The sequence below is a fragment of the Perognathus longimembris genome, chromosome 2 (genome assembly GCF_023159225.1).
Source record: "Perognathus longimembris pacificus isolate PPM17 chromosome 2, ASM2315922v1, whole genome shotgun sequence".
Taxonomy (NCBI): Eukaryota; Metazoa; Chordata; class Mammalia; order Rodentia; family Heteromyidae; genus Perognathus; species Perognathus longimembris.
The window spans coordinates 93,602,754-93,710,789 of NC_063162.1; the positions used below are offsets into that span (position 1 = coordinate 93,602,754).

Genomic DNA, 108,036 nt, shown 5'->3' on the forward strand with positions numbered 1-108,036 from the left:
CATGATGGTTGTATTAGAAAGGAAGACTATGTATTGTATTTTGGAAACATCACATTTAGAATGTCTATAAAACACTGGTTTATTTGTCCAGGAGAAGGAAGTGGGCAGAAATGCTGATTACAAGGCTGGGCTCATCAGTGTCTACGTGGTGCTTTCATTTATGGCTTAGTAAAGTTGCTACAAAATAGTCATAAAAAGAAAAGGAATGCAAGTTAAAAATTAGACCTTAAAGAAAAAAATGAGTGATTAAAAAGCAAGTGAAGTAAAATGAGGGAGTATGATTTGGGAAAGGAAAGGGGAATCACAGAAAAAGGGGACAAAGGGTGAACCAATTCATCAGTGATACTCACTAGACACTATGTTGGAAATGAACTTTACAACTTGGGAAGGAAGGAGGCAAGAGAGGAAAACATGGGAGAAAATGAGAGAGGGGTGACACTGTTCAAAAGGAAATGCTCTCATTACCTTATTTATGTAACTCTAACCTCTCTGTACAATATAATTTAAATTTAAAATAAAATGAAGAAGTAATAGAAAATGAAAAGTAACATAAAAACTAGAAGACAGATATAAGAGTGAGTCATGAGAGAAAGTGTCAACTATTTCCAGAAACGTTAACTCAGCGGATCACTTGTTACAGACTGATTAAGTGTAATGTTCAACACAGATATCAAGCTTGATCAAGTCACAGACCACAGGTAACTTTAGGTAAAGCAGATTTATCCCAGGAGAAAGTCAGAAAAACTATTGTGCAATTATAAAAAGCAAAGTTCCACAAAATTTAAGAAACAACATTAAGAAAACATCTAATTCTATTCAGTAGTTCTTAGTCGCCCTTATACTTCTTATAAAGACTGGCCAACACTGAGACTGCAAAGTGAGATACTGGGTGTAGGACAATTCTAAAATTTTTTTAATAGCCTAATAGATTTTTTTAAAAAACAAATATAACTTGAGAGATTAATGGTCTTGGTTTTGTGATTTTTCTTGCACAATCAGAAAGGCAAAAGTTACATGTGTGGGACACATACCATCTTCTTCACACAGCAGATTCTAGGCACATTCAGTGGTATGGGTAGCTAGGAAAATACTCCTTCTTCAGTTCTGGTACTTTCCATTGGACTTTCACCTTCTCCGTCTGAACTTGCCTATTGGGAAGCAAAGAATGTGTAGAAACATGTGCCAGCAAGTATAAGTGTATTTCCAAACAGTACAAAAGCGCAAAGGATGTAGACTGAATGACAGGTAAACATAAATTCAAATAAATTGTTTTTTTTTTATTTTTGTTAGTAGCTATAATGAGGTATAATAGATACTAAAGAACTTGAACACATGCAAAGACCGGGAAACATCAAAGCAATTGAGATAATACACATGTTCAAAATCCCTCAGTTTCCTTTATGTCTCATTCTTGTGTGAGTTTTTATTTGTTTGTTCTATGATAAGAACACTTAATGTGTGGTCTACCCTCCTAGCTTTTTGCTGGTTATTTTGGGGGTAAAGAGAGAATATTTGGGACTTTTCTTCTTTTTTTTCCTCATGTTAATTCTTTTATATTTTTTTTATTATCAAACTGAATTACAGAGAGGTTACAGTTTCATACATTAGGCATTGGATACATTTCTTATACTGTTTGTTACCTCGTCCCTCATTCCCCCAGGACTTTTCTTCTTGGTCTGACCTTAAACTACATCCAATGAATCTCAGCCTTCACAGTATCTAGGATTCTAGGTATCTTTGAAAAGATTCATTGTTTAATTTTCTAGAATACTAATCAACTCCAAAGTAGAAATATATTATATGATATGAGGTATATTTTTAAAATCTGACCACTGGGTTGATGTTATTATAAGTAGCACACCTTTGCTGCCTTAGATTTTATTTCATTCCCTTTAATCAATTGTAACATACTAAATATTACTTTTCTATATCAGTTTGGCCCAACCTTCAAAACAGTAATGATGTATATTAAAAAGCTACAATTTCTTGTGGCTTACTGGTATCACAGAAAAAATGAAGCATCATCCCACTGTTTAGACCAGGCACTGAGATGTGAAGAGCTAATGCTCTTGTCAAGCTCACCCTGTACTGCAAAATGGAAACCCAGGTGTTAACTGGAAGCCTAAATTCTTATCCTCACATGATAATCCAGTCTTACACCAACAGCTAAACGAAAGGAATTGGAGATAAAATTACAACATATAACCAAATGAGAGAAAAACAACAACACAATAATATGTAGAAAGGAGAAAAGAAAAACCTTGTTAAAATATGTGAAGCCAAAACTTATGTGGTTTAGACATTTGTTGTTGCAGCTGAAAATGATTAAATTAGAAATCCCAATCAAGTGTCCACAGAATGACTTTTATTCTGGAATCAGTTTCCACATTATAACCATTTTTTATTACTTTCTTTTGCCTTGACCACCCAAACCATTTTCCTTAGTTCCCTAACTATTCTCTCTGGTTTTCCCTAAATATTGCTCTGCCTTCGTCTGCGGCTTCAATTGTTGATTCTCCTTCAATCTAGGACATTTTGAGACTCCCAGCCTCCCCTCTCAACAGTCTCAGCTAGACTGTGTGTGAGCCTAAACCACTGAAATAGGAGTAAATAGTTAACCCTATATAATTAATACCAATTTTATTATACAATCACATACCTGTTCATTAGGTAGCAACTACTAGATAGCAAGAAAGAAAAAGAAAACCTCTTTGCACAGGCTTTAGAGCGATCTCAAATTTGCTGTGCTTTTTCTTGCTATAACAAGTTCTGTGCAAATTGCTATGATACTGGTTTGAAAAAACTCTAAGGTAACATTGATAGGAAAATGACATCTGCAAATATCATCTGTAGCCACATCAAAAACAAAATGCTTGAGGGTACACAGAAAGTAAAGACTACTGTCAATCCATCCACACAGAGAGATACCCATCACCACCAAAAATGTTATCTCTCAGGGCAGAAGACTGAGTGCTTCACTAACCAGGAAAAATATCACAGACCCTAAGAATTACTAATGAAAGCAAACTAGAGGTCCCTGAAGGAATCAGGATAGTTAATACACGTTTTCAAAACAAGGAGGCTCTCTCTCTCTCTCTCTCTCTATATATATATATATATATACATATAGATGTATGTATATATTTATATTTATGTGTGTGTGCGTGTGTGTGTGTGTGTGTGTGTGTGTGTGTGTATCCACCCATCCCATGGCAACCTAGCCCAGAACATACCCTTGGAGAACTAAGCTAGACCATCTCTCTGCTTTATGGTTTTAAGGTTAGAAATCTTGAAATTCCTTACATTTCTTCCACATCAAGATATTCAGATCCCAAGCCCTTTAATCTAAATGAAAAGAGATATTTGGAATGTCTGTGCACTCTGTCCAGATTGAAGAGTTATTTTTCAATTAATACCACACTCTGAGGAATTTTCTGGCATCTGCCACAAAAGGGAGTAAACTGAAAGAAGATAAAATAAACTTTATAAACATGAGAGGGAAAAAACCAGCAGTACATTTTAATTAACTTCCGGTGTGATTTAAAAGACAGCCTTAACCACAAAATGTCAGTTTTCAAATGTTGCTCTTTTTTTTTTTAACTTTTGCCAGACAGTGTGACTCCACTGCCACTTATTAGAACTGATTTTTAGATGACTATTTTCTTACAAAAGTAATTAATTCATAATAGGAAGGATATTCTGAAAAAAGAATTCCCAGAAGAACCAAAGACTATTGGCATCAGTAACTTGTTTCAAATTAATCTAAACTAAAATGTGAATATATCTTGACTCTCTTAAAAGTATAGGTCAAGGACATATTTAAGTTGCTCTATTTTCCAAAAGGTTTCATCACAATTTCCTGGACTCTTCAACAAAAGATAATCTCTAGCTTTTTAGGTGTATGTGATTAGGCTACTGCCTCTTATATTCCTTATTTTATGCAATATCCTAACTATAGCAATAAAACAGACTTATAAGCCATACTTATTTATTGGCATTTGGAGAAAATTCCCCATGATATCATCATTGGAGGTAAACTTTAGTTTAACATCAGTGTGTTCTATGTACTGTGTTGAACACTCAATTGTTTGGATTTTTTAACTGTATAAAAGATGAGATTGCCTTGTATAACTACTTCATAACAAGATGAAATTGTATGTTGGAAATACTTCTACTCCTATCAAAATTTTGCTCAGAGTAGAAGTCTTATTCATGTGAAAAAATCTATTTTTAAGACAGAAAAGTTGCCCAAGGAAATTAGAGCTGGTTACTAAATGTTAATTTAGTATTTGTATTTAGCAAAGTTGGTGATAAAATAATGAGATTTGCACAAGTTTAACCCCATGAAAATTGACTTACCAAGTTGGCAATTTATTCAAGGTTTCCCAAATCCATTTTCAACTGTGACCATAGTCAAATATATGTTCCACTGTTCTGATGATGATATAGAATTGCTTACTAATAAGCTATCTGAAGAGTAAGCAATGCATTTTACATTTTGTTTGTTAAACTGGATAGGGTTTACTTGACTTAGTTGTTATATTAATCCACTCTTCATTACCTGAGAGAGGTTACCATCATAAAGAGGCTTGTTTAGCTCACAGTTCTGGAGACTCATGAGCATTGAGTCAGTAGGATTCACTTGGTTCTCATGGGAAACTCATGACAAATTCAAGAAATACATCAAGAGGGAGGGACCCATTCACCAAACCGGCAGTACTAGGACAATTCTGGATCCAGGTTCACACCTAACAAATGCTTTCACAAGAACTCAGGAGACGACTTCCAGGAAGACAGCGGAGGAGCTGCAGTGCACTAGCTCCGTGCTCCCTCCGACATCGCAGTTTTCTCACCCCAGAGAAACTTTTACTACTAGAAAGACAACCAGAGTAAGTTGTAACAGTACAGGGATTCTGGCCAGGAAGGAAAAATCGACTTTGCTTGTCTGAAAACACAGATTTGAGCTCCGGGCAGCGTCCCGCCGCCGCGCTAGTACAGGGCCCGGCACAGGGCCCGGCACAGCAACCCGCACTCCATGCAGGTTAAGCACACAGCGGAGACCAGGGAGAAATACTCCAGACGGCGGCTGAGCACAGACGACCTGAAATCGCAGAGAAAGCGTGAGTACTCCACGAAAGATATTCACACTCGCGCCCACAGAGCAGCTTCTGGAAGGCAGCCCTTCCCCCACCGCCTAGCAAAGCGCCATCGTTGCCACTGGCATAGGGTCAGACCAGATTGGAACTAAAGCAGGCCTGGGGAAAGCGAGGTCAAAGGAGCCATCTTTGAAAAGGGCAAGAGGGACCGACCAGTGAGAGCCAGCTCCACCCAGGAGAACGCCCCCTGTCCTGGGACACGGCTTAGCCAGAGGTGCCCCGCCCTGCCTGCCGGAACTTCTAAATTTAAAGCGAAAGCAGCCAGCAGCTACCAGCAGCACTGAAACACCAGATGGAGGATCGAATAGTTCCTGAGACAGTTAAACGGTCCCATCACAGAGGAAGCCCAATTCCCAGCCCAAAACGGAGCTGCTTTCCATAGCCACCTCCGCCAAGGAGGCGGCACCACCCAGGAGGCAGAAGCCTCACCCAGGCAAGCAAATCCCAGCCGAGTAAAACAAGCCAGAGGCTCCCCGCCCTGCTGAGTCCACAGCCTATTCAAAGCCAGGCGTTAAAGGCAGCGGCCCCTCAGCAGACAGAGGAGCAAACTTAAATCAAGCCAAACCCAGCCAATCAGGAATATAGACTGCAGACCATCACAAGGAAATCAGAGACTGCGGAAAGACCACCCAAACAAGGAGGACTCCATTTTTTTTTCTTTTCAACATTTTTTAAACTTTAAAAAAAATTTTTTTTTCACTTCGGAAACGTCATCAGTTTTTTTTTTTTTTTTCACGTTTTCTATTTTTACCTGTTTGTTTTATCAAGTTTTTTTCTTTTCTGTTTGTTTGGGTTGTTCCTTTTCTGATTTTTTTTCCTTTTTATATTTTTTCTTTTTAAAATAATTTTTCTCTTTTTTGTGCATCTGTCTTCCAGTTTTTACTTTATTTCTCTCTTTGCGTTCGCTTTCTTTAAAAATTATTTTCCAATGAAGAACACCTCCACTCTTTTCTGCTAACTCTCCATTATCTATCATTTCAACCTTGTTCTTTCTATTGATTCTACTCTTCTCCACATTTCCATGTCACTAAAACTAAACCAAAATCACCACCTCCCCTCCCCAATACATTTTATTCTATTCTCTTTATTACCTCCAACTTACCCTCCTGACTTACTGCCTGGACCTCCAGTCTCCATTGACTCCTGGTTATTGGATAGAGGGTATCCCAGCTTAATCCGAGTGAATCAAAGGGGTTCATAGAGAAAGCCAGTCCTAAAAGAACTTAATATAAAAACAAGAATTGTGTATAGGGTTGTAACAGTAAATAAGTAACTACTGAATACAAGGCCCAGGATCGGTTGTTATATTGAAATTGTATTCTTTAGGAACACCAAATCTAATTTTATAGACAGGTATACAGGGTATCTGTATATAATTGTGAACTTGTAAGATTTACACAACAGTGCTTGGTAACAGTGCTTGGGTCTTAAACGGAGCTCACAGGTGCTGGTAGACTGGCATCCCCAACTCAAATGGGCAGAAGGAACACAAGAAAGATGGCAAACAATGAAGTCTCATCCCCCACTCAAAACAAGCAGGAAGCAGAGCAGTCAATCAAAAAAATAGAAGAGAACCCCCAAAATGCTCTACTAAGTCTACTGATAAACATGATAAATGAAAAGTTTGAATCTCTTCAGTCAATTATTCTAGAGCGTGAGGAGGCAAAGCAAAAATTATGGAGAATTTCATGGCATCCACAAATAGAAAGATAAATGAACTTCAAGAGTAAAATGAAAAGATAGCTAACCAGCTTAAAGATTTGAGAGACAACACTCAAAACCAAAGTAATGAAGTTAATGAAGTAAAGAAGTCCATACAAGACCTAAGAAATGACATGGAAATCATCAGGAAGGACCAGTCAGAAGGAAAAGAGATTCGAAATCAAGTAGCTAGCCTACAGTCCCGACTAACTGAAGCAGAGGATCGAATTTCAGGAGCTGAAGAATCCTTAGATTCTATGGAGAAAGATCAAAAATCAATACAAATCCAGTCCAATCAACAAAACAGATCTCTACAGGAGATTCAAGACAGGATCAGGAAGCCCAATTCAAGGATAATAGGTATTGAGGAAAACTTGGAGAAAGAGGTTAATGGGATAGGCAACCTATTTAACAGAATATTAGCTGAGAACTTCCCAAATATCCAGAAGGAAAGGCCTATACAGATATAAGAATCATTTAGAACCCCAAACCGACCAGACCAGAACAGGACATCCCACCGAAACAATGTGATCAAAACAGGTTCAGTAGAGTGCAAGGAAAAAATACTCAAAGCTGTTAGGGCAAAGAAAACAATCACATATAAAGGAAAAGCAATCAGAATTACCCCAGACTTCTCAGCAGAGACCATGAAAGCAAGGAGAGCCTGGAATGAAGTATACCAAACACTAAATAAAAATAAATACCAACGAAGAATTCTGTACCCAGCCAAACTCTCATTCATAGCCGAAGGTCAAATAAAAGTCTTCCACAGTAAGGAAAAACTAAAACAATATAACTCCACAAAATCAGCTTTACAGAAAATCTTCAAAAATGTACTATACAGGGATAATAATCAAGATCCCAATATAGACAGAGAAATGAACCCTAATTAGTAAACATCAGATCAAGAAATGGGAAGACATAGCTTTAAACAAGATAGTGATAATGAAAGGAACAAACGATCATCTCTCAATCCTAACTCTCAACATTAATGGACTTAATTCTCCAATCAAATGACATAGGCTCATAAGTTGGATCAAAAATCAAGATCCATCTTTCTGCTGCCTCCAAGAGACACATCTATCCAGCAAAAGTAAACATCTTCCAAAAGTGAAGGGCTGGAAACAAATCTATCAAGCAAATGGCCCCCATAAGCAGGCTGGAGTTGCAATTCTAGTATCAGACAAAATTGACTTCAAATTAAAAAAGGTAAGAAGAGACAAAGAAGGTTACTACATACTAGTAAAGGGATCTCTCCTACAGGAAGATATAACCATTCTAAATATCTACACACCAAATGCAGGAGCTCCCAACTTCATCAAACAAACACTACTGACTCTAAAAACACTCATAGACCCAAACACATTGATAGTTGGGGACTTTAACACTCCACTATCACCTCTGGACAGATCAACACGCCAAAAACTGAACAAAGAAACCACAGAACTAAACAATTGCATAGACCAACTAGACTTAACCGATATCTACAAAATATTCCACCCAACAACGACAGAATACACATTCTTTTTGGCAGCACATGGAACATTCTCCAAAATAGATCACATCTTAGGGCACAAAGAAAATCTGTACAAATTCAGAAGTATCAAAACTATTCCCTGCATTCTCTCAGAACACAGTGGAATAAAATTAGAGCTCAACTCAAACAGCCACCACAGAAAATGCTACAATTCATGGAGACTAAACAACACACTGCTGAACCATCAGAGGGTCATTGGAGAAATTAAAATGGAAATTCAAATGTTTATGGAATTCAACCAAGTTGAGGACACAAAGTACAAGCTCCTTTGGGACACAGCAAAGGCAGTACTCAGAGGAAAATTTATATCTCTGAGTGCATATATTAGAAAACTGGAGAAACAGCAACCCAATAATTTAAGGAAGCACCTTAATTTCCTTGAGAGAGAACAACAAGCCACACCCCAAGTCAATAGACGGAAGCAAATGATTAAAATCAAATCAGAATTAAATCAATTAGAGACAAAAAAATCATCGAAAAAATCAACAAAACAAAGAGTTGGTTCTTTGAAAAAATCAACAAGATAGACAGACCCCTAGCAAATCTGACCAAAAAACGAAGGCAGCACACTCAAATAAACAAGATAAGAGATGAAACAGGTAACATCACCACAGAAATAACCGAAATTCAGAAAATAATAAGGGACTATTTTGCAAACCTTTATGACAACTAATTTGAGAACTTGGAAGAAATGGATGATTTCTTAGAAAAAATTTATATCCCCAGACTGAACCATGAAGATTTAAACCTTCTAAACAAACCCATATCCAGTATTGAAATAGAAATGGCAATAAATGATCTCCCATCCAAGAAAAGCCCAGGTCCAGACGGATTCACTGCAGAATTCTACAAGGCCTTCAAAACAGAACTCACACCAATTATTCTCAAACTCTTCAATGAAATTGAAAGAGAATGTTCACTTCCAGACTCATTCTATGAAGCCTGTATAACCCTCATCCCAAAACTAGGCAGGGCCTCATCATGGAGAAAGGACTATAGACCGATCTCCCTGATGAACATAGACGCAAAAATTCTCAACAAAATTCTGGCCAATCGACTTCAACAGGTCATCAAAAAAATCATACACCATGATCAAACTGGATTCATCCCAGGGATGCAAAGTTGGTTTAATATACGCAAGTCAATTATTGTAATCCACCACATTAACCAGAGCAAGCTAAAGAACCACATGGTTTTATCTCTGGATGCGAAAAAAGCGTTTGATAAAATCCAGCACCCATTTATGCTAAAAGCCCTGGAAAAACTGGGATTCCAGGAAACATTCCTGAATATAATCAAGGCAGTTCATGACAAACCAACAGCAAGCATAACTCTAAATGGTGAAAAACTAAAGCCATTCCCTTTAAAATCAGGAACAAGGCAGGGATGTCCACTGTCTCCCCTGCTCTTCAACATAGTACTAGAATTCCTAGCCAGAGCAATCAGGCAAGAAGAAAATATAAAGGGGATCCAAGTAGGAAAAGATGAAGTTAAACTTTCTCTCTTCGCAGATGACATGATCCTATACCTAAAGAACCCCTTACAGTCTATACCCAAGCTACTAGAGCTGATCCAAAACTTTGGCAAAGTTGCAGGATATAAAATAAACCTTCAAAAATCAACAGCCTTTCTCTATGCTAACGACCCAAAGACCGAGGCTGAAATCAGGAAAGCAACTCCCTTTGCAATTGCCCCCAAAAACATAAAATACCTAGGAATAACCGTAACCAAAGAAGTGAAAGACCTCTTTGAGGAGAACTTTAAAAACGAAAACTGAGAACTGAAAAAACGAAATTAACTCGGAACTAAGGAAATGGAAAAACCTCCCATGCTCCTAGATTGGGAGGATTAATATAATCAAAATGGCAATATTGCCAAAGGGTATCTACAAATTCAATGAAATACCCATTAATATCTCAACACCATTTTTTGATGAAATTGAGGAAGCAATCCAGAAATTCATATGGAATAATAAAAGACCTAGAATAGCAAAAACAACCCCAAGCAGAAAGACCAGTGCTGGAGGAATTACAATACCCAACTTCAAGTTGTATTATAAAGCTATAGTAATAAAAACAGCTTGGTACTGGCACCGGAACAGGCCTGAAGACCAATGGAATGGAATTGAAGACCCGGAAATGAATCCACAGAACTACGCCTACTTAATATTTGATAAAGAAGCTAAAACAATAGTTTGCAAGAAAGATAGCCTCTTTAACAAATTGTGCTGGAAAAACTGGCTCAACACATGCAACAAACTAAAACTTGATCCTTATATATCACTGTGCACCAAAATTAATTCCAAATGGATTAAAGACCTGAAATCAAAACAGATACCCTGAAAACACTAAAGGAAGGAGTAGGAGAAACACTTAGGCTCCTTGGCGCAGGATGGAACTTCCTTAACAAAGACCCAGAAAGGCTACAAATCAAAGAAAGGTTGGACAAATGGGACTGCATCAAACTTCAGAGCTTCTGCACGGCAAAGGACATAGCTCGCAAGATAAACAGAAAGCCCATAGACTGGGAGAAGATCTTTACCGGCCATTCAACAGACAATGGCCTCATCTCTAAAATATATGCAGAACTAAAAAAATTACCTTCTTCCAGAACAAAACCGCAAAGGACCATTAGCCCCCTCATCAAGTGGGCTAAAGACTTACAAAGAGACTTCTCTGATGAGGAAATGAGAATGGCCAAGAGACATATGAAAAAATGCTCTACATCACTGGCCATAAAAGAAATGCAAATCAAAACAACATTGAGATTCCATCTCACCCCAGTAAGAATGTCATATATCAAGAAAACTAACAATAACAATTGTTGGAGGGGATGTGGCCAAAAGGGAACCCTACTTCACTATTGGTGGGAATGTAAACTGGTTTAGCCACTTTGGCAAGCAGTATGGAGATTCCTCAGAAGGCTAAATATAGAACTCCCCTATGACCCAGCAGCCCCACTTTTGGGTATCTATCCAAAAGACCACAAACAAAATCACAGTAATGCCACCAGCACAACAATGTTCATTGCAGCACAATTTGCCATAGTGAGAATCTGGAACCAACCCAGATGCCCCTCAGTAGACAAATGGATAAGTAAAATGTGGTACATATACACAATGGAATTTTATGCCTCTATCAGAAAGAATGACATTGTCCCATTTGTAAGGAAATGGAAGGACTTGGAAAAAATTATACTAAGTGAAGTGAGCCAGACCCAAAGAAACATGGACTCTATGGTCTCCCTTATTGGGAATAATTAGTACAGGTTTAGGCAAGTCATAGCAGAGCACCACAAGGCCCAATAGCTCTACCCTTATGAACACATAAGATGATGCTAAGTGAAATGAACTCCATGTTATTCAGACAATTGTCATATCACAGTTGTAACTACTTTCAACGTCCCATGTGTATCTGTAGCTTCTATTATTGATGATGTTCTTGTATCACCTTCCTGTGCTTGTACCTACACTATCTCTGTAATCTTATCTGAGTATATTGGATACCGTGTATACTGGTATTGGAACTAGGAAATTGAAAGGGAATACCAAAATTGAGAGACACGGGGTAAAAAAAGAGAAACAACTACAAAAGCAATACTTGCAAAACTGTTTGGTGTAAGTGAACTGAACACCTCATGGGGGAAAGTTTAAGGGGGAGGGGGAGGGGGGTATGAGGGACAAGGTAACAAACAGTACAAGAAATGTATCCAATGCCTAATGTATGAAAATGTAACCTCTCTGTACATCAGTTTGATAATAAAAATTTGAAGAAAAAAAAAAACTCAGGAGACATTTGAGAGCTACCTTAATTTCTCCTAAAGGCAGGGCTCTCAATGGTCTCAGCACCCCTCACTAAGTTAGTTGGCTTAGTTTCAATACTGCCCATGCACTGCCACACTAAGGATCATATTCAAGGCTATTGCAATTATTATATGTTTGTGAAAATGTAGCAACCTTTTAAGAACTGTGTTGGAAAACATGGTAATGTGAAACTTTCATTTCTTCCATAGAAGGGTAGCTATAAATCAAGTATGAAAGGAGTGATTTTTAATAATGAAGTTCTTCATGCTCTGGCATTGTCAATGATTCAGTCCTCACATAGCACCTGAGAACTCATTCTAGGAGTCAGGTGTCAAAGTATAGACAATCACTATCCTTCTTATGAAAACTTCAGTGGAGAAGGAAGACAATACTAATTCCCTTGGGGCCTTACCCAAATTTCAGACTTAGGAGGAAGGCTCAGGAACGCTATATTTGTATGTATTTTTTAAAAATAACGTAAGATTGGTTTTGAGTACAAAAGTATTTTCTTTCATGGCTGTGAACATTGATACTTGCTGCTCACGTGTTGGGAAAATATGGCCATAATATTCAAAGCACACATGTGAAAATGGAACTAGGAAAATTGAGAGGAAGGGTGAGGATGAGAGTGATGTGGGGAATGATTAAAGGGGTAAGAATGATCAAGGCGCATTGTAGTCATAAACTAATAGGCTAAACTAAAGCTCCTTGGTACAGCTACTCAAAGATAGTTTCCTAAAAATTTTGCCTCTCTTTCACACTGTCTCCCTCTCCTTTGGTCATCAAGCCTGAATGGGAATAAGGCAGCAGATTATAATGTCCTTTTTCTAGACTGGCCAGACTCAAAACTGATTCTGTTCCTGTAAGGTTGTTCAACCCAATGGCATTGGTTTGAACTATATGGACCAAACTTCCATAGGATCCAGACCTTTCTTTATGAGGTTGCTGGCAAAGCAAGAACCACCTGCCTCAAAGTATATCTACTTTACTTCTACTTGCCTGTCAGACATACAGAAAGGTGGGCCACTGCTTGTTATAGAAAGGGAGAAGAAAGGATCAAAAGTTGCAAGCGAGTCCTCCTAATTTTGCCCATATTACTGAAAAACTAGAAAACTATAAAAGCAAAGTATAACAAAAAAGAAAGATCTTGCACCAAGCAGGATCAAAATCGAATGCTGTGTGCTACTCTTGGTAATACTTCTCAGGGCCTACTTCAGAAGAGCTGTGGGTTCCACCTCTTCTTGCCTCTTTCTCCCTCCTCTAAGTTCCAATGTCAGCCATGGAGTTAAGCTTGTAGGAGATCATTTTGATGATTAATATTGGTTGTCAAATTAATTGGATTGAGAGTTTCCAGACTGGCAAATATGTGTGTAAGAGAGAGATGGCAAGTACAGTGAGGATTAAGTAAGAAGGGTAGCCTGTCTTAAATGTGGGCCACATCATCAGACAGTCTGGATGCCCCAATGGAATCAGAGAAAATATCTGAGTAACACAGGCTGACTTCTTTCTGCTTCCTGGCTACCATGATGTGATCTCTGCTCACTATGTTCTATACCTAAAAAGTTGGGAGGCAACATAAATCTTTAAGTTACTGCCTCAGATTTTTGTCATAGGGATGGTAAGTTTGATAATATTTTATAAATGGAACCAGAGAAAGGAGTTGTTGTTATGGCTTTACCTGACATGCAGTTCAGAAACCTCTGGAACTGGTTTTTAGGAAGACTTTGTAAATGCTGGAAAACATGGCCAAGAGTGTCTATAATGCTGCAAGCAGAGCTTACAGATCAGGTGCTGATAGATATGTAGACAGTGACGTCTCAGTGCCTACAATTTCATATGGAAATGAGGACTTTAATACAAATGAGACTAGGGGGCACACACATTAATCTGTTATTGAGCTTTACAACATTTTGTGTTAAAGGGAGAAAAGTAATTTGGTAGAGGGAATTTAGGGTAATACAGTATTTGAGTTGTGCCACAGTTATTGCTGGCTTGTTTTAGTCAAGTTTACATTGAGATTTGGGAGCAAGAAGCACACTGAAAATATTTTTTAACAGTTTATTTTTTGCAGTTTGGTCAGAAAATGTGCCTGTAAAGTTGCTATCAAGAAAAATGTGACTGGAGATTACAATCATCAAAGAGAAGCTGTCTTTGAATATCAAGAGGTACTTTGAACTTGGACTTTTGGACAACATGGGAACTGTTAAGACATGGCCAGATGCTGGTGGACCACACCTGTAATCCTAGCTACTCAGGAGGCTGAGATCTGAAGATCACAGTTCAAAGCCAGTCCAGGTAGGAAAGTCCATGAGACTCTTATCATCAATAAACTAAGCAGAAAAAGCTGGAAGTGGCACTGTGGCTCATATGATGGATTGGTAGCCTTGAACAAAAGAAGCTTAAGGACAGTGCCCTGGCTCAGAGGTCAAGGCCAAGGACCAGGAAAAAAAAAGAAGAAGACTGCGAGAACTGCTGAAAACAAACAGTGCATATTCCATTGTAAGATGGATGTGAACTTTTTGAAGGCCAGAAGTAGAATGTTATAGCAGAAGGAAATATGTCCAAATATCAAAGTAACAAGGAGTGGACTTGTGATCATTACTCTTGACTGCCATCTTGACTAGACTGATAGAGGAAAAATAAAGCATTCTACTTGTTATATCTGTGGGTGAGGTTACCCATGAAGGATGAACTAAGAGAGAAAAACGCACTCTGAATTTGTGTGATATCAATAGGTTAGGGGACCAGACAGCATGAAAGAAGAAAAGTAAAGGAAACCTGCTAGCACAAGTCTACATCTGCCTGCTTCCTGGCAACCAAGATGTGTGTTCCTCTGTTCCCCCTGCCTTCTAGGCCATAATAAACTGAATTGCCTGAGTCAAAGCAAATCCTTCCCCCCCTTAAGTTGATTTCAGAATTATTCTGCCACAGAGATAGAAATCTAACAACAATTCACCCACTTTACCTTTGATAATTTGCTGCCCTTTCACCAACACTGCGAACACTGTAAAAGAAAATACCATTTTCCAATCTAGTATCAGAAAGACACAACAAAAAGCCCACAATTGTTGGGGATTCATCTTGGCCTTAAGGGGGGAAGGGCAAGGAGAGCACTCCCGAGACGCCACCCTTTCCCCAGCCCTGGGGCAGTGTGGAAGTGAGCCACACCTATCTCCTTCTGGGTCCGGAACCAGAAGGGATAGCTTTGAGACCATCCCCCACCTTGCACCAGCGAGCACGTGTGCTCTCCTTTCCAGGGCTTTGCCCAGAGGGCGGTACTATGGGAAGTGATGTTAGCCCATGAGGGAGGTCCTTAGGAGCTGCGCTTGGATGTACAAGCTCGCCAGCCTATCGCCAGTTCATGCTCAGTCCTCGTCATCATCACTATATTATTGTAAGCCCCTCCCGATTAAATCAGATTGCTCGCCGAAGTGTCTCCGAGATCTTTCTGCGCCTGGCTTCCTTGGTGGGTAAGGAGGGAGGAAAAGGGGATCTCGTTCGGCCACATGCACCTTAGGCTAGCCCGTGTCCCTTTGCTCCACCTTGGCTGCCCGCTGGTCGGGTGCCCAGGGGAGAGGGTGAAAAGGAGAGCACTGATAAGGGAGTAAGCTTAGCATCCTGGCACCAGGGGAGGTAAATCTAGCCCCGCACACAATGACTCCTTTGATAAATCTGATCACTTCACAGCTTCTCCTTTTTCCTGTATATGGCATACAGCCTAAGGACAGAGTTAAATATTTCTTTCTAGAAGGAAAAGGAGCGAAGAAAAGTCTTCTGCTACAGTGGCTCCTAGTCGTCTGCTGAATATCCACTAAGGAGTGGTTCCAGGACCTCTATAGATAATAAACTTCATTGGGGCCTAAGCCCCTACCATTAAAAACAAAACAAAACACTTCTGCTATGCTTTTGAAATTCCTCACTTTACTTCAGTCCACCCTAAGGTAGTCAACAAGGGCCTTTGAGCCCAGTAGCGTTTAAAGAACAGACAAAAAGAAGTAAAATCAAGTGAGTTCACAAATTTCCTATTCTGTTTCTTAGCTTGTAATATTTACACTTCCATAGATATCAGGTGAATAATCCAATGATTAGGGAATAGGCCAGAATTATTAGCCATGAGTATTTTGGATTTTTAGTTCCCATGCTCAGGACTTTATGTTTGCTCTGAATGCCTGATTCTGGAGTGAGATTATTTCCTCAAGGGCAAAAGTATGTAAGGTATTCAGACAATCTTGAGATGGAATGTTTTTATAGCTTTTCTACATAAGTGAATTATTATTCAATAATTTCAAGAGTATTCCTTCCTTTGTTCTAGAAAATTACTACAATGAGCTTTTTAGTAGAACACAACCTCTGTTCATTAACAGTACCAGTGCTGATTTCAGCTCCAAGAGGCCCAATTTGGTTGAGAATGAAATTACTAATGGTGATATGGGAAAGGCACAGATGTACCTCTGCAAACCAGTTTGAGTTTGAAGAAAATACACTTAACCAAGAGAAGGAAAAGAACAATGAAAAGATGTGGTCGGGCCTGAAATGCAAAAAATAAAATAAAATGGAATTTTTTATATCTGTTTTGTATCTGGCAATGTCAACAGATTCTTCTTAATTCTAATAAGTCTTGTTGAATGATTTTGCACATAATTATTAAATTCTCAGCATATAATATTATCTTTGCTCAATGATAATCTTTTAAATCATACCTCTTTTTATTTCCTACCTTACTACTTTACAACAAAATAATTTTTTAATTCTTTTTAACTTAGATGAATGTGAAAAGAATGTTGAGTTTATTGAGTCATTCTGAAAAATACAGATTTGAGAGCAAAATGCTAAAGACAGAGAAATGGAAAAATCATTGCACTAAGTTTAATGCAATCTCACATGAAATAGGATGATTACTAAAAATATATTCAGAAAAAGAACTAACTAAAGATTATTTAAGAAGTTAAAAATAACCAGTTGGGAGCTGGGGATATGGCCTAGTGGCAAGAGTGCTTGCCTCATATACATGAGGCCCTGGGTTTGATTCCCCAGCACCACATATACAGAAAATGGCCAGAAGTGGTGCTGTGGCTCAAGTGGCAGAGTGCTAGCCTTGAGCAAAAAGAATCCAGGGACAGTGCTCAGGCCCTGAGTCCAAGCCCCAGGACTGGCCAAAAAAAATAAAATAAAATAAAATAAAAAATAACCAGTTGGACAAGATAGGCAGGGAATTTTTTTTAAATACTGCATTATTTTATCATCCACTTTGACAAGATGGCACTTTGATCCTTTCCTTGAAGCAGAGAACTAATGGGAAGAGAAGAAATTAAGAATGAAGACAAAGTTCTAGACAGGGGAAACAGCCATTTTGACCTTCCTGGCCAATGAATAAGGCTACCAGAAGACCTGGCAGTGCACAGCAGCTGTCTTCCATAACTCTGCATACCCAGCACAGTTGAACAGTGTCTGCACTCAGTGCTTAGGAAGCAGTAGTTCTCATGGCATGCATGCATCTGCTCTGTTTTCACCCACCAAAAATAAAGTATTTCTTGTGCTCTTCCTCCTTCTCCCTCCAAGTCACTACCTTCCTTAACCAAATTCATTTCCTTTATTTAAAGGAAGAAAAACAGTGGCTTTTATTGCTTGCAAAAGCAAACCACAGTGAAAGTTGTAGTTCATTTTTCTTTTGTCTGAAGTTCACTGATTACTCTCCTGGACAAGTGAGAAAGTTTTATTTTGCTTTGTTTGTGGTGCAAGGAGTTAAACCCAGAGTCTTACACAAATGAGGCATGTGCTCTATCACTGAGTTAGAGCTAACACCTGACAGCCCACAAATGGAAATTTTAAACACACACACACAAACAGTATCAGATTAACTTAACATTGAATGTGATAAATCACCAATCAGTATGCTTATCCAACCATACCACAAAGGTTTTCCATATCACATCTACTGTAAAAATGTTAATGACCCCAAAACTATAGTTATTCAAAAGTTACAGACTAACTTAGTAAAGTTAAAGTTATAGACTAACTTTAGTAAAGTAAAAGTGCTTTGGAGATGCAATTTAAGTTACCTATGCTTATGTTATAAGTATTTTTTCCTACTTGCACCCACCCAACTTCCAGTCTTATAATCCATTGTCTTTTCCTAACTATTCTTCTGTTTTCCAATGGTCCAGACATCATTACCACAGCAGTGGAGTAGAGAAGACAAACAGGCTCTGGATTTGCTCAATTGGGAGAAGCCAGTTTTATGTGCCTTTCTAAGTTCTCAAACACTTATGTCTGTTGCTAATGATGTTATTCCAGACTCTGATCATGTTTTGACAATACTAGAGAAAAACAAAACAGTACATGAAACCTCTATTTCTATTTGCTTGCTCTGTTCACTCAGACATCTGCAGAAAATGTATTATGAAATATTTTTCCTTGGCACAGTTTTTGAGAAGTATTTTTTCCCTTTTTTAGTTTCAAGACATTGGTCTTAGATAACTCTTTGAGACCAGGCTCCCAGATGTAGCTGTTGCTCTGACACACTAGAGGCCTCATCAAAATTGATGCATTAGCTTCTGACTTGCCTTAGTAGGCAAACATAGTGAAAGAATAGACAAAGAATAAGTAGTTACAAAAATATATATAATAAACTTTCATTTAGAATATATAGTCTTCAAAATGTAATAACTACAACAAAGAACTCAATTAAAACATAAGCATAAGATCTGAACAGACACTTCACCAATAATCTATACAGCCAGCAAATAAACACATGAAATGACAACCCAACATCTATTAGTTACTAGGAAAATGTAGATTGAAGTCAAGCACTGAGCAGCTACAGATCTTATTTATGGCTTGAGCAGCTGAAAAATCATGAACCTTTTTAGCAAACGGTTTGTGAATTTCTTTGACAATTAGACATACATTGGCTATATTACAATACCAAGTCATGTCTCTATACATGCCCTAGAGAAACAAAAACTTTGTCCCCACATAAAGCCTGCATACAAAAGTTTATAGTAGCCTTATTATAATGATGAGAAACTGGAAGCAACTCAAATACTATTTAATGAGTATCTAGATGGCCTAGTGGCAAAAGTGCTTGCCTAGTATACATGAAGCCCTGGGTTCGATTTCTCAGCATCACATATATAGAAAAGACCAGAAGTGGCACTATGGCTCAAGTGGCAGAGTGCTAACCTTGAGCAAAAAGAAGCCAGGACAGTGCTCAGGCCCTGATTCCAAGCCCCAGGACTGGCAAAACAAAACAAAACAAAAAGAAAAATGCAATCCATGCATGTGTGTATGCATATATGGTCAAATAATTAGATATGAAAGTTTTAAAAGAAGTGAAATCTTGATGCATGCAAATCGATTAAAATGTGCAGGTTCATAAGAAGGCTAAACATAGAGCTCCCCTACATCCCAGCAGCCCCACTTTTGGGCATCTACCCAAAAGAATACAAGCAAGGCCACACTAAAGCCAACAGCACAACAATGTTCATGGCAGAACAATTTTTCATTGCTAAAATGTGGAAACAACCCAGATGCCCCTCAGTAGACAAGCGGATCAGGAAAATGTGGTACATATACACAATGGAATTCTATGCCTCTATCAAGAAATGATACTGCCTCATTCATAAGGAAATGGTAGGACTTGGAAAAAACCATACCAAGTGAAGTGACCCAGACCCAAAGAAACATAAACCCTATGGTGTCCCTCATAGAGAATAACTAGTACATGATTAGGCTAGTCACAGCAGAAGATCACAATAGCCCAATAGCTATACCCTTATGAACACAGGTCGATGCTAAGTGAAATGAACTCCACATTATAGAAAGAAGTGTTATATCATTGATGTAATTATTTTCAACATGTCATGTGAAACCGTACCTTTTTGTTGTTGTTGGTTGCTTGTTTTGTTTTGTTTCTCTTATATTCCCTTCATGTGGTTGTACCCCCGCTATCACTGTGTCTCATCTGAATACCCTGGATACTGTACATATGGGCATTAGGACTATGGAAGGGAAAGAGACTATCAAAATCGAGAAGCAAAGGACAAAAAGACAAACCATTCTAAAGCAATACCTACAAAACTACTTGGTGTAAACCAACTGTACAACTCATTGGGGGAGAGGGAAAGAAGGAGGGGGGAGGTAGGGGGAAAGTAAGGGAGGAGGTAACAAGTTAAACAAGAAATGTACTCACGGGGCTGGGGATATGGCCTAGTGGCAAGAGTGCCTGCCTCGTATACATGAAGCCCTGGGTTCGATTCCCCAGCACCACATATATAGAAAACGGCCAGAAGTGGCGCTGTGGCTCAAGTGGCAGAGTGCTAGCCTTGAGCAAAAGGAAGCCAGGGACAGTGCTCAGTCCCTGAGTCCAAGGCCCAGGACTGGCAAAAAAAAAGAAAAGAAATGTACTCACTGCCTTACATATGAAACTGTAACCCCTCTGTACTTCACTTTGACAATAAAGAAAAAAATTTTTTAAAGAAATCATCTTTTCCACCTGTACAATTAGTGATAGATTCAAAACCAAGATATACAGGGAGATTGAAGACTAAAATCTTAACAACTCAACCAATAAATGCATGAATAAACTGAACATACAATTCTCAAAAGTAGAAGTACAAATGGCCAACATATACATGAATAAATGCATGACATAGCTGTCTATAAAAACTGCAAAGCAAGATGACATTGAATTTTTATCTCACTCATCAGAATGGACATCTTCAAAAACACAAACAACAACAAATGCTAGTGAGGTTGTGAAGAAAGGAACCCTTATATACTACTGATGGGAATATAAACTAGGGCAACCACTATGACCACTGTGGGCAGCACCATGGAGATTCCTCAAAAAACAATCTCAGAATAGCCAGATACTGGTGGCTCACATTTGTAAGCCTAGCTACTCAGGAGGTTGAGATCTGAGGCTCATGGTTTAAAATCAACCCAATAACAAAGACTGTGAGACTCTTTATCTCCAGTAAACCACCAAAAAGCTGCAAGTGCAGCTGTGACACAAGTGGTAGAGCACTACCTTAGTGCACAAAAACTCAAGGTCAGCAACCAGACCCTGAGTTAAAGCCCCAGGACTGGCTCCTATGAATGCCTGCATGTGCGCACACGCACATGGGGCACCTAAAAATAGAGCTCGCAAATGATCCAGTGATAGCATTCTCTGACATGTGTTTGGGAGCATACAAATCAGCATACAGTAAAAGCACTTGCATGCCAATGATTAGAGCAGTACTATTCACAATAACACTTCATAAACAACCCAAATGTTCTACAACTGATTAACAAATCAAGAAAATGTCATATATATAAATATATGTCATATATATGTGTATATGTGTGTCTGTGTACACACATAATAGAGTCTTAGTCCCCCATATGTTATTTGAAAATAAACTGATGAAACTGGAGATCATTATGTTAAGGGGAATAAGGCAACTTCAGGATGACAAAGATTATACATGTAAAAGGCAGACATCAAAGATAAACATTTATATAAATACATACGTGATCATGTACACACATACAGAGAGATCATACCTGACGTTGTGGAAGCATTTGAGGAGACCAGACAGAGGGAGGAAAGGAAAAGAAACTATGAGAGTAAGGACTATCAAAATATGTTGTATCTATCAAGATAGTACAAGGAAACTCACTGAAAACTTGAATAACAAGAAGAAAAGAGGAAGGAAAGTAATCAATGCAGGAAACCTAACATAATAAATACATTTGCAAAATACTATGAAGAAATATTTTTGGACAAATATATATCTTAAAAGATGAGAATGTAATATAGGTCTTATACAAAATGGTATTACTATTGGGATGAAGAAGGATGGAGAGAGTAAAAGAAAGTGAATATTGCCAAAATACTGATCTGTATGTATAAACGTAGAACAATGGGGCTGGTAATGTGGCTTAGTGGTAGAGTGCTTACCTAGCAAGCAAAAAGCCCTCAGTTTGATTCCTCAGTACCACATAAACAGAAAAAGCCGGAATTGGCACTGTGGCTCAAGAGGTAGAATGATAGCCTTGAGCAAAAAGAAGCCAGTGACAGTGCTCAGGCCCTGAGTTCAATCCCCAGGACTGGCCAGAAAAACAGAACAATGAAATCTGAAATTATTATCTAAAGTGAGGAAGAGAAGGAGGAGAAAGAGGAGGGAGAGAAAGGGAAGGAGTGAATCTGTTAAGAGTACAATTTAAGGGGTTGGGGATATGGCCTAGTGGCAAGAGTGCTTGCCTCATATACATGAGGCCCTAGGTTCGATTCCCCAGCACCACATATACAGAAAACAGCCAGAAGTGGCACTGTGGCTCAAGTGGCAGAGTGTTAGCCTTGAGCAAGAAGAAGCCAGGGACAGTGCTCAGGCCCTGAGTCCAAGCCCCAGGACTGGCCAAAAAAAGAGTACAATTTAAGCAAGAATAGATTGTCAAAATGAAACCCCCTTGCTAATGAAAGAAGATTTTTAAAGGAGGCATTTCTTTCTTAATTATCATGAAGTGTTTGGGAAACTGTAACCCCTCTGTACTTCACTTTGACAATAAAGAAAAAAATTTAAAAAGAAAAGGAGTCCCTATATGCTACTGATGGGAATATAAACTAGGGCAAAGAGGCTGCCATTTAACAAACCTTTTTGTGCAAAATGCATCACGATCAGTGTCACCCCTTCACCATTCTCACCAGCCCCCTCACCCCACCTCTTACCTTACTTTTAAATTTTTTGTAGCATATGCTTTGAACTTTTTACTGCATTCTCCCCAAATTCTCCTCTTCATTCATCTATAATTCTGCTCTTGGCCCCCAAAAGGGGGATTTTAAGGAAATGATTGAGGTGATAAAACTGTTGGTATCCTGATGATGGTGACACATGTTGAGACTCACAGAAAAGTTAATTTAGCTCAAGATAAATTGAAAATTTAATTTTAATGAGAAATATTTCTAGAGCAAAAGAATCTAAAATTATAAAACAATTTCAATGCATGAATCTAGAGAGGATATTTTATTGTTGTTTCTGTTAAGAATAATAAAGCATTTGGAAGGGAAAGGGGGAGGAGGGAGGGGGGTATGAGGGACAAGGTAACAAACTATAAGAAATGTATCCAGTGCCTAATGTATGAAACTGTAACCTTTCTGTACATCAGTTTGATAATAAAAATTTGAAAGAAAAAAAAAAGAAAGGACAATAAAGCAGAATTGCTGTAACTCAAAAAAAAAAAAAAAAAAAGCATTTGGGAGCCAAGTGCTGGTAGCTCACACCTGTAATCCTAGCTACTCAGGGAAGCTAAGATCTGGAAGACTGAGGTTTAAAACTGGCCCAGGCAGAAAAATAATGTGAGAAATACCATCTCTCTGTAGAGATTGAACTAGGAAAATTCTTATTGACTCTGAATTATTGATTGCAATAGACTGGCAAAGAAAAAATAAGTTAGTGATTGGATTCAGACACAACAAAAGTGTATAATAGGAAAAGTAATCATAGCTTACTATCTGGATCAAGACTCAATAGTTTTTATAATGTCTCAATAATCTAGATACTGAATAAACATAATTATAAAACATTCTAGAAAAGGTAAGCACAAGGTACATGGCCTGGTGAGGGGTCTGAAAGAAAAGTGAATTTGTAATTTCCCCAGAAAGCTTAGGCATGGACTAAATTTAAAGGCAAAAACTAGCAGCGCAGAAAAAAAAAAAAAGCCTTCAGTGTTATGGAGGTAAAAATAAAATAAAACAGCTAAAAGAACTAGATTTGTTCAAGAATCGCATAAGTCTTACTGAACTATTTGACTCAACTCAAACAAAAACTGAATTTATAGATGGCTGGAAAGTTAGTTTCCCTTGCCAAACAAACAGAAACCTGCCTGTAGAGGTCATAAATCTGATTCTAATTCATGAATCCCCTGCGTCTCAGGATTTCGCCCACTAGAGTTTAGAATCTATTCCATTTCACAAACTTTTGAATGTAGGTGTGCCATATGATTTACTTTGACCAATAGACTGCTAGTGCAATCCGGGGAAGTGTTCCCATGATCTCAGTCTCTCACACACTGCCCCCATAAACTAAGCATATATTTAAGCTAACTGACTGAAGGATAGGAGATACACAGACCACAACTATGGTCTCCAGTCCAGCGAAAGGTTTTCATAACTTCAGAAATGTGAACAATCCCAGCCAACTTCAGTATAAACAGATTCACTAAAATCTGGGACTATACCAGTGCCCATTCTTCCAAGGCACTGATATTGAGGGTCCATTCCTATTCAACACTATTCTAGCAATGGAACCAATGCAAAGGGGATACTCACAAGGCAATATGTTGGAAATGAACTCTACAACTTGGGGTAGCGGGGGATTGGAGGGAAGGGAAAGTGGGAGAAAAATGAGGGAGGAAGTAACAAGTTTGACAAGAAATGTACTCACTAGCTTACATATGTAACTTAACCCCTCAGTACATCACCTTGACAATAAAATTAAATTTAAAAAATACTTTATGAGCAACAATGCCCTTCAACTGAAATGATATGTGATATAAGCCTGGTCCCCAGGGCTGCTTCATCTCTAATAAGGTGTGAAGAAGAAAAAAAAGTTTGATGTGTTCACCTTGTCTCCTTTGATCACATTCATTTCTCTCATGCTGAGCTGACTTTTGTGGTTGAGGAATTAAATGAAAGCCCAAATGAGACAAACAGTTTGAGAAGGAAGGAAATGGCCCCTGTAACTGAGTCATTACACTTTCAATCAACGCCATATTCCTAGCCCTGAAATCTCCATTTATAGATTTAAAAAATAGAGGCAGATAGCTTAACTGACCAGCGTCAAGCGACTCACTGTCAGGGGCCTAGTTGGGGCTCAGGCTCTTAATCCTTGAGTGGAATTAGAATACTGTTGCCTCTCATGTAGATGTGGTCTCAAGTCTTCAGTTCCTAGGAGCTAAGGGAGTGTGTAATGATCATTTTCCCATCTGATTCGCCTGTCTCTACAGAATGTCCAAAGAATCCTCTCAAATAGCCTCATAAGTCCAGATGCAAGATGTTTTCTGGGGCTACCTATGATGGGAACCAGGATGACAGCTGCAGAAATACTAGTCCTACCAATGTGATCATTTGTATTTAGCACAGCATGGGGCTGGGTTAGGGACAGTGATAGGAAAGCCTCAAAGAAAATGAAGAACCTCTACAGCGTAGGGATTAAGAGTGTAGCTGTGGGGTCACACTGTGTAGATCAGACCCCCAACCTGACATTAAATAGTCATGACAAACACTAGCCATTGCCTTGACACTGTCATCTGAACAGTGAAGGTACAGGCAGCTGCTGTACATGTGATAGATAATTATGGTAACCATGGTGCTGAGATGATGATATTGTTTCATCCTAAAACAATGCTATGGTTTTCCTCATTGAAACTGTTTTTTAAGTTCTTGCTCTACTAATATCTGTACCACTGACTTGGCTATCTTCCAAGACACAGGTTTATAAAAAATTCTCTTAAGTGAATCCTTTTCAAAATTACATAATTTAATATTGCTTACTTTAGTTTCTAATAACAGAAAACACTGTGGTCTGAACAATCGCTTATATATATGTACATATATGTATGTATGCATATATGCATATATATGCCTGTAATTATAAGGATTAGTTAGGGCAAAAAGAGCAAGAGATAAAGGAGACTGGAAGCACAAGAACTCAGTCTCGGCTGGGGATCTGGCTCAGCGGAAGAGCACCTGCCTGGCGAGCCCAAGGCCCCAAGTTGGGTCCTCAGCTCCGGGGGGAGGGCGGGGAGGGGGTGGAGAACTCATTCTTCCCTGGCATAGAGGAATAAGAACTGTCTGTTCCTCAATGGCAAGGACCCAACAACAGGAGTTCACAGATCTTTGCTGCTGTATGGCTCTCTTAGGTTCTCCTCTTCTCCTGTGTGTTACCTCTTCTACTGTATTTGATAGTATCCTCTTCTCTTATCCTAATTTCTTCATTCTTTCTAAGCTTCTCTTCATTCCTTTTCTGCCATTCTTGGCTACCACATGACCTTATAGTCTGACTCTGACGACTTCTGCTGACATAGCTACTGATACATGTCGTTTCTCCAGTTCAGATTGCTAATAGAGATACTAATTGATTCAAATCCTCTTTGTATACCAGAATATGGCCATCCTGGGTCACTAGGCAGCCCGTATTGTTTAGTTCTCACCTTAGTCCAAGTACTGCTGTTTCAATAGAAGACATCATATGGCCAAATAATTCAGCCTACATCTGTCTCACCAGAAAGATACTTAATGCATAATTTTCTTACTTTATAGATATCTGTGCATATGGTACACAGGATTATAACAATGCTCAAGCTTATAGCAGCATAGTTTATATGAAAATAAGAGCAAGGTTATTTTTTAATGAATGAAATAAATTTTACTTTATCTACACTAGAAAAACTAATATGACTTCTCTTTTGGACAAATTTCTTGATACATAATGTTAACAATGTACTCAAATTTGTATAGACTTTTACAATTACCAAAACTTGTTTGAACTACACATGAAACAAATTAATGGCTGAACCCAAAATGTGTTATTCCATCATACAAAAGAAGTCTAGATTCTAGCAGTCCACGATTGAATCGGTAGTTCTACAAATTCATCAGTAATGTACCTTTTATGATCTTTATTAAAATATCTCTACAGTGAAGAGCCTCATCTTGACCATCCAAAATAGAGAGTGCCAACAATTACAGCCACATTCCAAGCAAAATTGAAGGAAAAAGAAATTAAATCCTTTCTTCTTTTTTTGCTTCACTTCCTTCCTTCTTTCCTTCCTTCCTTCCTGTCTGCCTGCCTTCCTCCCTCCCTCACTTCTTTCTTTTCCCTCCACCCTCCCTCTTTCTCTCTCTTCCTTCCTTCCTTCTTTCCTTCCTACCTTCTTTCCTCCCTCCCTTCTTCCCTTTCCCTCCCCCTCCCTCTTTCTCTCTCTCTCTACCTTCCTTCTTCCTTTCCTTCTTTTTTCCCTTCCTTCCTTCCTTCCTCCCTTCCTCCCTCCCTCCCTCTTTTCTTTTTCTTTTGCTGGTACTAGGGCTTGAACTCACACCTGAGCTTCTTTTACCCGAGGTTGGCACTCTATCATTTGAGCCACAGCTCCAATTCTGGCTTTTCAGTTATTTATTGTATATAAGAGTCTCATAGACTTTCCTGCTCAGACTGGCTTTGAACCACAATCCTCAAATCTCAGACTCATGAATAGCTAGGATTACATGCATAAGCCACCAGTGCCCCATCTAGATCTTTCCTTTAAAAAATAGTATACTACAATACTACTTATAGTTTTCTTGAACCTTGTCACATGTCTAATTCAAGATGACAAGAAAGACTGAGACATAGAATACTTTAGCTGAGCGACTACACTGTCAAAATAGACCCTTCTAAATTAACTAAATTGAGGAAAGGAAAAATAGATTCTTGTAAGAAGTCAGTGCTCTTTACTATGGCCTAATCATTGGGACCTTTGAAAACTCCTGCAAAACAGAGCCCACTCTGGGTCATATATATATATATATATATACACAAATATATAAAGTATTATATATATAAGATAAGATTCCAAGGACGTAACTCTTTCAAAACTCTTAACTTATAGTTGAAGTTAGAAATTAGTTAAAGATGAATACCAGGACACTGAAACATATGGTGTCCAAGGAGTAGAGTGAAGAGGAGGGAGGGGAGATGCATGGAGAGAGGAAGGGTAAATGAATATGATCTAATATTCAATGTACATGTGTGAAAATGGAACCATGTAAACTGAGGGGATGCGTGGGGTTGGAAGGGATGGAGGACAATGATACAAGGGTTAACATTGATCAAGATACATTGTATTCATAAACTTATATGTTAGATTTAAGCTCTTTTGTATAACTAAAGATTAATAATAATAATAACCATACTCTACAGTAAAGACAGCCTTGTGTCTTTCACAGCCATTTCCCCTAGTGGTAGAATATGGTTCTCCCATCAAATTCACATACTGTTCAGTTTGGAGACCTATAAACTCTGCACCCCCCACACTTACACACTTAGGCAGAAAAAGAGTGTACCCCACACACTTACACACTCAGGAAGAAAAGGAGAGACAGCTGTAGTGAAAAAGAAAAGGAAAAAGTAAAGGAACTGGAAGCATGGCAAACATGCCACATTCACTGGCCTTGGAACAGATAAAACCCAGCTGGGCAGAGCTGAAAAGATGCCCAGGCTGGCAGTGAAATAATTTCTTCTCTTGGCCCCTCTGGTAGACTCTGGTTCTAATTTCTGCAAAAAAAAAAACAAAAAACAAAAAACCATTCTCATTCATTCTCCTGACCTTTGGCTTTTTCTCCTGGAACATTTCCCCTGTGGCCACAGTAAATGGGGTCTGGGAAGGTTTGACTTTGGGAATCTGCATGGCTTTGAGAGCCCACCTCCAAATGGGATCCAAGATTCACTTAAGGGATTCAACTTCAAAAAGGGTACTATGGGTCAAATTTGTGGTCTTTTTGCCAATATCCTTCCATGTCTTTGGAGGCTTCTGAAATATTTGTTTCCAATTACTTTCAAACACAAATAACCAGTCTTGTCTATATTTATTTTTTTTTGGCCAGTCCTGGGCCTTGGACTCAGGGCCTGAGCACTGTCCCTGGCTTCTTCCCGCTCAAGGCTAGCACTCTGCCACTTGAGCCACAGCGCCGCTTCTGGCCGTTTTCTGTATATGTGGTGCTGGGGAATCGAACCTAGGGCCTCGTGTATCCGAGGCAGGCACTCTTGCCACTAGGCTATATCCCCAGCCCTATATTTAATTTTTTTTTTTTTTTTTTTTTTTTTTTTTTGCCAGTCCTGGGCCTTGGACCTCAGGGCCTGAGCACTGTCCCTGGCTTCTTCCCGCTCAAGGCTAGCACTCTGCCACTTGAGCCACAGCGCCGCTTCTGGCCGTTTTCTGTATATGTGGTGCTGGGGAATCGAACCTAGGGCCTCGTGTATCCGAGGCAGGCACTCTTACCACTAGGCTATATCCCCAGCCCCCTATATTTAATTTTAAGCCTCCCAAGTCTCTTCTCCTTTTTTTCTCTTTTCTTTATTTTCTATATATTTTCTTCTATTCTTTAGTGCTCTTTTCCAAATAAATGGAGACTATGTGGACAACATTTCATAAAATACGTTTTCTTTATTATCTTTAGTTGTATTAAGGGTGTTCAATTTTACATCTTAATTTGTGAGTACAATGCATCTTGACCAATGTCATCCTTTCCATCATTATTACTTTCATCTATCCAAGCCCCACACTTCCTCTCAAGGTTCCATTTTCACATAATGAGTGATGATAGATAGATAGATAGATAGATAGATAGATAGATAGATAGATAGATGATAGATAGACAGATAGGAAGACAGACAATAGTTATGTATGTGAGTAATTATATAGTATTTTGGATACTATATAATTCATGTATTCATAAAATAGTTAACATTCATATAAGTCATATAATATATGAACATATAGTACTATATGAATATACAATATATGAATGTTACAGCCATATTTGTCTACTCTTCTTTGTTCCATCTGTCTGACTCTCCTCGCCTTTAGCCTTAGCCCCCTCTGAAAAAACATGTTTCAGCCTGGTATTCATTTTGCTAAACTAAATTAGTTGCTCAAAGGAATTACGTCATCAAAATCTTCCCTTGTATATATAATACTTCAGTCAGTATGTTTGTGTGTGTATACGTTTACACAAGATCTCTATATATTTTCACATATATTTATAATTTAGATCTACTTCACAAAGCAATCAAAAATATATGTTCAGGAAAAAAGGCACACTCTTGGCCAAATGGTTTTGAGAAACTTGGATATCAATATGCAGAAAACTGAAAATGGATTCCTGTCTATCGCCCCATATTATACCAATTCAAAATGGATCAAAGACCTCAACACATGACTTGAAACTTTGGAACCAATACAGAAATGTGCAAGAGAAGCATTAGACCTCATTGGCACAAGCAGGGATTTTCCTGAGTAGAATTCTAGGGGCTCAGAAAGGAAGAGACACAACTGACAAATGGGACTGCTAAAAAGTTTATACACAGGAAGGACGTAGTTACTAAGCTAAAACGCAGCATACAGAATGTGAGATCCTTGCCAGCTGTACATCTGCCAAGGACCTAATATTCAAAATACACAGGAGCTCAATGACAACCTCCCCCCAAAGAATTCATAACCCAATTAATAATTGGACAACGAGGCTAAATAGGGTTTTCTCAGTCCTAGTGAAAATGGCCAATAAATACATAAAGAAATGCTCAACATCTGTGTCCTTAAAGGAAATGACATTTGGGCCTTCTTCAGAATAAGAAACCTAAGCCCATATTTTCAATGTACTTCTCACTATCTCCAGAGAGCTTTCATTAGTAGGTTTGCATGCACAGTGTAATCAATCAGAAAAGGAATATTATCATTCATAATTGCTGTCAGAAGAAAGCTCTCTCAGACCTTCAACACATTACATTACAGGAGTTAATGACAACTTACACAGACAGCCTCTCAAGAAAAGAGGCGTTTCTTGTCTGAGCTCATCTCTCACTCCCATACAACTTTGTTGAAAATATCAAGAAAGAGCAATGCATAGCAACATTGGGAAATTTCCCAACATTTCTCCTAGTACATTAGTTCAAAATCCTCTGTGGTATTCTTCCAAACAACAATGGATGACAAAGTTTCCAGATATTTTCCTAATTCATAATAAGTATTCATTATCCAGACTGCAGTATGTAAGTCCTCCCCATGTAAATACATGCTCACCATGAATATAGACCCTATTCTCTTCTGTTACTGCCTCTATCTCCAGGTGCCAAACTACATTCAGAATAATTCCATTTGCCACTATATAAGCAAAACATACAATGGAACAGGGTTTTAAACAAGAAAGGGATTTTTTTCTTCTATCATAGAAAAAAAGAACTAAGCAGACAAATATTCCAAGGATTCTTCTGAAGCAAAGCAGGCATTCCTATTTGCTCATTATAAAAAAAAAAGTTTCATTTTTTAACACTGAGGTTTATCTCTAATAATGCAACGTCTTCACCATATTATCTAACCCACCCTCTCATGCCCTAATTTGCTCAAGAAACCAATAAAAACACTAGCACCTTGGCCAGTAGCGATGCTGTGAATAAAAAAAGCTTCTTATTTCAGACCCAGAAGGATTTTGGCTTCTTTCTGCATCTATGAAGTTGTGATAGGATAATATCTCAGTTTAGAAAGGATTATTAGCAAATAATTTTATTATATATAATATACAGATTACAAATGAATATGTAATGTATTATTATCTAAGGGTTGCATATTTAGTCCATGTATACATATTTGTATAATTATTTTATATTTAATACATTTGTAATATTATATAATATTGAAATCTAATGTTTAATATATAATATCTGCTTTATAAAAAAGACAGCAAATATTAGTTTTATTTCCTGGATGAAAGTGATGCTGGGGAAGTAATCAAGGTCACCTAAAATCGCACAGTAGGTAGAATCACTTTTTTAACCTTTCCTATCATATATCATCCCATCTGTAGCTGTTCCTGTGGAACCAGAAATGCATAAACCTTGTGCGAAGTGCTTATTTGTCTTAACAACAGGACCAGGCACCAGAATGAGGCAAGTATGGTTCCCAAGACACAAATTTTTTTTTTTTTTTTTTTTTTTTTTTTTTTGGCCAGTCCTGGGCCTTGGACTCAGGGCCTGAGCACTGTCCCTGGCTTCTTCCCGCTCAAGGCTAGCACTCTGCCACTTGAGCCACAGCGCCGCTTCTGGCCGTTTTCTGTATATGTGGTGCTGGGGAATCGAACCTAGGGCCTCGTATATCCGAGGCAGGCACTCTTGCCACTAGGCTATATCCCCAGCCCCCCAAGACACAAAATTTAAGGAAACTCTCAATCAAAAGTGCTGAGCCTGGGGCTGGGAGTATGCCCTAGTGGCAAGAGTGCTTGCCTCCTACACATGAAGCTCTCAGTTCGATTCCCCAGCACCACATATATGGAAAACGGCCAGAGCGGGTGCTGTGGCTCAAGTGGCAGAGTGCTAGCCTTAGCGGGAAGAAGCCAGGGACAGTGCTCAGGCCCTGGTCCAAGGCCCAGGACTGGCCAAAAAAAAAAGAAAGTGCTGAGCCTACTACACTTGGTTAGGCCTGAGACACTATGATGTTAGACCTTGTACTAAGGAGAATAAGCCTGTCATGTGGTTTTATTTTTCTAAAATAGTCAAACTCCTAGCAGTAAAAAATAGAATGTAGGTTATCACTGGGGCTTGGAACCAGGGAAAAGTGGACTTGCTGTTCAATGGTACAAAGTTTCAGTGTGTAGTTGGATTCATTCAGAATATCTGCTGTATGACACTACACTTATATTTACCAATGTTGGTATAGTAACATAATATTGGAATTGAGTTGTGAAGAGGTTAGATCTCAAGTGTTCTTCCCACAATGAAATATACACAGTAAACACTCAGGCAGCCTCACTGAAGACTGAAGGCGCTACATCTTCAGGTCTGTTACCTTATCTGCCTTCTGACTGATTTCCTTCTCATCCACCAGGGACCTTCCTTTCCTTACCATGTACTTGTCCTTGAAGTCGGTGCCCAATAACCCCCATCCAACACTAGTAGCAAAATAATTGCTAACAACTACAGTATCCTCCTGGGGCTGTTTGAATTCTTCAAGTATGTTTCTGCTAAGGGAAGGAAAATTGGGTGTAGACTCTCAAGTATTTTATCTAGGGTTTTTTGCACTATGTGCCATATTTGGAAGAGTATTTCTATTTGAAAAATATACTGTTAAAGTACCTTTGGACATAAGAATGAGACTCTCTGATAGTTAGCTACCATGTTTCTCCCTAAATTTTATGGTCTAATTCAGAGTTATTAATGGTAAATTGAATTTGAAAAGTTGGCTCTGAGGATCAAAATTGAAGCCAGCCGGGGCAGAAAAGTCCATGAGAGTCTTATCTTCAGTTAACCAGCAAAAAGCTAGAAGTGGAGCTGTGGCTCAAGTGGTAGAGAACCAACTATGAACATAAAAGCTAAGGGACCGTGCCCTGGTCCTGAATAATTCAAGACCCAGTACCAACACATGTATACACACACACACACACACACACACACACACACAGAGAGAGAGAGAGAGAGAGAGAGAGAGAGAGAGAGAGAGAGAGAGAGAGAGGGAGGGAGGGAGGGAGGGAGGGAGAGGGAGAGGGATAGAGAGAAAATTTGAGGAATCCTGACATTTCATTAGTTCCAGATGCAGAATGGAGGCAAGTTAGAATGCTGAGAAGTCCTTCTCTTCAGTCATTCTCCCTTTGGCCAAGCCAGGGAATGAACAAGAAAAGCTTTTCCATCAGCTAGATGGAGCAGGCAAGAAGTCGAGTGAAGACAAACCTTGACTCTCTGTGTGCCTGGAAGCCACTGGCATCTCCATCCAAGTTCTGAACAAACGAGTCTTTGTTCGCCCTTGTGACAAATCCCTTTGAAGTTCTGGCATCCCGACTGGCAACTTTTCATATCTGGCCATCTTAGAGAAGGGGAGGTTGGGAAACAGAGATGGGAAGGACCAAGAAATGTAGGCGGCCTTTGACTGGCTTCAAGCCCACTGGGTAAACAGACCAGTTCCCTTCTCACACAGATTATTTTTCAAAAATGAAAAGGGAGTATCCAGCTTCGTTTGAAATAAAGACAAGGAAATGACTCTCAGCTGTCCACACACAACAAAACAAGCAACCACTGCAGAGTTGTAGAGCGTTCCATTCAAGGTAGGCCAGAGAGGATTTCTCTCCCAGATGCTGAGTATATGTCCCCTTCTAAGAATGTTTACAGTGCCTCTGTCCCCAGCCAACTGGGACTGGATACCCTTAAGTAAGACCCATGCCGCTACTTTCTTTAAAGAAGACACAGCCACAGAGTTTCCTTCAGGACAAAAGAACCTTTGCTTTTATGAATGCTTTCTTAATTTTATTATACAGACTGAAGCTGTGTGGCCTTTTGTTTTGCGTTTATGATTGAGTTTGAAACTGGTAGAGCTGATTTCTGCTTCCTACCAAACTTCTTGTGTGGCCCTTCACAAGGAATTATTTCCTCTCTTTTCTAAACTGGTAACTGGATTGTGATAGTGGTATTCAGAGGGAAGAAATGGGGTTGTATTCAGCTTCAAATATTTAGAGCTAAGTTCAAGTGTTTATCAAGCACCTATTCTCAAATTAGCAGTAAGCTAAGAAGAAAATATATATTCAAAACAGAAAACCAGAAACATCAAATCTCTGCAATTAAAAAATTTATAAATGACTTAAAATATTTGACAAATACAAGAAGTAATCAAGTAGTATTTAATCAAATCCATAGCTGTATGAAATTCACTGAAAACACTAGTAATTTCAGTAAATCCTTGCTAATGGGGTTATTTGGCATAGATATCATGAAACAGAATAAAATTGTAAACTGAAGTAGAAAGAAGAAATAGGAGAAGGAGAAGAACTGTAACTTTCAGATAGAAAATGAGCACTAACTATATTTATCACGGTTAACATCAACATTAACCAAAATATTATCCAATTTTCCTTAGTAACTTGAAGACTTATTTAAAAACAATTATAATGAAGAGATGAAGAGGGAACATTCTAAATTATTCAGATTATAGAAGAATTGCCACACGATGACTTTTTAAGATGGTGAATCATTATGTCTGGTCCCTAGACTCCTAACTTCTTCCAAAAGTATGCTTACCTACTATTTTTCATATATGTATTTTCTTTTTCCCAAATTTCAGCCTTAGTTGTCATTTGAAAAGCTTAATGTTAGAGAGCTTAAGTTTATAAAATAAAATAATAAATTTTTAAGAGGGCACTGTAAAAATAATGACAAACTTTTCTCCTGTTTTCTGGTACCTTTGCTAGGGATCGACTTCTTTTATGAAGTTTTGTTCCTTGCTTTTCAATAGTCTTTCTCTTCTAAATTTCTTAGGAGTTCACCGAATTTGCAGTGTTGTCATTCACATTATCTATGCCATCCATTTTTCATCTCCATCATATTAAATACCCACACAGAGAATTGATGTGCCACAAATAGCCTTACTACATCTTAGTAAAGCTTTCATTGGAAATCAGAAAAGTTCAAGGAAACAAAGTTACTTTCCAAAACAAATAAGGTTCAACTTTATCATATTAGAATTTATTTTTATTGATTCTATTCTATTTTCTTATAGTCTGTGGCATATAAACAGACCTCTCTTTAATACTGGATAAGATGAAACAATTCTACAATATAAAGTCCTGCATTTACCATCCCATATGCATGTCCTTATGGCCATCCTTCCATGTGGCCCAGAAATGCAACTATATAAGAGAAGAGAAAGCACAATTCTAAAATAAGTATCAAAATTGAGAGACAAAGGATAAAACAACAAACAATTCCAAAAGCAATACTTACAAAACCATTTGGTGTAAACCAACTGAACAATTCATGGAGGGTGAGGGAAAGGGGGAAGGGGGGAAATGAGGGAGGAGGTAACAAATTGTACAAGAAATGTACCCACTGCCTTACGTATGAAACTGTAACCCCTCTGTACATCACTTTGACAATAAATAAGTAATTATTCAGAAAATAAAAGAAAAGAAAATTAGTATTTTCCATCTACAAATTATGTTTTTATATGAGATATTTCTATCCACTATAGTGATTAACATTTAGCTAATTGATTCTGTAGAGTCTTTGACAATTTCCTATGATGTCTTTCTTGGTAATATCTTCCCCTAATGCTGGAGATAGAATATCAGCTCACCACAGTAGGAGATAATGTGTTGGGAGTTACAAACAACTTTTAATGCACATAGCAATAAGGATTAAAAGTAAACAAAAAAAAAGAGACAAAATGTATGAAACAATGATCCAGACATTGGCCATCAAGCAGCATAAGTCAGTGACACACAAGTGAAAAATAAAGGAAGCAATCCTTGTAACTGGTCCTGTTTATTGTGTGGAAAAGTCCCAGCCCAAAGCTCAGCAAGGAAGTACCCAGCAGTATTCTAGGAGAATCATGTCTTAAACAAACAGATCCCACAGTCCAGGGAAGATAGCTAGTCTTTAACAGCAGATTCCCAAAGGAAAAGAGTTGCACAGAAAAATAAAGGGTCTCATGGAGTTTTCATTTGCATTCAAACCAGCATGTAAGTGAAAAGAATTACTCATAAATCTGGACAAAGAACTGTCCTTGAAGGACCAATTCAGACCATACAGGCACTGGAACAGAATGTGTTCCCAGAAGTAAAAAAAAATTCCATAATTCATAGAACACCAAACTGAGCATTCAGAAGGGTGCTTGCTTAAGCTTAGAGAAAACTCAGGCCTAGACTAAAGACTAGTCTAATCCCACTAACAAAATTGGAACTCTGCCAGGTTGGTATCACTTATTCCTCATCCTTGGGAGAGTTGTGGTTGAGGACTCCCCAGTTATTCCAGGGCCAAGAAGGATGCAGGCGAGAAGTGGTATAAGGATATCATGCATATCCTACTTTCTCTCTATCTTGCTGTTAGCAAGGAAGGAATACAACTCTCAGAATAAAATTCTAAAGGCTGGTGTGCCCATAAATACAGTGTTTAGGGAACTGATGATGACAACACTGAAAATGGTTTACTTCCTTATCATGGACAATGTACCCATTGTTCGTGGGATTACTGCATCTTTGTTATGCAATTATCCACATAATATGTTAAGGCACTGTACCTCCCAGTGACCATGTTGTTGATCTCTGATCGTCTCACCCCTGACATACAGCTCCATTCACTGTTAATGAGACACAAAATTTCATGAACTTTCCTATGTTGCTATCAGAATTAAAAGTTAGTCTCATAAGGCCTTTGCAGAAGAGTTTTTAACCTTTTTTCTTTGAGAAGATTTCATCTAATATATTTATAATACATTTCATATAATATATGTAGGAACTGAAACAGCAGTGCTGTGATATTACTCGTCATGTCCAGTTCTTGGAATATAAATCTTGTTTTCCTCAGAAAAACAGGGATGACAATGCTAAATTGTTATTGTTAATACCTACTGTCTCTGACAAGCTTGGAGAAACATATGATCCTATCAACGCACAATGCTTAGTGTTCTTTGATTTCTGAACCCAGTTACTATGACCAGAAAGAGACTGCTGACTTCTTCATTGGTTGGATTCAAATTTGGGGAGATTTTCCGGGCAGCTGGTGTTCTGCACGATTTCAGAGGCTGACTGGGTAATAATTGAGACAGATGCTTCCTGTTTCTGCCTTGCTGCTGCTACCATATTTTGCTCTTGTGTGGAGGTCTACGCTGATGAGACCCAAGACACGGGATCCAAACTCATTTTTCATTTTTTGTTTTCTTTTTTTTTTTTTTTTTGTGCCAGTCCTGGGCCTTGGACTCAGGACCTGAGCACTGTCCCTGGCTTCTTTTTGCTCAAGGCTAGCACTCTACCACTTGAGCCACAGCGCCACTTCTGGCCATTTTCTGTATATGTGGTGCTAGGGAATTGAACCCAGGGCCTCATGTATGCGACTTGCCACTAGGCCATATTCCCAGCCCTCATTTTTCTTTTTGGATATTTAATGTATGATTATTAGTAACTCAGCTAATGAAAAGTCAAAGAATCTCTACTATCATAGTCTAGTGAGGAAAACTACATCTTGATTCTTATCTGGATTTATCTATAGAAAAGATAACAGTCAAATGTAAGACAGAGGGCTGGGGATATGGCCTGGTGGCAAGAGTGCCTGCCTCATATACGTGAGGCCCTGGGTTCGATTCCCCAGCACCACATATACAGAAAACGGCCAGAAGTGGCGCTGTGGCTCAAGTGGCAGAGTGCTAGCCTTGAGCAAAAAGAAGCCAGGGACAGTGCTCAAGCCCTGAGTCCAAGCCGCAGGACTGGCCAAAAAAAAAAAAAAAAAATGTAAGACAGAGTGAAAACTCAGGTAACATGACTTTCTGGTTTTCTTTCATTTCACCCATTACTGTCTACTATTTTGAGAGACAAACTGAAAGAATAAATTAGATTCTCTTCAGTCTTACGAGGAATTTGAGCTGATGCTCACACCTGGTCACTAGTATGTACCACTGGGAGCACTTCTTCATGTTCTAGATGGTGTAATTAGTACTCCAGTGCATGGGACAGTCCTGTTACCTACTCATGAATTCATTCCCAAGTTAAGGGATCAAAGAACTTGAGATCAATTCCTCAAGCCCAGAGCATAGAGTAGGTTGCCAATCTTATTTAAATTTCCACACAGGGTTCTTAAAATGTATTCGGGGGGAAAAAAATCTAAGGAGCGTTGTGTCTTTTATGATCAGAAGTATACCACTTTCTTCTATCTCACTTCATTTTTAATCCTTCTATTACTTGGTTGAAGCAAAATTAAATGTAAACTCATTATTTCAAAACAGCATTATCCCATGATCACCCTTTCATTATGATATTTCCACTGACCTATGTAGATACAGCAGAGGGTTACATGATGATGGTGGTAAAGGTGATGATGATGATATGATGATGTCTGGAGGAACTATTTGTGCTAATGATGGTGAGGATCAAAATGATGGGATTATTGTTATTGTTTATTTACTTACATAATAAAGCTTTTCAGTTTTCCTACCATAGGTTTTGTGATTTTGTGAGTTAAGGTGATTTTCTGAAAGTTAACTGTTTTCAAGTTTATCTTCAAGGTCATGCTTCATTTCTGAAAGAAAAGGCAAAATCAAAGTGTAAAGCTTTAAAAAAAAAAACTCGTAAAGACACCAAAATATCTGGGTAGCCCTTGGGAATGATGTCCTCTAGTCACTAACTTGGGGCTGTGATATTAGATGTAGGTTTGGGACAGCTTCTCTCTCTTCAGATTCATTCATTATGCACTGCAAACTGCCATCCTCAACACAAAGGCTGGCAGGCAGCAATTTACAACTAACTTCCAGCAATGCTTTATATGCATGGGCTAGGCAATGCCCCTGGATTTGATTTGATTTTTCCTTTAAGTCTCCTCCATACATATGAACACAAAACTTTGTGTTCATAAGTGCTATCCTCTTATGAATATTTTAGCATCTTAACTAAGTGATGAATTCATCTCATAAAAGATTGGGTAGCTGTATCATGGCTAAGAGACTCACAAGACAAAAGCTTCTAAGATTGTCAGAGGTAATTAATACTGTGAGAAATAGAAATCACTTTAGCATTATGGTGAGACTTTGAGACCAGGAATATAAAAGACAGCATAGAAATCTGGGCAAGTATGGGAACAAGTGAACCCCTGAAAGATGTCTATAGAAAAACACATTCTTATGGAACAAAAGGGCTTTATTTCTGGAAGATGCTTTATTACCCCTCATAAGAAGAGAAAATTTTAGGGAATGTGCACATGCTTTAAGTGGTAAGATGTGGCAGGAGTTACATTATAATATTAGTATAAAATCAGGAGACAGTGAAATTTAGATGTGAATCTTATTAATTCTGAAGTTTTTAATTATAGGATTCAGAATACAAAGTGAATAACCATTAGGAAAACTTAGAGCAATAAAAGTGATAAGAAAAAATGTTTGCGCCTATTTTATTCATTTTTGTTATAAAACTTTTCCAACAGAAACCAACATATGCCTTGAATCTGAACAAACAGAACCACATTGTGAATTACAGTAACACAAACTTTCTTTTTAACTGAAGACCAAAGTATCTTTCTAGAGAACAGAAAGCATGAGGCAAAGTTTGGAAAGAAAGCAGAGCAATTACTGCCATCCATAGAGAAGTCAATTTTTAATAACCAAGTAATAAATACAAAAAAATGTTAATTTACCCCCAAAACCATCTCTTTAAGTTCTATCAAAAGAATACTCTGCCCATTCAATACACAAACATCCAATATATAACTACAACCTGTATGCAAGCATATGCAATAGACTAAATGTAGCTACAAAAATTTTACCCCTACCAAAAATAGTCTCATGTAATTTTGCAGTGGCTCACACTGGTAATTCTAGTTACTCAGGAGACTGAGATTTGTGAATTGTAGTTTGAAGCCAGCTCAGGAAGGCAAATTAGAGAGACTCTCAAGTCTAATTAAATAGCAAGAAGCCAAAAGTGGCAGGATAGCTCAAGTGATAGAACAGAGTACCAGCCTAGAGAGAAAAAGCAAGAGTGCAAGGCCCTGACTTCAAGTCCTGGTGCTGGCTGGAACACACACACACACACACACACACACACACTCACACAAACACACACAGTCTAAACTGTAGATAGGGATACGATTACGCTCTTAAAAGTATAATTTTCCACTTCATTTCTTTTTTTTTTTCTTTTTTTTTTTTTTTTTTTTGCCAGTCCTGGGCCTTGGACTCAGGGCCTGAGCACTGTCCCTGGCTTCCTTTTGCTCAAGGCTAGCACTCTGCCACTTGAGCCACAGCGCCACTTCTGGCCGTTTTCTGTATATGTGGTGCTGGGGAATCGAACCCAGGGCCTCATGTATATGAGGCAAGCTCTCTTGCCACTAGGCCATATGCCTAGCCCCTTTCCACGTCATTTCTAACCCAAGTATGAAAGAGTTCCTGGATTTTATCTGCTCTTCTCAACAAACAACTATCATTTGGTTATATTTAGGAAAAATGACTCCTTTGCCTCATATATAAGTATCTGTAATTCTAATTTAGGATCAAATCACTATGGAAAAGTTTGTCCTTTGTTAAAGAGGATTTTGTGTGTATGCCTCTGATAAAGAGTCTAATTGGATCCATTTTTTGGAACATTTTGTTTGTCCAGCTAATTATCCTGGGAAAATTAATATCTTTACCTAGTTAAAACTAATTACACTATAAAGCAGCCCAATAAAACTGGGACTTCAGAAAGAATTGCAGATCTACTGGCCCCTGGTCTGAGTAGACTTTGTCTCTTTTGTTTTGTTTTGTTTGGGGGCTGGAAGTCAGGGCTTATACGTTGTCCCTGAGGTTTGTTGTTTTGTTTTATCTTCTTTTGTTTGCTCAAAGCTAGAACTTTACCACTTTAGCCATAGCTCAACTTCTAGCTTTTTGGTCATTAATTGGAAATAAGAGTTTCACAGACCTTTGTACCCAGTCTAGCTTATGAACAGAGTCCTCAAATCTCTACCTCCTGAGTAGCTAGAATTACAGGCGTGAGCACCAGGACCCTATAAATTTGTATTATTTTAAAAGAATTTCATATTGGGGAACTCGGGAATTGGGAGAAACACTAAATTCTCACAAACAAAAGGATATCCTATTAAATACAACTATAAAGTGACGTTTTTATGATTCCTGTGATTGTGACAGGTTCATGTAAGCCACCATAATTAAAATTCAGTCAGGGGCTGGGAATATGGCCTAGTGGCAAGAGTGCTTACCTCATATACATAAAGCCCTAGGTTCAATTCCCCAGCACCACATATACAGAAAAGGCCAGAAGTGGTGCTGTGGCTCAAGTGGCTGAGTGCTAGCCTTGAGCAAAAAGAAGCCAGGGACAGTGCTCAGGCCCTGAGTTCAAGGCCCAGGACTAGAGAGAAAAAAAAAAAAACTTTAGTCAGCATTCTTATATGTAACAACATTATATATATATATTTATATATATATATATATATATATATAATCAAACTGAATTACAGAGAGGTTACAGTTTCATACATTAGGCATTGGATACATTTCTTGTACTGTTTGTTACCTCGTCCCTCATTCTCCCCTCCCCCCCCTTTCCCTTCCGTCCCCCCATGAGTTGTTCAGTTGTTCAGTTCATTTTCACCAGTTTGTAAGTATTGCTTTTGTAGTTGTTTGTCTTTTTTTACCCTGTGTCTCTCAATTTTGGTATTCCCTTCCAATTTCCTAGTTCTAATACCAGTATACCCGGTTTCCAATATACTCTCAGATACATAGATAGTGTAGGTACAACCACAGGAAGGTGATACAGGAATATCATCAATAATAGAGGCTATTTTGTTCTATCTTGTTTAAATTTCACCAATTCGTCCTTGAAATCCTTACTTGCTGCAGCATAGTGCCCTCTGCTGACCACGATGAAACACTGAATTATGAGGGAAAATGTAAGGAACGGAAAAAGAAAGCTCAAAATTGGTTTGGAAAAAAAAGAAAGAAGTCAAATTGAAATTGAAACACGTAGTCGCCAACAGCTAAGCTTTGCTATGTGTTAAAATATATAGCATGTAGCTGGGCACCGGTGGCTCACATCTGTAATCCTAGCTACTCAAGAGGCTGAGATCCGAGGTCACAGTTAAAAGCCAGCCCCAGCAGGCTTTGATTAATCACAGAAAAAGTTGGGAGTGGTACTGTGGCTCAAGTGGTAGAATGCTAGCCTTGAGCAAAAGGAGCTCAGAGACATCACTCAGGCCCAGAGTTCAAGTCCTAGAACTGGCCCAAAAAATAAAATAAAGCATATCTATCTCAAACCGAAAAGATAAAACATAGTTTTTTGTTTGAATTTGTTGTAAAATTATGGTCTGGCAATGTTAATCCATTTGACTTATGTTAAAAATCAGTCTCCCTTCCTTCCCCTTAATATCACCCCTGAGGTCAATTATCACTTTTTTTAAGTGATAAAAGGAACTTTTATTATTTTTTTTTTTAGATTCTCACATTTTAATGCACATCAAGAGTGTTCTAGAAAGGCTGGGAATATGGCTGAGTGGTAGAGTGCTTGAGTAGCATGCATGAAGCCCTGGGGTCGATTCCTCAGTATCACATAAACAGAAAAGTCTGAAAGTGGTGTTGTGGCACAAGGTGTTGAGTGTTTTAGCCTTCAGCAAAAGAAGATCAGGCGTAGTGTCCAGGCCCTGAGTTCAAGCCCCAGGACCAGAAAAAAAAAAAAAGAGTGTTCTAGAGAACACATTAAAAATACAAGTGTCCTGAGCTCCATGTTTTAGGATTATCAACTAGTACTGTAGACTTAAGAATCTGAATTGTAGCTTTAAGCAAAAAAGCTAAGGGACAGCTCCAGGCTCTAAGTTCAAACATAGTACCAGCACCAATACACACACAAATTTCAAAGAACTTGTATAAAGAAACATAAAAATACTTGAAAAGTTTACAGCACAGCTGTAGCAATTGTTACTTCTAGCATATATGAGCATACTTAAGTTTTAGCTAACATTTTTTAATAACATGAACCTAACCTGAACATGCTATGTATTCCCCTTTACATTCTGTGTTTCAAGATTCCTATTATTGTGGAATGTAATTGTATTTACTCGAGCATTTTAATAAAACATAAAAAAGAGATACACTTTATAGTCTAACCTACCATCAACTCCTCCTATAAGCAATGTCTTTATATGCACAAAGATGAATGGCCAAATGAGAAAATGTCATTTAAATTAAAATGTCTGAAACTATCAAAAAGAAGAATCTGAATTTTATTATTTACCCTTAGGGAACATTAATGAAGGCATTTTGTTTTTGGTCAGTTAGAAATTGAGGATTGTTTAGTTACCAAAGTCTGTTTTCACCAAGAAAGAAATGCACTTCGTCAAATGTTGCATTTTCCAGCCTCTCTTACATTTGTCTGTGGCAATTTGGTGAAGTTTTAACAAAAAGATAAGCAGATTCTTAAAGAAAGTTGATTCCACAGGGAGATTCTGGTCCTTTCCACATTCAGCTGCCTAGAAGATGGAAGCAGGAGAGGGTGCTGCCACAGCTTGTTCGACTCTTAGAGTAAAAACCAAGGATGATACAGAAAAAAGAAACTGGTTGTGTAGTTCCTTCTCTCTCTCAGCCTCTTTTACCTCTGTTTTGTGGAAGGCACTGTGATCTTGTGCTTTCTGTTATTCACAGCCAATTTTGATGAGCAAAATGATTTTCAGACTGAAGACTTTTGAACCAACTCTGATAAATCAATACAATGTGACAAGACATAACTGGGCCTAGGGGGAGGCAGCAGCCCTCCAGGGGCATCTGTGCCCACTTGATCAACTTCAGGTTCATGAAACTTGACAGTGGGGAAAGTCCAGTGTGTGCAAGTAAGTGTTCAAAAGTGTGATATGATGGCAATTTAGTTGATAAAAGTTACAGAAAGAGGAACAGAAATTGGATATGAGGAAATGGGCCAGGTCTACTTTTAGAAATGCTATCTTTGCATGGCAAGATTCCAATACAGATGATTTAAAGGTAATTTTTTTTAACAATGAGTTGGGAAAGAGTGGTAATTAGAATGCCTCATAGGTTTACTGAAAACATGTACCACAGAACTGTGTTTCATTCTTTGAAATAGAAATGCACTCCATGGACTTTTCCAGCAATAGTTTGGTGGCTATGTGATTCACAATATTCTTTTTATAAAGGTGGGAAAACCAGATTAAAGTTTAAACAGATGAATTGTAACTGTTTGCATGGCAAAAAGTGATCTGATGGAAAGATGGACATCAGACATGAAGGGAGATTTGTACTGATGGCTTATAGGGGTGTCTTTTATGTACTTTGGGTGCTCTTCATTATATCTTTGACAAAGCCATGGAAGGTCCATTATGAATGACAGAGGCAACAAGAAATCAAAAGGGACAATGAACAAATTAGATTATAAATCTCAAGTATACAAATGTAAAATGAAGGGCTATCTCTAGGAAGATGAAAATATAACATGAATACTCATGATACATTGAGAAAAAGTCCAAGAAATCTACTATGTAAGTATAAAATGGTACAGAAAGTGTGTTAGACATTCAGGCCACATTGAGTCCAAATTGAAAGGAGTCAGCAAACGAATGAATGCAATTAGGGATGGCCATCCCAAGTAAAGGGCAAATGACCAAGGGCTGGAAACTTCTAAAGTGTAATTGAAAAAGAGACAGAGTAAATGCAGATGGAGGGAAATAAGAGGCCGGTGACTCAAGAAACAGACTTGGCAATTCAACCTTAATCAAAGGAAAATTTAAATTGGCTATCTTTCTTTTGTTTGATATTCTGAGAAACTGATAAAGTCATTAAAATAACATTTCACATCATACACTCGATTTTTGTGACCTCTTGAAGAGATGAATGTCAACATATTCTCTTGTATTTTCTCCAGTATGTCCAGGAGAGAGAGAAAAATCAAGATAGAAATCTGTCAGTATATGGAGTAACTCTGCCTTTTCCATTTGAAAACACCACCAATAGCCCAAAAGGAGAAAAAAGAAACCACTTTAATTCTGCAAGTACAGAAAACTAAATGTACCCTCAACCCTACTACAATCAGACAGCTGACTTTCCTAGTAGAACGGAGAACTTCCAATGGCAAGGTTGCAAGGAGAAAAAGATGTCTTGTTCTTAGCCTTTACAGTTCAGATCAAAACCATTGGTGTACTCAGGCATCATGAGAACACACCCCAAGTTCCTAAAGCAGCCAGTAAGCTGAGTCATTGCAGATTAAATAAACATGCTGAGTTGAATCAAAAAGTAAATAAAATGCATTTGTGACATAAGTTTGTATTTACAGAAATCCTGCTGCTAACTTAAATCTGGACTATTTAATAAAAGAGAGAGAGAAGTCTCCCAAGTTAAGTTTACTTTAGTTGTAAAACATATCCAGAAACTTTGGGTCTGGAAAACCATGTGACAAAGTCTTAAAAAAAAAACTCATTGAATAATCAAAAAAAGGTGTTTTGAGCAAAATGAAAGTAATTTTTTAAACACCATCAAGCCTATTCTCAGACTAATTTTACCTATTGATTGAAAAAAATTGTTATCCTGTAAATAACACTAGTAATTAGGAGAAAGTCAAGGAACATGCTGCATCAGCTGGTTAATAGTTCTAAGATTAATCTATGATATCTGCTGATGTTTAAAGGACAATTTGATCTGATACTTACTTTTAACTTATCTGTAATGCTCAAAAAATAATAACAATCAATGGAAAACAAACCCAGAACAAAATCTGCCCTCTGAGTCACCAGGCACTGTCCGTCTATTTGCTCAATCAGAATGTCTCAGATCAGAAAAATTGCCCTTAGGTGGGTCAGTGCCTGGCAACTTACTGCACCCTGGCAAGTGCAAATATGATCACTATCCAAGATGTAGTCTTTCAAGAACCAGGCCATTAAAGTGCAGAGTATGGAGGGCTTCGATAGAGCTAAGCATAAATCATGTGGAAACATACAAAAAGAAATGCATGGAACCCAACCTGGGTATATAGCTGGAAATCAGATGCAGGCACCAATGGCTCATACCTCTCACACTAGCTTCTCAGTAGGGTGAGAGCTTAGGGCTCAAGTTCAAAGCCAGCCCAGGCAGAAAAGTCTAAGAGAGTCCATCTCTAATTAAAAAGCAAAATGCTGGCTCCAGGTATGGCTTCAAAGATATAGCACCAACAGTGATGGAAAAAAATTGAAATATAGCATGAGGTCTGGAGCCGTAGCATAGTATTTTGAGTGCACATACACACACAACGAGCTGGAGATCATAATGTTCAGAAAAGGTAATTTGAGAGTAGTAGTACTATGTAATTTCATTAATATTCAGAATACAGAATTTGATCCTACTGAAATTGGGAGCAGAATGGGCACATATTAGAGGCTGGACAAAGAAAGGTGGGGGAGGGAGGGATAAAAGTTGGCCCAGGGCTACTGAATTACAGTTTGATAGGAGTAAGAAGTTTTGTTGTTGCAGAACTATTCATGGTATTTGTGTATTGTTTATCCCAAAGAGCTAGAAGAAAGGACTTTAGAATGTTTTTCCCATGAAGCAGTGTTACACATTTGAGATGAGAAATTGTTCAAACTCCCAATGCTCACAGGTGAAACAGGGGGACTGATTGTTGCTGAGGCACAAGGGCAGGGACAGTGAAGGCATTAGGCAGGACCAGGCCATGTGGTGCTAAGAGTATTATGACAACTACCAGGAAACACTGAAGAGGAATAGTGGTGGTGGTGGTGGTATTTCTTTGATTATCACATTTTAAAAAGTATTTTTAAGTAGTTCTACAAAGGACTTGCCATTTAACAAAGCAGTTTATGAGTACTATATATGTCTTGATCAATGTCACCCCTTTCCACATTTTCACCCATCCTTCTCCTAACTTATCTCTTCTTTCGTCTTCTTAATGCTGTAGGATGGATGTACACTGTATTCTTGACTGCATTCTCCCCATCTTCTCCTCTTCATTTGTCTACTCTTTTGCCCTTGGCTCCACCTTTCTCTTTCAAGTACCCACTTAATGTGGTTTTATTTTGCTAGGCTTTGGCTTTGCCCTTCTACAGCAATTTTATTACATGTGTCCTTCACAGGGCCATTCTATCAGGCATATTGGTAAAACAGAATGGAATTTCAGAGCCTGGGAGTTTGAGATTGTTAATCATTCTCCAAGTGTGAAATTCTACTAGCCCAAAGCAGACAAAACAGGAGTTAAAGAAAGAAGGAGGGATGGAAAGTAAATTAACAAGCACAATCAAACCAAAATTGATAGAGTTTAGGAAGAGAACACAACACCCTATAGTAAGGTATTGAGAGACAGTATACACAGCCTCAAGATACAGATTCTAGAATTATAAACATCTCTCAGATGATTGTTTGAAAGTAACTTATTGAAGAATTATATTAGAGGAAATGATATTGTTAGGTGGACAGATAAAGGAACAATGGAAGTAATAAGGGCAATAGAGCTAGGCATAAAAGATATGGTATGCTGCAATAGTCCAAGTGAGGAAAAAATGTGTTTCAGATGTTGATGGTAAATGTGGAAAGAAAACTATAGACTCCGAAGAAATTCATGGAAGCCAAGCTGTTATTGCTCAGGTCTATACTCCTTACTACTCAAGAGGCTGAGATTTAAAGACAGTCCTGACAGAAGTCTTCCAGAGTCTTATATGGCATATGTGCACAATAGAATTCTATGCTTCCATCAGAAAGAATGGCATCACCCCACACAAAGGAAATGGAAAAACTTAGAAGTAAACCAGACCCAAAGAAGCATAGCATAGACTCCATGATTTCCTTCATTTATATAATAATTATTGTATGTCTAGGATAGTCCTATAAGAGGATCACAATACTTCAGTAGCTATGTACATATGACCATATAAGATGATGCTAAGTAAAATGAACTCCTAGATATGAAAACAAAAGGCTTTTCTTTGATGTTGTTGTTTTTAATTACTATGTGAAATTATTTCATTTTTTTCTTTGGTTTATCCCTTGTTGCCACTGTATTTGATTTTGGTACCCTGTGTCATATATATATATATATATGTGTGTGTGTGTGTGTGTGTGTGTGTGTTTACCTGAATTGTGGAAAGGAAAAGGAACCCAAAAAAGTGAGACAAACTACAAAGGGTGAACCAATGCAACAGTGATACTCACAAGGCAACATGTTAGAAATGAACCTTACCATTTGTGGGGAAGGGGCCTGTGGGGTGGGAAGAAAGTGGGAGAAAAATGAGAAATGGGGTAACAATGTTGGACAAGAAATGTACTCATTACCTTACAAATGCACTGTAACCCCTCTGAACATCACCTTGACAGTAAAACTATTTTTTTATAAAGCTGGGCTAGAGGTGTGACTCAAGTAGTAGATCACCAGCTGTGAGGGGGGGAAAAAAGCCAAATGTGTGCTTTGAGACCCTGATTCCCAGTCCTTAGTCCCAACACACACACACACACACACACACACAGAGGAATCTTAAGGAAACTCACAGATCTGTGACTGGTGAGAAGTTCAGAGCCCCCAGCCTAATTTCATGTTTCCATAACCAGGACAATTCAATAGAATTAAGCTATTTTCTAATCCCTTAGACATTAATCACAGACACTTACTAACTTGTCAACTTCCACAGCTGAGAACTGTGCTAGGAACATAAGACCTGGTAAATATTTACATATATATTTGCAAACCAACGCTGAGGAAAACAATAACAGTAATGCAAACTTAGTGTTCAGATGTAATCTCATATTTACCAGTCATACATGTGACTACCCATTTTGAAAAGACTCAGACCTACAAGCATGAAAGTTATTTCCAAGAGAACAACAATTCCAATCACTTTCAAATCAGTTCCAAATTGTTAATGCAAACTATTAACACAGAGCAGCCATCTTTTCTAGCTAAAACAAGCTGGACAATAATAGTAGCTGAACTTTTCTCTGTGACTCCTAAATGAATGTAAAGAGACTTTTAAATTCTTGGAATGATTAAATGCAACTTTGTAGTGAAGGCTGTGGGCAGTGTTCCAGAAGAGTTCTCAAGTTCCCTGGTCATTTGTTGGGCATAAACAAGATCAAGCATTTTAGGTGAGTAGATAATGACTAGGGAGAAAGGTTTTCAAGATTCCCTTTCTGGTAGTGCGTGCGTGTGTGTGTGTGTGTGTGTGTGTGTGTGTGTGTGTGTGTGTTATCACTTATGAATTAGGGCATGTACTTTTATGATCATGTAGAGGATAACTTTTGTTTTTTTAATTTAATTTTTATTGTAAAGGTAATTACAGAGGGTTTATAGTCATATGTCTGATGATGAGTGCAATTCTTTTTGAACAGTGTGACCTCTTTCCTCATTTTCTCCCCCATTTTTCCATCCCTATCACTCTCCGCTGCAAGTTGTATAGTTCATTTTCAACATAGTGTCTAATGAGTATCACTGCTGCATTAGTCACCCTATATGCCACTATTTCTGTGCTTCTTTTTCCTTTCCCCAAATCAGATAGACTTATATGCAAGAAAAAAAAAGGTACAGAAATCAAAAACAGCGGGGAAAAAAGTGGGGGGGGGGTAGTGAAACAAGAAAAAAAAGCACAAAAACCTCTTGTTTCCATTTCTTTGAGTTCATTTTGATAAGCATTATTTTATATTATCATAGGCACATAGCTATTGAGCCTTTGTGACCCTCTCCTAAATAGATACTCCTTTGGTCTCACTGTGTGAATGCTTACAAGAGAACAACTTTTTAATTTGCAGGTTGTCTGCAGAAGAAGGGATATCTTCTCTTGATCTTCTTTTTGAGAAATCATAATGCTATGGCTTGTCTCTCAAATGCCAATTTCTGCTTACCTAGAGAGGGGAGGAACAACTAATCTGATTCCATGACACCTGGCTGGCACTCATAGGCCATGTTCTATTATTGAAGAGAGGCTTGCAGCAGCTCGAATGCAAGAATGAGTGTGGCTACTTTCTCTTTCTCTTCTTATGCCTCAGTGAGGTCTGGCCTCCTTCCTCGCCTGTTTCCTATATCCTCTGATTGGCAATGGTGGATCCTGGTTTCTCCCAAAGCATGGGAAACACATGTCATTCCCCCTCCTTATTTGCTTTCAGAGGAGCTATGAGACTGGCTTTTGAACTCTGAGTAGCTGGTACATTGGACAATGGTTCTCATGTGTGTTCTGCTGCATGAAGTTAAAACACTCCTCTTACAGATATCCCGCAGCACTTACCTCATTTGGATTCATTGCAAGGGAAAGAAGATTTCACTTTAAAACTAAGGATAAGCCATATTCTCCTTAACCATAAAGCTCATTAACAGCTGGTTTTCAGTGCTAGCCGTTAGGACTTGTATGAGAGCCCATGGCTCATTTGACTAGTAATCCATGATTTCATCTGTAGCTGAAAACTCCCGGGAAAGAAACATGCTTGACAAACCAACTGCTAACCAATAGCTACTCAGAGCACAAATGTTCTCAAAAATTATAGGAGTCCTAGCTACTCAGAAAGCTGAGATTCAAGGATTGTGGTTTGAAGCCAGACCAGGCTGGAAAGTTTATGAGACTCTGACCTCCAGTTAACAAGAAGCTGCAAGTTGAGTTGTAGTTCTAGTGGAAGAGCACTAGCCTTGAGCCCAGAAGCTTAGCAACAGTCCCCAGGCCCTGAGTTCAAGCCCCAGGACTGTCACAAATAAAGTAATAAAATAGTAACCATCCATGAGAATTTGTTGAGAAAGTAACTTTTGAAGTAAAACTGATGAACACATTGATTCAGTATGTTTTGTATTATAATCTTCATTCTAGATTTCATGTTATTTAAAGCAGAAAATATGTCATGAGATTTTAATTTTGTGTGGGTATACACATGCATATATATTTATTTGTAGACAGATGCATAAACCAGGTATTACATATATTGGTGTGTAATTGTCCTCCCAGGATTTTATCTGCCTTCAGTGACTGCCATCTGCAATCAGGTAAACACAAGCTAACCTAAATGTGATGTGAAAGGACAAAATTTTTATCTCTTCATTATCAAAATATATAATGAGGATTGAGGATATTACATTGGTATTGTGATTTACACATTTTAGAATTACTTAGGGAATTCTCCTCAAAAGGAGAGGGACTGTGAGTCTGACAGTTGCCGCTTTTAGAAAGCTGGATAAGTAATCATTCTGTCCTGTTCTTTCCCATAACATGGAGTGGTAGATGATTTAAGCCTGAATTTTACTAGCAGAACTATATTCTGCATTCCCCAAGGCAGTACAGTTTCTAATTATACAAATTCATGATAATATGCTTGTCCTTAAGTTTTCCAGATTTTACAGTACCCATATCTTGTTGTGAATACATGTAGCATTGTGCTTCAAATTGTATTGTTGTCATTGTTGATGTTGTTGTTTATTATTGTTATTATTTTGCTGGTACCAGATTTTTTTTTCCCAGTCCTGGGCCTTGGACTCAGGGCCTGAGCACTGTCCCTGGCTTCCTTTTGCTGAAGGCTAGCACTCTGCCACTTCTGGCCGTTTTCCATATATGTGGTACTGGGGAATTGAACCCAGGGCTTCATGTATACAAGGCAGGCTCTCTTACCACTAGGCCATATTCCCAGCCCTGGTACCAGATTTTGAACCTTACATTTATTTGTTCAGCTTCTTTGTCCAGATGAACCTCTACCACCTGAGCCATGCCACTAGCGTGGATTTCTGTTTATTTTGGTGATGGAGTCTTGTGGGCTTTTCTGTCCAGGTTGCCTTTAAATTGTAATCCTCCTGATCTCCACCTCCTGAACACCAGGATTAAAGTGTGAGCCACTGGCACTAGCTTACACTTTCCTTTTTTGGTTTGTTTGCCAGTCCTGGGGCTTCAGATTCATGGCCTGAGCACTGTCGCTGGTTTCTTTTCACTCAAGGCTTGCACTGTACCTCTTGAGCCACAGCACCACTTATAGCTTTTTCCGTTTATGTAGTCCTGAGGAATCCACCCCAGGGCTTCATGCATACTAGGTAAGCACTCTACCACTAAGCCACATTCCCAGCCCCACTTTACGTTTTTTTGTTTTGTTTTCTTTTTGTGTTTTGGGGTTGTTTTTTTTTGCCAGTCCTGGGCCTTGAACTCAGGGCCTGAGCACTGTCCCTGGCTTCTTTTGGCTCAAGGCTAGCACTCTGCCAACTTGAGCCACAGCGTCACGTCTGGCCATTTTCTATATATGTGATGCTGAGGAATCGAACCCAGGGCTTCATGTATACGAGGCAAACACTCTTGCCACTAGAGCATATTCCCAGCCCCCTACTTTACCTTTTATAAAGGACTAATGTGTCTTGAAAGTCTTTCCAGGTCAGTAGCCAATTGGCTATTTCTTTTTCTTTGAAGATGCAAACAATTCCTTTGGATGGCTGAATCATAATTTATTTAACTATATATATGTTCTGAAATAAAACGGAAAACAGTTTTATCTTTAGGGGTAGAGAAAACAAGGGGAGATTGTTATGAACCAACAAAGAAACATTCCAGGAGCAAGCCTGCATGAAAGTCACTGAGGAAGGTGTCAATTTCTATTGCTAACCCCAGGGATCAGAAAGAAGACTGGCAATTGGCTGCTCATTCTGCATGGGGGCACAAGTGGATGAACACCTTGCTGTGAATTGTAAAAGCCTGCAAGGATCCTGCATAACTGAAGAAGAAAGTGATGGCTTGAAAGGGTACACCAAAGCACCAACTGAAAAGACTCATGGACCCTTGAATAACTTACTAGAAAGGCAAATATGTTTTAAAGTGACAATGTTAAGCTTCAAACTTGTAGATTATTTTCTTCACTATACATAAACATAGTATTACATGTCTACAGCTAAAATCAATAAATAATATGCATACATCTTTGGCTTCCACTTTCTTGTTACTTGTCTTCCTTCCTTCTTTCCTTCCTTCCTTCCTTCTTCCTCCCTTTCTCCCTCCCTCCCTTCCTTCCTTTCTTTCTTTCTGCCTTCCTGCCTTTCTTCCTTTTTTTGTCAGTCATGGAGATTGACCTCAGGGCCTGGGCACTGTCCCTGAGCTGTTCTGCTCAAGGCTTATACTCTACCACTTTGAGCCACAGCACCACATCTGTTTTCCTGGTGGTTAATTGGAGATAAGGGTCTCACTGACTGCCCAGCCCAGGCTTGCTTCCAACTTCGATCCTCAGATTTCAGCCTCCTGAGTAGGTAGGATTACAGGCTCCTGTAGGTGTGAGCCCACAGTGCCAAGCTACTATTATTTCATTAAGCCTGCCTTGCCTTACCCACTGTAACTCAGCAAACATTAATTAGTGCATAACTACCAACATGTTCTTTCTCTGGTCTGCTTTTGCTGTCATGCATACACATCTCCTGATAGGTGTCCCTGCTAAAACAGGACTGTATAAGGCTGACATTTCCATCCTACAGATGGAAGTTTTCTATCTGTAGATGCAGATTCTCCGTTGTGTCACCAGTCCTTCCTAACCAGAATCATTTGCCACTACTATAGCTCTTCCTTGCCTTTGCTTGTCCCTCTCCCCTGTTTTACGGCTTTCACATCTGAAATTATGACCATTTTTGTTGTTTGACCACAAAATAAAACTTTGTGGCCACAATAACATTAGATTTATTCAGTTTTAGTATAAGAAATCATAATGGTAACAAATAAATACAGTTCATAGTGAAGAAAACCCATGTTAATAGAATGTAACAAGCCTAAATGCATTTGCACCTATCCAATAAGAGAATTTTAACTCTATAAAGGAATAAAGAGAGAATTAGCAAAGGTGCTACATAAATCCATGATGACAGTGGGAAATATAAGATCATTCTCTCAGGAAATGAGAGAGCAACCAAGAAGAGCATTAAAGATGTCTTATAGCTGGGCACTGGTGGCTCATGACTGTAATTCTGTGAGGCTGAGATCTGAAAATTATGGTTCAATGTCAATCTGTCCAGGAAAATCCATGAGACTCTTTTCTCTAATTAACAAGGAAAAATAAACAGAGTTGTGCTTCAAGTGGTAGAGTGCCAGCCTTGAGGGCGAAAAAGCTAAGGGATATTGTCCAGGCCCTGAGTACATGCACCAGGACCAGTAACAGTAGAAGAAGAAGGAACAGGAAGAGAAGGAGAAGAAGGAGCAACAGCAGCAGCAGCAACAACAGCAGCATTGGAGACAGTCAGAACACTGAAGAACGAACTTGACTTCACTGACATTTACAGGATTCTGTCCTGAGAATTTCAGAATATAAAATCTTTTCCAGTGTAATGGAACGTTTAACAAAATAGAGCAAATGCCAAGCCATAAAGCAAGTCTCAACAGATTTCAAAGGGCTGAAGTAATAGCAACAATGTTTTCTGGCTTTAGTAGGATTATGATAAAATCAGTAACAGAAAGAAAATTAGAAACTTCCAAATTTGTTAAAATTAAGTAATACATGCTGAATGGCCTATAAGCTAAATTAGAAAAGTTACATCTTACAAACATAAAGTTGGGTAATAGAAGCCAAGCATAAAGAAGTACATTCTGTACAATTTTAATTACAGAAAGTCCCACAAAGTCTTTGATGATAATTAAAATATTTGCTTTTTTGTGGGTAGATTACTATTGCAGAGGTTCCTAAGATACTGATAATATTCTAGATTATAATGTTTTGTGTGTTACAGGGGTATATCTCAGCAAAAACTGAAAACTTGTGTATCTTAACCGAGCTCACTGGCTCACAAGTATAATTATAGATACTCGGGCTAAATCTGAGGATGGACAGGAAAGTACATGAGATTTTTGTCTCTAATTAACCACACAAAAGACAGAGCTAGAGCTGTGGTACAAGTGATAGAGTGCCAGCTCGAGGAACAAAGCTAAGGGATAAGACCCCGGCCCTAAACTGAAGCCTCAAAACAGCACAACATTTTTTAATTGTGTATCTTACTAATGTTACAATTCAACATGACTATTTACAAAAAAAAAAGGAACAATACAACCTTTCTTTTCTCTTTAAAAATTTTTTTCATTATCTTCAAGTAGTTGTACAAAGGAGTTGCCATTCATTGAAGCAGTGCATGAACACAGTGGGTCTTGATCAGTGTTACCCCTTTCAACATCACCCACCCCTCCCAAACCAACTCTTCCCTTACTTAATTTTAGGTTATATATTAATGTTTTTCCATTAAGCAAAGCATTTTATGTGTACAATGCATCCTGACTTTTGCCATCACATCAAAATCTTCATCCCACATTTGACCCACCCCTTCCCTTATATTTTTCAATTCTGTAATTCAACATACAATGAATTCTTGCCTGAATTCCTTCCCCTTCCTCCTTTCATTCTTCTACCCCTCTCCCCTTTGTCTCACCATCCTCTCTTGAGAGTATCTTTTTCCTGGTACTTATTTTGTTAGGCTTTGACTTCATCTTTTTAAGGAACTACACTATTTGTGCTCTCCTTGGGGTCGGTTATACTTCTATTAACTCATTTCTAACCCCTTACTTACGAGTCATTATGTTTATTTGAAAATTCATTTGTAACCCCTTGCTTACCACTCAGCGTGTTTACTTGTAGATTGATTTATAGGCACATTCTAGCTACCACAAATGAAGGAAACCAGGAAACCTATACTTCTTTAAGTTGGGCTTACTTCCCTTAATATAATTTTTTCCAAGTCTTTCCATGTTCTTACATTTTTTTCTGGTGGAAGCATAGAAACCCATTGTGTATATATACCAAATTTTCTTGATCTGTTCCTCCATTGAGGGGAACCCACACAGGATCAAGACATCAAGCCCCATTCCCTAGAGTCTGTTCTGTCTACTTAAGGACCCTGCTCCACATAGGAGAGCTAAAGACTACCAGCACCCACAAAGTCTAAGCCACATCCTCTCACCAGAGCCCTCCTTCTCCCTGCGCTCTCTTCTCTCTCAGCCCGGATACTGCACCATAATCACAGTGGAGATTATCTCAACATGAAAATAGTTTGTCAGGTAGCCACAGTTGGACTTTACGTAGCAGGAGGAGTTCTTTCAGTTAACTGGCATTCTGAGATCCCTTGGTTGTTGGACTTGTAGGGACAGAGAAGGACTACCAAGGGCTGCTTTCACTTGTCTTTGCCTTCAATGTGCTCATCGTTAAGTCAGTGTCTGCTTCTTGCTTTGCCTTCCTCAGAGGGAATGTGGAATCTAGGATGAAAAGGCATTTTAGGGTAAGGTCTGGGCAGGGGCTAATTCAAGGCGTGTCTCATACATTTAAAACTCTGGGTTTCTTCCTTATAAATGAAGTCAAAAGCTTCCAACTGCATGCATAGGGTATCTTGATGAACTACTATTTAGGGATTTGGGTTATATGAGTTGCTTCTATTATGCAGAAAAGGAAAAGAGGCCTCGTTCACACAAACATCCACAACTGTACATTTCCTAGAGCTCTTCCATCATACTTATAAGAAATACCTGTAAAGAAGTTGAACTTCACCATGAAAAACCCACTTTTTTCAGGGCAGATCTGTAACTAAAATAAATTCCTCAATCTTTGTACCTGAAAGTGTGGTCATTATTCATTCATTTCTGAGGGACCCAGATGCTCAACCACTACTAGACCCCAAATCTTGGGGTTTGGTAATTAATGTGTTCAAGACTGAATATACTGACCCATGTCTCTCTGGCTTCCCTTGTTTTTGATGAGAAAATTAATGATAATTTTCTAGGAAATCCTGAAAGGCATCTTTGAGTTAGATAGATAAATGTTCATAATGAATCTGAGTGTATGTTCTAAATGTCATATCAAACTTATGTTTAACATCCATCCAAACTGAATAAAAAACAATGTGCTCAGAGTAGCCCTCATGTGGTCATTCTACCTAAAGATAATCTCAATATTAAAGCAAAAACAACAAGTATATTGAAAACTATAACAGGTTTGGGTTTTGATGGACTATTTGACCTTAAGCTGACCTTAACAGTGAGTCATGCCCCCAGCCATACACTTGTGCTGGTAATCCTTTCTTTTTTCTTTTAGTTTGAATGTTATCTCGTAAAGGTGTTGTAGAACCGAGTTACAGTTATGTAAGTAGGTACTTCTTTTTGAACAGTGCTGTACTGATAATTTTTTTTCAAATTTTTATTATCAAACTGATGTACAGAAAGGTTAGTTTCATACGTTAGGCACTGGATACATTTCTTGTACAGTTTGTTACCTTGTCCCTCATACCCCCCTTTTGAGAAAGAGATTTGTTGCCAGCAGGAGCCTGAACCTTCATCTTACTTTTCACTTGCTACCTTGGCTGGGATGAAAGGCAGGCATCACGATGCCAGCTTCCTCCCTCGACCCGGACTCTCATAGACTATTTTGCCCATGCTGGCTTCAAACTGCAATCTTTCCAATTCCAACTCCACAAGTAATGAGGATTATAGATTTGCGCACTCTACGACTATAGATATTGCCACTCTGACTAGACTGCAATCTATAGAAATATTAATCTACATAATGACCTAAGAAAACTTAAGGGGTACTGAAGTGTCACGTAAGCATATGGCTACTGTAAGGCCTGTCATCCTAGCTAAGCAGGGGGCTGACATGTGGGGATGCCAATGCAAAGGTAACCTGGGCTAGAAAGTCCCTGAGACTATTTTCTCCCATGAATCACAAAGAAAATAGAATTGGGGCTGTGGTTCATCTGGTAGAGCACCAGTTTTGAGTATAAAAGTTAACAGACAGTGCCCAGGCTCTGAGTTCAAGCCCCAGTACAGACACACACATCAAATAAGTGTCCTGTAGGCCAAGAACTGAGATGAACACAGAGGTCAACGCCCAGTGGGGGTGGGCCTTGGAAGCTCTGACATCACCGAGGCCTTTGTGAGGTAACAATAACCATGGGTATATATAGAGTGGGCGGTGGCAGGTAGACTCTTGTAGGTAGTTGGGTGGTTGGAGTGCAGTTGGTTTTTGTTGAGTTGGTGGATTTGGTTTGTTTATTTGGCTTTGATTTTCGGATTTGTGGATTTGGTTTGTTTATTTGGCTTTGATTTTCGGATTTGTGGATTTGGTTTGTTGATTTGGCTTTGAACTTTCTACTTTTTTTTGCCTTTTTTGTTTTACTGTTATTTTACTTTATTTTTTCTTCATTTTTTTCCTCTAATTTTCTTTTTTTTTTTTACTTTTTTCTTTGTTTATTTTTTACTTAGTGTTTATTTACTTTTTTCTTTTTATTTCTTTCTATTTTCTTTTTTTACTTTTTTCTTTTTAAATATTATTCTTCTACTTTGCTTTTTACTAGATAGAATTCAGTGTTTATTCATTTATTGTTATTCATTTTATATTTACATTATATTTTGTTTTATTATATATTATTTTATTAGATATTAATTACATTTTATTATTATTTACTATATACTTTTTAGTGTTTGTTTATTATACTTATTATATATTTAGTTACATTTTATTCCTTTATTATATATTCATCTATTTTATATTTCATTATATTTTGTTCAGTTTTGTTCCATTTCACTCCATTTTGTTCTGCTTTGTTATATTTGAGTATCTTTGGCTTCCTTTTTGTTGTTCATTTATTTTCTCCCTAGACAGCATCGCTAGGGTGCTGTGTAGGATGTTTAGCAAGCGTAGTGAGGAGAGGTCCCTGCATAGCCTTGAGGCCAGTTCCTCATACAGGGAACTGCTGAAGGCTCATTACCAGGTGCTGAAGACCATCCGGAAGGGGGGCTTTGCCCCCGTCAGGTTGGCCAGGCACCTGCTCACGAACACCCTGGTGGCCGTGAAAGTCCTGGACAAGAGGGACAGTGAATTCTTTCCCACCGAAGTGGAAATCTTTAAGTCTGTGGACCACCCGAACATCACCAAGCTGTACGAGGTGATAGAGACAGAGGACTGGTTGTTCATAGTGATGGAGTACCTAGAGGGAGGAGACCTATCGAACTACCTGAAAAAGGTGGAGAGGATGAGGGAGGAGCAGGCCAGGCCGATGTTTCAGCAGATTTTGAGAGCGGTCAAATACTGCCATGACAACGGCATTGCTCACAGGGACCTCAAGGCAGAAAATATCCTGCTGGACGGCAGGGGCCAAGTCAAGCTCTGTGACTTCGGCCTGAGTACGTGGTTCCTGCCCCAGCAGAAGCTGGAAGAGACATGCGGGACTCTGGCCTACTGGGCCCCTGAGATGTTCAACCAGCAGAGATACCAGGGCCCCAAGGTGGACGTCTGGAGCCTGGGCGTGCTGCTCTACTATATGGTGATGGGCGATGTGCCCTATCCAGGCACGTCATGGATTGAGGTGAAAAAGCAGGTGTTGGGTGGCAAGTTCCTACTTCGAAAATGTTTTTCCCCAGAACTCCGGGGACTTTTGGCATTTTTGATGACATTTGAACCTAAAAAGAGACCAACAGTGAGGCAAGTTATGCACCACCCCTGGCTCAGAAAAATTGCGGCAGCCTCATCAAGCCCCAGCCAGACTCTACTGGACCAGCCAGACCCCGCCATACTGAACATCATGAGTGTTTATTTCGGATTTGAGCCAGGGGAGGTGCGGGCAGCCCTAGATGAGAAGAAGTTTAATGCTGCTATGGCAACCTATCTAATTCTCCAGGACCAACAAGATGGAAGCAAATACTTCAAGCGCCTGATGAGGTGCCCGCTTCCTGGGCCTCCACCTTGCCCCTCACCTGCACACCCATCCTACAAAAATGCGCCATTTAGGAGAGCTAGTGCTCCTGTGTGCCACCCTGCTGCTGGCCTGCCTGCTGAGCAGCAGGAGGAGGAGGGTGACAGGAAAGTCACCAGGTCTGTGTGCCTCCCTTGCCTCCTCCGCAACCCCTGCATGACCTGCACAGATTGGGAGACAGAGGGCATCCAGCCTCCCCCTGCACTAGCAGCAGCAGCAGTGTGTCTCACCATGGGTCAACCCAGTGAACAGACCTGCCCAGCACCTGAGGAAGAGAGGCATGAGGGCAGCAGGGCTAATTCTCGCCCCCTTGTCTTATATAACACCTGGACAGGGGACATGAAGCGAGAGAGAGCCATCAGCTCGGCTGCCCCAGGTCCTGAAGGATCTGATACCAGCTGGAAGGGCTCAGCAGAGGAGCAGGAGAGCAACAAGCTGCCCCCAGGTCCAGCAGCAAGAAAGATGCCCTCCAGGGACACAGCGCAGAAGATGGAGGGCAGCAAGCCTCCTCCCAATAGTCCAGCACCTACTAAACCCACTGAATCCCCAGCAAATGAGCAACTTGGCCGCTTCCAGAGTTTTCGGAAAAATATTATCAACTGCTTCAGAAGACTCTGCTGCTGTTGTGTCATACCTCATTAAGAAAACCTTAAGGAAAGTGGTTGTTCCAGCATCCACAGCCAGGGAAACAAGTAGGTGGCCACTGGACTGTGCTCTGTGTTTTATCTATGCTTCAAGAAAGTCCTTTTAGCTCATCAACCCTGATCTGTAGTTACCTGGATGGAGGGGAATGGAGAGATAAGAAGGGGGGGAGGTGTCTAGAGTTTCAGAAGGAAGGGATTGTGACCTGTATTGTTATGTGCAATTTAGTCATGCTTTTCCTTTCTTCCTGCAGCTCAAATGGAGAAGATAAAAAGACATCCTGCACATGCCTGTGGACAAGAGTTCCTCTGCTCCCACCTCGAACAAAGTCCACAGACTTCTTCTTTTTTTTTTTTCATACTTGAAATTGTTTCTAATATTATTCCTATTGATTCTTACTAAATTGATCTTACTAAATTAATATTCCTGAGAGATGATCACATGTAGTCTGAGTATGTCTTCTTCACTTTCATCATGGGTACTGATATTTGACTGGGAGTTATATCAAGAACCTGATGGAGCCATTGGTTTGTGGCTCTTGCCTGTAGTTCTAGCTAATCAGAGGACTGAGTTCTTGGAGGATTGATGCTCAGAGAAACAGCACACAAGTCCTTTCTCCAAAGCTATCAGCATACAGGAGAGATGGAGGAGGAGCACAAGCAATAGATGGTTAACCTATTAAGCATAGAGAATGCAAGGTCCTGAGTTCTAAACACTAAGAAAAGGACAAGGAGACTCCACCAGCAGCAACCAATTAACAATGTGTGTCAAAAAATATCTAATCTGCTTTCAGATCAGATGCAGCCTTGAACTCTTGTTCTATTTGGGTTTTTTTTGTTTTGCTCTTTTCTTTTGTGCAAGTTCTAGAGCTTAGATTCAGGGCCTGAATGCTATCCTTAAGCTTCTTTTTCTCAAGGCTAGTGCTCCATCATATGAGCCACAGCTCTACTTCTCGCTTTATTTCAAGATAACAGTCTCACAACCTGGCTGGCTTAGAACCAATATCCTCAGATCTTAGCCTCCTGACTTAGTAGAATTACAAGTGTGAGTTACCAGCACCCAGCTACAGTTGTCCTTTTTAGAAGGACAAAGAAACTACTAGGTAAACAAAACTGTGTCCTAACTCATCCTAGAAGTATGCAATACCATAGTAAACTCCAGTAACAGGAATAGTCCTAAGTATGCTCACAGATCAATTGCTTTAGTGACCTACAGTGTTTCAATTAACAATCTTTACAGAACAGGGAACTCAACGGAGTCTTTAGAGCTCCAGGAAATAAACAGTGCTAAGGTCAAATCCATTACCTCATGACGGGTAGGAAAACACATTACACTACAGATAGGTGCTGGTTGCTCACACTTGTAAATCTCACTACTTGGGATGCTAGGATCTGGGGGTTGAGGTTCTAGGGCAGGCCAAACAGAAAAGTTTGTAATATATCTTCAATTTTTCTGCAAAAATAGCAGAGTTAAGGATATAGATCAAATGATTAGTGCCAGTCTTGAGAAACCAAAACCAAGAGAAAGCACAAGACTCCCCTAAGTTCAAGCCTGGCACAAACAAAAGGAAAACACTATGCCACAAAGCTACCTCCTCAGCCCCCTTCTGAGTATTTCAACAAAGGGCCTCAGAAAGTTGGCCAAAATGGAGGATCTATTTCACCAAGATAAACAGAGGATGAAAGAGAAACTCCAGATAGAACAGAAAGGAAGCTTGCAGTAGTTTAGGGGGACAGGGGAAGTATTTTTTAAATCCATAGGAAATCCATATAACAGATAACACTGCACTGTTGTTACCCTAGCAATAAGCAAAGGCAAGGAGGCCTCAGACCTTCAGAACCTGGCACTAGCGTGGGCCTGGTAAACACAGCTTACAGGTCAATTCTTCCCTGCACCTTAGCTTCTACAATTTAAGGATTGTCTTCTCTATCTCTAAGGAGCATGATATTGGTACCTTTTGCATGTTCTACTGAACCTGTAGATTATCTTTGGCCTTGTGATCATTTTCCTAAAAATAATTCTGTCAAACCAAAAATAAGAGTTGTTTCTACCTTCTGATGTGTAATTTGCTCAATTTTTTTTCTTGTACTGGTCCTAGAATAGGACCTAGGTCCTATCCCTGAGCTTTTTCTGCTCAGGGCTATCACTCTGCCATGGGAGACACACCTGTACTATCAGCTTTGTGCTGATTAACTGGGGATATGAATGAGGTTCCTCAGATTTCAACCTAGGATTACAGGCATGAGCCACAAGTGAGTGGCTCTCCAAATTTTTATAACTTTCTTTTTTTTTCTTTTTCAAATTTTTATTATCAAACTGATGTACAGAGAGGTTACAGTTTCATACATTAGGCATTGGATACATTACTAGTACTGTTTGTTACCTTGTCCCTCATACCTCCTTCCCTCCTCCCCCTTTCCCTTTCCCCCCCCCCCCCCCGAGGTGTTCAGTTCACTTTCACCAAACAGTTTTGCAAGTATTGCTTTTGTAGTTGTTTGTCTTTTTTTACCCTGTGTCTCTCAATTTTGGTATTCCCTTTCAATTTCCTACTTCTAATACCAGTATACACGGTTTCCAATATACTCAGATAAGATTACAGAGATAGTGTAGGTACAACCACTGGAAGGTGATACAAGAACATCATCAATAATAGAAGCTACAGATACAGATGGGACATTGAAAGTAGTTATAACTGTGATATAACAATCGTTTCCATAACATGGAGTTCATTTCACTTATCATCTTATGTGTTCATAAGGGTATAGCTATTGGGCCTTGTGATGCTCTGCTATGACTTGCCTAAACCCGTATTAATTATTCCCAATAAGGGAGACCATAGAGTCCATGTTTCTTTGGATCTGGCTCACTTCACTTAGTATAATTTTTTCATTGTCAGCAGCCTTTCCTTTCTTGGTGATCTTTATTACTAGGTCCTTCTTTTGATTGAAATTGACAGGCTCTCTGGTGGCTCTCTTCACATCTTTCTGACAAAGGAGCTTGTGATCTCCAGCTATTATGATGGAGGACTTGGAGGCACCAGGGTGCAGTGAAAGTCCTAATTTGGGCTTCTATTATGGATGCAATCAGCCACAAATCTACATTTAGGTGACAAGTGATGGCATAAGTCAACAGCATTTTTCTTTGCCTTGGGTTGAATTTGCTATTTCCCGCTTCAAACAAGTAGTTAAGAGGATACAAACATCTTTCTCAAACCCTAAGGAAGAGTGAAATATTCAAATAGCTTAGAAAATCAAGAAGGGTGTAGAATATAATTAACTGTGTAGCTTCAATTGTGGGAATATAACTTATCTTTGTGAGTTTATCCCACCCATCTTCCTCTCCAGCCTGACAAAATGTTTCAAATCCCTTAGAGCCCAGGAAAAAGGCTGCTTTGGGCAAGCTGACAAGAAAAAAAGATGCAATGTTAATTAAGAAGAAAAATAATATAAAAGAGCCAGAGCCAGAGTCCCTGAAAAAAACAAAGTATTTTAAAATTGAATTTCTAAAAGGAGCCTTGATTCTTAGAGTATGTTTATTTTCCCTTCAAGCTTAGGAGATTTTCCAAAAAAAAAGTTAAAAACCAAAATACTTCCTGCTAGGAACAGTATACATGGGCTTGCCAAGAACAGAATCTGCTAACTCATTAGGTCTTAGACTTGGAAGTCGTCACCAAGAATATTCTCACCCTTTTCCCTTGAGATTTGGTTTCCAGTTTCAAAGCCGCCTACTGTTTGAAGATGTTAAATTGTACTCAAGTAATACTTTATGAATGCTAATAGTAAAGAACAAAAACAAGAATTACTATTTTCCTTCAAAACACGTGTATTTGAAATGGTAGTGAAGGGTATTTGGTTAAAAAATCTAAATTTTTCAAATTCATAAAGCAATGAGAAAAGAAGTTGATGTTAAACTTTAGAATTATATGCAGGGGCTGGGGATATAGCCTAGTGGCAAGAGTGCCTGCCTCGGATACACGAGGCCCTAGGTTCGATTCCCCAGCACCACATATACAGAAAATGGCCAGAAGCGGCCCTGTGGCTCAAGTGGCAGAGTGCTAGCCTTGAGCGGGAAGAAGCCAGGGACAGTGCTCAGGCCCTGAGTCCAAGGCCCAGGACTGGCCAAAAAAAAAAAAAAAAAAAAAGAATTATATGCAAAGATTATATGCCATAATATTTCTAGTCGTCGGTTCCTCTATATTCCCTTTAAAACATCTGAAACCAATATTCCTTTTGTTCCCATATCTCCTTTTATTGTAAAAATGGTGACATACTTATTGCACACTTTTCAACAAGAAATTTACAAAACAATATTCTGTGTTCTCCACATAGAGTCTGTTCACAAGATCTTCAAACAAGGGGGGAAGAAAACAGAACACAGATGTGAAGGTTTCTGCTGATCTGACAGGTGGCACACATACATCTGGAGAAGAGAGTGACTCCTAGGTGTGTTCTCCCAGGCCACAGCCTTAGCATTACCTGGCTCCTTGCTAACAGGACAAGTCAGGTTTCCCTAGTTTTCTAAGGGCAGGTGGCAAAGTTCTAGATTACCAGCCTTCACAAGACTGTGATCCACTGTAATATGTTCATAATCACAGATGCCTAGGACTGTATTCTTTTCTTTTTGGGGGGAGGGGGCAGTGTGCAGGTACAGTGCTTGAATTAAAGCTTACTCAGCTTTCTTGCCTATGGCTGGAATTCTGCCATCTGAGGCACACTCCACTTTAGCATTTTTCCTCGTTAATTGGAGATGTAGTCTCCCATTTTTCTGCCTATGCTGGCCTCACACAGCCAGCCTACAAATCTTAGCTTCCTGAGTTGCTAAAATTTCAGGTATCAGGGACCAGTGCCGAGGCCATAGGTCAAAATATGTTCTGAGGATTAGCCCCAGGCCCAAACCAATCCTCTAAAGATTGCTTTTAAACACTCAATTTAGCTAAACATGATAGCTTAATGCTTATAATCCAAGCACCTGGGAGGCAGAGGCAAACATCACTGCTTTGAGGATAGCCCAGAATAAATGGTGAGCACATGGCCAACCTAAGCTACATATTGAGACACTATCTAAAATAATATAAAATGTAAGATCTCATCTGGACATATCCTTCTACCCACTGCTCACCAACTAATAAGTGTCTCTTAACATCGACCATAAAATCTGGTTGATTATGCATCGTTAAAAAAAAATAAATTTTATTGACAAGGTGTTGTGCAAAGGGGGTACAGTTACATAATAAGGCAGTGAGTACATTTCTTGTGATATCTTACACCCTCATTTTTCTTTCCCTTCCCTAGATCAGGTAGGCATATATACAATATCCAGTGTACCAAAATCATATACAGTAACCACGTAAGGTATGCCAAAGGAAATTCACCTAGAACTTTAAAGGTAACGTCAACAATAGAATCCACCTGTGTCCTTCTCTTGAAGTTGTTTTTGATTATCCTAGTCTTATATGATCATGTGTACATAGCTGTTGAGCTACTGTGATCCTCTGAGAGGTCTATTATAGACCTTTTTATGTTTAGTAGTTGGTTTTAGATACCTAATATAAAGTTGCTGACCCAAACATGTGGAAATACCATTTGAAAAGAAGTTTGTTGTTGTGCAGACCTGGTCTCTACTGTCCTCCACCCCCTCTTAACAGTCATATATCAAGGAAACCATGCCCCTTTGTTCTCTGTGTTCTTGGCTTATCTCGCTCAACATTATTTGTTCAAGTTCTGACCATTTCCCAGCGAATACCAGTATTTTATCATTTCTAATCGCTATGTAGTATTCCATTGTGTATAGGTACCACATTTTTTTTTTTTTTTTTTTTTTGGCCAGTCCTGGGGCTTGGACTCAGGGCCTGAGCACTGTCCCTGGCTTCTTCCCGCTCAAGGCTAGCACTCTGCCACTTGAGCCACAGCGCCGCTTCTGGCCGTTTTCTGTATATGTGGTGCTGGGGAATCGAACCTAGGGCCTCGTGTATCCGAGGCAGGCACTCCTGCCACTAGGCTATATCCCCAGCCCCAGGTACCACATTTTTTGAACCATTCATCTGTAGTGGGGCATCTGGGTTGTTTCTATATTTTGGCTATTGTGAATTGTGCAGTGATAAACATGGATGTGCAGATGTCTTTATGATATCCTGAGACTGTTGTTCAGGATAGATGCCTAGGAGTGATATGGCTGGGTCATAAGGTATGTCTATGCTGAGCTTTTTGTGGAACCTCCATACAGTTCCCCAAAGTGGTTGTACTAATTTGTATTCCCACCAACAGTGGAGAAGGGTTCCTCTTTCCCCGCATCCCCTCCAGCATTTGTTGTTGCCTGAGTTCAGAGTATAGGCCATTCTAACTGGAGTGAGGTGGTATCTCAGGGTTGTTTTTATTTGTATTTCTTTTACTGTCAGGGATGTTGAACATTTCCTCATATGTTTCTTTGCCATTTTTATCTCTTCTCCTGTGAAGTCTCTCTTTAGCTCCTTTGTCCATTTAATAATTGGTTTACTGGGTTTGGAGGGATTTAGTTTTTTGAGTTCTCTGTAGATGATGGATATTAGGCCTTTGTCTGTTGCTGTGTTGGTGAAGATCCTTTCCCATATGGTTGGCTGTCTTTCTAGCTTAGTGGCTATGTCTTTAGCCATGCAGAAACTTTTTATTTTGTAGTAGTCCCATTTGTCGAGTCTCTCCCCTATCTATTGTGTCGCTGGGACTATATTCAGGAAGTTCCTACCGTGCCTATAAGTTCTAGTGTCTCTCCTATTCTGTCCTTCAGTAGTTTTAAAGTTTCAGGTCTGATGTTGAGGTCCTTAATCCACTTGGAGTTGCTCTTGGTGCATGCTGATAGGCTAGGGTCCACTTTGAGTTTTCTACATGTGGCTGCCCAGTTTTCCCAACACCAGTAGTTGAAGAGGCTATGTTTTTTCCATTGTATGTCTTTAGGTCGTTTGTCGAATATCAGCTGACTGAATGCAGCTTTATTTCTGGGTCTTCTATCCTATTCCATTGGTCTTCAGGTCTGTTTTTATGCCAGTACCAGGCTGTTTTTGGTATGATGGCTCTATAATAGAGCTTGAAGTCTGGTATTGTGATTCCTCCTGCGCTGCTTCTTTTGCCTAGAATTGCTTTGGTTATTCTAGGTCTGTTGCTGTTCCATATGAATTTATGGGTTGTTTTCTCTATTTCAGTGAAGAATGTAGCTGGGATATTGATGGGGATTGCATTGAATTTGTATAACATTTTGGGTAATATGGCCATTTTCACTATATTGATTCTGCCTACCCATGAGCATGGGAGGTCTTCCCATCTCCTGGTGTCCTCTTTGATTTCCCTTTCTAGATTTTTATAATTCTCATTAAATAGGTCATTCATATTTTAGTTAGGTTAATCCCTAGGTAATGTATTCTTTTTTTAGCTCTTGAAAATGGTATTATTTCCATAATTTCCTTTTCTGCTGTACATTGCTGGTGTACAGAAAAGCTGCTGATTTTTGTGGGTTGATTTTGTATTCTATGATTATGCATCTTTTGCTCCCTATTTCTATTAAATTCCACAAGTTTTTCCAAATGACAGTGGGCAGAAAAGCACTGGACTAGATCCTATGAAAATATAAAAGAAAATATAAAAGTAAATGACATATTCTCATCCTTTGAGACTCATAACTTGCTCAAGGAAACAAACACTTGTAGCCATAACAAAAACACAGAAGTGGTACAAAGCACATTTCAAATACAGGCCAATACAAAAACACATGCTATGCCTTGTGAGAGATGGTGGGTGAGTAGGTGAATAGAATGTCTAAATTCTTCTTAGGGAGCCTGTGATTTCTTGATGGAGAGGTGGCATTTGATCAACTAAAAGAAAAAATTTTGTGGGACAAAAACTTATAGAAGAAACAAGTCATAAATAAAAAGCTGAGAGATAGAATATTTTAATTATGTATGAGAGTGCATGTGTGAGTGCATGTGAGTGTATTGTGAGGTTAGTGTGTATGTGAGGTGTGTGAGAATATGAATGAATGCAGGGTTGTATGAGGTGTCTGAGTGTGGGCAGGGGGTGGCGTTAGCACCAGTGCACAAAGGAGAATGCAGAAAAAGCTTAAATGAGAAAATCAGAAAATGGCTTATGCACAGTATAAAATAATCAGAAGTTCCATCAGCAGGGATATCCTGGTATCATCAAGGATTATGAAGCTCAGCCTAACCATATTACAACTACAGAATCTCAAGGGATAAGCACAGATTCCAGCTCAGAAAAGGTAATGGGGTTGTATTCTAGAAGAGCAGTGGAAGCTGCCACACTAAGGAGCAAGTCTGAAGAAAGAAGAAAAAAATACCAGGAGCCCACAGAATGAGAATACAGGCATTGCAAGAGGTGACACAGTAAAGATCAAAACCCTTGGGACCTCCAGCACTAGCCATATTCCCTCCTAAGAGGCAACCATGGAGTGTGGGACCCCAGGGCCAGGATGCAATGACTTTAATGCCGCCTATGGCACCATTCAGAAGAGCAGACTTCAGTTAACCATTTGTGTTTTCTTACCTATCAAACACAAAATAGTTGGTCTCTTTAAATTTTTTTTTTGCTTTATTGAGTCCTTCAGAAATTTATAAAGACCTAGATTTCCTTTCTTGTGGATTGCGAGAACAAAGAAAACGTCCTAGCACAAGCACAACAGTCCTAGCACACACACAGCAGTTCTCATAGCTTATTCTCTCATCAGGAATATATCACACAGATTTTGGACTTACAGATTATTTCTGAAGCATTTTTATATTGTTACTATGGAAACTTAAAATGGTTTTTCATAACTATTCGAACTGAAGAGCCATTTAGTGATCATTTTATATACCTAGAGTTAAAACTGTTATAAATTGTTAATATGGGAGATTAAGGGTAGGGAAACAATTCACATAATCATTGATTATATGATTCCCAGGGTAAATATAATTGTGTTGTACTTTGTTCAGTGATGGACCACATCTACCATGTCGGTTCTATAATCTAGTGATGTATTAATTCATGTTAGTACATTCTAGGATGTTCTCACAATGACAAAACCATTTAAGGATGCTCTTTTCACTCAGACTATTTCCTCATTAAGCAACATGTGATTTACATAATCTTCATATTGTCTAGGTTTCTTGTTCATTATTTATTGTACTCCACACATCAGATCCCATTCCATAACTCTAGAAAACTGGGCCTAAAGTTGCAGACGCCCTTGCTTCTTTATTAATACATCATAGAACTTTCTGATATTGCATCCCTTGTTACAGAAGGCAGTACAACTTAATAAAGAAAAGAACTGGGTTGTAGGGCAGGCTGTATCATATATAGAATAACATTGTTATTTGACAATTCAGATGGACAAAGGCTTTGGACGAGAATCCCTAACATGCTCAACTCTATAATTCTGGTATTTTTGTATTACCCACACTGCTTTAATCTTCATAGGATGTCTTTGCACTATAAGAAGCATTGAATTCAAATTTTGGTAGGGACAAATTCAAGTGTCCATACATCAAACCTCATTGATCCAAAAGGGAGTAATAAAACTCAGCTATCCCATTAAATTTATATTGTTTTTTAAATGGAGGTGGGGGTGGGGTCCTAGCTGTAGCTATCCTCTCTTCCATCTAGTAGTAGTTCTTACTAATTCCAACTCTATGATTTCAGATGCCTTTATTGGCCATCCAAAGGCCTGTGATTCATTGCATAGTTTACCATTTACTTTGCAGACTCAAAATAGAGCTCTGCCAGACCCCTCTCTACAGCTTCCATATGTCCTAAATCCAGCCCTTCCCAGGATCACTATTAGCATGGACATCTGTTTCTTAAGTGCTCAGCACACCCCTTCCTGAGCCATGTCTCTTGAGTAAAATAACTGTTTGTAAAAAGGCCAAAACAACTGCACATAGCTCACTTCTTCAAAGCACAGCCTACAACACGTTTTCACCCACACAGCAGCACTTCTTCAAAAGACTTTTCCTGAGGCTTGAACTAGGGGCTTCTGCACTGTTTGTGAGTTTCTATGCTCAAGGATAGCACTACAGGTCCATTTCTGATATTGTTGGTAGTTAACTAAAAATAAGAGTCTTACAGACTTTCCTTTCCAGGTTAACTTTGAACTTTGATCCTGATAGCTCAGCCTCCTAAGTAGATAGGGTTACAGGCCTGAGACACTGGTGACCCACAAATGTGAGATTTTTACAAGCAAAATTTGCAACTCCTTTCATTTGCTAGCATAGCACATTCCATAAATTCATTTATGATATTCTTAATTTCTCACACAAAACAAGCATATGGCTAAAATTTTGTTTCTTATTATTAAAAATAAAATATATGCAATTTTATAATAATATATTTTCAGTCACATGGTTAATTTTCATTTTCAAAAACTCCAAAGGCTTTTTTTTTTTTTTTTTGCCAGTCCTGGGCCTTGGACTCAGGGCCTGAGCACTGTCCCTGGCTTCTTTTTGCTCAAGTCTAGCACTCTGCCACTTGAGTCACAGCACCACTTCTGGCCATTTTCTGTATATGAAGTGCTGGGGAATCGAACCCAGGGCTTCAAGTATATGAGGCAAACACTCTTGCCACTAGGCCATATCCCCAGCCCTCCAAAGGCTTTTTATTCTTATTATTTACTTTCACATATTTTCACAGTATAAAAGCATGTAGTTCTCAGCCAGGTACTGGTGGCTCATGCCTACAATCCTAGCTACTCATGAGGCTGACATTTGGAGGACCACAGTTCAAAGCTAATTGGGATTAAAAAAAAGGTCAGTAAACTCTTACCTCCAATTAACTAAAGTGTGACTCATGTAGTAGAATATTAGCTGAGCAAGCAAGCCAAGCAAGTCTGAAGCCTTCAGTTCAAACCCAGGTATTAAGGAGGAAAATAAGGCATTCCATTCTCCAAGAATTTCTAGTCAATTTCATGCCACTATTTTAACACACAAACAAGAGAAATAATCGGCTGCTAGGAATGTTCTAAAACTATAAAAAGAATGTTCACATTGCAGGCACAGAAAATGCACCAAGATGAAAGCGCACCCTTGCTGGGCTAAATGAGCAAGTAGCATAAACTTGCATAAATATGCAAGTCAAAGTCAGGCTAGTAGATGTCTGAGTGACAGGGCTGAGAGCAAAAGGCACAGGTGTCACCTCTACAAATATCCTGGGTCTAATTTGGAATTCAGCATCTGGGCACATTGGGTAAGTGGCCATATGCAGTGTGACTCAGAGGCAGCAAAGAAGGAACAAATGGGAACTTAGCCACTGCTGGACTTCAAACACATGTGACCCAACAAAAATCTGTTTTCAGAAAAACAAATGAAACTCTTTGCAGAAAATTCTTTAAAAGCAAGCAAGTGGCACTGTGGCTCAAGTGGTAGAGTGCTAGCCTTGAGCATAAAGAAGCCAGGGACAGTTCTCGGGCCCTGAGTTCAAGGCCCAGGACTGACAAAATTAAAAAAAAAATTTTAAAGTCACAGTATTCCCATAAACATGCACCTGTTTGTTTGTTTTGTTTTTGCCAGTCCTGGGGCTTGGACTCAAGGCCTGAGCACTGTCCCTGGTTTCTTTTATCTCAAGGTTAGCACTCTACCACTTGAGCCACAGTGCCACTTCCAGTTTTTTCTGTTTATGTGGTACTGAGTAATCAAAACCAGGGCTTCACGCATGCAAGGCAAGCATATTCCCAGCCCACAAACATGCACCTGTGAGCCAGCCCCTTCTAGGGAGCTACTCCATCCCTCTTTGTAGCAGACTAAGCAAACTGAGTTGGAGCATCCATGTTACACGTAGAGTCCATGATGTCCCATCTAGGTCTACCCACTTCTCTCTCCTCACAGGCAGAGCAGACACAAATAAGAAAGGGAAGTGAAACGAAGTGGGATGAGAGTGAAAGAAGGCTGAATGAAGAAAGATCAACTCAAGTCTGTGCTTCCAACTTGACATTAATCTAGAATTCTACTTTGCCACTAGAGGTGTTTCAGCAACTACTTACAATGTGATCATAAAATAGCCCTATTAGTCCATGTGGAGAAGTTGATACTCATGAAATATCTCAATGCCTTCTGTGTATATCCATAACAATTATTTTTAAAGAATGGGAAAATCTATGTGAGGACAGTTTACAAGTATTCAGAGGCAACAAGATCACAAAGAAGTTTTTCTTTTCCATCCCTCCCATTATGATAGTATAAATGTTAATGGAACCATTGGATGCTTGCCATCAAAAGAAATCCCTCAGTGAGAGCCTTTATATCAGTGTTTCTGCTAGACAAAGTCCATTAACATGACCTCTGCCAACTGTTTAGGAGCCAGGCTCCACCTGCCACCCTATGCCCATTATACATACCAAATATATTACTTTTCAGGTTATCTACATATGTACACTTGACCACATAGTGCTAAAACAATCGTCCATCTTTTCCCTGGTTTGCTACATGTCAAATATACAGCCCTGCTTCTGTTATTATATTTTCTTTTTGTTATTTTTAAGTAGTTGTACAAAGCAGTTGCCATTCAAAAAGCAGTTTATGAATGCAACATGACTTCACCAATGTCACCCCTTTCAATATTCTCACTCGTCATCCCCAATGTACCTCTTCCCTTGTTTTTCTTAATTTTTTTAGGATATACATTGAACTTGACAGCTAAGCAATGTTTCATAGCAGGATCCAATGTACATAATGCTGATTTCTAAGTACCATCCTATTTTTGCTCAATGTTGAATTCAGTAAATTGATACTGTTTGTTATGTGCTCTTTGAAAACATGATTTCAAAGAGACTTTTAACGGAAACTTCTGCAGTTGGGTAGAAAATATTACAATTCAATCTGCTGTGATTAGCTGGTAGGTTGAAATACATGACAACATAGGGGTCTGTGATGCTGTCTCACTTGGAATTTTTACTGTGGTTTCTGAGGTTTACTCCTTACCCATCCCAGATATTGGAAGTAGTATCTATGAGAAATCCAAGACACAGCTCTCATTTTGTGTATTTGTTATGATAATTTATTACTAAACAAGCTTGATCTGGAAAAACTGATTCTACTTTGGAATGTTGGCACTCAAATCAGAATGACAAACAACACATGTAACCATGGGGGTGGGGGGAGGTTGTATTTTAAGCACTTCTGTCTGATCATCTTCCCTATCTGAGTCATCACAATTTTAATTGCCTCACTAGAGAATTCAGAGTGAGCTTCTGCAAAGCCTTCATTCAACCTTCTGTAACTTACCCTGTTAAGCCAATTATGCAAGTATGCATTTGATCTATTTTATCATTTCAGGATAACAATGAAGGCTACCAAAAAAAGGATATATGACACCGTATTTAGAACGTACATAGTACATTGAAATATCTATAGCTAAAATGAGGTGATGTCTTGAATTTGCTTCAAGTCATCAGACTGCATTTGAGGAAACTGAAAATAGGTAAAGTAAGATGGTTCATATGTAGCTAATTGTTGAAGCTAGTATTAATAAAGAAGATAATGTTTGAACACAAACAAGGCTAATATAAGACAGTGTTAAGGACCACAAAAAGCTATGTGACAGGTAATTACATGATCTTAACAGTATACCTGAGATAAGGAGACAAATGGCCAGAAATCCAGAATCTATTACTGGGTTTCTAGCATAGCCTTCCCATCCCAATGGGTCTATTATATCTCGATTTGCATGTGTGTTTATATTTATACATATACACTCAGGAAAAGGATAGTCAAAATCCAAAGTAGATGCTTTGAACCAAATATCTGTGAAACTCCTCTCCATGACAGGTTGCTTAGATTAGAAATATAAAAATAAATATATAAAAACCTACTCTCTCAGGCTAAAGACAGCCAGCATCCATCACTTTTTTCTCCAACAAAGAGATTGAGGAGCTCCCTTGTGTTGTATCCCTGTCACCAAGGTAAGACTCTAACTCATGATGGGACTCTAACCACAGCCAGACCAGCGGTGTTTTCTTCCAAATTCAAAGGAGACTCCAAGGCACTCAGTAATGGGGCTATGATTTTATTATCCTCACAGTGTCTGCACTTTGCTCCCCAACGTCTACACTTCACCATTCAGGGAGCGAAGTGCAGCCCGGAGCTTCCGTAGGCCTGGGTTTTTAAAGGCAAAAAACACACAGAGGTGATGGAGCAAGTTAGGCAAAGCAAGCAAACAGATGTACAGTAGCAGAATTGACAGTTAATGATTACAGATGATTACAATTCCAGTAAACAAGGTAAGATTGACCAGAACACATTCCAGATTTTCCTTTTCAGATCTAAAACCAAACCACATTCCAGGTTTTTGTGCTCATCCGAGTTTCACTCCTATTTACTGAATTTTAGTAATCTGGTATTTAATTTCCTAATTTACTTCATTTTTTTTCAAATTTTTATTATCAAACTGATGTACAGAGAGTCCTAATTTACTTTAAGTCTCTATTCCTGGAATTTCCCCATCCACACTGGGGCCTTTTGTGGAGAGTCATCATAGTCCGGATGTCACATCTCGGTCCCATTCCCTTCATCTCATCCCCAAACCAAGCCTTACTAGTCTATGGCACTTTGAAATAGAGAAGCGAAGAACAATGAACTTAAGAAAAAAAATACTGAGTGGAGAGAGCATTATCCCCCCAGACTATGAATAGCAGTGTTCAACCCAGTCTCCTTTCTCTTGGGCTTTCCATGTGCAATCTGGGCTTCTGGGGGAAGTTGGGAGGGGGACCGTTAGGTGGTTTCTCCAGAACAGGGGCAAATTCCAGAGTTCTTTCCATCTACATGAGAGAAAAAGTAGATAGTGAATTCCAAATTTGAGTTAATCACAAACAAGAGAAACCTTAAAACAATGCTTTAAAAAGAAAAGAAAAAAAAAAGCCAGGGGCTAATAGTGCATGTTACTCAGGAGGCTGAGATTTGAAAATCACTATTCAAAGCCAGCCCAAGCAGAAAAGTCCACAGGATTCTTATCTCCAATTAACTACTTAAAAGCCAAAGTGAACCTGTAAGTCAAGTGGTATAGCACTAGCCTTGAACAAAGTAGCTCAGGGACAGTGCTGAGTCCCAGAGTTCAAGATGAAAGAATGGCTTCCCATTTTTACATTAAATGTATGTGCTTATTGCTATTGTCCCATCATGCCTCTGTGGAACACATTTTTGTCTACAACCCAGGCCTCTGAGACACCCCCAACTCTACTTGTTTAGAAATAAGAGAAAAAGATACTCTCAACTCTACTTGTTAGGAGAAAGACTAAAATGAAAGCATCAGGAGGGGAAAACTGTGAGAGTAAGGAAAGGGGTGACATTATCCAAAAAGAAATGTACCTTTTATCTGACTTGTGTAACTGGAACTACTCAGTATATCATCTTTATAATAACAATTAAAAATTTACCAACAATTGAAAAAAATAATCTTGGTTTCCTATTCTAGGAACACATAGAGCATCTTAAAAAAAATAAAAACAGGGCTGGGGATATAGCCTAGTGGCAAGAGTGCCTGCCTCGGATACACGAGGCCCTAGGTTCAATTCCCCAGCACCACATATACAGAAAACGGCCAGAAGCGGCGCTGTGGCTCAAGTGGCAGAGTGCTAGCCTTGAGCGGAAAGAAGCCAGGGACAGTGCTCAGGCCCTGAGTCCAAGGCCCAGGACTGGCCAAAAAAATAAATAAATAAATAAAAAATAAAAAAAATAAAAATAAAAACAGTATCCTCTGTTGGAATCCACATGTCTTAAAACCGTTTCCTTTGTGAATTTTTGCCATTCTTACAGGAAATTAAAAAGTAAATTCTTAAGGCTATTTCTATCCTGATTTAGACTCCTAGCTGTAATTTGGTTTTATGTATTTTTCATTTACACACACACACACATACACACACACCAGTCAGTATTATTGTCTTGACATGCCTAAATAAGTCACTCTCAACATTCAGTGATCTGTGACCACATCTGAAAGGCATATCACCATCCCAGAAAACTAACTGTGCAGACTCAATGCCTCACCATAAATGTATGGAATGAAGTTTCATATTTTCAATTACTCCATTCAAGATGATGCCTTTTCGACCATAACTTCTTATGGTGAGTTCATCTGTCTGCTCTGTTTCATATTATAGTATAACAGACAACTTCCTAGGGCATTGGAAACTTGGCTGTGCATGAACATCACCAATTACAAGGCAAAAACAGGCCAGCTAAGCAAAACTGTGTGATTTTGCATGCTTTCCATAGAGCTAATTCTTCCACACATCAAATACAATGGTCTTCAAAATTGATGAGCATTACAGAAAAAAAAATACCACAACTGGAAAGACTGGGAAGATACAAATCTGAAAAATGGAATACAATTTGGCTATTCTACACAACTAAGTCACATATCTAGTTTAGGCAAATCTTTAAGCAAAATAATTGATATTACTATTGGAACACATGAGGATGAAGAAACTATTTCTGTTTCAAGCTTAATTCACATAACTTTACCTGCCATTGGAAATTTGAAATGAAGAAAATAGGCTGCTGGGGGGCTAGGGATATGGCCTAGTGGCAAGAGTGCTTGCCTCCTATACATGAAGCCCTGGGTTCAATTCCCCAGCACCACATACATAGAAAGTGGCCAGAAGTGGCGCTGTGGCTCAAGTGGCAGAGTGCTAGCCTTGAGCAAAAAGAAGCCAGGGATAGTGCTCAGGCCTTGAGTTCAAGCCCCAGGACTGGCAAAAAAGAAGGAAGGAAGGAAGGAAGGAAGGAAGGAAGGAAGGAAGGAAGGAAGGAAGGAAGGAAGGAAGGAAGGAAGGAAGGAAGGAAGGAAGGAAGGAAGGAAGGAAGGAAGGAAGGAAGGAAGGAAGGAAGGAAGGAAGGAAGGAAGGAAGGAAGGAAGGAAGGAAGGAAGGAAGGAAGGAAGGAAGGAAGGAATAGGCTGCTGTGATCCTATTTAGTCAGTGGTCATCTGCTACCATTATAGAAGCCCTGGCTGTTTCTGCAAAAGAAAATCTTGTAGCTCACTTACCTGGACATGGGAGATACCGAGTAGATGGAGAAAACAGGAGATAAATAGAATGCATATAACCAAAGTGTAACATAGGTTACACAAAGAGACAGTACTATTACCCATTGAGACCACCTTCTCTTGTATCAATTTAATGAATTTAAGATTATAATAGTATATTGGGAGAGAACATTCAAAAGGCTCCCAGCATCAAAAAATTAAGGAGACAGAGAAACATCTAAATGTCTTCCATAACATTATAAAAAGCACAGACTCAACACAGCCACATGAGTAAATTAAAACAATTTGCACTGTCACCTAAAACTGCAGGGGAAATGTTGATTGCTTTATTGAGAAATTATCTGTTATAGAGCCACAGTTGGTATCTCTGATTTTATCCAATAACATGGAAACTGAATATCCATTTTTATTTGAATCAATAAAACCTAGTGAAATGATGATCATTTATTTGACTTAAGATAAAATTTATAATAGTCTTTCACAAAGAACAAACCACTTTAAGTCAGTAACATCATTATTGGTATTATATGTATAATAAATGAACAATCAGCAATAACGGTGACTATATAATTTGCTCTTTTTTCAGAATTTGATGATGTTCATAGGGTTTTTTTTTCCATTTCTTTATTGTCAAAATGATGTACAGAGGTGTTACAGTTTCATATGTAAGGTGAGTACACTTCTTATCCAACTTGTTACCTCCTCCCTCATTTTCTCCCTTCCCCTCCCCATTTCCCTCTCCCCCCTTGAGTTGTTCAGTTGGTGTACACCGTATAGTTTTTTAAGTATTGCTACTGTATTAGTTTGTCTTTTTACTCTTTGACAATTTGCCTCTTAAACTAGATATTCAACAATCTTCTGGAATATGTTCATCCCAACTATCCAATCTTGTGAATTTTGACAGAATGAAAGTGTAATTTTATTCCCTTGACTTCTTACTTGGTCTAGAGAGCTGTATTCAGTTCTACTCTATACTTGATGTTAAAGAAAGTGGTTTTTTTTTTAAACTAGTACATTACTTACTTACTGTGTTCTTGCATGATCACAAGAGAAAATCTAAGAGAAATAAAACCATAGAGCCCTTTCTGGCAAATGCACAAAAATTAATATTACTTTCCTTTACAATCTAAGACCACAGTTTATTACTTATTAGTGGATCTGGTCCTTGGTCCAGCCTACCTCCTTTGAGTCTTCCCGTTTATGTACAAGCTGACATGTTTAGAATTCTAGGGATTTCACTTTCCAAAATCTTAGATAAGAAACTAAAACTACAAAACAAGAAGACTGAAAAAATTAGACCCAGGTTGAATATATCAAAAAATCAGATTTAGAAAAAGTATCAGATTTAGAAAAGGAAATTTGTTTTTAAGTAACTATGTATATTTTTTATCCTTTATCTTTGCAGACTATTTTAAACTAACATGTCCATATAATTGAACTAATTTCAAATAGAATAGTAAATCGATTTCTCATGAATATCATAGTACACATAAGAAAGTCTCAGTATCACTTACCATATTTTTTAAAAACCCTAACAATTTACTGTCCTAACACCAAAGATTCCAATCTCTTATTATTCTAGGTTATTAATGTGTGTCAAATTCATTACAAAATTGGCTACAGATTTGAAAGCTTAATCTTATGTTGACCGACCCAGGGCTTTATATTTGTCATTGTTATCCATTTCTAAAATTGCCTGATATACTCCATGATCATGTACGAATTTGGGTATTGATTGATACACTGATACCAACTGTGATCCTCCAGACCATTCCAAATAACAAAATGCAAGAATCACAATGCATGAGTAGAAAATATATTTGGAGGATATACAGAATCACTTTTCTTTAACATGCTAATATCATTAGATTATTTCATATTCACTGCATAATAACTATGGTTACAAAAGGCAAAAAATTCTCATTTCTTAATTTTCAGTACATAGGATTATAGCTACTTACAATACAATGCCATATCACTGCTGAAGACACACCTGAAGCAGGTGAGGGAGTAGATGCAGTGCTGCAAAAGGAACATGAGAACAACTCATTAGAACAACTCCTTTTTATCTTCAAATGGTTGTACAAAGGAATTACCACTTAAAGCAGTTTATGAATACAATGCAACTTGGATTCTTTCAACATTCTCACTCCCACTCCAACCCACCTCTTCCTTTAATGAAAAATAAAATCCTGATAGCTTTGACCCAGATAGAGAACAGTTTGAATAACCCATCACAGTTGGAATACCACAAAAGTGATATATTTTCTTAATCATAGTCTGTGTATGTATGTGTGTCATAGTATTTGTGTATGTGTATGTGTGTTATAGTGTGTGTGTGTGTGTGTGTGTGTGTGTGTGTCTTGAATTCAAGGCCTGGGCTCTGTCCCTGAGTTTTCTTTTGCTCATTCTACTTGACTACCCATGAGCCATAGCCCCATTTCCAGCTTTTAGTAGTTAAATGGAGATAAAGAGTCTCATGGACTTTCCAGCCCAGGTAACTTCAAAGGGTGATTCTCAGATCTCAGCCTTCTGAGTAGCTGGGATTACAGGTGTAAGCCACAGATGCCCAGCACTAAACATATTTGTTTTAATTTGAGTAACAACTGCATTTGAAGACTGTGATAAAAGAACTCTTCTTTGAATTTTATTTTTATTACGTAAACAAATGCATATATTTTACAATATGATCAAAGGATTTTAATATGAAAGGCAAGAATCTTGATTCCTACCCACCCCAGGAACCACTTCCTACTTCTGTTTCTGTTTTTATTTCTGTGGCTGTTCCCTCTCCCTTCAAAATAATTTGTTTATAACACTTTCTTGATTGAAGTATTTGCTCCTGCTGTCATGTATAAAGTTTATTTTTGTTAGTTTCAGTTCATGAGCTACACTTGTATCTATCAATTGTACTCCCAAATATTTTATTATTATATTTCCTTGAAACAATTGTTAATATTCATAACCAAGCTCTGTTTTACATCTTCTATATTTACCTATTGGAAACAAATTTGTTAATACTATCATTAGTGGGAGATCTTGCTTGTTGGGAGTTCAAGTTTATCCTCAGTCTGTTCTAAGCTCTGCCTGCTTTGCTGGGTGGGATACCTTCATTCACATTTCCTAACATTTTCCCACCAAAGCACAGAGGAATTTTCTCTTCACTGTGTGAATGCTTAGAGTGCTGTTTAGTTAATCATGTTTAGGTATCATTTTTTTTGTCTTTTACCATCCATGTGTTTACTTGTAGATTTATAGGCACCTTCTAATTATTACAAATGGAGCAATGTCATTCTTTCTGACAGAAGCATAGAATTCCATGTTTTCTTGATCCATTCATCCAGTGATGAGCATCTGGCCCCAGTATTTTTATACTGCTTGATTCTCCCCAATATATAATAGGCAATTCTCCCCTGATGGTTGTCCTTGTCCCTAGCTTAGGGAATTTTGCAAAAGTGAATCCAGGAATGTTTTCTCTTCATTTACTCTGACCATCAATAGTCCTTCACTCCAAAGCCTCTGATTTCTCTCAGTGGTGGGAATGTCTTTCTCATATTCCTTGAAAATTTCCACCCACTCTTTTCTTTGTTCCCCATTTCTGAACCTCTTATCACATAACTCTTAGTTTGATTTTCTCCACTTCCTTTCAATTTTCCTTTATTTTTGGCATTGCTTTATTTTGTGGGAAATTTCTTCAGAAATTCCTTCAAGCTCTCCCATGGACATTTCACTTCAGCAAAGGCATACTTAATGTCTAAAATTTCTTGAACTTTTGTAGGTTCCTGATTGTCTTTCTTTCTTTATTCTCTGCTTACAGGATTATCTTTTCCTTTTAGTATTTATTCTATTTCCTTTTGTGTTTTTTTCTTTTATACTATTGGTTTTCTTCATAACTTTTATATGTTTTTTAAATTTGAGCATGAGGCCCTGAGTTATATATTCCAAGTAGCTAGTAGGCTTCTTATACCTCTAGATGCCATCTTTGCTTGGGTGTACAAATAATATGCATCTCTATTTCCCTAGTATTTCACTTCTGTTTTGTGTATAGAAATCTATGTGGGATTTAGTTGTTTTCATTGTGTATATGTGTGTGTGCAGTTGCACGCATACCCATGAATGGATGTGTTGAGGAATGAATCCAAGGCCTATGTACAGTAGGCAAGCACTCTAATACCAAACTTTATATCCAGTCTACGAAATCCACATTCATGCATAATACTGCTGTTACTGGTTGGCTTTGCTTGCGTCCTTGGCAAGAAATCCACCTATCAAGTTTGGTGACAGAAATGCAGAGATCTACCTGGAGAGGCTGCTTAAGGAGCCTGGCTTAAAGAGAAAACCACAGAAGAAAAGCCTGAGGAAACAACAGGCATCCTTAGGGATTTAAATGTGGGAAGAGTTTATAAATAAATAAATAAATGTGGGAAGAGGAAAGCAGAAGCTGAGAGATAAAATAAACTGAAATGCTCATCCATTTAATATACATAAGAAATAGTGTTTTACAGTGTCTATTCTTTATTTCATTACAGATAACTAGCTCTTCATATTCTTCATCAGTCTAAGTAGCTTTCTTCCTGCTTCCTACCTCTCAGAAGACTTCAGTGCAGTTAAGAACCTTGGCACAGAAAGAGACATATGAAAAAGTGCTCTACATCACTGGCCATAAAAATGCAAATCAAAACAACACTGAGATTCCATCCAGTAAGAATGTCCTATATCAAGAAAACTAACAATAATAAATTTTGGAGGGGATGTGGACAAAAGGGAACCCTACTTCATTGTTGGTGGGAATGTAAACTGGTTCAGCCACTCTGGAAAGCAGTCTGAAGATTCCTCAGAAGGCTAAACATAGAGCTCCCCTATGACCCAGCAGCCCCACTTTTGGGCATCTACCCAAAAGACCACAAACAATAACACACTAAAACCAGCACAACAATGTTCATCGCAGCACAATTTGTCATAGCTAAAATATGGAACCAACCCAGATGCCCCTCAGTAGACGAATGGATCAGGAAAATGTGGTACATATACACAATGGAATTTTATGCCTCTATAAGAAAGAATGACATTGCCCAATTTGTAAGGAAATGGAAGGACTTAGAAAAAATTATACTAAGTGAAGTGAGCCAGATCCAAAGAAACATGGACTCTATGATCTCCCTCATAGGGAATAATTAGCACAGGTTTAGGGTAGTCACAGCAGAGGATCACAAGAGCCCAACAGCTATGCCCTTATGAACACGTAAGATGATGCTAAGTGAAATGAACTCCATGTTAGGGAAACAACTGTTATATCACTGTTGTAATTACTTTCAACATGCCATGTGAAACTGTAGCTTCTATTGTTGATGATCCTCTTGTATCCCCTTCCTGTGGTTATACCTGCACTATCTCTGTATCTTATCTGAGTACATTGGAAACTGTATATACTGGTATTAAAACTAGGAAAGTGGAAGGGAATACCAAAATCAAGAGACACAGTATAAAAAGACAAACGACTACAAAAGCAATACTTGCAAAACTGTTTGGTGTAAACCAACTGAACAACTCATGCGGGGAGAGGGGAAGAGGGAGAGGGGAGAGAAGAATGAGGGAGGAGGTAACAAACAGTACAAGAAATATATTCAATGTCTAATGTATGAAACTGTAACCTCTCTGTACATCAGTTTGACAATAAAAAAAAGAACCTTGGCACAGGAAACAATTACATCACCACAGCCTCAGTAAGCTGAATTCTATGGAGAAGTTTCACACATCAGAGCCAGTCAGAGACTGATTTTGATTTTCATCATATTGTGAGTACTTCCAAATATGTGAATTATGTAAATGGTATTCTTTGACATTGTTGTAATTTAATGTATACCTTCATTGGTTTGTATGAGCTCTCCCATGTGCATTATTATCTCTCCCTATTGCATTGTTATCATGAATGTGTTCACTATCTTTATGCTTTGGTTCCTGGAAAATCTGATTTATTTTCATTTTTTTAAGTTGTCATATAAGGGGTTTCAACTCCACAAGTCAGATGATTTTTATTTTATTTGTGACCGTCCTGGGGCTTGAACTCAGACCTGGGCAATGTCCCTAAGTGGTTTTTATTCGAGGCTACCACCTTAACACTTGAACCACAGCTCTACTTCCAGCTTTATAATGGTAAATTGCAGATAAGAGTCTCTCAGACTTACCTGCGCAGACTGGCTTTGAACCACAATTGTCAGATCTAATCCTCCTGAGTAGCTAGTATTACAACCATGAGCCACCAACAAACACCAGATGATTTTTTTTCTTAATTTCATTTCTTTACCAAGTCAAGATTTTACCAAGAATGGCCTATGAGTCAAACAAACACCCAGAGGTGCTAAGGAATAATCTTCTGGACATTGTTCCAACCCAGGCTCTTAAAATTGGACCTCCAAGGCTTCGGCATTGTAACACCTTCCCCCATGTGGCACATCAGCTCTCAAATCTGGTGCATGACTATGCACTGTGAGAGATGTAGGAACAACCCATATTCTGTGGGGTAGCCCACAACATTTTGTCAAATGCAGAGGGTGTAACAGTGACAGCAACAGACACTGGCAGATCAAATGTTCTCAGGTAACTTGAGTGGAGTTGTCACTGAAAGAAACTAAGCCTGAAGAAGCCACCTGGATTAAATCACTTGGGGGCCCAAGTTTTGTCTTGGAAAAAGTTGGAGAAAAAAATGAGAAAAGGTGTTTTCCAGCAGTATTGTTAACAATTTCTTAAGTAGAGAGCCATTATTTCACTTTATAACAAGCATACAAACTTTTTTTTAAGACAAAATTCATTCTTCTTGACTTGCCAGGTTAGCATCTTATAAACATTTTGTAGAATGAACATGTATGATTCAGGACTGCAAGTGAGTGTCCATAAGGAAAATTAGCTGAGCATCCACAAAGGTGGTAAAATGTTTAAGAGGATAACAAGCATGTGCATGTTATTTTTATATGGGAATATTGATTTTCTATATCCTTAAAGAGCCAAAAGGATTTACACATAGTGAGGCCAAAGGAGGATACTGTTAGGGGAAGAAGATAAAGGCATAATGTCGCAGTGCCTATGATGATATAAAATATTATTTATCTGAAAGAATTCCAGGAAAAAAATGAGGTGTTTTTTTCTTCTCATCTTGTTTGCTTATCTGTTATGGAAGGGGTAAGGGAGTCACAGAAAGGATGAACAGATGCAGCAGTGGAACTCAGTAGACATTATGCTGGAAATTAACTGTACAACTTGTATGTGGGAGGGGGGGCACTGGGAGAGAGCTGACTGGGAAAGGGTGACATTGTCCAAAAAGAAATGTATTCATATATGTCTTAGAAAATGATAATCCCTCTGTTCATCACCTTTATAATAACATTTTTTGAGTGAAAAGGAAGCTGGGTACCAGGGCTCATGCCTGTAATCCTAGCTACTCAGGTGACTTGACATCTGAGGATAACAGTTTAAAGTTAACCTAGGCAGAAAAATCTGTGAGACACTTCTCTCCAATTAACTAGCAAAAAGGTGAAGTTAACTGTGACTCAAGTGCTAAAGCACAGTTTTGAGTGATAAAGCTAAGGAACAGCTCCTAAGCCCTAAGTTTAAGTCCCAGTGTTGGTGTGTGTGTGTGTGTGTGTGTGTGTGTGTGTGTGTGAGAGAGAGAGAGAGAGAGAGCACTTTAATGTGACCACATGCCTGTTGAAATATAAATGCATAGTCAGTAGAGAGCACCATCTTCACAGCCAGTGAACCAACCACTTTTTACCTCCCTCTGCTGTAAAAATCCTCAGCAAAAGTGGTAATTAATTTTAAGGTAGAACCTAGTCTAAGGGAGTAGGCATTTTAGTATTATGACATTACCCCCTTATAAGTAACTTAAACATTCTTTAGAAAACAATGGACTCCAACTATAAAGGAATAGCTTCATAGGCTCATTAAGGATGAATATGTTAGCAGTTTACAATTTCAGAAGAGGACGGTGGAGGGGAGGTATGATAATTCGGAGAGAAACCAGAAGAAAGAGGAACCAGGGTATAAAAGGGGAAGCAACTTCGTAAGAATAAAAAGGGTGTGGGGAGGAATAGTGGAGCAGAGGAAGTGGCCAAACTGGCTCTCTAACTCATAGTAACTAAGAGACAGTGTAAACATTCCCTCAGCTTTGGAGATGTCTTGAGACAGATACTAAAATGTGCAGTTATTTCCATGCCCTGCCTCCACAGCATTTGAAGTATCCAGTTAGTCCTTTTGGTTTATCTATCTCAAAAACAATGGCATCATGCCAATGGCCACTGCGTTTACAATATTTTCTGCCACATATGTAACTGTAGAAGTGGCTTAACATAAGATCTTTTAGGCATCCTTTGTTGTTTCATTTTATAGAAAGTAAAATGAACATGCTTGAGCTTTGAGCACATGGTCCACTTGACATCTTTAGTCCAAGCTGATCAAATAATACATGATGCTGAGAGGCAACAGAAGCCACTGTGAAGTCACAAAGAAAGAAAAAGCAGGACCTGTGTCTCCTGCTACCATAATTTCCCATTTAAATTTCAGTTGATTTAAAAAATATTAATAATTTTATGATTCTCTAATTCAGTGACTGTGTATCATAATTGTTTCTTTTTCTAAAGCAGAAGCCATATCTCTATTCTCTTTCAATTTTTGCTTATTAAACAAGCAACCAACCCACTCTATGATCTTTGAAAATGCATACCCCTTGAGACAAGGAGGAAATCATTTATTTCAAGAAGAACTGAAATGGGTACCTATAATCCTAGCTAGTGAGGAGGCTAAATTCTGAAGATTCCAGTTCAAAACCAACACAAGTATTTAAAAACATCATGAGACTCTTCTCTCTAATCATCCAGGAAAATGCTGGAAGTGGACATGTGGCTCAAGTAGTAGAGTGCCAGCATGAGGGCAAAGCTAAGCAAGAGCGTGAGGCCCTCAGTTCAAGCCCCAGTGCTGGCACAAAAAAAAAGAAAGAAAGAAAATTATTGGTTTATTTTTAGTTACAGTGGCTAACATATAGGATTGGCTGGCAGGAATAAATAAAAAAATAATAAAAATAACAAAAGTTAAGCAAAAATTAACCCAGAGCAGATCCTGGGCTGCTATCTTATTCATACAATCTAGACAACTGTCCCACTGGGAAAACATCGCAAAGAAAGGGCAATGTTAGTGCTAGTAAAGTGCCATCACATTAGAAACAGTTAATTGTTTGTAAAGAATATCAGGAAAAATACAAAGCTCTCCATTAAAGGTCTCATGCCTAAACCCTCGAAGTGCTCCATACTGAGTGGCACTGCTTAAGTTAAAAAAACACAAACCTCATTTTCACTTGGCTCAAGCTTAGTAGTCATAGTCAACTCACAAATCCAGTAAGCTCTACTACTTCAAAGGTTTCAAAGGGTGAGGTTGGGGCTGGACTTAGTAGTGCTACTGAGGAAGCAGAAATAGGGGGATCTTGATCTGAGGCCTGTCCAGTTGAAAGTGTGAATGAAAACAAAAGCAAAAGGACTGGTACTGATTTAAATTCCCAGTACAATCAGAAAAAAAAAGTGAACTCAATGAACGATGACAGTTATCATTTTAACTTATACCTAAAGGTGTTAGAACAGTTTGAATTGTAAATACACATATTAATTATGGTAGATATTAACTAATATTTAAATATCTTAATTTTATGTAGAAAGTTTCCCTCAAATCAGTGAACATTTCAAATTCTAAATTCTGTCTGTGCATGGGAAGCACAAAATTTCTAATATCAAAGTCAGACAATAAAGATCATTAGCATTGCTGTTCCTAAATAACTCTAAAGGTTTTCTTCAGACTAAAATTTATTTGCACAGATCAATATTGCTTTTCTATAAACTATACCATTAAAAAAAAGAAAGTGCCAAATGTTTTTGGAAGTGACTATGTGTTATGAACCAAACTGAAGAGGATCATTGGGGAAATTAAAAATAAACCTCCAACGGGGCTGGGGATATAGCCTAGTGGCAAGAGTGCCTGCCTCGGATACACGAGGCCCTGGGTTCGATTCCCCAGCACCACATATACAGAAAACGGCCAGAAGCAGCGCTGTGGCTCAAGTGGCGGAGTGGTAGCCTTGAGCAGGAAGAAGCCAGGGACAGTGCTCAGGCCCTGAGTCCAAGGCCCAGGACTGGCCAATAAAAGAAAATAAAAAATAAATAAACCTCCAAAATGTTTCCTCTTCTTTATGACAGCATTCTCAATAGTTGAAGGATTTAGTGGGGAAATGTTTTAACTGTTTCCCTATGATATTTCTCATTAGATTAAGAACCTTAAGCACAAGTAAAGGATGGTGTTTGGAATGAAATACTTCAAATCAGGACAGGGAAGTAAACAGATCTTTGGTTTCACAACAGAGTGACTGGGTTGGAAAGGAAGAGGAATTGAGTAGTAAGACAGAGCAGGGAAGAATTTTCTGTGGCCATGTCATCACATATGACAATGGAATTCAGAAAGGAAACCCACACTAGGAAGGGATATTTGGGGAAAAAGTTAGAGAATTGAGGAATAAGGTCTCAAACTAACCTGGACAATCAAAATATGCAAATAAAGAAAAGTTTGTTAAAACATTATTCTTCAAGGACTTTGAAGAACAATTTAGGAAAGTAATCCTATGCTATTTATAAAAGAAATTCTGGAGCTGATGGAATCAAACAACAATCTATAAACATGTGATGTTAACAGGCTTGAAGATGGCAATCTGGTTCAAATTGGTAGACTTTTTTCTTTTGCTGGAATATACAATACTCACTTCCTATGTCAAGTAGACAGAGGAAGCTCCTTAAGTATTCAGAGTCTGTGTTTAACTTCCTTTGTACAGATGTCTGGACGCCCATCAACAGATTTCCATGAAAAAGAGTATGTTTTCCATTTCTGGACCATCAGCCTATACAGCATATAAGAAAATGATACCTGTGCAGTGACAATGGTATCCCTTAAAATGTTATTGAAGAGCTGGGTGCGGGTAGCTCACACCTATAATCCTAGCTACTCAGGAGGCTGAGATCTGAGGATCACAGTTCAAAGCCAGCCTGGATAGAAAAATCTCAGTGAGACTCTTATCTCTAGTTAACCACTCAAAAACCCAAAGTGGTGCTGTGACACTGTGGTAAGCTAGCCTTGAGAACAAGGAAACTCAGGGACAGTGACCAGGCCCTGAGTTCAAGCCCCACAACCAACAACAACAACAACAAAATACCACTTTTGCTTTCATGTTGTGAAAGAACTAGATTTCATGGGCAATTGATAGAAAATGCATTATAGGTTGTTTTTCTTAACTATGCAACATATAGACAAATAAGAAATAGCCATTACTGATTGAATACACAAATGCACGCATAATATATCAATCCTGGTTTCCAATATTTACTTAGGAATAAAAAATTATTTTAAAAAATAGTTTCCTGCAGCATGTCAGTGGCTCAAAATTGTAATCCTAACCACTCAGGAGACTGAGATCTGAGGATTTCTTTGCTGTTCATAGCCTGGTCCGGAAAGTTGTGAGACTCTTATCACCAATTAACAACAAAAAGAAAAAAGCCAGAAGGAGAATTGTGGTTCAAGTGGTAGAGTGCTAGTCGTGAACAAAACAGTTCAGACAGTGCCCAGGCCCAGAGTTCAAGCCCTAGGAACCTGTACATACAAAGAAAAAGAAAACACTCTCCTGATTGCACTCATATGTTGGTTAAAAAAAAAAAAAAAAAGCCATGCAAAAGGTGTCTTCTCCCTATGTCTCCTAGCTCTCTAAATGCTCATTATCCCTTGATTTACTATGAATGGAGGGGAATATATCCCTGGTCTCTCATGAACTTCATCCATTACTTTTTCTTAATCATATCCCTAGTTACAGAGGTAGTTATTTGAATGCTGGTTTGCTTGGACACCTTTTGGCCCCGTATTAGATTTGGACTTTTCTGGTGCACTACAAATGAACCCCAGCTCCATCTGTTTCACAGGAATGTCCAGTGTTTTGAAGAACAATGTGGTTTTGAATTTAAGATCAGATTTGGAACTGAACTGTTTTCTGTTAAAATAGAACTGAAATACCACAGCTGTGAATGGTGACCTGTTGGCTAGTCGTGACCACCACCAAGTGGCCAATGCAGCTACTACAAGCGACCACTGGCTCAGCAAGGTTCCACTCAAACATTTGCCTGGCTGTTGACCAACATGGACTTCTAAGCATACGTTTAGAGATCTCGTAGTCAGTGACTCAGGAAATCTGTTCCTTTCCCAAAATATAACCTGAAAATATAATTCACTACTGTTTTTTAAGTACCAAATATGACACTAAAAGGCACTATCTGATGAACTCACTGTATTATCAAAAATGGGTACAACTGTATAAAGGACAGAAAAAAATCCAAAGTTTTGAAACATCTCTCTCCCAGGATGCAGCCTGGCCTTACTTCACACAGAAATGAATTCCTGGTTGTTCTTTAATGGAACAACTGCTTACTGGGAACAGGATGATAAATCGCCCTTCTCTTCAGTTGCATCCTTATATACATTAACATAAAGTTTAAAGATTTTTCATATGGACAACTTGCTTGGGTTTTTTTTTAACTACACCAAGACTACAGATAGTAGAACTCTGGAAAATAAAGCTTCTGCCCTTTAAATAGCAAAATATAAAGGACAGTCCTATACTATCAGTAGCCTTTCTTGGTCACAATGTCACATGACACTGTAAGTACTAGGAGGGAGAAGTTAGAATGAAGAGTTGGTTTTCAAAGAATGGATCCCAGAGCATCCATCTCCAGCTTTGCTCACTCAACAGGTACCCTAATCCCATATGACAAACAAAATTTAATTGATCAGAATCAATTAAATTAGGAATCTTAATTTATGTGATGATCAAAGAATAGTGTCTGGGAATCATTTCTATCCAAAGTAAGGAGAAGATTAAAATTTTATAAAGCAATTGGAAACAAACACCATTAAGGTTAAGTAAATCATGGTATAAGTATGAAATCAGAAAAATATATATGCTTAGGTCATATAACAGAGTTACAAACAGATCATAATCTATATATCAATATATCAGACAAAGGCCTAATATCCAAAATATACAAGAAGTTCAAGAAACTAACCCCTCTCAAAGCTAATAAACCAATTGCTAAATGGGCAAAAAAGCTAAGGAGAGACTTCTTAAAAGAAGAGATAAGAATGTCAAAGAAATACATAGAACACGCTCATAGAACACGGCCATAAGGAAATACAAATCAGAAAAACTCGAAGTTAGATTGGCCAACATTATTAATTTGAACTACAACAAATTTTGGTGAGGAATGCTATCATTCTGTTGGCAGGAATGTAAACTGGTACAACCACTATGGGCAGCAGTCTGTAGATTCCTCAAAAAAGCTACACAAAGATCTTCCCTACAGTCTAGCCATACCACTTCTGGACAACTACCCTGAACATCATGAGCCAGGATACAATAAAGACGCCTGCACATCCATGTTCATTGTTGCACTATTCACAATAGCCAAATTGTGAAAACAATCCAAATGCCCTACAATAGATGAACGGATCCAAAAAAATGTGGTACCTATATACAGAGGAATTTTACACAGCCATTAGAAAAAAATAAGATCATCATTTGCAGAGAAATGGATGAGCTTAGAACAAATCATGTAAATTAGGTAAGTCAAACTCAGAGAGACAAAGGGCAAATGTTTTCTCTCATACGTGGAAGCTAGATTTAAAAACACCAAGATATAATAACTTATACATGTCTCTAGGTATTCACACACAGTGAGACCAAAGAAGGATATTCCTAAGAGAGGAACAGAAAGACACAATGCCCATGTACATCTGATCATGCAAAATATTTATCAAAATGAACTCCAGGAACTGGAAACAAGAGGTTTGTCCTTTTAACTGTTTTTCTTTTCTTTTTGTTATATTTGTTTCTTTATATGTCTTTAGGTGAGGAAGGGAGGCATAGAAATGGAGAGACAAAGGGTAAGCAAATGCAGCAATGGTACTAACAGGACACTATGTTGAAAATGAACTATACAACTTTGGAGGTGAGCTGGGAGGGAAAAAAATTGGAGAATGTAAGGGAAGGGGTAGCATTGTCCAAAAAGAAATGTACCCTTTACCTCACTTGTGTAACTGTAACACCTTGGTACATCACCTGTATAATAGTAATTTAAAATAAAAAAAATCATAATAAGATCCTACTTGCAGGGCTGGGAATATGGCCTAGTGGCAAGAGTGCTTGCCTCGTATACATGAAGCCCTGGGTTCGATTCCCCAGCACCACATATATAGAAAAGGCCAGAAATGGTGCTGTGACTCAAGTGGTAGAGTGCTAGCCTTGAGCAAAAAGAAGTCAGGGACAGTGCTCAGGCCCTGAGTCCAGGCCCTCAGGACTGACAAAAAAAAAAAAAAAAAAAAGATCCTAATTGCGATTTTGATGGCCCCAGTGAGGAACCGGGAGTCTGGCAGGTACTATGTTTATCTGAATGCAGTTACCTGAGGACACCTCGTTGCATTCATGTATTGTTTCACAGCTCAGAGAACACTTTCTGGTCCTTTTGGTCCTTCATTTGGATCTTACAAAAGTTTAGTGCTGGGCTAGGAATGTGGCTTAGGGGTAGAGTGCTCGCCTAGCATACATGAAGCCCTGGGTTCAATTCCTCAGTACCACATACACAGAAAAAACTGGAAGTGGGAACTGTGGCTCAAGTGGTATAGTGATAGTCTTGAGCAAAAAGAAGCCAGAGACAGTGCTCAGGCCCTGAATCCAAGCCCTAGGACCGGCAAAAAAAAAGTTCAGTGCTATAAAGTGACTTATCACCCTGTTTAGAGTTAAGGAGCCTATGAGTATTGTCTCAGAAGAATAGATTTGCTAGTGGCTGAAAATTGTGGATAAGACCCAGGTTACTCTGCTGTGCAACTATTTCCATTGTCTTTATTATTTGCAAAACACTAGTGTTTATTTATCCAAGCTTAAAACTAAATTGGTTTTTATGCAGGGTGAGAGGTAGGGATACTCAGTTTTTCAGAACCATTTGTGAAAAAGTCCATCTTTTCTGCAGTGTTTGTTTAGGCCTGTTTGTTGAGAATCTAATAGTTGTAGTTACTTGAGTTTATTTCTGGTAGTATATTCTATCCAATTGGTCAACATGTCGGTTTTATACCAGTATAATGCTGTTTATTAATATTAATACTAACATAGCTCTGTAGTATGATTTGAAATCTTGCATTGTGATATGTCCTGCATTGTTCTTTTTTCTTCAGGATGCTTTGAATTTGGGGATTTATATGCTTCCCTATGAATATTAGAACTGAATTTTTTCTAATTCTGTGAAAAATGTAATTGATACTTTCATTAATATTGCACCTAATGTATAGATTATTTTCAGTAAAATGGCTATGTTTCACAATATTAATTTTGCTTATCGCTGATTATAAGAAGGCTTTTTACTTTCTGTAGTCCATTAATTCATTTCTTAATTGTTTTTAAATTTTTCCTTGTAGAAAATGAAATAAAAATTTTCCAATCTTGTTTAGGTATTTCCCTAAGTATTTTATTTTATTTTTAAGGCTATTTTGAGTAGTATTGTCATGCTTTTTTTTTCAGTAAGTTTGCTACTGGTCTGTAGAAAAACTACGGATCGTTTTATGTTGATTTTGGATCTTGCTATTTTACTGAGTATGTTTATCAGATTTAGTAGAATCTTTAGAGTATTTTTGGTGTGTGTCTTCAGAGTCTGTATCATTTATAAACACAGATAATTTGACTTCTTCCTTTCCTAATATATTCCTTTTATTTCCTCATTCTAGCTTATTCCTATAACTAATAATTCAAGCTCTATATTGAATGACTGGTAATGAGATACGCTAAACTCAATCCTGATTTTATTTTTCCTGATTTTATTTTTCCCCATTCTGTGTATTGTTGCATATAAATCTGTTGCATATAGATTTATATTTGAGTTATTATCCTCTCATTCTTCTTTCTGGCTACTTCTACCTTGAAAGTTTCTCTTCTGTATAAAGTAAAAACCAATGCTGGATAGTCAGACATTTTCAGTCTATGGGCCAAGGTCCCAACTTTGTATATAAACTACCTCTCATTGCTGACTTTTGAGGCAGCGCTTGTGCAACTCTCACAGTGTCCCCCAAATGTCTCTGATCGTGGAGAAAAGCTACTAAACACAAAGATATAAACCAGGGCTAGAGAACAGGGAGACTCAGTATCTTTGCCTAGAATTTTCCATTCTTTCAGGCCCCACCTAGCAATTCATCAGTTTCTGGGAGATATCATGTGGGTTCCAGGACCAGTGCTCACAGCTTAGTCCCACCTGGCAGTAAGTCCCCCCAAACCAGCAGATAACTTTGGGATGGTGCACACTCTGACAGCCACTGGTTGAGTGCTGTATTTTACAACGATGCTCAAGTAACTAGAACTTTCCCTAGCCATACAGGGAGGGGCCACTAATCTCAGGCCCTTTATTGCCCAACCTCTTGGCACTGCTTTAATTTCTCTGCTGTCCTCAACAATGCCCCTTGCCATTCCACGACCACCACTCCAGGCAATGTCATTCCCACAGATTGGGACATTGTTTCCCAGTTCCTTGTTTTTCAAGTCACCATGGTAGTTCAGTTTCAAATCCTTTCAGGCTGATGACCCTATTCCACCCCCAAGACCAAGAGGTGAACAGAGGGCTCCACCAGCTGGAGTACTCAGTCCTTTGTTGCTTACATGATCTTCTGGCAAGGAAACTTGCTATCAGCTGGTTGGGTGGGGCCACCAACCACTGAACCTTTCGTTCTTCCAGAGTGACTGCTGGGAACTCAGCCTACTCAGTTAGAACCTCTCCCTCTGCTGCACCCCCTCTAGTGGCCATCTTCAATCCAGCAAAAGGAGTGTTGTGATTATTTCTCATTTGTTCTTTTTAATTCCTTGAATAGTTCAGTCTCAAAACCTAACAGCCTATAGACTCCAGAAGCCTGAGGACAGTGTCTGTAATTTTTAGCACTCCAGCAGCTCCTGTAATCTGAGCCACTTGCTTTGTTGTTGAAATGGGCTTGAGGCAATGAAAACTGCTCTCACTGAGTTTAGCCCAGGCCACAGATCTCAGCACCCTTCACTTCCTGAACCAGTACTGTTAACTTCCCACCTTACAGAGGTCGAAGTCTCCCCTAGTCTACAACCTCCTGCGGCCATCTTCCTCTCAGACACTACAGCTGGCTGTCTCAAAACGTCCTGAGCTGGGGCTGGGGATATGGCCTAGTGGCAAGAGTGCCTGCCTCATATACATGAGGCCCTGGGTTCCATTCCCCAGCACCACATATACAGAAAATGGCCAGAAGTGGCGCTGTGGCTCAAGTGGCAGAGTGCTAGCCTTGAGCAAAAAAGAAGACAGGGACAGTGCTCAGGCCCAGAGTCCAAGCCCCAGGACTGGCCAAAAACAAACAAACAAACAAAAAAAAGTCCTGAGCTGTGCTGTCTCCTTGTTTTCAAGATCTCCAAGTACCTCTGTCTTTAACAGGAGGCCCACTTCCAAGATGGTGCCTCACCACTGTTCTCAGAGATAGGAGGAGTAAAAGGTTGCCTTGTTTAATGTTTGATTGTCATACTGAAGAATCACAAAATTTCCTCTCTGGGGTTTCAGGTTTGAGAGGTGGGTTTGGCCCTCAGATAGGCCTGCCAATCTATACCACAGGCCACCTAGCCTGCCAGGGGATGGAAGCTTGAACTTCCCCTTTATTTTACCCTTGGAGGTGGTGGGGGGGTGGAGCTATATGTTTCCTAATGTATTCTGTTGCCTTTTCCAATGTGTTGTCTCTCTTTCACAGTTCTTTTTTTTTTTTTTTTTTTGCCAGTCCTGGGGCTTGGACTCAGGGCCTGAGCACTGTCCCTGGCTTCTTTTTGCTCAAGGCTAGCACTCTGCCACTTGAGCCACAGCGCCACTTCTGGCCGTTTTCTGTATATGTGGTGCTGGGGAATTGAACCCAGGGCCTCATGTATATGAGGCAAGCACTCTTGCCACTAGGCCATATCCCCAGCCCCTCTTTCACAGTTCTTGTTTGTTGTTCTGAACATCATAGTTGTTACCCTGACTCTTCTCATTCACAGAGTACAAAGGAGACAATGCCTACTCCACTATCTTTCCCTGAGCCTGGCATATAATTTGTATGTGTGTGTGCCAGTCCTGGGGCTTGAACTCAGGGCCTGGGTTCTGTTCTTGAGTTTGTTGTTTTGTTTTTTGTTTTTGTTCTCAAGGCTATTGCTCTACCACTGAGCCACAGCTCTTGGTTTCATTTGTTGTTTTTTTTTGTTTTGTTGTTGTTTTGTTTTTTCTCAAGGCTAGTACTCTATCACTGAGCCACATCTCCACCTCCAGCTTTTTTTTTTTTTTGGTAGTTAACTGTAGATATGAGTCTCTCAGACTTTCATGTCTAAGCTGACTTCAAAACTGATTACTGGAGTGAGCCCCTGATACCCAGTTTAAGCAATCTTTTAAATGTGATTTCAGTTCTCAAGTAGTGTATTGAACAATTTCCCATCTATATCTGTTGAGGAAATTGTTCCATAGTTTTCTTTATTGTTGTGTCCTAATCTGGTTTTGGTATCTGACTAAATGCTGACTTCACTAAATGAGTTTGGAAGCCTTCCTTCCTATTTTGTGGAATTCTCTGAGGACCATTGGTGTTAAGTCTTTAAAGATCTGGTAGAATTCTGCAATGAATCTCTCTGGCCTTCACTTCTCATCGTTTGAAACGTATTATTACTTATTACTCATTTCTCATTAATCTGGTTACATTTTTATGTCCTTTTATTTAACTGTAGTAGGTCATATGTATCTAGAAATGTGTCCATGTCTTCTAGACTTTGAAATTTACTGGACTATGTTTTCAAGATATTCCCTAGTGAGTCTCTGGATTTCAGCTATGCTGAAAGAAGGAGCTGGTTACTGAAGACATTTCTACAGGCCTATGCAGTAGAAATTTTTTCTACTATTATCACAATACTATCACCACATACAGATTATAACAAGATGGGGAAACATGGTGGGTTGCAAGCTGAGCCTCCCACTCCCAGGCTGGATATATGTAAGAGCTCACATTTATCACCCAGAAACAAAAAGGCAAGGAAACCAGAACTGAACTTGGACTCTGAGTAAACAGCTTTAAGACCTCAAAAGCAGCAGCAAAGCTAGAAACAGAAAGATTTAACAGCAATGGACATTGGAACTCAGGCTTGGGACATTTATGTTGCATCTTACTGACAACTGTGACAAACTAGCTAACACAACTTTGCAGTGAAGTGAAGGATGAATTAAAAATGTCATAGAGAGGAAATTATGTTGGAGATTGAATCGCAACTTAGGAAGGAAGGGGGAAAATGCTGACTTTCAATGAGACGTATTCAAACTAGTGGCAAAGCTAGGCCATTAGGATGAAATTGTTCTCATAGATTAGATTATTTAAAGCCCCTGACCATTTATCCTTTTAAAGCAGATAGAAAGGTAAGGTGCACATATACATATTTGAGGTTCAACAAGTAGAGATGTAATGAGGAGAACTATGGCAGTCTGGAAGTGTGTGTGTGTGTGTGTGTGTGTGTGTGTGTGTGTGTGTGTATGTGTGTGTAAAAATTTCTATTAGGTCGAAATCCCTCTAGTTTCCAGGAGTGGAGCTGGAATGATGCAAAGATTAGCCCTTTATTAAAGAAACACTTTGAACTTATAAGACCTTTCATGCAAAACTCATTCCCTGTCTACTCCTTAGGCAAATATTTAAAACAAACTGAAACACAGTGTATATTAATTTCCCTTGTATAGGTAACACCCCACCCCATTTCTCCCAGATACATTGGCTCTAGAAAAGGTCTAACCAGTCTAACACCTATGGTCTCTTGTATAATTTGCCTTTATCTTTTTATGGCTGGGCACTTGACCCATCTGGTGAAAAACCATGTGGGCAATGATTTACTTGAGAAAGGAGGCCAGTGTAAACATATCTTCTGAGATCCAAAACTGCAATCTCTTTAAGAAGAGAGAAGAAAATCTCCCACTTGTCTTCTACTTGGAGAGAAATATACCCTGCCTCTGCACATGATTTGTTAAATATTAATGAATCTACAAGCTATAAAGAACCCCTGGGGTGGCCTAATTATTTCTAGAACTGTTTAATTCCTATGAGTAATCCACTTCATTAATTTTGCCAAGTAATACTTAGTCTATGTTCGACTTTTTCATGGCTCATTTCCAAAATGTTAACATTAAAGCAACAGCAGTGTTTGCAAATAAAATGCTGGAAGGAGCAGCAAAACTTACAATTAGGTTCAGTTTTCTTAACTGCTCCACGTCATACTTATACACCAAAGCCCAAAGGTCTGGGCTGTCTACTTGTTTGCTATGACCTCATCGTAGGCTAAATCCCCTCAGTGAAATCCACTTCCTGATCTCCACACCACAATTGGGGCTTTGCAATGTGGTTACAATCTTGTGACAGGGGAATTCTTCTGGGTTCTCCAAGTTTGGTCAATGATAACCACAAGTGTGCATTTAAGAGGAATATAGGAAGTTCAAGTTTAAGACAATGTGATGATGGAAACAGAGACTGGAGTGATGCAAACCCAATGCAAGGATGACTGCAGCCTCTGAAAGACAGAAGAGCTGCTCATATTCTTACACTGGAGCTTCTAGACACAACCACACCTGCCAACACTTCATTTTAACCCTGCAGGACTCATTTCAGACTTCTGACCTCCAGAATTGTAAAATAAAAAGTCTGTCATTAGTTTTAGCCACTAGTCATTTGGCAACAAATTTGGCAATTTGTTACAATTTCAATCAAAGCTAAAATAGACACATTTGCAAATTTATGAAAACGTTGATGCATGAAAGACCTTCAGTGGTTGCCTCACAGTGGGCTGCTACTTGAGCACAGAACTCATTCAGCTCCTCAGAGATAAGCTATGGGTTGCTGTGGTCCCTCTGATTGGACTCACTGTAGGTGAAGGGGGGTGCAAGATAAAAGACTGAGCATTGAAAATGTGGAGAACAGGAAGATAGAAGGGAAAAAAAATTGAAGGACAGTAAGACACAGTCAGTGTAAATATAGGCTTCCTGTGCCTATATCACATTTCCCTGTGGGTCCCCTTGACCTTTGCCTCAAGTAACCAGTTAGTAGATGGAGAGACAGCATTAAGACAGTCTACCTGACTAGGTAGATGCCAAGACGCAACTTCCTTATTTCCCATGTAGCCTTGCAATTAACTTCTTGCCTCCTAAGATGACCCAAGTAGTCTCTGTTCTTTACAACATTACAGAGACTAATTGTGATTTTCTCTGCTATCCTATCATTGAGAATGGAAGACTGGGGCAAGATGGCAGATTAGAAGCATCTTGTCTTTAACTCTGTGAATGAGAAACATCAGATAACTCAGAGGAGACTATATTCTGAAAATAGAAAGGGAAGAATAGTTTCAGGATGAAAGAGATGGCATTGTGGGATGCACTTGTTATCCCTGCTCAAGCAGGAAGCATAAATAGGAGACTCAAGGTCCAGGTCAGCCCAAGCAAAAAGTAGGATCCTGTTTCAAAACTAGCCAGAGCAAAAAGGGTTGGAGATGGGCTGGGGATATAGCCTAGTGGCAAGAGTGCCTGCCCCGGATACACGAGGCCCTAGGTTCGATTCCCCAGCACCACATATACAGAAAACGGCCAGAAGCGGCGCTGTGGCTCAAGTGGCAGAGTGCTAGCCTTGAGCAGGAAGAAGCCAGGGACAGTGCTCGGGCCCTGAGTCCAAGGCCCAGGACTGGCCAAAAAAAAAAAAAAAAAAAAGGGTTGGAGATAAGGGTAGAGTGGTAAAGGGCCAACTACCAAACATGAAACCAATACTAACAAAAGAAAAAAAGGAATAGAAAAGATTATCATAGCTTTAGATTGCCAAGCTTTAGAAGAAAAAAATTACATTTCCCAAGTGAAGAAAATAACAAGTTGCCACATCTTTGCTGAGAAAGATTAAAAAAAAAAAAAAAAAGATACTACAAGCTAGAAAAATTGATGGATGTATAACACCTGTAATCCTGGAACTGAGGAGGTTGAGGCGAGAGGATCATATATTCAAGGCCAATCTAGGCTACCTATTAAGTTGCAAGTCAGCCTGGGCTGCATGATGTAAGGATTTAAAGGGGGTAAAAAGTGCTTTTTCCCAGATGTGTTTTTCAAAAAATAAGCAGCAGATGGCGCTACCAACATATCACCAAAGTGAAAAGGGATGACCGGCCATTTTCCTATATTATAAAGGACATCTATAGTTTTGTTAATTCTTGAGGGAAAAAAAAATCAGCATTTTATATATTGTGACCCTATTCTGAATAAAAATCTTGATACACAATGTAAAATGTAGTGATGTAGACATTTTTACCCTAATAGACAAATTATGCATAAGAATCATAAGACTTTTGATTTTAATGAACTTGGTATGAGTGCTTTTCCTTTTCTCTAAAAAGCATTGTTAGTCATTTCTGATGTAAAGGTAAAGTGAAAAGTCATAAGGATCCAGAATTCTGCTTTCCTCTTGTCACTGAATGCCACCATCTTTCAAGAGAAGCAACGCTGTCAGCACATGGACACAATGAGATGAATGAGGAGTTATGCTCAGATATGTAGGTTGGACCTTGGAGCCATGCCCTGAACCATGCTGTTTCCCTAGCATAATGTAAAAACCAGTGATTCCCTTTATCTGCAGCCATGTTTGAGGATTAGCCCTTGATGCTGAATCTTTTCAATGACAAATATAGACAGGCTCAAGATGAGAACTGCCTCTTTCAGGCTTTTCCAGAATAGGAAGCCTTGTCTAAGCAGGGTAGGCTAATCACACAAGCCAGATGGGAGAGCACATAGGACAAGTGGAGCCAAAGGGTCCCTGGCATTCAAATGCATCACCTCTGATTCCTTCCTTCCTCATGCACTTCCCTCCCCCCAGCACCACGGTCCATCAGTTTCCCTCCCTTTGATCCTATTTCTGGGGTGTCAGCCAAGCAGAACTCATGCAGTTCTCAAAATACAACTTAATTTTCTTGCATGCAACCTAAGAGTCATTCTTTCTTTCTCCTGGATAAATAGCAGGTCCCATGCTATTTTCTGCTAACAAGCTGGTTTTCAAAGTATGAGTCAAAACTCTTTTTTTTTTTTTTTTTTCTGCCAGTCCTGGGCCTTGGTCTCAGGGCCTGAGTTCTGTCCCTGGCTTCTTTTGCTCAAGGGTAGCACTCTGCCACTTGAGCCACAGCAACACTTCTGGCTGTTTTCTATATATGTGGTGCTCGGGAATTGATCCCAAGACTTCATATATATGAGGCAAGCTCTCTTGCCACTAGGCCATATTCCCAGCCCCTGAGCCAAAACTCTTATTCTGGCTAACCACCAAAAATATTCCACCTCTTGGCTTTACACTATGCCTACAATGGTAAAAAGAGGCACAAATTACCTTTCTAATATTTTCCCATTTTAATTATCCCTCCCATCTTCTTCTACTTCCTACAGAGTTTTTGTTTCTTCTTTCTCCATAGAGAGGAAGATAGATAAAGCTTTATCTAGCTCTAAATCTTCATGATAAGCAACCATTGACCTCCCAGAAATGGTGAAGTAATATAGTAAAGGATGAAACCACTGTGGCTTATAGGTTCCCATGATTTTTTTTATTAACTTAATGACATATAACAGAATGGAATAATATCCATCAAAATTTACAGAGTAAGTTAACCCACCTCTGCTTTATAATAACTTTTACAAATCCCCATCCCCCAGAAATATAATCCTAACACAATCAGAACCTTAAAATAAGGACTTTAGAATCTGTTATACCTCAGGAGCATCTAGTGATTATAGAAAACTGAGCGTGCTACATAAAATATTTAAAGCCAATGAACCCTTAAAAATGGCCATGTAGATTAAGGTGTACCAGTTCTGTCCATGATGGAGACATTGCCCAGAGCCAGTGGTCTCCTTCATAGCACCCTACATCAATAGAGGTTGTGGGCAGGAAGCCACATCATCATAGTTATGAATGGGAGAGTGGCAGGTTGCATTTAAGTCTATTTCACATCATAGTCTTGATGCAGAATTTTGAGGCAACTGTAGACAATAACAGTTGAATCTCTGTAATCTGAGATAAAATGTGAGAGAAAAAAATAGAAGTGTTAGTGTTGGAAAACCTTACCAGGACAAAAATCTTTAAAGAAGAACCAGGATTCACAGAGGTCCACAATATCTAAAAGAATGAAAGGAAGAATAAAGAGAGACAGGAAAGGAAGATAAGGATGGGAATGGAAAAGAGGAATTCTCAGAGACCTAATGATGAGATCTAATGAGAGACCTATGGGAGATCGTGTGCAGATTCTGATTTAAAGAGGAGGAGTCTGGAGGAATCCAAAGGAGAAAGCAACAGGTGATCTAAGCAAAGGGCCAGATTATAGCAGGCCCAGATCTTGACATAGGGCCAAAAAGGCCTAAACATAAGTAACCACTGACAGTTTCTTTAGATGTAACAAAAAAATGAAGCTACAAACCAGTGTAAAACTTAAGAGAGCCATTTTTAGAGCAAACTCTTGGTCAGACAACTTAGATTGTGGCTAGGCAAAATGACAGTAGACTTAGATCCTTTGTTGAAGTCAATCAGGCCCCCTTTCTTAAAATTTTTGAGGAGAAAGCTGAAAGGGGAGTATTTAGGCTGTCAGAAAGCTGTCCACAATAGACACTTTCAGCCTGGAGTTCAGAGGAAATGTCCTGTTTGGAATGGCCCAGAACTTCTTGAATTGAAGAGAGCTCTGAATGAAGGGCCTCCATGCCTTCAAAGACCACCCCCCCCACCCCGGAGCAAGAATACTGATCCAACATTTGAATTTTAACCCTGGACAACTGCCAGCATGTCCTGAAAAAATGTATTTTCCTCTAAAAAGCCAAAATGAAAGTAAGATGTAACAAATCTTGAGAATTTGTTGTACCATGGAATTAGCTGAGCGGAGGGGGTAGATTCAGTTGAGTGGAGGGATTTCTCTGGGCTACTAGAGCTATTAGGCCAAGAATCTTCCACAGGTATGCCAGATGTAAAAAATAAATTCACCAGCAATCAGATTGGCTAGTCAAGAAGGAAAGGCTTATTCACTTTCCAAGAGAGGTGAAAAGGGCAGACACCATACACAGTTCACTGAGTAGACTTAGGGCTGGTCCATAAGCACTTAGAATGAAGAAGGAATGTACTGCTGACATTTTATTTTGTAGTTTTGGTGCATCTCACTGTTCCAGGAGCCTGCTGGGGGTGGTCAATCGATCAATTTCTTTCACAAAGGTAGTTATTGCTCAGCTTGAACAATCCTTTCCAGGAATATATTGTAAAAACAAGCCACAGGGGGGTGTTCTGCTTGAGTTCAGAAAGCTACTTCCTGCAAAACAAAGTTAATCAGCCATCCTGACAGACAAAATGAAGTAGGTTAAGCTAATTCGAGTTGAGAGACCTTACCAAAAAAAGTTTTCGCAATAAATATTGCTTCCACGGTCCTTGTTGTATAAACTTAAGTGCACATGGACTTGGAGAAATCAATCAAGAAGAAATGATACTACTCTGGTTTCGTATTCACCTTTTCTAAGAAAACAATATTATTATTGACAAGTCTTTTCAGAAATTGGCACCTGAAATATATCAATTGTTTTTCAAAATCAGAATTTTCTATAATCCTAGTTACTTTCCCAAATGTCTTTTGTTGTATTTAACCATCATTTCATAGACCTAGAAAACTTTCTTTCCTCTTCCACTAACATTTTGGCTCTTGTATTTCAACTGTCTTAGTAGGCAGTTTCCCGAGGATTCCAGTCAATCTCCTGTGAAGCAGTTACCCCTGTTGATACAAAATGAGTCAATGGTCCTGTGGACAGACACTGCTCCTCTCTCAAGTCTGTTCTTCTCTGGGCCAGTGTGAACCATACTGTTCTTTTGTAATAGGCTCCTCCACAAAGACTTCCTCAGCTGCCAATTCTTCTAACTCAAGTCCTTGCCACCTTACATCTATTAAAATCCATTTTAACAAATCTCATTTTTCTGCAGGAACAAGGCAGGCACTCTCATGATGTACTGGTGTTTTTCTGTCCAGTAATAACTTTACCTTTGACCTAAATCAGAGCTTTTGCCTTGCCAGGGAATAAAATATGTGGAAGAGGGTTTTAAAAATCTAGGAAATAGGCATCTGAAACTCAAGGCGCCAGAGGGCAGAGGAATTTGGGTTGTGAGTCTGTATAGGAGAATGCTGGGAAAGGAGGATAGCTGTATTACTAAAAATGTAATACCATCTTAGTTCTGTCTCCACTGTATCCATCCAGGCTGAAGAACTTAGCGACTGTGTAATAAAACACTTATGATAGTCATTTCCTAAAATGTCAGCAGATTTAGAGAACAATTTATATTAGGGAAAACATCAGGACAATTTCATAGTCACTTTGACCTGAATAATCATTTTTTGAAAAGATTGTGTCAGTAATGCTTGACCAAAAATAAGCCAGTCTCAGACTGTACCATGAACTATATCATCTGAAAGATTTTAAGGATATTCTTTCCTTACATCTAAGAACAGATCCACAGACTCACATCTATGGGGAAACTTGTTATTATCTAATAATCATCATAGTTTTTATAGACAATTATAATTATCAACACAAAACAAAGAAAAGGGATGTAGAGATGAGTACACTATAAAAATAAATAACTTGTGAGACATGTTACAATAAATGAAATAGCTGGCCACCATGGGCCAGTTACTCATACCTATAATCCTAGCTACTCAGGAGGCTGAAATCAGAGGATTGCCATTCAAAGCCAGCCCAGACAGGAAAGTCTGTGAGATTTTTATCTCCAATTAACCACCAGGAAACCTGAAGTGGTTTTGTGGCTCAAGGTGGTAGAGTGCTATCTTTGAATGAAAGAGCTCTGGGACAGCAAAGTGACACACAGGATTTTTTTTTTTCTTCTGCTGGTCCTGGGTCTTGAACTCTGAGCCTGCATGCTATCCCAGGCCTCATTTTGCTGGAGGCTAGCACTCCACCATTTGAGCTATAGGGCCATTCTGGCTTTTTCTGTGATTAATTAGAGATAATAATAATTGGATTTTCCTGCCTGGGGTTGGCTTTAAACTGAGATCCTCAGATCTCAGCCTCCAGAGTAGCTAGTATAACAGGTGGGAGCCATCAGTGCTTAGCCCATTAAAGGAATTTTGACAACTGATGAAAATAGTCTATACCTTAATTGTGCTGGTGGTAATATGAGTGTATACTTTCCTCAAAAGTCATTGAAGTGTGATTTAACTGATATTCATTGTATTCAAATTCAACTGAAATGTCAATAAGGATATAACAGTACATATTGTCCTATATTTAAATTATGTCACCTTTGGTAATGTTATTCTTCAATCAGTTAATGAGTGTCTGATTGAATCATAATTCAAATCAATCATTCTGGTTCTTCTAAGATGTTTTTACCCTGTGTGTGTCACATAGGGCAAGTGAGCTCACACCTTCCTTCTGCTAAGCCTCCTTCCTCACTTTCAACTTTAGGCACTGGAAGTCCATCATTAGCAAGGAAGATATACAGTAAAATATTCAGGCATTGGGTCCTTCCTGCTCAAATGAATCTTAGTTCATCTTTTCTATGCCTTTTCCCTTGCTTCTAACTGTGTATTGATTCAATAAAGCAAGCAATCTGAGTATCTTAATTTAGTCCGTAACATGTCAGATTCTGAAATCTGCTCAAATAGTTTGCTAGTAACATACTTGAAAGCTACCATAGCACCAAGGTAATTTCTCATCATGGCAAGAGTACAATCATCTATACTATGAAATCCATAGATGTGCAATGAAATCAACCTTACAAGTTGGAATTGTCAGGCCATTAGAACAAAAAGTATACATGTACCAGGCAAGGTGACAATGGCTCACGCCTATAATCCTTGCTAATCTGGAGGATGAAATCTGAGGACTGTGCTTTGAAGCCATCCTGGGCAGAAAAAGTTCCTGTGAGACTCTATCTCTAATTAATCACTCAACAAACAAACAAACAAACCAGAAGTGGTGCTGTGCCTCAAGTGGTAGAGCACTAGCACAGAGATTCGGGGCAGTATCCAGGCCCTGAGTTCAAGCCTCCAAAACAACACCAAAAAGTATATGTGTACCAAGGAAATATGAAGGAAAAAAAACTAAATGAAAATGGGTAAAGAATGAGGAACTGGTGACAGTAGAAGGTCATCATTCCTCATAAAAGTGGAAAAATACAACTCATTGGGACATGGGTGAGACAAGGTACTTAATCAAGATAATTCTAAAAGTTGTACTATAGTGTTAAATATTATGTTGATTTTTTAAAATTTGTATAACAGCCATACTTTTGTGTGTGTGTCAATTGTGGGGCTTGAACTCAGAGCCTAGGTGCTATCACTGGGCCTCTTTGTGCTCAAGGCTATGGCTCTACCAATTGAGCCACAGTCCCACCTCCAGTTTTGGAGTGGTTAATTGGAGATAAGAGTCTCACAGAGACTTTTCTGCCCAGGCTGGCTTCAAATCCTGGATTCAAGCCTCCTGAGTAGCTAGGATTACTGGTGTGAGCCACTGGCACCAGGCTCAGCAGTACTTTTGTCAGTGAACTTATGGCCTATTTTAGAACAGCTTGCCTGATACAGGCCACCTACCTGCTGTGGACAACTAGTAACTCTAAAGCATGAAAATATTAATATGATCTAGACAATGTAGCTGTGCACATATGTAAGTTTGAATCAATGAGACTATCATACAGACATTCAGATGAATACCTTCAGTAATTATAAGAGATTTAAAGTATTTCTAAATATCTGGTTTGAGAAAAATCACAGGTATGTTCCTTTACTAGAAGAGGAGCCAACAGGAAAACAGCAACTAAGTATCAACTATGGGGGCCTTGAATCTGAGAGCAATCTGACTGCAACATCTGTCACCCCCTTGGTTTCCAGAGTTGATTCAGCCTGCTGGCTAGGTGAGTGTCCCCTTCCTTCCTCACCCCTCCACATGTGTCCCTCCTGAAGCTTCATGCTCAAATGAAGAGGATAACCATGCCTAATAAAAGAGGACCATTCTGCAGTGAAGGGTAAAGGCTCCCCTGCTGGAACCTCCTCTATCAGTATGAGAAGAAACAGTGAGATATGCAGTTTTAGAATTGTTCCTAATCATTATTTCAAGAAAGTAGTAGTTTTTACCATATGCAGATTAAGATACTCCTTGATTCCAGGGCAATGGGGATATGCAAATTATGCCATGGGCTCTTATCCAGGTACTTTGTGCCACCATTTAAATATAAATCTTTCTACCTCTGTTTGCTTGCTCTGCTCCCCAACGTGGTGACATCTTAAATCAGAATCAGAGATTAGCTTCAGCTTTGCCCCTCATCAAGTTTCCACTGACTGGGCTCATTGGGTTGTAAATTCAGATCCCAGAAGACAAGCTTTCACATGGATACTTTATTAGGTCAAGAAAAAGCATGAACAAACAGAGTCAAATTTGTTTAAAGTAGGATCAGCTCTTGATAGTTGCTGAATTATATATTTTCTACCTAGCTGTTTCTCATCTTGAGAAGTTTCCCCTTTAGAAATTCGTATAGTTTAGAAAATACCTAATGTTATATCTGTTCATTCAACTGCTTAAAAAGTTTTTCTCATCTAGTTTCCAGACTTGGGTTTAGTTTCTAAACTTGGGTTCACTTGAAGATAGTGACATAATAAATACCAACTAATAATAATTCTATCGGGGCTGGGAATATGGCCTAGTGGCAAGAGCGCTTGCCTCCTATACATGAAGCTCTCCAGCACCACATATACGGAAAACGGCCAGAAGAGGCGCTGTGGCTCAGGTGGCAGAGTGCTAGCCTTGGACGGGAAGAAGCCAGAAGCCAGGGAAGGTGCTCAGGCCCTGAGTCCAAGGCCCAGGACTGGCCAAAAAAAAATAAAAAAAAATAAAAATAATAATAATAATAATTCTAACTATATTATCAACTATTTTTATCACTTACTGTGCTTCTAGAAAGAGAAAGCTTGACCTTTCTCTATCTCTAGTTCTCTATCTCTGGTTTTAAAAAAGGCTGGTTCTGAGAAAACCCACAGACCCAGAGGGCATACTGCACTATATTAATTTTCATTTTCTCTCCTGTGATCTTTGTAAATAACTCTATAGAAGGAACATTATTGACATGTCTATTTACAATAACTTGTCTGGGGCCACATTGGCTACTGATTAGACTTTGAACTCAGACATCCAGGCCCTGAAAGA

At 38.9% G+C, this 108,036-nt stretch overlaps 1 protein-coding gene and 2 long non-coding RNA genes across 3 annotated transcripts; all 3 read left to right on the top strand.

The window, feature by feature from the left end:
- Nucleotides 1-35,819: 35,819 nt before the first annotated feature.
- On the top strand, nt 35,820-55,311 carry LOC125346851. The gene is made up of 3 exons (XR_007210047.1): nt 35,820-35,850; nt 49,922-49,931; nt 54,545-55,311. It is a non-coding gene; the product is annotated as an uncharacterized LOC125346851 (long non-coding RNA).
- Nucleotides 55,312-56,458: 1,147 nt separating this feature from the next.
- Nucleotides 56,459-75,468, top strand: LOC125346849. The gene is made up of 4 exons (XR_007210045.1): nt 56,459-56,774; nt 63,658-63,665; nt 74,795-74,799; nt 75,458-75,468. It is a non-coding gene; the product is annotated as an uncharacterized LOC125346849 (long non-coding RNA).
- LOC125346845 (sperm motility kinase 4A-like) lies at nt 58,833-60,734 on the top strand. The gene has a single exon (XM_048339741.1). It carries the CDS (start codon nt 58,992-58,994, stop codon nt 60,699-60,701), a length of 1,710 nt encoding a protein of 569 aa, XP_048195698.1. The 5' UTR covers nt 58,833-58,991; the 3' UTR covers nt 60,702-60,734.
- Nucleotides 75,469-108,036: the final 32,568 nt, after the last annotated feature.

Bases quoted from the DNA above. Each gene is read 5' to 3' on its own strand.
- LOC125346845 (XM_048339741.1), top strand. From the start codon at position 58,992: ATGTTTAGCAAGCGTAGTGAGGAGAGGTCCCTGCATAGCCTTGAGGCC.